This window comes from Schistocerca serialis, chromosome 5 (genome assembly GCF_023864345.2).
Source record: "Schistocerca serialis cubense isolate TAMUIC-IGC-003099 chromosome 5, iqSchSeri2.2, whole genome shotgun sequence".
NCBI lineage: Eukaryota > Metazoa > Arthropoda > Insecta > Orthoptera > Acrididae > Schistocerca > Schistocerca serialis.
Window position 1 is genome coordinate 632109506 of NC_064642.1, and position 125342 is coordinate 632234847.

Genomic DNA, 125342 nt, shown 5'->3' on the forward strand with positions numbered 1-125342 from the left:
CCGGCTACATTCCTGTACGTTATTTGTGCACTGTATACGCCAGGAGAAACTGGGGTCTCGTCTAAAAATCTCGTTCAAAAGACCTAAATTAATAAAATTTATTAATAAGTGTTAAATTCTAAGCAGTAACAACAGACAGAAATGGTGTTATACGCCATAGTCACAGTAGTGGTGTGTCAAAACGACTCGAAACCTTTCTGCTTTATAATGTCATGTCTTACAGGTTTCACATAAAATATATTATAATTTACACAGTTCAGTGTTAAACCTAATAAACTTCCAACTACATCATGTAATAATGTGGGAAATATATGAGCCCCAGAAACTATGTTCATATATGCGATCTAGGAATAGTGTAATCATAAGTAAGTCATTTCAGTCAGATCAGTTTATCTGTTGGAACCACCAAAAGTTAGCCAAATACCAATGGTTTTCAAACAATTCCCAAACTTGGGAGCATTTCGTGGCCACTTGCTCATTAACCACTGTCTTACAGGATGATGCCTGATGGTAAAAACCATCGAACTCCTCTATCAAATCCACGTATCTACCATTGTCATATGGTTGGAGCATCCTCATACGTGAGGACAAAACTAATGCACTATTCCTAGTCTTCAGCAGGAGGACAGCTGCTACATTTTTGCGATCTAAGCTCCATGTGAAAAAAAACTAGCTTCAAGCTACCTACCCGGTTTGTTTCAGATAGTAAGCTTTGCTGTTGGAAAATTAAATTCTATAGACCTACGGAAAAGTTTCTTTTTTCGGTACTGTTTTTTAAAATTCTGTCCAAGTTACCCTTGGTAGAAAACTTCGAATTTACTTACCGTTTACTAGAAACTGACACCATTCTGTCAATAATTTTACCGTAGTATGATAAAAAAAGTGTTTATTATCGTTATCGTCAACTACACTCAGCCTGTTTTTTTTTACCTTTGTTCACCACTATGCGGTACACATTGTCAACATAATTATAAAATAGTTATTAACCTTAGCAATATATTTTATTCAATTCAGCTCAGATTCATGACCTGTACGTTAAAGTAGAATTTTTGGTAACCGACTGATGGCAAAATTAAAGTATGCTTTCTTGTGATGACTGTGGCAGTTTCATGTGTAATTTATGATACTGTCAGTACACCTTCTTCTATAGATCCAGAATTCGTGTTTCTTGCTTAAAATAGGTTCAAATCCAAAAAGTCAATTGGTCCATTTGACTCCATCTGACATGTGAATCTGATTTTACCATGTAGGCCATTGAACTTGTTGACAGTTGTTTTAACATATGTGTCAATACCTTCAATTAATATAGACTATCATTAACATATCTGAAGTAGTTTGTTAATCTACTTCTCACATCTGGAGTGTCTTGAAAAAATTTGTTCTCCAAATGACTGATAAATATATCAGCTAAAAGGCAAAGTGGGCTCCCATACATTTCTGTTAAAGTCTATCAGCATTGAATTTAAAGTAATTATACTCCAAAATTAATGAAAGCAATTCTATGCACTCACTGATTTCATAACTAGTCAATTTGTTTCCTGTTATAAAATTACATTAATTATTTCAATGGTGTCATTAATCACAATGTTGCTAGGTGAATTAGTTATGTCAGTCAAAACTAATTTCGTTTTGTTTGACACTGATGCATCTTTAATTTTTTCAGCTAATTTTTTTTAAATATAAACATTTCTTTGCTCCTTTGCTACTTTCTACTGTTAACAAGTGGCCTATTAGGCACATCGTTATGGAGACTTATTTGTGCTCTAAGGGTAGGAGTACATAGGTTAATTACTCATAAGTGATAAAGTCTTTTTGGCAAAAAAATTTCGCTACTTTCTTTTAATTGATCATTAATTTTCTTATGTCCTTCTGCAATTAAATCTTGACCAAACATGATAATATTATTTTCATCGATTTTCGTTTTTGTTTTTGCGATGTATTCATTTTCTCCTATTACAACTGCTGAATTTCCCTCATTCACTTTTGTGACAACTGCATCATTGCTTTTTTATCTTTCATATTGTCAACTTTTTGTTTCCCATTCATATTTCTTTTGTAGTTATACCTGATTTCCCTCCCAATAATTTTGTTAACTGCCAAGGCGATCTTATGTTGTTCAAACTAAGTGTTTTCAAATTGTCAATGTTAAAAGTAAAAAATAATAAATAAAATGATAAAACATACAAGTTGTAATATAAAATTAATAGATGATTTCAATGTGTTACACACGTAAAGAGAACACTGTAAACTGGTATGACACACAATGAAGCCAGCTGTGTTGTATTTCTGAACAGAGGCCTCAACGTGAACTCAATCATTGACATGAATAGTCCAGTAGGAACTTTTATGTTTTAACTTTCATTTACTGGTACGTATTTTATCAATTACGCCTTACAGTAAGCGGCTCTTAACATGTCCTTTAGCACTGAGGATGGCTACAAAGTGATCGAAATCTGGATTTGTAATTCACATTATTTATAAGTAAGTACTGTCCCCTTTATTACTTGCTTTAGACGAAATATATCGCAACTTGTGAATACAATTAGACATCAGCTGTACCTCTTATTAGTGACACACCTAAAACTGGGCTGGAACGGAATTTAAACCAATATTTCCCGAATTATCACAAGTAATCGACTTAACAACTTTGGCTATCCAGGCATATTCCTTGGACCAGTCTTTGTACGTCACAGTGTCTATGTCAGTTAGTGCTAGCACAAATTAGGTGATTCCTGCACAGGAAGAGACAATGTTGTTAACGTTTTTTGAGCCTGTCTTGGCATGGAATACAAGTCTGCATTGTCTACAATTTCCAACGGCAGCGATCTAAATACACTCCTGGAAATTGAAATAAGAACACCGTGAATTCATTGTCCCAGGAAGGGGAAACTTTATTGACACATTCCTGGGGTCAGATACATCACATGATCACACTGACAGAACCACAGGCACATAGACACAGGCAACAGAGCATGCACAATGTCGGCACTAGTACAGTGTATATCCACCTTTAGCAGCAATGCAGGCTGCTATTCTCCCATGGAGACGATCGTAGAGATGCTGGATGTAGTCCTGTGGAACGGCTTGCCATGCCATTTCCACCTGGCGCCTCAGTTGGACCAGCGTTCGTGCTGGACGTGCAGACCGCGTGAGACGACGCTTCATCCAGTCCCAAGCATGCTCAATGGGGGACAGATCCGGAGATCTTGCTGGCCAGGGTAGTTGACTTACACCTTCTAGAGCACGTTGGGTGGCACGGGATACATGCGGACGTGCATTGTCCTGTTGGAACAGCAAGTTCCCTTGCCGGTCTAGGAATGGTAGAACGATGGGTTCGATGACGGTTTGGATGTACCGTGCACTATTCAGTGTCCCCTCGACGATCACCAGTGGTGTACGGCCAGTGTAGGAGATCGCTCCCCACACCATGATGCCGGGTGTTGGCCCTGTGTGCCTCGGTCGTATGCAGTCCTGATTGTGGCGCTCACCTGCACGGCGCCAAACACGCATACGACCATCATTGGCACCAAGGCAGAAGCGACTCTCATCGCTGAAGACGACACGTCTCCATTCGTCCCTCCATTCACGCCTGTCGCGACACCACTGGGGCGTGAGCGGAAGACGGCCTAACGGTGTGCGGGACCGTAGCCCAGCTTCATGGAGACGGTTGCGAATGGTCCTCGCCGATACCCCAGTAGCAACAGTGTCCCTAATTTGCTGGGAAGTGGCGGTGCGGTCCCCTACGGCACTGCGTAGGATCCTACGGTCTTGGCGTGCATCCGTGCGTCGCTGCGGTCCGGTCCCAGGTCGACGGGCACGTGCACCTTCCGCCGACCACTGGCGACAACATCGATGTATTGTGGAGACCTCATGCCCCACGTGTTGAGCAATTCGGCGGTACGTCCACCCGGCCACCCGTATGCCCACTATACGCCCTCGCTCAAAGTCCGTCAACTGCACATACGGTTCACGTCCACGCTGTCGCAGCATGCTACCAGTGTTAAAGACTGCGATGGAGCTCCGTATGCCACGGCAAACTGGCTGACACTGACGGCGGCGGTGCACAAATGCTGCGCAGCTAGCGCCATTCGACGGCCAACACCGCGGTTCCTGGTGTGTCCGCTGTGCCGTGCGTGTGATCATTGCTTGTACAGCCCTCTCGCAGTGTCTGGAGCAAGTATGGTGGGTCTGACACACCGGTGTCAATGTGTTCTTTTTTCCATTTCCAGGAGTGTATTTGAGGTCGAGAGGGCGTTGGAGGCATGTTGCTTGCGAGTCTCTCTTTGGCCTTGCTCCTGATAGGCGCCCCTACTATTGATCTTGTTATTACATCTTTGCAGGCCGTTGAGCTGGCGACAGCTTACACCAGCACAGTTATTGATATTATGGAAACACAGTTTCCTTTATGAACACGGTTGTGGGCTCAGTGGTTTGCGAATGTTTCTGATGTGCATGCGAATATACAGTGCACTGGATTTGAGATGGGTGAGCAGGGAATGCTACCTCCAAATGGGGCCGGCCGGGAGCAAAGACTAGCGACCCGGTTGGAGGATTCTAACGCCTAGTTTACACGACGACACTAGGCTGCAGGCAACTGCGCTACCGGCCACTGCGCATGCGTGCCGCGTGTTTGCGCAACTCGTTGGTGAAACTAAACACTTTCGGAGTGTTCCAAATTTGGCTGCACTAGTTGCATGAGTTTTGAGGTTATGTGTGTTCGTAGAGTGTAGACAAACTGAAATGTGAAGTGGGGAACGGAAAATAATGTTGGCATTTTGGATATCTATACTTTGCATAGGTGGTTGTGGGATTTCAGTGATGCCAATTACAAAAATAAGCAACATATTGCTGCCGCTGAGACCGTCATGTGCGATCATAACATAAATGGTATGACAATATCTGAGCTGCAGGGCGAAATTTATTGAGTTAGGAGCACGTACACAACTGGATTAATAAAAATACAAACAAGTGTCTACAAGACTAAAATCCCATTGTTCGAGTTGGTCAACTCTTTGCTAAAGAATATTGTTGACAGGAGGGAAGGCTATACAAATTCAAAAAGCTGCATTCTTTATTCATTATTCAACTGTTTATAACATCGCTGCAGTGCGCCCCCCGTTCACATGTCAGAATTTTGAAATGTTGCCACTGTACAGATCTATCTTCAAGAGAGTAGTTTGCAAACCGTTCTCTTCTTAATTCAGCCTGCTTCGAATAATTATGGTTGCTAATGTTCAGTTATTATTAACATTAACAGTAATAATTAATGTGTTAATGAAATAGCGTCACCACCAACTAAAACCGTATCTTACAGCATGCTGAGTGTTCTCGATTGTAATGCACGCAATATGATATGTAATTTCTATTCTGGTGTCAGTGCTTCAAGCATTACAGTACCTTTATTCCTTATCGTATAATTAACTCTATTTAGAAGAAACGTGAACAGTTTTGGTGACATTCTAAGATAATTTAAAGAACTTCTTGGATCTTCTGTTATAAATTATTTCAGCAAGGATGCTGAGCAACCGAGCTGACGTCTTTTCTTCATCCAGTCACGAATAGAAACACGTTTCCTATTTTTTCTTATGCGGTGATTCCACGCAACAAGCTTTAACTCACTTACAATTAGTGGCGTGCAGCTACCAATAATTTCATTTCAGATACGACTCAGGGACCCACGAAACAACGAAATTGAAGAGTATACTGGTGTCGCCGTGTCTACAGTCATATATCAAACCACTTGCGTGCAACTCATTAACACCCAACGAGTGGCGCAACCCGATGTCGTCGTGTAAACTAAGCTTTAGAAAGGAAGTCGACCCGGCCGCCCCAGGGCGCCCTTAGCTATTTTCCAGCTTTTATGAATGCACAGCCTAAAGTCCGGCTGGAGGGTAGTGCTGTGCCGAGTGCAGGGGGCGGGGGCGTCTTTCCGTGTTCTGCAAATCATCTTTGAAGATAACAATCTAGCACTTGTAGAAAACGTGGGCTACAGAAAACAAAGACTAGCCTCGGAGCAGCTCTTTCTCTATTTCTCAAACCCTCAGTTGCGAGGCTAACGGCATAGACGGGAAAACGCGCAAATGGCATAATGGAGTGTGACATCAAGGGCGCAGCTCTGAAGTCAATGTTTTTGGTGGTAGAGGAGATTTTCATGCTATGGTTACCGTCTGAAGAACGTGCGCTATTTTTGGGTGATTCTGTAGTTAGATGGGAACTTCTCAATTGGGCTAGAGTGCTTCCTAATTTTGCAACCGACACTGTTTGACGGAAAGGAATTAACAAGGTGGAAGTGGGCCCCATAAGGCAGTACTGGGCGTTAGATAGTTAGGTGGTGGCCACATCCACTTCATCTTAGGACCCGCAGATATCTGTATCGACTTGCGCTTTGGTCGCGGAGGTGTCCGCATCGAATCCAGGTACAGTAGCAATAAAGGACGGATCGACTAGATGTTGAATCGCGGCTGACTCCACAACATCTTCAAGTTGCGAAAGGGTGCTGACGACATCGTCCTCACGAAGGGGCCAGCACATCTGGAGCGCACAGATCGGCGCATCACAGTCGTATTTACGGCGAGCGTAGTTGGCAGCACCGGCAGAGCAACTCAATTCGGTTTCACACTTGGGAATCCAAGACGATGCCCTGCCCCAGTTCGTCGCACTTGTACTGAATGTGTGTCTTCTGGGGACAGTCACCAACTCCTAGTAACTGGTTCGATCAGGAATTTGCAGTATTACACAGATTTGAATTATCGTTGTACTTTATTGGCGGGTAAATTCTCAGTTGGGCAACTAGTAAATTCGTAGATGTCAGAGGAACGCTGGCTGCCATTTCATCTACCACATGAATTTCGATGTATCCAACAATCATTAAAATTCTTCTGGATCTGTGAGTGCATTTTCAGTGGGTAAAGTTTTAACTTTTCGGCCACTATTGCAAGTGGTCTTCCTCAGGGCGCTATTTTTGCTAACTGTTGACTGAGAAATGTTTGATTCTTACACAGGGCGAATCACCTAAGACTTGCACCGCAAATATTGTGGAAATGGAAGGGGCTCTCGATGTGCGATTTTCACAGAATGGATTGGTAGTCAGGGGCTCATATTTTCGACAACATACAGATAGTACTTATAATTAGAAAGCGTAATTTTTGTCCAAGCATACATCTTTTAAACGCGTCGAATCCTTTCGACATTAACAAACTAAAAGTAGGGTGCATTAAAAAAATGGCTCTGAGCACTATGGGACTTCTGAGGTCATCAGTCCCCTAGAACTTAGAACTACTTAAACCTAAGGACATCACTCACGTCCATGGCCGAGGCAGGCTTCGAACCTGCGACCGTAGCGGTCGCGCGGTTCCAGACTGTAGCGCCTAGAACCGCTCGACTACTCCGGACGGCTAGGGTGCATTAGAGTGTCAATGATGTTTGTTGACTGTAGTGCGAGTCGTTTACGAGCTATTGTTTTTTGAAAAGTTCCCACACCAATACTTGTTTGTGCCATTCATCCTGCGAAGTTGCTAAGTATGATGTTGTTATGTTTGCTTACGGTGTTCTCCTTGAGTACACTTCGACTTGTTGGTCAGTTATTGTGTCAGAGTCCAAGCAGCTTATGGTGTATGGAGAGAGTAGGAAGAATGCAGTTCGTTCTTGTTAAGTGTACGAGGCTAGTTATATGAGTACACGTCAACTATCTCGGAAATTATTTATCAACCTCTCCAACTACTTATTTGAAAGTGGTAGTGTAATACCTAGACAACTTAACAGAAGGAAATAAGTGAGGACAGAAGAGGGGGCAATTAATGTTTTTGCTGCTGTTGCGGCTCTCACGCAATCGCACGAGGAAGTGACATCAGTCAGGGAAGTGTCCTACGCATTGTCTATCGACATACTTTCCCTCCTCGTCAGATCTCTGTCCATCAGGAGCTGAGTGTAAACGATAATCAGAATCGTGTTAACTTCTGAAAATGGACATTATGACAAGATACTACAGATGAAGCATGTACCTTGTTTAGTGACGATACCACATTTACCAATTATGGCCACGTAAAGCACCGAAGCATGCACCTTTGGTCTGTTTGTAACCCCGTTGGATTCGTCAAGTGGAACGTCAACGTCCATGGAGTGTAAACGTACACTATGTGATCAAAAGTATCCGGACACCTGGCTGAAAATGACTTACAAGTTCGTGCCACCCTCCATGGGTAATGCTGGAATTCAGTATGTTGTTAGTCCACCCTTAGCCTTGATGACAGCTTCCACTCTCACAGGCATACGTTCAATCGGGTGCTGGAAGGTTTCTTGGGGAATGGCAACCGTTTCTTCACGGAGTGCTGCATTGTGAAGAGGTATCGATGTCGGTCGGTGAGGCCTGGCACGAGTCGGCGTTCCAAATCCCAAAGGTGTTCTATAGGATTCAGGTCAGGACTCTGTGCAGGCCAGTCCATTACAGGGACGTTATTGTCATGTAACCACTCCGCCACAGGCCGTGCATTACGAACAGGTGCTCGATCGTGTTGAAAGATGCAATCGCCATCCCCGAATTGCTCTTCAATAGTGAGAAGCAAGAAGGTGCTTAAAACATTAATGTAGGCCTGTGCTGTAGTGCCACGCAAAACAACAAGGAGAGCAAGTCCCCTCCATCAAAAACACGACGACACCATAAAACCACCGCCTCCGATTTTAACTGTTGGCGCTACACACGCTGGCAGATGACGTTCACCGGGCATTCGCCATACCATCACCCTGCCATCGGATCGTCACATTGTGTACCGTGATTCTTCACTCCACACAACGTTTTTCCACTGTTCAAACGTCCAATGTTTACGTTCATTATACTAAGCGAGGCGTCGTTTGGCATTTACCGGCGTGATGTGTGGCTTATGAGCAGCCGCTAGACCATGCAATCTAAGCTTTCTCACCTTCCGTCTAACTGACATACGAGGTGTGGCTAGAAAAAAACCGGACTAGTACTGGTGAAACAATAAAACGAATGCAATAAGGCTGGAAGTCGCGTGGCCTGTCACGTGACTCTCGCTCCGCCTACTGCTCGAGTTTCATCTGCCTCCTGCACTCAGTCTGCCCGTGGCGTCTGATTTAAGTTCAAAAATGGTTCAAATGGCTCTGAGCACTATGGGACTCAACTGTTGAGGTCATTAGTCCCCTAGAACTTAGAACTAGTTAAACCTAACTAACCTAAGGACATCACAAACATCCATGCCCGAGGCAGGATTCGAACCTGCGACCGTAGCGGTCTTGCGGTTCCAGACTGCAGCGCCTTTAACCGCACGGCCACTTCGGCCGGCTGATTTAAGTAGTTGACGTTTTGTCAGTGCGTCGGAAAATGTTGAGTGTACAGAAAGAACAGCGTGTTAACATCAAATTTTGTTTCAAACTAGGAAAATCTGCAGTGAAACGCTTGTAATGTTACAACAAGTGTACGGCGATGATTGTTTATCGCGAACACAAGTGTTTGAGTGGTTTAAACGATTTAAAGATGGCCGCGAAGACACCAGTGATGACACTCGCACTGGCAGACCATTGTCAGCAAAAACTGATGCAAACATTGAAAAAATCGGTAAACTTGTTCGACAAGTTTCCTTGTCAACTCCTGTTAACTCAGACACTGCTCTGATTGTTAAACGGCGATCTTGTCGAACAAGTTTACCGATTTTTTCAATGTTTGCATCAGTTTTTGTTGACAGTGGTCTGCCAGTGCGAGTGTCATCACTGGTGTCTTCGCGGCCATCTTTAAATCGTTTAAACCACTCAATCACTTGTGTTCGCGATAAACAATCATCGCCGTACACTTGTTGTAACATTACGAACGTTTCACTGCAGATTTTCCTAGTTTGAAAGAAAATTTGATGTTAACACGCTGTTCTTTCTGTACACTCAACATTTTCCGACGCACTGAAAAAACGTCAACTACTTAAAACAGACGCCACGGGCAGACTGAGTGCAGGAGGCAGATGAAACTCGAGCAGTAGGCGGAGCGAGAGTCACGTGACAGGCCACGCGACTTCCAGCCTTATTGCATTCGTTTTATTGTTTCACCAGTACTAGTCCGATTTTTTTCTAGCCACACCTCGTAGTACTTTGCAGTGGATCTTGGCGCAGTTAGGAATTCCTGTATGATGGTCTGAATAAATGTCTGCATATTACACATTACGACCCTCTTCAACTGTCGGCTGTCTCTGTCAATCAACAGGCGAGGTCGACCTGTACGCTCTTGTGTTGTACGTGACCTCCACGTATCCACTTCACTATCACATCGGAAAAAGTGGACCTAGGGATGTTTAGGAGTGTGGAAATCTTGCGTACAAAAGTATGACACAAGTGACATCCAATCATCTGCCCACGTTCGAAGTCCGTGAGTTCCGCGGAGCGCCATATTCTGCATTCTCACGATGGCTAATGACTACTGAGGTCGCTGATATGGAGTACCTGGCAATAGTTGGCAGCACAATGCACCTAGGATGATTTTTTGGAGACGTCCGGACACTTTTGATCACATAGTGTATGGTGTGGGATAGTGAACCATCAGCTCATAAGCCCGTCTTTCATAGACGCAGCACTGAACGTGCACAAGTATCGCAGCCTCCTAAAAGACCATTTCTCACGCATTCTGGAAGACATTCCTCTGCAGACTAGGAGGACCTATGGTGCCAACATGATGGCTGCCCAGCCCATAGTGCACGAAGTACTACAGCATGTCCTTATGAACTGTTTCCAGTCGTTGGATTGGACTCGGAGGATCGGTACTTTGGCCTGCCCCTTGCCCGGGTTTAACGGGTGTAGACTTTTTTCTGTGGGGAAAGACGCTGTCTACAAGGACATACCAACTACATCCGACGATATGTAACGATGTATTACTGCAGCTTGCTCGGACGTCTGCGTTGAAATGCTAGCACGTGTACAGCAGTCTTTCCATACCAGACTGGAAGCGTGCATTCCCGCTGCTGGTGGTAATTTTGAACACAACCTGTGACTGTCAGTTATCTGCCTGGTCAGAATGGACTTGTGTTGTTCATTTGTGCGTGCTACCACAGTTACTGCAGTGTCAGTGTGGGAACTTCTCAAAATACGGTAGCTCGTAAACGAGTCACACACTACTGACATTCTAATTTATGCTACTTTTAGTCTGTTAATGTCAGTAGATACTGTTCCATTTAAAACAGTTTATGATTGCAGAAAAAATAGACTCTCTAAGTGTTATAACAATCTGTGACGTGCCTAACAGTACGAGTCCCCCAACTACCAACCCTTTCTGTGAAAACTACACGTCCATAGCACTTTCCGTTTCCGCAATATTTGCGGAGCAAGTTTTCGCTGATTCACCCTGTACACTGGCGGAAGAGGCTGTTATCGAGCCCTGATAGCAGAAACAGCGGTACGGACCGTCAGCTCAGCTAGCGCGAAGCAACACACACAGGCGCACGGGACACCATAGCGGCCGCATGTACGCTGAGTACTGCCACACCTCAGCGCTACGTCACAACCGCAGCCAGTCTTCCATTCGCCTACTTCCACCAGCGGCAAGCAATAAAGCAAACACCAATCAAGAGCGTCTATTTCCACCAACGAAAAGAAATAACGTAAACACCATTAAAGGATGCCAACGCCCTTCTTCTTCATACTCAACAGCCTATCAGAGTTCGATAATAGCCTCTTCCGACAGTACAAGAAACAAACTTTTCTCATTCAGCACTTGGCAAAAATAAAACACTGAGGAGGACCATTTGCAATAGTGGTTGAAACGTTGGAAATTTTATGCAATGACAATGCCGTCATAGACCCAGAAAAATTTTATTGGCTGTGACAATGGCCGCGGAAGCCTACGCTTACATATATCCTACAAAGTTGCAAAAATACTTTACTTACAGACGAATGATATGCCAGCAGATATAATGACAACATTATTGACAAAAGAAAAATATTTATGAATTTATGGACGGTATGGACACAGGTATATTTTAAGAGGGTCATTTAAGTGTTTTGAGGCGGTTGTGCTAAGTTTGGTCAAAGCATTTAAATGAATATCTGTGGTCTCGATGGATATTGTGAGACATCAGCTCCTGTATGTTCTCTTTCATTTAATACGTGTATTTTTAACTTTGCTTTTGATATGTATGAAATCTTTGTTGTACATGACGCACTGCTTAAAATGTGCGAATCCGTTTTCGCAGGAAGTGTTCTAATAAAATGTTAGGTAATATCGCTGCCAGTGTTCTAAACATAACTAAGTAGCGTTAGAATCTTCATCATACGTCAGAATCCTTAACAGATTGCCACACTGTTAATGAGAAATCATCCCGCACCCTTTAATGTAGCGATAGTTTCGGCGTTCTCCTACACTCAAGATAGAACGTGAACCTTTGCAGAATAGTGACGAAATATAGACTGCGCAGAGCCATTTGAACCTTTTGCAAGATGCGTTGAATGGAATGAACATTGTAACGAGTACAGAACGTGGAACTAAACCGAAGAAAGATGAAAATAATGAGAAGTAGCAGAATCAGAAAAGCAAGAAACTTAACATCAAAATTGGCGGTCACAAAGTAGATGAACTTAAGGAATTCAGTTACTTGAAAAAAATCCTATGGTGGATGAAGCAAGGAGGATATTAAAACAGCTTAAAGAGGCAAAGATGGCATTCATGCCCAGAAAACATGGGACTTATTTGAAGAAGATATTTCTGAGATGAGAATGTACGTTTGAACTACAGCACTGTATGGTGGTGAGTCGTGAACTGCAGGAAAACCGGTACAGAACTGAATCTAAGCGTTTGAGATGTGGTGCTCCAGAAGAATGTTGAAAATTAGGTAGACTGACAAGATAGGGAATGAGGAAGTTCTCCACAGAATCGGCGATAGAAGGAAAGTATGGAAAACACTGGCAAGAAGAGGCTACAGGATTATAGAACATCTGTTAAGACATCAGGGAATATGTTGATAAGACATGTATTAAGACATGACGGAATATCTTCCTTGGTACTAGAGGAAGTTGCAGGGGGTAAAAACTGTAGGCAAAGAGTGAGATTGGAATATATCCAATAAATAATTGAAAACGTGCCGTGAAAGTGCTACTCTGAGATGAAGAGGTTGGCATGGGAGAGGAATTCGTGGTGGGTCACGTCAAACCAGTCAGAAGACTGATGACTAAAAATAATACTGTTGGTAGGAATTCCGGGTAAAAAAATTAGTCACCCCCAGAAGACACATCGCTAAAACTGTGTAACACTGATTTAGCTTTGATACGCCTTCCATTCTACGAGGAAGAGGGTCCAGAAGTTTATTCAGATGTGTCACGTGTAGCTGAAGTCACTCATTGATGAATACATCTTGTAAGGCTACCAAACTGCGGGAATAATGATTGCTACATTCCATGCACTGTTTTAAATAGTCCCAGGCATTTTCTAAATGGTTAAGCTCGAGTCATCAAGCAAGCCAGTATAGGTAGCACAAGGTGCCTAAGTGTTTGTCAAACAAGGAACGTATACGTGCACTCCTGTAAACACGGTTGTTGTCACAGTAAGCGAGTACTCATCGTGAAGATGTAGAAGGGGTCAAACTGAGAATGTTGAAATAAACAGCCTGGTTCATAATAGACACTGATGTAGTAAATCTGTGAGAGTGGGCCGTGAGTTGTGCTAGGACAGTTCAGTCGGTGAACATTTGTCTGCGAAAGGCAAAGATCGCAGGTTTGAGTCCCAGTTCAGTATACAGTTTTAATCTGTCAAGAAATTTTAAATCCCAGATCATGTTCATAGTAGATGGAAGTGATGGTACGAAAGCGTCACAAAAACGTCACAGAACAATCATTTGAAAAGAGGGAAAATCGCGAACTGTCGGACAAACTACACGCCTCCAGTCAGATATTGTCCAGAGCCTTGCGCGCTTGTGATACGTAATCGAAAGTGTGATTTAACGTCTTTGGTCTGTAACTAACAACAGCCTGCTTAGCGTCCCACCAGGTGGCATGCGTGCTGTCTGCCTCGGATCGGATCGGCCTCATTTGTTGCCGACCGGTAATAGGAGGATGGCCATCCAACGGCAGCGACTGGTGATTATGGGGACATGGACGGTGCAAGCAACCGACGGACTTGAACAGGACTTTAAGCGAAGGTCTGCATTGCCAATCTCACAGTTTACGTTTGAGAAACATGATCGTCGAATCAGATGGAGATGAGGCCTTGCTATTGCCTCTGCTGTTAGCTAACTACGGAAATTGCAGGCAGAACATATGGACTTGATTGATAAGCATTTTAAAGTGTGGAATGTACGTGAAGCTAGTTAGAGTTATCCACTGTGCTCTAAGATTTAAAAAAATTACTACAAACCACGAAGGAATTATCCGAATGGGACGGATATCGGTAGCTGTGATGTACTATACAAAAACAATTTGAGAAAAACTGGTTGGTTTATTCAAGAGAAAGAGCTCCAGAAACTGAACAGGTCAATAACGCGTTGGTCATCTCTGGCTCTTATGCAAACAGTTATTCGGCTAGACATTCGTTGATAGAGCTGTTGGATGTTCTTCTAAGAGATAGCGTGCACATTCTGTCCAACTAGCACGTTAGAGCGTCAAAATCCCGAGCTAGTCGGAGGGCTCTGCCCATAAGTCTCAAACGTTCTCCATTGGAAAGAGATCCGGCGATCTTGCTGGCCAATGTCCGGTTTGGCAAGCACGAAGGCAAGCAGTAGGAGCTGCCACCGTGTGTAGGCGAGCATTGTCTTGCTGAAATGTAGGCCCATAATGGCCTGCCATGAAGGGCAACAACTCGGGGCGTAGAATATCGTCGACGTACGGCAAAGCTGCAACAGTGCCGCGGATGACAGCCAAAAGGGTTCTGCTATGAAAAGGAGTGGCATCTGAGACCCTAACTCCTGGTTCTGGGACAGTATGGCGGGCGACAGTGAGGTTGTTATCCCACCATAGTCCAGGGCATCTCCAGACACGTCATCGGCCTGGAATCACATTGACTGCAGTAGAATAGTCTTCAGTGATGGATCTCGCTTCGAACCGATTCCAGATGACCAGCGGAGACATTCTGGAGATGCCCTGGGAAGCGGTGGGATACAAACGAGACTGTAGCCCGCCAGACGGCCCGACAACCTGATTTCTGGGGCGCCATTTCATTTCATAGCAGGATCCCTGTGGTGGTCATCAGAGGCACGGAGAGCGTTTGTCTTCGTGCCTGCCGGACTCTGCCTCGGCCAGCAAGGTCGCCGGATCTCTTACAAACTGATAACAAAATGTAAAAATGTATGTGAAATCTTATGGGACTTAACTGCTAAGGTCATCAGTCCCTAAGCTTACACACTACTTCACCTAAATTATCCTAAGGACAAACACACACACGCGTGCCCGAGGGAGGACTCGAACCTTCGCTGGGACCAGCCGCACAGTCCATGACTGCAGCGCAAACTGATAACGTTTGGAGCCCACCAACCAGCTCGGAATTGTGACAATCTAACGCGCCAGTTGGACAGAATATGACACGACGTCTCTCAAAAGGAAATCCAACAACTCTGCCAATCAGTGCCAAGCCTAATAACTGCTTGCATTAGGGCAAGAGGTGGACCAATGTGTTATTGACTTGTTTTGAGTAAATCACCCAATTTTTCAGAAACTGTAATCATTTGTTTGGCAACGGCCTTGCCGCAGTGGATACAGCGGTTCCCGTCAGATCACCGAAGTTAAGCGCTGTCGGGCGTGGCCAGTACTTTGATGGGTGACCATCTGGACCACCATGCGCTGTTGCTATTTTTCGGGGTGCACTCAGACTCGTGATGCCGATTGAGGAACTACTAGATAGAACAGTAGCGGTTCCGGAAAAAAAGAAAGTCATCGTAACGACCGGGAGAGCGGTGTGCTGACTACACGCACCTATCCGCTTCCTTATCTGAGGATGACACGGCGGTCGGATGGTCCCGATGGGCCACTTGTGGCCTGAAGACGGAGTTCTTTTTTACTCATTTGTTTGTCTGTATATGTACGTACATTTACCGATTTCCTTCTTCGTGCGTTCTTTTTTTTTTCCTCTCCTTAGATTGTATTCAATGTTTCAGTTAACCCCAGTGTTGGTAACAGGAGCCTACCGTTATTTAGTCGATTTTGATTTGTTCCGCGATTATTTCTGCCTGTTGCCTTTGTGTTCTGCTCATAATTCGTTGATATTATGAGTTGTATCTGTAGTGTGTACTCAGCAAAAAAGCAAGTTCAGTTCTCGTGTCTTAATTGAAGCCGTCTGGGCACTTTGCTTCGAATTATATTTCTACGCCTTTGTATAGATTTTAAAAAAAAGGCAAGCTGTGTACGCTGCCGAGGACTTCTGTTTTTTTTTGTTTGTTTTACAGATGTTCTTTTTTACTGGGTTGGAGCCTGATTTATGATTTAGAAGTATTATTTGGGCTAGCTTGCGGGCGCGGAATGTTAACTATATTACCGTTAATTGAAACTAGTTGATCGTTGTTTCTTAAATTTATCTGCACATCTGTCATGGTTGCTCATTTGTCTTATAGTGTTCTTTAACTGTCGCTCAGTACCTGCTATGAGCTGATAACTATACGTGTACTTATCGTAGTATATTGGTGTGTAACTTCTGCTAATGGAAATGTTTTCCTCTTTGGTTTAGTTAATACTGTCTTGATAGACACAACCACCGGAGTGAAATGAAGCTTGAAAGTTTACTATCTTGAGCTAAATTGTTCAGTTTCTAATTCTAAAAGTGTGCTGTTCATTTGTTTTCATTTATTGAAGTTTCTCAGTCTTACTGAAGACATGCTAAAGAAATACACACATATCTGCAGTACCATTTTTAAATAAATAAATAGCCATTTCTGGTTCAAATGTTTTTTTTTGTTTTTTTTTTTTTTTTTTTTTGTTTTGGAACCCAGCATCTTACCACTCCTGTCTTCTCTCTAGCTACAGCATTTAAATCCAGATTCAGCGATGTTTCGTCCATTTGAAATGTGAAGCTTTATGTGCCGTTGTGAGCAAGACCTTTGATGAGATTCCTTAGTCCTATTGGTTACGACACTCCGTTTCCTCACACAGTGGGTTGTGATCGCAGATTTTCGCAAGGGGTGGGGAGGGGGTGGACGGGACTGCGCCCCCTCCTGAAATCTGCAATAAGGATTATTGTTCATTAGAGAATTTTCAGCTGTTTTCAGAAGTGACTGGTAGAAATTCTACTAAATAGGAGACTTAGAACTCCCGAATGCAAAGGAAAACATTGCGGCTATAGCAAGTGCTACATAACTTGGGTTTAGTTGTCAGGTCGTTCACGGGAAATTACCTCATTTTCTTGTCGCTGTGGCCATTACGGCAACGTTACTCTTATAACAATGTTGCCGAAATAGAGCCCCCAACTTCTGTATGTCACTTCCTCACACAGCCCTTATCGAGCTACAGAAAGAGACAATTCGCTTACACAGTATTAACATCGCCGGAGCTCACTTGCCCAACATCCATTTCCCATAAGGACACTCTCTTCCCCAACTGACGATCGTTAATTATACTGTATTATTTGTCGAGAACGAATAAGACTTATCAAGGCTTGCTGAGAAAGCATTCAGTTTTACTCGACAGATGGAGTGTAGTAGACGCTAAAGAATGTTTACGCTGCACCTATCGACCATTACATCATTCGAAGGGAAGAACAACGGTTTTCTGCACTAGAAGAGATGAATGATGAAATTTCCAGATCGAAGATATGTGCTCTCCAGGAGTTGGTACCTACTCAAACTACAGGAGGCCCAAGACAGCGCAACGTCAAGTCATAGAATTACGAATAAACCCTAGCTGCCATTGGTGCACGACAGTGTGTCAAACTGGATATATAAGGACCATTTTGGATCAGTTCGTGTATGATAAAAGTAGCTTGTAACAATCAATTCGGTGGATGTTTTTTTAAAGTTTCCTATAGTCATCTCGACGAATGCTCTCACTGAGTTACTCTTCACCCAAATAAATGTAGCTTTCAGAACACACGTTTTTCAACTTTCATTATATGCTACACAGAATCAGCTTTTATTGTGCTGAACAACACTAAAAATTAGAAGGCATGAAACAACCACTAACACGGTCTGATGTGAAGTTAAGGTAAAAAAAGTTTTCAGATGGCAGAAGAGTATTTTTGACATTTTTTATTTGTGTTTGTTGAAAATCAACGGCATTTGCTTAAGTGACCTGTTTTCTTTTCGCTTTCGGATTTTCAATTTTCAGTGTAAACCTAATACTGTTGGTGAGTGAATGAAAACATTTTTGTGAAGTTTTCTAGTTTCAGTTCCTAACTAGACTCATACGCAGAATTTAGTGAGATGAGAATGTCATTGCAGACCGTTGAATAAAAAAGACGAAATACATTTTCACGAACTAGTAAAGATAGATAGGGGAGAGCGGGGAAAAGTGGCCATTAGGGTCTTGGAAGGTACGTGGTGACGGCATCGCGAGGGAAACGCCCAGTCTCCCCGTGAAGCCTAACCTGTTTGCTGTGCCATTCCTCGCAGTTATAATAATTACTGTGGATTTTAGTTATCATGGTGTAAGATTTCCCCCATCCCCCCCCCCCCCCCCCCCCCGCCAATGAACCATGGACCTTGCCGTTGATGGGGATGCCTGCATGCCTCAGCAATACAGATAGCCGTACTGTAGGTGCAACCACAACGGAGGGGTACTGTTGAGAGGCCAGTCAATCGTGTGGTTCCTGAAGAGGGGCAGCAGCCTTTTCAGTAGTTACAGGGGCAACGGTCTGGATGACTGACTGATCTGGCCTTGCAACACTAACCAAAACGGCCTTGCTGTGCTGGTACTGCGAAAGGCTGATTTTTTTTCCCGAGGGCATGCAGCTTTACTGTATGGTTAAATTATGATGGCGTCCTCTTGGGTAAAATATTCCGGAAGTAAAATAGTCCCCCATTCGGATCTGCGGGCAGGGACAACTCAAGAGGAGGTTGTTTTCCGGAGAAAGAAAATTGGCGTTCTACGGATCAGAGCGTAGAATGTCAGATCCCTTAATCGGGCAGGTAGGTTAGAAAATTTAAAGAGGGAAATGGGTAGGTTAAATTTAGATATAGTGGGAGACTTAGGGAAAGCTTTTGACAATGTTGACTGGAATACTGTCTTTCAAATTCTGAAGGTGGCAGGGGTAAAATACAGGAAGCGAAACGCTATTTACAATTTGTACAGAAACCAGATGGCAGTTATAAGAGTCAAGGGACATGAAAGGGAAGCAGTGGTTGGGAAGGGAGTGAGACAGGGTTGTAGCCTATCCCCGATGATATTCAATCTGTATATTGAGCAAGCAGTAAAGGAAACAAAAGAAAAATTCAGACTAGGTATTAAAATCTATGGAATAGAAATAAAAACTTTGAGGTTCGCCGATGACATTGTATTTCTGTCAGAGACAGCAAAGGACTTGGAAGAGCAGTTGAACGGAATGGACAGTGTATTGAAAGGAGGGTATAAGATGAACATCAACAAAAGCAAAACGAGGATAATGGAATGTAGTCGAATTAAGTCAGGTGATGCTGAGGGAATTAGATTGGGAAATGAGACACTTAAAGTAGTAAAGGAGTTTCGCTATTTGGGGAGCAAAATAATTGATGATGGTCGAAGTAGAGAGGATATAAAATGTAGACTGGCAATGGCAAGGAAAGCGTTTCTGAAGAAGAGAAATTTGTTAACATCGAGTATAGATTTAAGAGTCAGGACGTCGTTTCTGAAAGTATTTGTATGGAATGTGGCCTTGTATGGAAGTGAAACATGGACGATAAATAGTTTGGACAAGAAGAGAATAGAAGCTTTCGAGATGTGGTGCTACAGAAGAATGCTGAAGATTAAATGGGTAGATCACATAACTAATGAGGAGGTATTGAATAAATTGGGGACAGGAGGAGTTTGTGGCACAACTTGACTAGAAGAAGGGATCGGTTGGTAGGACATGTTCTGAGGCATCAAGGGACCATCAATTTAGTATTGGAGGGCAGCGTGGAGGTTAAAAATCGTAGAGGGAGACCAAGAGATAAATACACTAAGCAGATTCAGAAGGATGTAGGCTGCAGTAGGTACTGGGAGATGAATAAGCTTGCACAGGATAGAGTAGCATGGAGAGCTGCATCAAACGTCTCAGGACTGAAGACCACAATAACAACAACGGTGTAAGATTAGCGGTCTTTTTTGCATTTATTATTGAGAGGGAACGTTACTTACGTCTTTTTAATTAAATTGTGTCGAAAGTGTCGTACCTTAATTCCATAATCCTACTTTAGTTACTGAAAGTTAGGTCATGCCATTAAAGGGTATACAGAAGTATGAAAATAATCTACTTCCGAAATATTGACTGGATAAGTATTGAAGGTGTCAGATGCAATAAGTGTTACATATTTTCTGTAAATCTTGTCAAAAATGGTGGTTTTAGAATCTTGCCCCTTCCTGAAAAAAATTATTCGGACGCCCATGACTGTAAGAGGTACACTGAGGTGACAAAAGTCATGGGTTAGCAATTTATACATAAACAGATGGTGGTACTATCGTGCACAAAAGGTGTAAAAAGGCCGTGCATTGGCGGAATAAAACTTAAAAAATCTCTCAAGCAGCAGGGACTGGAAATGAAAAGAATTTTTAAAAATTTAATAAAATAAATAATTAAAAAGCGGATTTGTCATTTGTACTCAGATGATTCATGTAAAAAGGTTTCCGATATGATTATGCCCGCACGAAGGTAGTTAACAGACTTTGAACGCCGAATAGTAGTTGGAGCTAGACGTATGGAACATTCTGTTTCAGAAATCGTTAGGGAATTCAATTCCACAGTGTCAAGAGTGTGCCGAGAATACCAAATTTCAGGCATTACCTTTCGCTAAAGACAACGCAGTGGCCGACGGGCTTTACTTAACGACCGAGAGCATCGGCGTTTGCGTAGTGTTGTCAGTATTAACTGACAGGCAACACTGCATGAAATAACCACAGAAATCAGTGTGGGACGTACGACGAACGTGTCCATTAGCACAATGCGGTCAAATTTGGCATTAATGGGCTAAGGCAGCAAACGACCGATTCGAGTGCTTTTGCTAGCAGCACATCGCCTGCAGCACCTCTATTGGGCTTTTGACCGTATCGGTTGGACACCAGACGACTGAAAAACTGTGACCTGGTCAGATAAGTCGCGATTTCAGTTGGTAAGAGTCGATGGTAAGTTTCGAGCTTAGCACAGACACCACGAAGCCATGACCAAAGTTGCCAATAAGGCATTGTGCAAGATGTTGGTGACTCCATGATGGTGTGGGCTGGGTCCTCTGGCCGAAATGAAACGATCATTGACTGGCAGTGGTTATGTCTGGTTGCTTGGAGACCATTCTCAGCCATTCATGGACTTCTTGTTCCCAAACAACAACCGAATTTTTATGAATGACAATGCGAAATGTCAGCAGGCCACAGCTGTTCGCGATTGGTTTGAAGAATATTCTGCACAGTTCGAGCGAAGGATTTGGCCTCCCAGATCGCCCGACACGAGTCCAATTGAACACTTGTGAGACATAAGCGAGACGTCAGTGCATGCAGGGTGAAAAGTATTTAAACCGACAAACTGTGGGAGGTTGTAGGGGACATCAAAACAAATATTTTTCCCTAATGCCATTTTTTCCTATGAGGATTTTTTAAACCGGTGGAGGCCGTATTACGCTCTTCAGATGTCAGAGGGCGTATTACGCTCTTCAGTTGTAGGCAACTGCTGTCCACCAGTGTAGTAGTGTACTGTCTCTGTTTACTAATGGAGCGATACACATGGAGTGAGTACACTGATATAGTTGGTGCGTACTACGTAGCGCACCACAACGGACGAGCTGCACAGCGGGTTTATCAACAAAAATATCCTAATCGCCGTATCCCGCATCATACGACCTTTGCTGCTGTGTACCAACATCTGCGTGAGACCGGGTCATTTAGCAGATTACCTGGACAGGGACGCCGTCGCACGGTAAGAACGCTGCAATTTGAGGAAGCTGTCTTGCAGAATGTGGGGCGGGATCCTTCACTCGTTCAATTGCACGTAACATGGGGACGAATCAGACGAATGTAAGAACAGTCCTTCGAGAGCAATTGTTAAGTCCATTTCACTTACAGCGTGTCCACAACCTGGAACCAGTTGATTATCCACCCAGAGCACAGTTTTCGCAGTGGTACCTGGAACAGTGTGAAATGCATCCTACATTTCCATCCTCTGTGTTGTTTACCGACGAAGCAACGTTCGGGCGTGATGGAGTCTTCAACATGCACAATTCGCATGTTTGGAGTAAGGATAACCCACATGCCACAGTTACTAGCGCTCATCAAGTGCGGTTCGTCGTTAATGTGTGGATCGGTGTTGTTGGGGACTGTTTAATTGGGCTGTATCTGCTACGTGGGCCATTAAATGGCAGGCACTATTACAATTTTCTCGCCAGAGCATTGCCAGAATTGGTGGAAGACGTCCCGCTCCCTACAAGACAACGCATGTGGTTCCAACATGACGGGGCGCCGGCACATTTCAGTCGTCGTGTGCGTCGATTCCTGGACCGACGGTTCCCAGAAACGTTGATTGGCAGAGGTGGTCATGTACCATGGCCTGGTCGGTCCCCAGATATGACCCCTCTGGACTTTTTTATGTGGGGAGAGATGCGCAACCATATTTACGCAACTCCTGTTGCATCAGAAGAGGATCTGGTTGCCCTGATAGTAGCAGCAGCAGGAACAATTCAAGATACTCCTGGGGTTTTTGCCCGTGTCAGTCAGAACATTATCCGACAGTGTATTCTTTGTTTACATGTCAATTGAGACATTTTTGAAAATCTACTGTAGTTGAAATTGGGTTGTGTTAATGAGTTGTCTCTAGGTCATAAAAAATGGAAAAGTGTTTGTTGGTTTAATTAATTTGTCGCCAGAGAAATCTTCGTGTAAGGGTTAAATACTCCTCATAGGAAAAAATGACTTTAGGGAAAAATATTTGTTTTGATGTCCCCTACAACCTCCCAGAGTTTGTCGGTTTAAATACTTTTCACCCTGTATACAAAATTCGGCACTAGCAATGCCTCCACAATTATGGATGGCTGTAGAGGTAGCATGGCTCATTATTTCTCCAGGGGGCTTCCAACTTTTGTTGAGTCCATGCCACATCGAGTTGCTGCACTGCGCAGGGCGAAAGGAGATCCGACACGATATCAGGAGATATCTCGAGACTTTTTTCACCCCAGCGTATACCATTTCTTTTAGGGACGTTGGGCAGTCCGCGTTGATACACCTACAAATTGGGCAACTTCATTCACGGTGTGGCCGAGGACACATTCAAACGCGGTAGCTCCTTTCTGTTGTACTGTCTCCTCGTCCACGTTTGTACGGCTCGATTCACGCGGTGGGCAACGTCACGTCAACGTCAACGCGGGTCACGTGACGTCAAAAATTCGTCCAATGCTTTCAAATGGCGAGGTTCACACGGTGGGCAACGTCACGTCAACGTAAGTTTACCTGCCGGCCAGTATACTTCTAAAGAGTAGTTTGACGTTGACGGTGGGGGTAACTTGATTGGCGAATTGCTTACTATTGGCTGTTACTTTTCTGTCTGTTCTGCAGCTGCTCGCATGGTATGAGTTTGATTCTGCTAGCAGTGTTCTCCACATCGAAAATATCTACTGAGTTTTTACTTATAAATTTTTTTTATATAAACATGAACGACGAGAAGTTAATCGAACTTGTTTGCCAAAATGTGGAGTTGTATGACACGAGCTGCAAAAAATACAGCGACACTTTGTTTAAAGAAGAAATATGGAAGAAAGGCTGGAGGCTTTTGAGATCTGGACATGGCGGAAGATGGAAAGAATAAGTTGGATGGACAGAGTAAAAAATGAAGAGGTACTGAGAAGAGTGGGAGAGAAAAGACAGTTACTCGATGTAATAAAGAGAAGAAAAAGAAATTGGATTGGGCATATATTAAGAAAGAATGACGGACTGATTAAAAACAGTTTTAGAAGGTTATGTAGAAGGGAAAAGGAAGCGAGGAAGGAAGAGATTCCAGATACTGGATAACATGATGGACGGTACAACATACAGCAGCCTTAAGAAGGAAGCAATGGATCGCAGAAAATGGAGAGGCAAAGGACCTGCTAATATAGCATATAACTGATGATGATGATGATGGAAGAAAATTGGATTGGTTATCGGTCGCCCAGGTAAATAACTGTATGAATATTGTAGGCCTACTGCAGACTATATTTATTTTGTATATAATGTATTTAGATGTATAACATCGCACCTGCATCTATTTATGTATGTATGTACTCACGATTAGGAGGTGAAAACGCTTAGCAGAGGTTAGAGCCTTCCTGCTTTCCAATTTCACAATTATTCGCGAGTCGTGAAAGTTTATTTCGACCATGTTTATATGTAATACTTATCATTCCGAAGCAAATACGAGTATTGTACGCCACGTAGTCATTTTGGCTAGTAGTTTACTTATGTATAGCATATATTTACATACTTTCTGGTACTGAGTCTCACTCAACATTTCGTATGGATACAGCTTATTTAAGTACAACTGCAGTAAAAAGTTCGATGTTCCACACTCATATACAGTGTGCAGTTGGTGCTCTGCAGTGCCAAAGTTTATGCAGGACGAACTGTAGCAGATTTAGATCTACATAACAAGGGGCCATAAACTGTGAATGTGTAGCCTATAGATCAATTTGTTGATAGTGTGCAGATTACAATAAGTATTCTGTTCTATAAAATACGTTAAGTTACAGAACAGGAACCCTCAAAGGAATTGGTAAAGCTGAAGCATCAGACTCACCTCAAACAAACCATTAGTTTTTCTCGTGGAGAAATTGCACGGCGCATGTTTGTGCCTGCTTTCTTGATGCTGTTGCTTATCAAAGACAGCAAATTAAAAAAAATGCTGTCTCGACATTCGTAAATATTTACAAAATGACGTCTCCTCTTCTTCCAGCTCTCTATACAATGTGTGATATTCACCTTCACACATTCTCTTGAAAATCATTTTCTTCACCCACGTTCGTTTTGATTGCCTTGCCAATTTCCGCTCTCTTTCCTCATCATCTAAAGCAATTGCAATCGTAGCAAGTTCATCAAGACCAAATATAATGTCCGCCATCCTATCTCGTGAACACTTCTGCGAGTTTCCAATAACGCGCCAAAACGTGGTTGAAGTTTTGCCGTCGCTACAGCTTCTACAGAGCGCCGTAGTAACTAATGGCGTCTTTTAAGGAAGCGACTAGTATTTTGTCTGAAACAGTGCGTCGTCACTGTTTCTGCAGCCTTCATCCTCTCTCTTATTTTTGACGCTGTACCCCGGCTTTGACACGAGGAAGAGAGTCGTGACGAGGCCGGCAGAGAGGGAAGTCCCCTCCGCGCTGACGTATGCCGCTTGTTTTGTTTGTGCAGTGCGAATCAGCGGGAACTGCGCACCGACTCCCCCACCAGCTGATCTGAGGGAGGGGAAGTGGCTGGCGCTTGCTCAACTGTTTCCAGTGAGCTTCGGGCGTCAGTCGCAAGGATGCGCATCTCCGAGACGGTAAGGGGGCAAGATAAACATGCGGAGACCGCGCTAGCCGTAGAGGGCCAGGAGCATCATGGCAAGTACACACAGCAGTTTATAGCCAGTCGCATTTTGCAAGCGTTATAGGCCGCATTTACACCGGAAGGAAAAGAGAATTACGAGCGCTCGCAGATAAACGCCAGCATTCGTGTAATTTTAATTAAAATGCAGCTACTCACAGAGGAAAAATGTGGGCTGTAATTATCGTATGGCAGCAAAACTTGGTAGATATTCTAAGGTATTAATGTGGAACCAATTTACGCAGGCAAAAAAATAGTTCCAGTTTTGGTCACCAGGTGCAAATCTGGCGCTGTGAATGCAAGAAAGACTTATTGAAATGCTTCCATATGTAATGGATTAATGAACGAGAAGTGGGCAGAAAAGGTCTAACAAGTGAGAAAGCCATAACGTTGGTTTTGTTATTAACCGACGATTGCACAATTCGTTTAATGTGAACACTGGAGACGTCGGAAGATGCTGTACAGCGCTCAATTTGTACCTGGCAGCTAAAATTGCAACTAATTTTTTTCCAGTGTAAATTGGTCCCGCATTAGTGCATTAGCATATTTACCATGTTTTGCTGTCATACGATAATTACAGCTCACAGTGGAACCCCGTGAGTTGCTGCACTGTAGTTATAACCATCCAGCAGCTGTAACAAGCACAGATGCAGGGTTGTGTCCAATGGGGTCCACAGTTTCTTATTGTCCCTTCCTCTTTTCACCCCCTCCCCTCCAAAATATAATTGGCTGTCACTAGCACTTGTATTGTGCCACAGTTGCGTAGGATATAATAATAACAACAATAAGATATACAAAATATTTTAATATGACAATTTCTTTAGATAATGTGTAATACATTGCATTAGCGTAAAGTACAAGAATAATAAATCACAGTATTTAAAATCAATATGTGCACTCATCAGTAAAACTGGTTCACTTACGAGAACACAGCAAGTTCGTAATCCGATTTCTCAGGAACTTCGCTTGGCGAAAGACGAGCCAAAACAAAACGAACACGTATCTCGGCTTATCCTTAGTTGTCGACCGTTTCTAAGAGAACGATCGTCAAAGTTTTCGACGTTGTTTTAGCAGTCGACAAGCTCAGCCGTACTGGTCGCGCAGTTTTTTTAAATATTCATATTCTTGTATTTCATTCTTATAGCAATTCTTAATCCTTATATTATATTCTTATGTTTAGTCTCCAGGAGGATGTTCTGCTTTCCCTTGGATTATAACAACCGTAGAAACATTCGAAATGTAGGAATTCGGACCACTATGAGCATCGCAGGAAGGCAAGTTTGCACAGAGACATTTCTTCGTATAAATCCACTCGGGAAAGAAACGGCGTTATCATTGCCGAAGATTTCACGCGTTGGCAATAATTTCGCGTCAGACCATGCATAACGGATCACTTCTCCGAAAACTTGTGCTTGCTATGGATTACGAATGAAGTTGCATCAGCGGAATTCCACCGACAACAATTTCAAATAATTTTTCCATCCATTTATTGGCTTTTTGTTTTTCTTATTCAAGCATTAGACACACAATTAGTAGACGAATTCGGACAACATTATTTCAACATAAATTGGAATACATTCATGTAGTAATCTACGGACTTGGGCAGGTAAAAGAAAAACAAAAATAAAAACAAGAATCGGGTTTCAAATACGAGGGGCGAAAGCGTGAAGCCGCGACTCTAGGCACTAAGCCACCGCTTCTTCTGTCATGTCGGTAAAAGGTACATAAAGTATGTCGAAAACTTCGACAGTCATTTTTTCAGAATCGGTTGAGTATCGACAGATAGCCCGAAACGCGTCCGCTTATTTTGACCCCTCTTCCACCGAGCGAAGTTTCTGGGAAATCGAGTTATAGTAAACGCTATGTTTTCCTCGTTAGTACTGCAATGGTGAACAATGTCTGCAGACTATGACTTTGCGAGAGTGTAAATGAGGAGACTGTTTCACCTTTCAGTCGTTTTAATCTACGGTCTCAGAAAGCAGTGTTTCTGTTCGTTTTCCTCAGTGGAGGGCCTTTCCCTTCCTCTCCTTATCCGAGTTTTTCCGGCGTTTACGGTAGACTAACATCGATAACAAAAGCGGTTCATCCGCAAAATAACACGAAGTTTTCCAGGCTGCGAGCGCCGATGCGAATCGCTCGCGAGCTTCGTTTGATGATTCACTGAAAGACCCCATAGCTAGCGGAACACGAGCGAGTAAGTACGAATGCGGACCGAACCAGGTCGAATAATGTTTGCTTGCGCTTGTTTACTGTTTGCTCCAGAAGGAATGCTCGTTCCTTGCAGATCGCTTGACTACGAGTATGGTCGCTCCGGTGCAAACCGGTTTTCACGTGTACAAGGCCGCAGAAAGAGAAGTATTTTTGACATGTAAACTTATGCGTATTTTTTCTCATTTCTGGCAGCACGAACGCGTCTTTCCACATATGTGTTCATCGTTTCGAACCGCCAGAATCTTAATCTCTGTGTTTGAAGGGAATGTCCTGACTGACTGACTGATTCATCACCGCCCAGCACAAACCGCTTAAGACACAAACATGAAATTTGGAGACGGTGTGGATCATGTACTGTAGGCGTCGTTTAAAAAGAGATTTTACGTAATTCCAACCCTAAAGCGGTGTAATAGGGGATGAAGGTTTACTTTTGAAACATGTCGCTGTTAAGGCAATTTTGAAGCTATAGATACGAAAATCGGTATTTGATTTCTCGGTCAGAAACAAAGAAACACTATGGGGGTAAAATAGTGGCAGATTTTTTGAAAATATATCATTATTTAAAAAGTTGCAGAAGTATTTTTAAAGCTACATCTACGAACATTGGCATTTTACTTCTCGGTTACAAAAAAAAAAAAAAAAAAAAAAATACTTGTTTCAGTGATTTGGAAATTGAACCCTAAGAGGGTTAAATTGGGGATGAAATTTTTTATGAAAATATTTTACTGTGAAAGCATTTTTAAAGCTGAATTTAAGAAAATTTAAGTTTGGCTTCTCAGTTAGAAATTTGAAAATACACGTTTTCACTATTTTTGGTCAGATATACTTTCGGAAAAGACCATGCTTATATGGCCTTAATTAGCATGAATAGCTTAGAAGGAGTTGCAGCTTGTGAACAACATAAAAATTCGATTAATAACAAAAATCTCTGCAGGCCGTACAGTCTACGCGAGAGACGCTGCGGCCGCTAAATTAGTAAAGGTATATATTCGAAAATCATGGTTTACCACCACCGGCTATTACGAAAACTCTTATTGTCGCTCAATTTAGATTGTTACAAATAATCACTGCAAGAAGTTTTTCTTGTCACAGAACCTAGACCGTGTCATAAAACGAAATGAACTTCAGAAGCCGGCCGGGGTGGCCGAGCGGTTCTAAGCGCTACAGTCTGGAACCGCGCGACCGCTACGGTCGCAGGTCCGAATCCTGCCTCGGGCATGGATGTGTGTGATGACCTGAGATTGGTTAGGTTTAAGTAGTTCTAAGTTCTAGGGGGCTGATGACCTCAGACGTTAAGTCCCATAGTGCTCAGAGCCATTTTTTGAACTTCAGAAGTTACATTCAATTTAAACACAAACATGTATATTGAGTTCTGACGTTCTGTATTTTTGGCGTTATATAGTGTGAGTTGAAACATCATGTTTGCATCCACACGCATACCGAAATCGAGAAACGTACTCTGCTGGTGATGACGTTTAACAGTCGAAACTGAGAGAAGTATTAAAAATTTTCATGCTAGACGATGGCGGTACAAGACGATATTTGATAAATATCGCAGCGGTGTGTTACCAAATGCTGTAAATACTGGAAAAGAATCAAGAATACAACACTGAGAAACGATCAAAGCCATGGGCAATGCAATCAGATGAGTTCATTAAATTTTTATCCACTTTTCTGTGATTACCTACTTACTGGTCGGCGCTACAGTCCTCGTAGAACATTGGCTTCCATTGCCACCTGCCTCCATTCTTCTTTGCCCATCGCATTCCTTCCACAGTCCCTAGCTCTCAGCGCTTTGAGGTCTTCCTCTATACCTTGAAGCCACCTTTTCCTGCGCCTTCCTCTCCTCCTTCTCCCTTCAGGCTTTTCTATAAACGCTTTCTTAATACTTCCAGTTTCTGGCATTCTTTGTACTCCGGCCATGTTATTCTTCCTTCCATGATATCCACCACGATTTTCATGTGTCCAAGAATGTCTGTAGTTCTGTGTTTGTCCTTGTTTTCCCGCTTTCATACTCTCGCACCGTCCCAAATGTCTTTCTCAGAATCTTCCTTTTCCCTTTCAATTGTCCACAGCTCGTGGTCTTGCGGTAGCGTTCTCGCTTCCCGTGCACGGGGTCCCGGGTTCGATTCCCGGCGGGGTCAGGGAATTTTCCTGCCTCGAGATGACTGGGTGTTGTTGTGTCGTCTTTATCATCATCATTCATCCCCGTTACGGTCGGCGGAAGGCAAGTGCAAACCACCTCCGGTAGGACCTTGCCTAGTACGGCGATGGGAGTCTCCCGCATCGTCCCCTACGCTCCACGGAGTATGAAACCTCATCATCATCATTCTTTTCAATAACCAGCCTTCCTCCTTTGTGGTGATCACCCAGCCTTTCGATCTATACATTAGTTCTTAAGTAAATAAAATATATTTGGACTTTTTGTGTTCCTACTAACATTTCTGGACTTGAATATATTCTCCAAGGAACATTAACGTCGGATTTCACTTGTTAGCCTTCCTTGGATTTGTGCTGCTGTTCTGAAGCGCCAAAGAAACTGGCATCGGCACGCGTATTCACTACAGAGATATGTAAACAGCAGAATACGGCGCTGCGGTCGGCAACGCCTATATAAGACAACAAGTGTCTGGCGCAGTTGTTCGATCGTTCATTGCTGCTACAGTGGCCCATTATCAGGATCTGAGTTAGTTTGAACGTGGTGTTGTAGTCGGCGCACGAGCGGTGGGACGCAGCATCTCCGAGGTAGCGATGGAGTGGGGATTTTCCCTTACGACCATTTCACAAGCGTACCACGAATATAAGGAATCCGGTAAAACGTCAAATCTCCGACGTTGCTGAGGCCAGAAAAAGATCCTGCAAGAATAGGACCAACGACGATTGAAGACAACCGTTCTACGTGACCAAAGTGCAACCCCTACGCAAATTGCTGCAGATTTCAATGCTGGGCCATCAACAAATGTCAGCGTGCGAATCAGTCTACGAAGCATCATCGATATGAACTTTCGGAGCCGTAAATCCACTCATGTACCCTTGATGACTGCATGACACAAACCTGTACACGTCGCTTGGGCCCGTCAACACCGACAGTGGACTGTTGATGACAGGAAACATGTTGCCTGGTCGGACGAGTCTCGTTTCAAATTGTATCGAGCGGATGGACGAGAACGGGCATGGAGACAAACTCATGAATCCATGGACCCTGCATGTCAGCAGGAGAATGTTCAAGCTGGTGGAGGCTCTGTAACGGTGTGGGGCGTGTACAATTGACAAGTCACACATAACGTAAGTATCCTGTCTGATCACCTGCATCCATTCACTTCCACTGTGCATTCCGACGGACTTGGGCAAATCCACCAGGACAATGCGACACCCACACGTCTAGAATTGCTGGAGAGTGCTCCAGGAACACTATTCTGAGTTTAAACACTTCTGATGGCCACCGAACTCCCCAGAAATGAACATTATTGGGCATATCTGGAATGCCTTCTAACGTGCTGTTCAGAAGAGGTCTCCACCCTCTCGTACTATTACGGATAGCCCTGCAGGATTCATGGTGTCAGTTCCCTCCAGCACTACTCCTGACATAAGTCGAGTCCATGCTAACTCGTGTTGCGGCACTTCTGCGTGCTCGCGGAGGCCCTACACGATATTAGGCAGGTGTACCAGTTTCTTCTCGTATTATTGAGCCTAAGTATTTAAACATCTCCATTTATTTTTATGGAAGCCTCTCCGCCACTCTCACTAGGATCTCCCATCATCATACACTTCGTTGTCCCTATATTAACTTCCAGTCCTAATTTCCGCTCTGTTCCTTCCAGTGTAGCATAATTATTCTTCCAAGCCCTGATATTTCTTGCGATTAATGCCGTGTCATCAGCGTGTGCCATCACCTGGATCTGCCGGTTAAATACTGTTCCAACTAGGTTTGTTGTTATTTGCCGAATTAGCTTCTCTAGTGCTAAGTTAAAAGTAGGGCAAAGATTACATCTCCTTGGCACAGCCTCCTCCTCACATGGAACTCTCCTGACAACTCTTGCTCTATACTGATCTTGCACACTGTTGCTTTCATTGTCATTTCGGCCATCCTCACTTATTTTAGCGGAGGATCTTATTCTTGTCTAGGCTGTCATACGCTAGTTTAAACTCAACGTAAAACAAATGCAGTTAACGCTTGTCATAGTCATGAAAATTCTGTAGCACTTGTCTCAATAAAAATATCTGGTCCATTGTGGATCTCTGCCTCCTAAATCCAGCCTGATAATTCCCTAGTACCGTTTCCACGCGGAATTATAGCCGACGGGCTAAAATCTTACTAAACACTTTTTACGTTTTATCTAAGAGATTAATCCCGCGGTAATTGTTGCTCTCTTCAAACCAGCGTACAGCCATCGAGATTTAGGTATTCCGTAATTTCCCTAAGTCGATCCAGGCAAATGCCGGGATGGTTCCTCTGAAAGTACACGACCGATTTCCTTCCCCATCCTTGACACAATCCGAGCTTGTGTCCCGTCTCTAATGTCCTCGATGTTGATGGGACGTTAAACCCTTCCTTCGTTCATGGTTGCACTCTGCCTCATCACCATAGTTGTGTAAAGGGGAGGTTATTTCCACGGTTCAATCCTTAGGTATTTCTTCTTTTTTCCATATTTCCTTTATTAATTCATTGACAGCCGTCTCCACCCTCTTTCCCCCAAATTTTAATAATTCGGCCTCTATGCTGTCTTCTCCTGCTTTATTATTGTTGAAGTTTTTAATTGCATTCTTCACTTTCTCTAAGTTTGGTGATTCGATTTCCTGCTTATCTGTTTGTGATTCTAATTCCAGTTCTGTCCCCTCCCCCCTTCCCATCAAGTAACTCATCAAAATACTCTTGCTATCTTTCCAAGCTTTGCTTTAATCTCCAATTAGGTTCCCGTCTTTATCTATATAGAAGCCTGCTCTTGGTTTGTGTCCTCTCTTCATTTCTCTAGAGTGTGGATCTTTGACAGCACTTTCGTTTCTCATTATTATTCCACATTTTGTCCAAATGCGCTATCTTCCTCCTTTCAGATTGCCGTTTCATCACTATATATAACTTATCTGCTGTTTTCTTCGTCTCCCTATTGTTTTTTGCTGCTAGTCTTGTTTTACTTTGCATCATTCTTTGTCTCACTTCATTCTCTATGAGTTACCAGTGAGCATTCCTCGTCGAACCATTTCATTGTTCCTTATTATTCTGCCTCCCCAGTGATTCTTCCATGGCTAATGATAACTGTTTCCAGTTGTGGGGTCCTGCCCACTCGTCTCGTATAGGGTGCCTAAAGGGTGCTGCGTTCTCGAAATGCTATACAACAATTCAAGCAAATCACATTAATAGTTTTATTACAACTTACACTCAGGCTCATAAATTAAGGATAACTGCAGAATGCGGTGCCACACAACGTGGCACTACACAAAACTGGCGCTAATAGCATAGGCACATAGGGAACACACACGACACAGATCTGTAAGTCCACGGTATTGGTGATAACTTAAGAAAACCGTCCCGAAACACATGTGCTACAAAACGCCACTGTTTTCTGCTAATGTACCCCGACATCAATATGGGATATGATCACCATGCACACGTACACAGGCTGCACAACGGATTGGCATACTCTGGATCAGGTGGTCGAGCAGCTGCTGGCGTATAGCCTTCCATTCTTGCACCAGTGCCTGTCGGAGCTCCTGAATTGGAGACGTGCAGCGATACGTCGACCGAGAGCATCCCATGGTGTTTAGGTCTGGAGAATAGGCAGGCCACTCCATTCGTCTGATATCTTCTGTTTCAAGGTACTCCTCCATGATGGCAGGTCGGTGGGGCTGTGCTTTATCATCCATCAGGAGGAAAGTGAGACCCACTGCAGCCCTGAAAAGGCGAACATACTGGTGCAAAACGACATCCCGATACACCTGACCTGTTACACTTCCTCTGTCAAAGACATGCAGGGGTGTACGTGCACCAATCATAATCCCACCCCACACCATCAAACCACGACCTCCATACAGGTCCCTTTCAAGGACATTAAGAGGTTGGTATCTGGTTGTCCTTGAACGTAACCTCGGACCACTGTTCCAATGACCGTGTACTATGTTCTTGACACCAGGTGTCACGGGCTCTCCTGTTACCAGGGGTCAGTGGAATGCACCTTGCAGGTCTCCAGGTGAATAAACTATGTCTGTTCAGTCGTCTGTAGACTGTGTGTCTGTAGACAACTGTTACAGTGGCTGCGACAAGGTCCCGAGCGAGGCTACCTGCAGTACTCCGTGGCCGTCTCCGGGTACTGATGGTGAGATATCGGTCTTCTTGTGGTGTTGTACACTGTCGACGTCCCGTACTGTAGCGCCTGGACATGTTTCCTGTCTGCTGGAATCGTTGCCATAATCTTGAGATCACACTTTGTGGCACACGGAGGGCCCGTGTTACGACCTGCTGTGTCTGACCAGCCTCCAGTCGCCCTTGAATTCTACTCCTCATAACATCATCGATATGTGTTCTTTGAGCCATTTTCAACATACAGTCACCATTAGCACGTCTGAAAACGTCTGCACACTTACTCGCTGCACCGTACTCCGACATGCACCAACACACCTCTGCGTATGTGGACTGCTGCCAGCGCCACCGTGCGACGACCGCAGGTCAAATGCACCGCATGGTCATACCCCGAGGTGATTTAAACCCGCAAGCCGCCCACCAGAGCGTTGTTTCACCATGTATCAGCATTATCCTTAATTTATGAGCTTGAGTGTAGAAGATTGACAGTACTGAACTTTGAATTTACAATGGTGTCGCAAGCGATGGGCGACATGCAATTAAGTCGGAGTCCTTTGCTATATACAGTGTTCAGGTAAGTTTGTTACACAGTTTGTGGATCACTAAAGGCTGGCCTAGTACTGTCTTCTAGTACTGTGATAGTCTGTGTGTCCCGGTCTGGCACTGTGCGGCCGAGGCTCACGGTCTTACTGTGTTGGTGGATGGTAAAACTGTTCCATTCGACAATGGTTTTGTTCCAAAGACATCACTGGAGTGCACTTTGAAGGTCTGGCGGTGGGACTTGAAGTCCCTTACCACCCTCCGACGGTGGAAGTTCAGGTTGCAGGCAAGAGTTAACATAACTACGGACAACATTAGGTAGCAACATTGGTGGTTTACGACTATCGACGCCCACCGAGTGGTCAAGTTACTAACGCTTCGGCAGTGGCCGTGGGAATGCTATCGTTAACTATGGTCGGAATCTGAGTCCTCAAGGATGATAAGAGGAACAGGGTGCCGATACCAGTGCCGGGGAGTTGTGGTGCCAATGGTTTGTACGCCAGCGACCGTTTCACGTAGGGCTTCTACTTTGGGATAGAGACGCTGCGCCTTCGCCCGCATGGACGTCGTGAGAATGTCCGTTTCCTCGTGAGGGGAGGGGCATGCAGGCTCCACAGAAGCACCTTATTCTGTAGGTGCTGGAGGATCTGCATCCGGGGGGCACCAATTGTAGGCCACGCAGTGGAGCCATAGGTGAGGGAAGGGTGGACAACCATCCGGTACAGCCGGAGCTGGGTGTCGAGGTTCAACTCCCTGCTGGTGATTCTTGGGTACAATACCTTTATCAGCTTCAGTCCTTTTTAGGTTACATATTCTGCGTGGCGACGGAAGAGCAGTTGGCCGAGGCTGGCAGGAGCGGCGCTTATATTCTCTTCGGCTAGAGGCCGCTCCTGTCGTGTTGCGATCCTTGTCAGAAGGCTATTGGCTGATGTCGTCTCGCAGCCTTCTTTGCTCTTGCATTCCTCCTCTTCGTGCCGTCGCTTATCGTTACGCCGCAACACCAGTATCCCTCACTTAGTTTCCACATCCATGTGCTCTTTCTTGTCTTGATAATCTCTTCTAATTTCTTCTTGCATTCTTCCTACTTTTCTTTAATTTGGAGAATTTCTATATTATGTTTCACTTTTCTCCTACTCTTTTCGATTCTTACCATATCTGTCTTCTGCCTACATCTAATCTGCACTGACTGATTTGTGTCTTCATCTGCCCCTCTACAGCCACTAACTTCAATAATTTCTGATGTGTGCCGTTTATCTACAATCAGCCCGCGGATCGTGGTCTTGCGGTAGCGTTTTCGCTTCCCGCGTACGGGGTCCCGGGTTCGATTCCCCGCGGGGTCAGAAATTTTCTCTGCCTCGAGATGAGTGGGTGTTGTGTGTCTTTCATCATCATTTCATCCTCATTCACTCGCAAGTCGCCGTAGTGGCGTTAAAGAACTAGTGGAGCGGCGGACGAACCGCCCCGCGAGGGGTCTCCCGCCACCAATGCCATACGCTCATACACAAGGTGATCAAAAAGTCAGTGTAAATTTGAAAACTGAATAAATCACGGAATAATGTAGATAGAGAGGTACAAATTGGCATGCTTGGAATGGCATGGGGTTTTATTAGAACCAAAAAATATAAAAGTTCAAAAAATGTCCGGCAGATGGCGCTTCATCTGATCATAATAGCAATAATTAGCGTAACAAAGTGAGACAAAGCAAAGATGATGTTCTTTACAGGAAATGCTCAATATGTCCACCATCTTTCCTCAACAATAGCTGTAGTCGAGGAATAATATTGTGAACAGCACTGTAAAGCAAGTCCGGAGTTATGGTGAGGCATTGGCGTCAGATGTTGTCTTTCAGCATCCCTAGAGATGTCGGTCGATCACGATACACTTGCGACGTCAGGTAACCCCAAAGCCAATAATCGCACGGACTGACGTCTGGCGACCTGGGAGGCCAAGCATGACGAAAGTGGCGGCTGAGCACACGATCATCACCAAACGACGCGCGCAAGAGATCTTTCACGTGTCTAGCAATATGGGGTGTTTTTTTTGTTTTGTTCTAATAAAACCCCATGTCATTCCAAGCATGTGTGTCAATTTTTACCTCTCTATCTACGTTATTCCGTGGTTTATTAAGTTTTCAAATTTATACTGGCTTTTTGATCACCCGGTATATATCTACAGGGTGTTTCAAAAATGACCGGTATATTTGAAACGGCAATAAAAACTAAACGAGCAGCGATAGAAATACACCGTTTGTTGCAATATGCTTGGGACAACAGTACATTTTCAGGCAGACAAACTTTCGAAATTACAGTAGTTACAATTTCCAACAACAGATGGCGCTGCGGTCTGGGAAACTCTATAGTACGATATTTTCCACATATCCACCATGCGTAGCAATAATATGGCGTAGTCTCTGAATGAAATTACCCGAAACCTTTGACAACGTGTCTGGCGGAATGGCTTCACATGCAGATGAGATGTACTGCTTCAGCTGTTCAATTGTTTCTGGATTCTGGCGGTACACCTGGTCTTTCAAGTGTCCCCACAGAAAGAAGTCACAGGGGTTCATGTCTGGCGAATAGGGAGGCCAATCCACGCCGCCTCCTGTATGTTTCGGATAGCCCAAAGCAATCACACGATCATCGAAATATTCATTCAGGAAATTAAAGACGTCGGCCGTGCGATGTGGCCGGGCACCATCTTGCATAAACCACGAGGTGTTCGCAGTGTCGCCTAAGGCAGTTTGTACCGCCACAAATTCACGAAGAATGTCCAGATAGCGTGATGCAGTAATCGTTTCGGATCTGAAAAATGGGCCAATGATTCCTCTGGAAGAAATGGCGGCCCAGACCAGTACTTTTTGAGGATGCAGGGACGATGGGACTGCAACATGGGGCTTTTCGGTTCCCCATATGCGCCAGTTCTGTTTATTGACGAAGCCGTCCAGGTAAAAATAAGCTTCGTCAGTAAACCAAATGCTGCCCACATGCATATCGCCGTCATAAATCCTGTGCACTATATCATTAGCGAATGTCTCTCGTGCAGCAATGGTAGCGGCGCTGAGGGGTTGCCGCGTTTGAATTTTGTATGGATAGAGGTGTAAACTCTGGTGCATGAGACGATACGTGGACGTTGGCGTCATTTGGACCGCAGCTGCAACACGGCGAACGGAAACCCGAGGCCGCTGTTGGATCACCTGCTGCACTAGCTGCGCGTTGCCCTCTGTGGTTGCCGTACACGGTCGCCCTACCTTTCCAGCACGTTCATCCATCACGTTCTCCAGTCCGTTGAAATTTTTCAAACAGATCCTTTATTGTATCGCTTTTCGGTCCTTGGGTTACATTAAACCTCCGTTGAAAACTTCGTCTTGTTGCAACAACACTGTGTTCTAGGCGGTGGAATTCCAACACCAGAAAAATCCTCTGTTCTAAGGAATAAACCATGTTGTCTACAGCACACTGGCACGTTGTGAACAGCACACGCTTACAGCAGAACGACGACGTATAGAATGGCGCACCCACAGACTGCGTTGTCTTCTATATCTTTCACATCACTTGCAGCGCCATCTGTTGTTGAAAATTGTAACTACTGTAATTTCGAAAGTTTGTCCGCCAGAAAATGTACTGTCGTCCCAAGCATATTGCAACAAACGGTGTATTTCTATCGCTGCTCGTTTAGTTTTTATTGCCGTTTCAAATATACCGGTCATTTTTGAAACACCCTGTATAATCATATGTAACATGATCTGTCTGGTTTCTCGTAACTCCCTCTGGCGATGGCCACATGCACTTCGTATTATCTTTCCTTGGACGCCATGAGCTTTTTATTATTTTCTTACCACTGGCAAAATGTATCAGCCTTAGTCCGACTCCACGTAGGCCGTCCCTTCCCGTTATGTTCCTGTACACTTCTTCTTTCTATATTTTTGCATTCAGATCCCCAAGGATAGTTTTTTCGTAACCCCTCTGACTTCGCAGATTTCCTTCTCCATTTCGAAGTAAAATGCATCCTTGTCATCTTCATCTGACTCCTCCGCAGGAGCGTAGGCAAACATCATCGTGATATTAAAAAATCCCGCCCGAACTCTCAAAGAACACGACTTGTATATGATTGCTTTGAAACTAATTATTTTAATCTTCATTCAACTACGTATAAGAAAGCCAGTACCGTGATGGCCGGCATCTCCTTTCACTATACATTAATAAACACTACTGGGCATTAAAATTGCTACACAACGAAGATGACATGCTACAGACGCGAAATTTAACCGACAGGAAGAAGACGCTGTGATGCGCAAATTATTAGCTTTTCAGAGCATTCACACAAAGTTGGCGCCGGGGGCGACACCTACAACGTGCTGACATGAGGAAAGTTTCCAACCGATTTGTCATACACAAACAGCAGTTGACCGTCGTTGCCTGGTGAAACGTGATGCCTCGGATTGTAGCCTATCGCGATTGCGGTTTATCGTATCGTGACATTGCTGCTCGCGTTGGTCGAGATCCAATGACTGTTAGCAGAATATGGAATCGCTCGGTTCAGGAGGGTAATACGGAACGCTGCGCTGGATACCAACGGCCTCGTATCACTAGCAGTCGAGATGACAGGCATCTTATCTGCATGGCTGTAACGGATCGTGCAGCCACGTCTCGATCCCTGAGTCAACAGATGGGGACGTTTGCAAGACAACAACCATCTGCACGAACAGTTCGACTACGTTTGCAGCAGCATGGACTATTAGCTCGGAGACCATTCCTGCGGTTACTTTGGCGCTGCATCACAGGCAAGAGCGCCTGCGATGGTGTACTCAACGACGAACCTGGGAGCACGAAGGGATTAACGTCATTTTTTCGGATGAATCCAGGTTCTGTTTACAAAAAAAAAATGGTTCAAATGGCTCTGAGCACTATGGGACTCAACTGCTGAGGTCATTAGTCCCCTAGAACTTAGAACTAGTTAAACCTAACTAACGTGAGGACATCACACACATCCATGCCCGAGGCAGGATTCGAACCTGCGACCGTAGCGGTCTCGCGGTTCCAGACTGCAGCGCCAGAACCGCGCGGCCACTTCGGCCGGCCGTTCTGTTTACAGCATCATGATGTTCGCATCCGTGTTTGGCGACATTGAGGTGAACGCACATTGGAAGCGTGTAATCGTCATCGCCATACTGGCGTATCACCCGGCGTGATGGTATGGGGTGCCATTGGTTACACGTCTGGGTCACCTCTTGTTCGCACTGACGGCACTTTTAACAGTGGACGTTACATTTCAGATGTGTTACGACCCGTGGCTCTACCCTTCATTCGATCCCTGCGAAACCCTATATTTCAGCAGGATAATGCACGACCGCATGTTGCAGGTCCTGTACGGGCCTTTCTGGATACAGAAAATGTTCGACTGCTGCCCTGGCCAGCACATTCTCCAGATCTCTCACCAACTGAAAACGTCTGGTCAATGGTGGCCGAGCAACTGGCTCATCACAATACGCCAGTCACTACTCTTGATGAACTGTGTAATCGCGTTGAAGCTGCATGGGCAGCTGTACCTGTACACGCCATCCAAGCTCTGTTTGACTCAATGCACAGGCGTACCAAAGCCGTTATTACGGCCAGAGATGGTTGTTCTGGGCACTGATTTGTCAGGATCTATGCACCAAAATAGCGTGAAAATGTAATCACATGTCAGTTCTAGTATAATATATTTGTCCAATGAATACCCGTTTATCATCTGCATTTCTTCTTGGTGTAGCAATTTTAATGGCCAGTAGTGTATGTTTCCTTTCCACTACATATCGATATACGTTTACCTGTTGCAGTCATTCCATGTCCTTTCGATAGTATTTCTTGTAGTGAGCTGTTTTCACTGCGTACTTTTACATTTCCTCTTTAATTTCTTGCAGTTTACCAGGCCTCGTAAGTGTCCTCACATTCCAGGTGGCCATCATAATATCCATTTTCCTTCTCACTAATCATTTTCTTTGCTGTGTCATCATCGTGTAATCGTCCTTCTGAGGTCGATGTGTGGTATCCGAGGTGGGGTTGTTAGCCCCACATCCAACCTCTAACTTGGAAGACCAGGATTTTCCGGCCGGCCGTTGTGGCCCAGCGGCTCTAGGCGCTTCAGTCCGGAACCGCGCGACCGCTACTGTCGCAGGTTCGAATCCTACTTCGGGTATGGATGTGTGTGATGTCCGTAGGTCAGTTAGGTTTAAGTAGTTCTAAGTTCTAGGGGACTGATGACCTCAGATGTTAAGTCCCGTAGTGCTCAGAGCCAGCTGAATCATTTCTGAACCAGAATTTTCCCTTGAGGTTTACTCCGCTAGTGAGAGCCTCCGCCCCTCCCTCCCGCTCTATGTGAGACACAGTTCTTCTGGCTCCTCTGTCGAGGCCTGTCCGACTTGTATGACCCTGCCAGCGGGTATGCTTCTGTCGGTGTAGCCTTGGACTTCGCTGGAGCACTCAGACCCTCCAGCCCGCCGCTGAAGGTGCCTCCTATAAGGCTGTGTCCGTGGGAGATAATTTTTCAATTGTTTCTACAGAGTGACGTTGTTGCTTCAACATATTTGTCTGAATACTCGTCAGTGACGCAAGACACGTAACGGAAAGGAAGGTCGGACGTTTGTTTTCCTACCTTTGGCCTTAAACATGGGTGACGTTCATAACATGAAGGTTCAGAATGAGTTACAGCGTCTGTCTGTGTAGCAAGTTACTAGCAGTAGAAGTATTCAGGAAAGAAAGAACCTCGTTCTAGAAAAGTATACGCGCGGAAACAGATATACACATGTACAGGGTGAGCCGAAATTCGCGAAATAGGACGCCACAGCGTGATCCTTTCATGCTAACAGGACAAAACGTCTCTATCAAAAATTCATGCCGTGCATATTATGGGTACAAAAATAACGTCAAAGAAGACAATGTCGCATCACTGTGATCACATGAACAAGCATTTTGCTTGAATACTGCCTGTACAGCTCGGTTAGTACAGTGCGTAGAGTGTTGTAGGAATACTACAGTTCGGTGGTTCGATAATGGTTCTAGGTGTAATTTTCTTTTATATTCTCTAAATATATTCCGCTCAGTTAAACGATAGATAACCTATAAGTACCGATTTTTTTAACGTTGAACGTAGCAGTTACTTGCAGGCATGCCAGAAATATTTATGAATAACAATAATAATGTAAAAATAATTACCTGTCATAGATTAGAAATAACTACAAAACATATCAGTGTGAAGATGTGAGATATGCATATTAGATTCAGTAAGAATGGACTGCTATAATGTCTTAAATGCACTATCAGTGACAACATGTTTTTCACAAAACAGAGCAGTAGCTCAAATATGCCTCCCCGCATCTCTAAACAGTTGGCGATTAGCTGGTTCATGCTTCTCTAAATTCGTAGCAGAGCTGCATCCACAATTACGAGAGCAGCAGGAAAGCGTGCTTCCAGTTCTTTGTCATTCAACCCCGTACTAAACTAAGCGTAAGAGAATTTGCTAATTAGCTATGAAACATGTTATTTGATCTGCCGGTGACGAAACTTCCTGAAGAAATGAAATCGGCAGCAAAGTAGTAAGCATGATATTTGGTACTATTCAACAGAACCAATGGCACGAGGATACACTCGAAACTGTATTCTAATATAGGGGGTATCATAAAGGACGTTACAGCTTTGAAAATCCGCACAAACTTATTCATACGACTTACAAACTTAGTCGTGGTGTTATCACGTTTTCACACATGTGGTACGCTAGCACAGAATCGCTCCACCGCAACGACTAGCGGCAGTTGCAGCGAAGATGGGCCGCTTTTCCCGATGCTGAGAGTGCTCTCTGTGTGTTTTGGTTTGAAGAGTCGAAGTCTGCAACAACTGTACAGAGTAATTTTCGTACAGAGTATGTTATAGCATTGTGAGCAATCCTACAAGATTGACCCTGTGTGCTTCCCGAGAGCTTGGCGTCCCATATGTGACTGCTTGCCGTGTTGCATCTCTAAACATACAAGTTTACTATCGCACGAGAACTAAAAGACAATGACAGGATTGCTCGCAAAGGCTTCCGTACACGATCAAAAATTTGTCATTTTTACTATGTTTGCCAAATATTTGGCTACGGTTTTGCTTGAGTGTTTCTCAAAGATACAGCATGTGTGACAGACATTTTGACTGATGGAAAATTTGACAATATGGCGGACTTTGTTTGTCTCGATGTTTAGAGACAAACGTTTACTGAAAACTAATATTATTACAATTTATCTCACTGTGTTCCGAGTTTCCACAACTATGGAAACCAGGAACAAAGATACAAACAGGGGCGCCAGCTTTAGACGATCTATGTGGGTGCTCTAAATCACAGTTCACAAATTTTGAAATCTGACCTCCTGAGCCGGCCAGTGTGGCCGTGCGATTCTGGGCGCTTCAGTCTGGAACCGTGCGACCGCTACGGTCGCAGGTTCGAATCCTGCCTCGGGCATGGATGTGTGTGATGCCCTTAGGTTAGTTAGGCCTAAGTATTTCTAAGTTCTAGGGGACTGACGACCTCAGATGTTAAGTCCCATAGTGCTCAGAGCCATTTGAACCATTTTTTTTTTTTGACCTCCTGAAAATCAAGTTCAGGATAGAGATAAACAAATTGTTTTTTCTATTAGGTTCTTTTTTCCACGCTTGTTAATTAATACAAAAAATAATCCACATTGAATTGTTTATTTTCTCAAATCTTTGTGTAATTCCCAATTCTCACTCGTAAAGAATGTGTTCCCACGAACAGTGTGCCACATGCTAAGGTCTATTATCTCATAGTGTCACATTCTAGGGTCTATTATCCCTTGGCGGTGTAAAAAATTGAAGCTTCTGAGTCAATGTGGTCGAAAGATATGGTCATTTACCTCAAATACGAGGGTTGGAAATTTAATAGTGGCAACTATTTATTTACAGCTCGTACAAAATAGATACGTGTTTCAAAGTTTTACAGACCTTCAAAGTAGTCACCAGCATTGTGTATAACACGTTGCCAGCGATGTGGAAGTCGTAGGATACTCTTAGCAGTGCCAGTTGTGTTGACAGTTCGAGCGGCGCGGTCTATTGCCCGACGAATTTGTAGCAGTTCTGAAGCGAATGCCGTGAAGTGTTTCCTTCCGTTTAGAAATCGAGTTGAACTTACGAGGGCTTAAGTCAGGGGAGTGCAGTAGGTGATATAGCGCTTAGCAGCCCCATCAGCCAAACAAATCAGTAACAGCTTGCATTGTACGTACTTGAGCATTGTTCTGCAAAATGATGGTCAGGTCCTGCAGGAAGTGTCATCACTCATCACTTCTGTCTCTATGCTGTTCATTTTTGGAACACAACCTACAACGGAGGACATCGATAAAATTCACAGAAGGACAGCTCGTTTTGTACCATCGCTAAATAGGGAAAGAGTGCCACCAATATGATATGCGAATTTGAGTGGCAATCATTAAAACAAAAGCGTTTTTCGTTCGGCAGGATCTTCTCACCAATTTTCTCCTTAGAGTGTGAAAATGTTTTGCTGGCACACAACAATAAAATAACGGAAATCGTAACTCGTACAGAAACATTCAACTGTTCAGTTTTCTCGCGAGCTGTTCTAGAGTGGAACGATAGAGAAATAGCATAGCAAGAAGGAGGTTCGACGAACCCTCTGCCAGGCACTTAACTGTGAACTAGAAAGTAATCTTGTAGATGTAGAGATAACATGTTTTTCACAAGACAATCCTCGTCTTCAGAGCAGGTGCTCAAAAAGACCTCACTGAATCCCCAAACATTCAGATACTCGCTGGATCATGCTCTTTTGAATTCGCAGAGGAGGTTTACCCACAGTTACGAGAGGAGCATGAGTTAAGAGAGAAGCATGAAAGCGTGCATCCACAGACCAAAACAAGCCTAACAGATTTTGGTAATTACCTATGGGACGGGTTACTAGATCTCCTTTGATTAACATCCTAAGGAAATGTAATGGAGAACAAAGTGGTAAGCATGATATTTGGCGCCAATCAAATGAACCAGTGCCAGAAGGGCATACTGAAAACTATTTTCGAAAGTGCAGGGACTTTAAAGCTTTGAAAGTTCGTACGAACTTATGCATACGACTTACAGACTTAGTGGTGGTGTCATCTTGAAGGAAAATATATCACGTTTTCCCACATGTGGTATCGAATCGCACCATCGCTACCACCAGCGGCAGTTCCAGCAAAGATGGGATGAATTTACCGGTCCCGGGCGTGATCGCAGTGTATTTTGGTTTCGAAGAGTCGAACTCTGAAGCAACTGTGCAGAGTAATTTTCGTACAAAGTATGGTAAAGATACTCTCAGTAGGTCTACTTTTTACGAGTGGCACAAGTGTTTAATTGAAAATGGATGTTCGATAAAACATAACGAATCCTCAGATCGTCCCAGTGCGTCTGACAAAATCGTGCGTCAAGTGAGACAAAGCTTTGTGAACAGTCCTACAAAATCGACCCTGTGTGCTTTCCTAGAGCGGTGCGTTCGCATACGACTGTCTGCCGTGTTGCATCTCTAACAATACCAGTTTACAATCGCACAAGAACTAAAAGTCACTGATAGGATTGGTCGCATAGGCCCTCGCACACGATCAAAAAAATTTTTACTGTGTTTGTCAAATAATTGACCAAGTACTATGTTGCTTAAGTGTTTCTCAAAGATAGAGCATGTCTGACAGAAATTAAGAGTGACAAAAAATGTGGCAATATGGTGGGCGTTGTTTGTGGCGATGCTTCGCCGCATTTGTTGTAGTGAAAAATAGCTTTATTACAATTTATCCCACTGTATCCTGAGTTCTCACAACTATGGAAACTGCGATCAACGAAAAAGCAAAGTGGCACTTTTTTCCCAGCCGTATATTACGGAGGAAGAGGTTAAGAAGAAAATCCATATTCTACGCACAATATACAAGCGGGAGTGCAACAAAATAATAATAATAAAAAAACGAAGTTCTCAGCTGTTCCAGGGGCGCTAAGGCAACATGTTTCCGCGTTATAGTATTTTAATGAGCTATCATTAGGAGACTAAGTAGAAGAGAATAAATTGATGGATACCTGTCTTCTTTTTCAGAGTGAAGTCAAGTAATTCTAAACAAGTTCTTAGTAACTTGTTCTGATTTTCTGTTTCACTGTCTATTCGCAGAAACTTGATATACTCATTAGATTCCGAGTGTTACATATTTTCATGTGTATATTTCTCTCTCATTGTAAACAGTTCTAGTTTTCTTCTTCTTCTTCTTTAAACTCAATGCCAAAGTCAATATCATGAAATGCTTTATCTGCATTTTCAGCCAATCCCCATAGTGTCAAAATACACCATACACAAACAGCGTCTGCTTCACAAGTGAGGGTAATCGATAAACTTGATCTCTCATTTGAGAGATCCGTGGCTAGAAAAGAGAGAATTTGACGAACAAGTTTGATCGTTTATGAGGGCCTTAAGGACATTTTCTGTGGAAATGTTACACCGGCTGGTTGAAGATGAAGATTTCATTGGAAAGATTATCTTTAGTGATGAGTCTACTTTTAACGTAAGTGGTGAAGTTAACAAATACAACTGTAGAATTTGGGGCAGTGAAAAATTCACGAGAATCCCTGCAACATGAACGTGATATCCCAAAACTGATGTATTTTGTGCATCGTACAAGAGCATCCCTTACAGACCTTTCTTTTTCCAAGAGAAAAATATCCGCGGCACAATGTACTTAGATGTGAGGAAAAACTTTTTAATCCCTCAGAATGACGTTGATAACCAAGAACGCAGTGTACAGTTTATGAAAGAGGGCTCACCGTCGCAGTACCTCTCCACTGTCCGGGATTTCCTAAATGTGCTCTTTCCAGGCAAGTGGATGGGACGAGGTGCGCCAATTGCGTTGCTCCTAGATTGGGAAGTCATCAAGGATACCGTGTTTCTTCCACCGTTACCGGTTTCTCCACTAGAGCTTAGAGCCAGGATTTACGTCGCAACTGAACAAGTCACACCTGACATGCTGCAGCGTGTATGTTAAGAAGTCGACTTCAGACGGGAAGCATACTGCATAACCAATGGCAGTCACTTTGAACGTGTTTGGGTATAAAGTATAAAAGCACGATGTATATAAAATGACACGATGACACGAAAACCACGTATGTAAGTTAAATGAATAAATCAGTATGAGTTTTCAAACTTGAAAAGTTCTTTTTGATACAGCCTTTAGTTGATCAATAGGACACAATAGACTTACATTAGACTATGTTGCTATGTGATTGGTTCAAATGGCTCTGAGCACTATGGGACTTAACATATGAGGTCATCAGTCCCCTAGAACTTAGAACTACTTAAACCTAACTAACCTAAGGACATCACACACATCCATGCCCGAGGCAGGATTCGAACCTGCGACCGTAGCGGTCACGCGGTTCCAGACTGAAGCGCCTAGAACCTCTCGGCCACATCGGCCGGCGCTATGTGATTGGCAAGATTGCATACGAACTACCTAGGATAAAAGAAGCGGCGGTAAATCAAGAAGGAGAGAGGTCGATGTCTTACTGTTCCTTAATTTATTTTGAGAAGAAAAGTAAATCAAGGCTGAAAATGGATCGGAAGGTATGGAGCTGGGTAATGCAAGAAAGAGAATAGAGGAAACGCTTAAAGAGGAAATACGTCGTTAAAAGTGGAATAATGAAAACGATTGTTTTCTCATTTCTGTGTTGGTATTAAATAACTGTAAATGTTTTGTATAAGATCTGCGGTAATAGCTGTATAATGATTAAGGAGCCAGGTATTATATCAAGCAACGTAAAATTAGGAAATAAATTACATCTGGACCAGGAATCGAATTCGGATATTCTAACGCAAAATTCACTCTCTGCGCTAACTGAATAAAACAGTTTTCCATTATTAAAGAAAGACATTACTCGTCGTACATCTGAGTACAGTGCTGCCACATTTCCTTCCTTTCATGTTCATTTTCTAACGGAAATATGCACGGGGCGAATTTTCGTTGAGGGCGTTTTTGTAAGGGACGTGCTGTCAGTATGCAAGGGATCGCACTGTGTCGTCTGAGTGTGCGAATTTTCGTTCATCCAGTATATGCGCACTCCCACCGGCCTTGCCACAGTGGTAGCACCGGTTCGCGTCAGATCATCGAAATTAAGCGCTTTCGGCCTTGGCTACCTGTTGGATGGGTGATCATCCGTATCTGTCTAGCGCAGTTGGCAAGCGGGGTGCACTCAGCACTTGCGATGCCAACTGAGGAGCTACTTGATAGAAAGTAGTTCAACCGCTCGCGAAAGCTTACAACTTCCGGGGGAGGGGTGTGCTGAACATTTGCCCCTCCATCCAGTCATGCCTATCAGCTGAGGATGACAGGGCGGTCGGTTGGTACCGTTGGGCCTTCCTAGGCCTGTTGGAATGGAGTTTAGAGTTTTAGTATACCCACAGCAATATTTACTATGCAGCTAAAAGCTTGCAGCGATGCGGGTATCCGCGGGTGCATTGGGATTGGAAAATTGCAAAATGACCTGCAGACGACTGATGAATGGTGCACACTCTGGCAGTTGATGCTGACCGGAAATAATGGTAACATATTGCAAATACATAGGAAAAGAATCCACTACTGTACAACTACACTGTTGATGAGAAACTGCTTGAAACGGTATCTACTGTAAAATGTATAGAGGTAAATATCCAGCCAGAGTGGCCTTAAGTGGAATGACCACATAAAACAAATACCAGGAAAAGTAGATTACAGACAGACTCATAGGAACAATCTTAGAGAAATGTAACTAATCCACGAAGGAATTGGCTTATAAGGCGCTTGTTCGACCGGCTCTTGAGTATTATTCGGCAATAAGTGATCGTTAACAGGTAGAGCTGATAGAAGAGATAGAGGAGAGCCAACGAAGAGCGACGCGTTTCGTCAGGGGATCGTTTAGAACATTGCCGAGTTGCTCAACAAACGACATTGGCAGACTTTACAAGAGAGTAGTTCTGTGTCACAGAGAGGCTTTGCTATTAAAATTTCGAGAGAGCGCTTTCCGGGAAGAGCTGGACAACATATTACTTCCTGCCACGTATATCGCGCGTAATGACCACGACGAGAAAATTCGAAAAATTAGAGCCAATACAGAGGCTTACCGATAATCATTCTTCCCACGCGCCATCCGCGAGTGGAGCAGGGTAGGGGGGATCGGTTAGTGATACCAGAAGTACCCTACGCCACACACCATTAAGTGGCTTGCGAAGCATTATATAGATGTAAATTCTTTCTTGATTTGATGAACACCCAGCACGTAATGGCACCCCGACTAAACTCACTAAATCACCCGATCATCATCCTATAGAAAATGACTGGTACTGTATGGGAATTCAGGTTTCCTCGAATTACATTGTTGTAATATTCTCGGGTATAAGCCGAGCCCTGGCGTTCGCGCTGTCGCAACGTTTCGACGAGTTTCGTAGTCATCATCTTCAGGTGAAATGTTAGCTTCATATACAGTTATTTCATTTATAGCCGCTGGACCGCAGGCTCCGATGCCGAGTGCCCGATATGGACGTCACATTTGTGGCCGCATAGTGAAGAAAACCTATACTAATTCTTGTGCAACCTCAGCTTCATACTTGACAACGTCAGCTTCACTGTGGAAGTGTAAGAAAACGGGTATCTACTGTTCCTAGACATTCGGACCTATAGGAACCCTGGTGGAACGTTGGGATATTTCTTCTGTAGAAAGAAGGCGATATGGATGCCTTAAGCCGCCACCATCTAACGCATCGCAAATCTGTGCTCACGACCCTGGTACAAAGAGCGAAGGCCATATGCGACAAGGAAAGACTGCCTATCGAGCTAAACCTTTCGCAAGAACAGCTATTCGGAGACACAAATAAGAAAAAATCCACAAGGAAAAACAAAGCGCTTGGTGTTCCTTACGTATGCAGGACCGCCCACTGTCATACTGTCAGGATAACAGAAAAGCGGTACACACAAACCTTTCTCTGCTTAACGGTTAAAATTAAAATTACGCTTGTCTCAAAGACCAGCTATGGTTCCGGGCATCTGGTATCAGTAGCGAGTGTGGCATGTAGTACATCGGCGAGGCGCAACAAGCATCTCGTAACACTGTTCAGAACTTACGAGGAGCTTTGGCCTCGGCCAGACCGACAAGTTTTAAACAGACGAATGTGTAAGTCACGCCATCGGATTCTGGGATTCGGTCATAAAAGAGACAATGTACACAAAAGCACACGACGATCTAGTCAACCGGGATAGTGGTTTCCATCTGAAAAAGGGAAGACCTTAGACGCGGTCAACCGATCTCGCTCACATTTTGCGGGTGGCTTGCGTACAACCTAAAATGGAAGACTAAAATATTTTATAAATTTTCTGCCGTGCAAGACTTAAGTCATTAAAGAATTTATAACTGTGATGCATCTGTTTACCATGAAGACAAGATATTTTAGTCAGATTTAAGTGTCAGGAAGTCTTTTCTGAAAGTATTTGTATGGAGTGTAGCCATGTATGGAAGTGAAATGTGGACGATAAATAGTTTAAACAAAAAGAGAATAGAAGCTTTCGAAATGTGGTGCTACAGAAGGATGCTGAAGATTAGATGGGTAGATCACATGCCTAAAGAGGAGGTATTGAATAGAATTGGAGAGAAGAGAAATTTGTGGCACAACTTGACTAGAAGAAGGGATCGGTTGGTAGGACGTATTCTGAGGTATAAAGGGATCACCAGTTTAGTATTGGAGGGCAGCACGGAGGGTAAAAATCCTAGAGGGGAGCTAAGAGATGAATACACAAAACAGATTCAGAAGGATGTAGGTTGCAGTAGGTACTGGGAGATGAAGAAGCTTGCACAGGATAGAGTAGCATGGAGAGCTGCATCAAACTGGTCTCTGGACTGAAGACCACAACAACAGCTCAACACTCCCCCCCCCCTCCCCTCCTCACCCCCTACCGCCCTCCGTCTTTTAGAATACCACCTCTCAAGTTCACAACCCACAATCGGCTCAGAATTGACTGAATCGATTTTTCATCATCATACATTGTAACCTCCCCACAAAATTTTTGAAAGAAAAGACATTACTCAATAGATATGGGAACCAAGTGTAACCTCCCCACAGAAATTTAAAAGAATGGCCAATATTATTTAGGGATGCTAATGGACATTGCGCTAAACGTAACCTGCGCACAATGAAATGTACTGACAATGGCAACAAAAATGTGAAATTCGCAATCTGACTCAAATATAAATTCCTGATGAAAAATTAAAGTCCATTCAGTGATAAGAAAATTTAATTAAACCGAAATATCGATCTTTGGCCCTGTGTAAAAACAATCAGAATTAAAGTCTTACCTCAGAATAAATGGATGTCACATATCTGCTCTTGTTGTTGCGCACCGCTTGGAGGAACTGCATTGCAAATAATAATATTCTCTTTTTTTTTTGTAATTCTAGTGAAATTTTTCTTCAAAAGAAGTGGAATGAAATGGGAAGTGCAACGAGATCTTTAGTTCAATAAAAAAATTAAATTTGAAAAAATGCTTTTGAAATAAAAATTATTATTGGGGAACTTGTTGGAGAATAATTACAATAAATAAATTTTTTACATTATCTAATGATTATATTAATTAATGGTATACCTTATTCACCATCTTGACCAGTGTTGCCGACCGCCTACATCACACAACCGCACTGGGCTGCTACTACTGACCGACCGCTCTGCATGACGACTATTAGCGTACAGCACGCGACGACTACTGACAGAGTACTGTTCTCAACTAAACCGAGCTACCGACTCGCAACGACTGCTACTAACAGACTCGCAACGACTACTGACGGACTCGCAACGACTACTGACAGAGAACCGCTCGCAACACTCGCGCGGTCAAGCGCATACTCTCTGGTCACAGATGCTACAATGCCTCGCCATCGCTGCTATGTTACATACGTGTTTCATAACCCTCCACTGGGGGGGCAAAAATTTGGCAGCGATGGTGAGTCATTTGGACTTGCCAAGCGCGGCAAAATTTTTCTTTAATTAACAAAATCCTACAACTTACAGAATATTTAAATGTTGTGCACACGCACTAAGTACAAAATATATCAGACAAAGACAAAATGTGAATACAAAACATAGTAGCAAATCAGAAAAATGTATATACAAATTTTTTGACAGATAACAAAGTGCACAGGCACTGAAAAAATTCTTTAGCATATGCAGAACAAATAAACAGACTGGCAAAAAATATTATGTTGACAAGTGACATAAGTGTACTCGCATTGGAGTTCAGCGAATCGAAAAATGTATAACCTATGAACATAAATGATGTTACCAAAAATTTTTTTTTTTTTTTTTTTTTTTTTATGTGACAAGAATCAGGATAGGAAAGGGAAGGATTGCATCATGGTTGTAGCACTTTAGATTGCACACAGCTGCTCTGAAAGTCCATATCTTTCCACAGAAGTACAACACCAAGTGACACAACTTGAAGTTCTTTTCCCATCAGAATTTATCAGTGTAGCCAAGACACTGAACTGTCGTAGTAATGTTCCATGTTTTCATTTTGGCAGTACATTAGGTACACCAAACAGTGGGACCATAATAATGTCTTCATCGCTCATGGTGGTGGACAGCATGTCGTGTCAACACCACACTCTTACAAGGCACACCAACGTAGAATTAGTGCAAAACCAAAGATAGTGCTCCATGATCACTAGGATAAACAGGACAAATGGACATTGCAGTAATTCAGGGTAGTCAGCTTATGAGGTGAAGGACATCAAGTCACATAATATTGACAATTACAGACTTAATTAGTAGTTTGTGGCATTCATAGCCCAGTTATTGAACATTTCTGTACCAAGTATGTAGTATTACAGAAAAATGTTCATTAATTGTTGTACATAGAATCAGTAGCCTTCTTTTCCTGGTTACAAAGCATTATGAAATAATCGCATTCTTTTCAGTTACAGAGTATAATTAAGAATCATTAACCTTCTCCTAATTACAGTTAATTAATCATTTGTCATTCCAATAATCATTAGCCTTTGCCTAATTACAGTTAATTAATCATTTGTCGTTAATTAATCATTTGTCTAATTACAGTTAATTAATCATTTGTCATTTCAATATAGTAAGAATTATTAGCCTTAATTAATTACAAAGCATTATTAAACAGTCACATTCTTTTCTGGTTACAAAGTATCAACATTGGAAACAAGAGCTAATCAATGGCATAATTAATCACAATTCTTCAAGTGACAATTATTGGCACTCAGTGGCCAGCAAGTATTGAATAGAATCATCATTCAGTATTATTCAGGTTATTACGAAGTCATTATTAAAAATCAGTTAATTACAGTCAAATCATTAATAATCACAGGCATTATAAGTGGTATCATTACAATAAACAGTGGCAGTTATTAGCTAGTGACAAAGCATCATTTTGAATATAGTCTCATTAAGAGGTCATTAATCAAGTGACATGCTATTCAGAGTTGATCAGTATTATTCAGAATTATCATAAACTAGTGACATTATGTGGGACTGGTAATACATGTTTTTTGTTAGCAATGCATTGCGTTGGGATCGATAATTAATTGCTGAGGCATAATACTTTTTGCTTTTGACCTATTGCTGCAAATGAGGATAGGTAACGTCATTCGTCATGAGTCAGCTGTAGCAAGATTATGTAACAAGGCAGTACATGTGATCACATTTATAAATGATAAACACAAATGGGTAAAAAATATAAAAATGCAAGTACTAGAACAGGTATAATAAGTAACAGGTTTAGTAAGTGTCATGAAAAACTTCTCCTGGAAAAAATACAAAAACGGATTATTGACCTGAAAGAAGAAACGCACACTATGCTGAAAAGTAGTGAACTTCGAATTAACAAGTAGTGAAATGTGTATAAAATGTGTTCCATAGCTGTCCTTTCCAAAACTTTCCGTCATCCTACTATGCAATGTAACACCTGCTGTCAAAGCAAACTGCAACAAATACTTAAATAACTACGTAGCATAAATACATAACTTCAACACTATCCTCATCTGTAAAGAAAAAAACTTCATTATCCATATCATCATAACTTCACCATTATCATCACCTGTAAAGAAAAACTTCATTATTCATAATACCATTTCCTTCATCATTATTCATCAGTATTCATTATCATCTGCAAAAAATCACTTCATTACTCATTACATAACTATTCCTTATCTCTAGCATATTTCATCACTAAAACTAAGATGTGTAGTTCTCTCTGACAGCCTGCATCAATCACCTTGTATTCTGAAAGAAAAAATTAGTTAAGACTGCTATTCTGTGATGAGTATAGTATATTCTTGTTAATGTTTGTTAATCCTGATCCATTTACTCTTCCTCATAAAGTTATTGCATCTCCTTTCGTTTATTCCGTAGGTGAAATTCCCATTTCTGTTGAATTTATTTCTTACACGCACCATTTCTTTCTGAAATTGATGACAGAGATTAATGTCTTGCATTTAAATCATATACCCACTAAATAATGACTGGTTTATGGTGACATAATTAGCCATACAGCATAACATGACAGAAAACGTAATATGTCAAAAACATTGACAGTGTTCAAAAACAAAAATATACACAGAATAATACTATGCAGCAGCAAAAAAAATGTGAAACAGTCACGATGTTGAGATGTCATAAGGCAAAAAAAATGTCAAAGTCGACTGGTGTGTGTTATATCTTAACTATTTCATAGTGCATACAAACAAAACTGGAGTACAATCATACACACAAAAAAAAGTGGAAAATGTGCACGGTCTGATGTGTAACGACAAGAAAAGCGACCTGCTAACCTTACCTTGCCGGGCACTTGCCAAGAAAAAATACGATAATCATCAATAAGTAGTCACATAAACATAATTGCAGAAATAGTCGTAAATGTGTAAATTCATCTGGAAAAATATGCACGGTCTGATGTGTAACGACAAGAAGAGCGACCTGCTAACCTTACCTTGCCGGGCACTTGCCAAGAAAAAATACGATAATCATCAGTAATTAGTCACGTGAAATAATTGCATTAGTAAATGGCATCATAGTGTGTTGAATCATACAGTGGTTTCACTCAATAAACGGTTTAATGTTTGATATATGGTGATTGCCTTTCGATTTTCTAGTTCTCAAAGTTTCGACATGTACAACATTGGGGTGAGGGATGCTGCGAATCCGATATGGACCTGCGTATAGAAGTTCAAATTTACTGCACTTACCTTTTAATTTACTGGATAAATAGTGTGTACGTACTAGTATCTTCTGTCCAACGTGAAAGTCGCGGCGTGTACAAACCTGTTTTTGCTGTCTTCTCCGGCGCTCTGCGGCACGTTTGATGTTGTTCAGCGCAATGTCAATTATTTCGTGGTGGCGTAGGCGACGACTTTTGGGAAATTCTATTAATTCTTTAATTTTGTTCGGTGGTTCAACGTTTTTCAGTATAACAGTCGGAGATAGCATAGTGGATTCATTTGGAATGGAATTAATTACATCTTGGAATGAGAGTATGTGTGTATCCCAATCAATATGTCTTTTGTGGCAGTATATTCGGCACAGTTTACCAATTTCTTTCATTAATCTTTCACAGGGGTTCGAAGAAGCGTGGTACTTGGATATATAGATCGGAGAAATGTTTCTAGCTCGTAACATGCGTGTCCATACGCTACTACGAAATTGTGATCCATTATCAGAAATTACTTTCATTACATGCCCTACATGAGATAGAAAATGTTTTACAAATGCTTTCGAAACAGTTTTAGCAGTAGCTTTGCGTAACGGAGTGAAAGTAACAAATTTTGAAGTGAGCTCAACAGCGACAAAAATGTAGCAAAAACCTCTGTTAGTTCTCGGAATTGGACCAAAAATATCTACTGCGGCCATATGTCTTAATTTAACAGGTATAATGGGATATAATGGAGGAATATGTGAAGTGGTGTCTGATTTAGCCTTCTGGCAAATTTTACAAGACGCTAAAACTCGTCGTATACGTTTCTCCATGTTAGTAAAATAACAGTTCTGTCTCAATACAAGAAAACATTTTCGTGCTCCGTAATGTGCGTAACTTAAATGAGTGTACCAAATTAGTTTGTTAACCAGTTCGTCAGGAATGCATAATAACCAATTGTTGCTGTCAGGATGAGAGCGGCGAAACAGAACGTCATTGCGTACAGTGTAGTGGTTCCTAATCGTAACATTATTCTTATATTGCCAAAGCTGTTTAATTTCTTTCCACACGTTGTCTTTGTTTTGTTCTTGTGCTATGTCCTGTAATGACGATGAAATAAAGTTTTCAAATGCAACTTGCTGAATGTACATGACACTGAAATTTGTTTTGCAGAAGTTGGTTGCTACGTCTTGCTGATTGTTGCTGAGAGAACGCGATAGTGCGTCTGCTATAACATTTTGTGTGCCGGGAATATGAACAATCGTAAAATTAAATTCTTGTAAATAAAGTTTCCATCTGCTTAATCTGTCGTGCGTGAATTTAGCTGAAAGCAAAAATTGTATCGCTCTGTGGTCTGTGTAAACGGTAGTATGTCTGCCATAAAGAAAGTGCCTAAATCTCGTGAAAGCCCATACAACACATAATGTTTCAAGTTCTGTAACAGAATAATTTCGTTCAGCGGGTGACAAAATGCGGCTTGCAAATGCGATGTTTTTAATTACTGTAGAACCATCTTCTTCTATTTCCTGGAAAATGTGTACGCCTAAAGCGGTGTTGGAACTGTCGGTGGCAATGGAAAAATTTCTAGTAAGATCTGGGTGCGATAAAAGTGGTGCATTCAACAAAGCATGTTTCAAATAACATTCTCGTGAGCAAAATTCTGCGTGTCAAAAGTAATGTTTGCGTTACTGTACTATGCAATCTGTGCTGTATCTGGTTAAATTCTGTCGTACGTGTTATTATTTACGGGAGGATGCTGTGACATATCCACTATTTGAACTGCTCTGTTAACTCTTACTGACGTATTACGCTACGGATGACACCTATTGTCTGTTTCATTCATGATTATTTGTTGTTGCTGATGTTGTTGCTGCTCATAAGATTGACTGTTATTAAATGTACGCTGAAAATTGTGCTCATCATTTTTTTTTTTTTTTACGTCTGTCATGATAGTAATTTCTATACGGCGCATTGCGATACGAGTTGAAATAGTGTGTTATCTGTACGTAGTTATTTCTTTGCTGCCATGCGTTACTATTTGTTGGAGCTGGGACTATACATGCACGCGGCGAAACATTAAAGTTTGGTTGACCTTGTAGACTGCATTGTTGGTTAGGTATGCTAAGCGGCTGACTTTCATGCTATTGTGGTGAAAAAACATCTATTGTTACCAAAAAATGTGGTTGCGACTGCCGAAAATTTTGTACATACTGATGATTACGATTATATCAGTTATTAAAAATTACGCTGGTTCTGGAGTGCCTACTGAAAATTGTCACATTCGGTAAAAGTTTGTCACATCGGGTTTTCATTACTCGTTTCTTAACCCTAGATAGAGCAATAGTTAAAGAGCTGTTTGGATAGATATAAAGGATAGTAGAAGAGAAGGCAGCAGTGCAGAAAACTAAAGATGAAACAGCACTACTACAGCTCGGGGCCCTATGCTCGCTACGGCACATATTCATTAAAGCGTAATGAATCCCCTGAGGTCAATTACGCACTGCAAATAATCTTTAGCTTTTGTGTTATAGGCAATGGCGGTACAAATTCAGAAATAAATTGCTGTCTGCATGCTAATTCCGGTTTCTGCATAATACGTAATGCTGTTGTAAATACAAAAATAAATTGTCGCATCTGGTTCAAAGCTAGTTTCTCCATTACAGATAATAGCGGTGAATGTACAAAGATAAATTGTCGTATACAGTGCAAATCGTGTATCTGTGCTCTGTCATTATTAAATTCTTTACATTTTCTTACAAATGCAAACTGCTTATTATCAACGTTCTCGTCACTGAATTTGAGAACACGTTCAGGTTTGTGTGTGAATCTGTTTGTCTGTGTCATTTCGTACTTCAAGTTACGTAGTTTTTCAGATTTTAAGTCGCGTGGCTTTTCGGATTTTACATCTCGCAGTCTCTGTAAATTGCTCACATTATACACGCTGCGTGAGTCAGGCAAATGCTCGCAACGTGGCGGATTCTGTGACGTATTGGTGACTGAAATAGTTTTCAACTCTGTTACTGTAACACTTTCGACATTTTGGTTGTTCTGTCGTTCACTCTTATAATTGACTTCCGTATTCGCAGTGTGTGAAACTTCCACTGACTCTAAATTAACTTCGTCGCAAATCTGTACTGCGTTTTTAGGGCATTGTTCAGTGATTGCATTAATTTCGTGTACCTGTGTTTCGTTTGCTGAACATTGTTCGGTGACTCCAATAATCTCGTCTTTATGTGATTCTGTTGTGCCTACACGTGTACTACTTAATTCCTGTGCAACAGTGCCAACTTCTTTATTACTGTTTTTAGCACAAGCCTCAGTATCCTCACGTAAATGTACTTTATTGTCCCGACATCGCACGGTAACAGCTGTAATCTGCTCACTAACTTGTTTGTTCTGTTCTTTAAGGTCGTCTTGTTTTTCGTTCGTCAGTTTGAAACTTTCATCAATTGTTTCGCTAAGTTGTTTGTAATGGTTGTCGAAACTTTCACTCTGTTGTCCGATCCGTTCAATAAGTTTGTCTAGTTTCTTGTTCCGTTCACTAAATAGTTGTTGTAACTCTTTACTACTGTTGTCTTGCTTTTCTATCATTTGGTTAATTAGTTGCAGCACTAGTGCCAAAAATTGATCAAGGCCAAGATTAGCGTTTATACTCTCTGTGCTGTTTAATGATATCCCTGCAGTTGCCGCACTTTGTGTGACCATTTGGTCATTTTGCAACTTACAAAAAGGATTATCAGTCCGATGTACACTGTCACTCACTATTTCGGAATTAAATAAATCCGTCTTACTTTGTGTATCCTGTTCATTTTCAATTGTCGTCAAGTTAACAGACGAGACAATTGAGTTCGTTTGTTCATCATTAAGGTGAAAGTCATCATTAGTGGTTGGAATGCTCTGATTGTTAGTGAACGCAGGATTGTCATCATTACGTTGCGTATCACAATTACTATCGGTCACGTTGTTTAAGTCGGTAATTTCATTCACAATACTTCGCGATACACTATTCACAGTCTTTCGCGGCATTTTTACAATAGTCAAAATTTTTCACAAAACAAATCAACACAATGCAAAAGCAACACACAAATACAACAAAGCAACAAATTGCCGTTAACCTGTAGAGAGAAAGTCACAAGATTAATAAAAGCGTAGCGCCAAATCCTAATTATATTTAAGCAAATAAGAGCAGATATCTGACTGTTGTTCAAAAGACTCTCAACGAAATACGATCCTGGACTGGGTGTCGCCAAGTGTAACCTCCCCACAAAATTTTTGAAAGAAAAGACATTACTCAATAGATATGGGAACCAAGTGTAACCTCCCCACAGAAATTTAAAAGAATGGCCAATATTATTTAGGGATGCTAATGGACATTGCGCTAAACGTAACCTGCGCACAATGAAATGTACTGACAATGGCAACAAAAATGTGAAATTCGCAATCTGACTCAAATATAAATTCCTGATGAAAAATTAAAGTCCATTCAGTGATAAGAAAATTTAATTAAACCGAAATATCGATCTTTGGCCCTGTGTAAAAACAATCAGAATTAAAGTCTTACCTCAGAATAAATGGATGTCACATATCTGCTCTTGTTGTTGCGCACCGCTTGGAGGAACTGCATTGCAAATAATAATATTCTCTTTTTTTTTGTAATTCTAGTGAAATTTTTCTTCAAAAGAAGTGGAATGAAATGGGAAGTGCAACGAGATCTTTAGTTCAATAAAAAAATTAAATTTGAAAAAATGCTTTTGAAATAAAAATTATTATTGGGGAACTTGTTGGAGAATAATTACAATAAATAAATTTTTTACATTATCTAATGATTATATTAATTAATGGTATACCTTATTCACCATCTTGACCAGTGTTGCCGACCGCCTACATCACACAACCGCACTGGGCTGCTACTACTGACCGACCGCTCTGCATGACGACTATTAGCGTACAGCACGCGACGACTACTGACAGAGTACTGTTCTCAACTAAACCGAGCTACCGACTCGCAACGACTGCTACTAACAGACTCGCAACGACTACTGACGGACTCGCAACGACTACTGACAGAGAACCGCTCGCAACACTCGCGCGGTCAAGCGCATACTCTCTGGTCACAGATGCTACAATGCCTCGCCATCGCTGCTATGTTACATACGTGTTTCAACATAGGAAATCGATAAAAGAAACTTTTCTGACTACCGTTTCTGTAGCCATAAGGTAAACGTTATGCAACGAAAGCGCCGATGGCTTAGCGACCAAGGCCTTTGGTTGGGAAACGGAGCACCTGTGTTCGATTTCCAAGTGAATCCAGATTTTTCTTTTGAATTTTTTTCCGTTTCTGAATTAGTAGGAATGGGAGGATTAGTGACGTAAGTAAATCAATAAGGAATTATAACAAGCTAGCCAAAAAAGGTCTCTAATGTCTTGGATTAGTGTAGAATTAAAAATTTTATCCGGGTCGTTTTAGAATGGTTCTTTCACTCACTGTTTGTAAGACGTCGTGGTCTCCTGACCTTCATTGCTTACATATTCCGCCCTCACAGTCATATTCCGCACATCAAGACGCTTCATTCGAACCCAAACTCGATAAGATAAAGTCAATGTATGAATTCATGTAAACGATATGCAAATAACTAATAAATCGCAAGTGCGCACCGTGGTTGAATACTCGAGGCTGGCGTACACACATACATTCCAGACACGACGGTCACAGGAGGTTTTAGTTCGAGAGAGGCAACCGCACGCCAGGACGCCGGTCCCAACCCATCCACGTCGGCCGGTGACCGCCCGTAGAGCAGACAGCGTTTGCCCGAGTGAAAGGACGACCCCGTGTTCAGCTTAAAAGCAAATTCCGCTACATTGTGTGGGAGCGGCCAGCCTACACATTCTCTACACATAGCACGCAATTTCAGAGATTTTCTCAGGGAGACAGCAAACGCCAAACATTGATACTACAGATTTCCGGATTGGTCGCCTCAAACGAAATGTCATTCTCCCGTTTTAGAACAGCAATGCTGATTGGCAGACGATAGTTCTGACGCCTTGAGCTGAAGGAGTAATGGAAGAGACCGAAAGATACACTCCTTCACGTCTGGCATGGAGAGGGTCCATTCTGTTGTTGCTCTAGGAGCGAGAACACGTAACGAGAGTGTGCGCGCTCGTACGTGTACTCAAAGAGCGAGGAACAAGTGTCTCCTCAGTACTTCACTGAGAGAGCACCTCTGTCTACAGCGAATTGGAGTGCGACTCTATACTGAGTCCTTGTGATTAAGCGTTGTCCACTGTGTTGGCCGCCACAATTATTGTGCGGTGTGAACAGACAGAGCTATAGTTAAACGCCTGCGAGCGAATTTTGAGTGGCATCGCGGTGGACTGGTTATCTGACCGGTGTGCCATACCAATAGTTAGACTAGGGGCGAATAGGAGTCCTTGACTTCATAAAGGCGTAGGGAGAGTTTGATTGACGAAGGTCAATCCAGATAGAACGAGAGTTATCTTATATGTCAGCAGCGAGCGGCGCAGACAGCAGTCATCGCAGCTTACGGTATTGTGCACTACAGCTCTTGCGAGCCCCATACTTCCTCCACAATAGTACAATTCACTGCATTTCACACGCGACAGTCTCGACCGTACCTAGCACATACTAACGGATAATTATCCAAGTTGAGTAGGCGCGGCTCTCAGCCATTCTGCCAAGTCAATAACAATCTTAAACTTTGTATAGAAATTTCATTAGCGAATCCTATCCTTAAGAGGTAACTTCACATTCCGAAAAGAACCCGGAAATAACATGTTAAGTTCATAACTAAAAGTGCCATTGTGATTTCTCAGAATTTTTGCAAAAAAAAAAAAAAATAATAATAATTTTCCTTAGTTTCATGTTTTTCTTACACTAACTAGCCATACTCCAGTACCCAAGTAACCCACTAGTTACGTAAGAAGTTTTGTGAATTTTTATGTCATTTCCTTGCAGCGGACGACTCCAGAAGATATTTATTGCTGCAAGTTTTTCAGGAATTTCTCTTTAGGAAGTTAGTAGCGTCTGTCTGACTTCTGTAGTAGTGAGGGGGTTGAAATTGCATCTTGCAGGAGCCACAGGGTAAAGGGCACATTTCAGATTAACCTGTTGCGCAGAATGACAGAATAGCACTCACATGCTCACATGTTTTATGACCTCTATTTCTTTCGTATGACTCTATTTCTTTCGTATGACTCTATTTCTTTCGAACAACTAGACGGATGGTACTTGTCACATAAACACGCTAAGCTAGTACACTGATCAGCCAGAACATCATGACCACGGACCCACAATCGATATAAACCGGTCCAGGTGATAGCAGCGTCACCTGGCGAGGACTGGCTGCCAGCCAGAAACACGCACGGTGCGTGTAGTATCGGTGAGCGTGCTGCCCGTGCGTAGAACTGGAAAGGCGCGCGATATATCTGATTGACTGAGAGAGGATTGTGATGGCCCGGAGGCTCGGCACAAACATTCCGGAAACGGCACGACTTGTCGAGTGTTCGAGGAGTGCTGTGGTGAGTGGCTTCAACACGTGGCGAAACCAAGGTGGTGGTGATGATGATGATGATGATGATGATGATGATGGTGCTGTTTGGTTTGTGGGGTGCTCAACTGTGCGGTCATCAGCATCCAATCTAGACACTGTCACAAATGATGATGATGAAATGATGAGGACAACACGAACACCCAGTCCCCAAGCAGAGAAAATCCCCAACCCGGCCGGGAATCGAACCCGGGACCTCATGATCCAGAGGCAGCAACGCTAGCCACTAGACCACAAGCTGCGGACAAACCAAGGTGAAACCATGTCCACACGTCATGAAGTTGGGCGGCCACTGCTCATTATAAATATCAGGCGTCATAAACTGGACAGACTGGTAAAACAGGACAAGTGGCGAACTGTGGTGGAACTTACATCAGACTTTACTGCTGGGCAGAGTACAAGTGTTGTGTACATAGTTCCGCGTAGCCAGCGCGTAGACAACTCTCCCACTAGAGCGTGCCCCGCTAAGCACAACAGCGCAGGTGCAGCGCTCGTCCGTCTCCGCACTATGAGATGGCGCTGCCATAGAGACTGACCAAATTCTGCTTCCGCCGATCCGCGTATTAATATGTAACGCAGTCAATGAGATTGCTGCTGACGTAGAACCTTTTCTCCTAACGGATCACACTCGCACAGTGATGCATGAACGCGCGAGGTATTATAACGAGTGTATCGACCTCCGATTAGTCAGTCTTCATTTGTCTGCACCAGTCTGTACGAGATCTACATTTGTCTGCACCCGTCTATAGACAAGTTTCAGTCTGCGCCTAATAAGATTACTATACTCCTGTACATAGCCATGAAGATAAATGTATAGACACTTTTGTCAAGTATCACAGATATATGTGAGAATAAGATTAACATACCGGTACCAAAGGTACTTCAGAGTGTCAATTGTAAATAGCATCCTGAACCAAGTTAAGTAAATTTTATGGTTGTTATAATTTTAATAAATGTGTGTGAAAATTAATCAAGTTCTGTTTAAAGTTGGTCACCGTCGCTCTGCTACTCTAAGCGTGCAAGTGGCATTTCTATCGTCTGACCTAACGGCAGAAGATAAACACGCCACGATAAGACCACGAGACATATTGCTGACACTTGCCTACTTCGTTAGAGCGACAAGTCAATTAACCTGATGGTGTGTGTACTGAAGGTCTTACAGTACGCACACCACAAGTGTGTATGAACACACTGTGAATCGAACACTCCTAACAACGAGCCCCCGCAACAGATGACCCATGCATGTGTCACTGTTAACACCACGACATCGGCAACTACGACTGAAATGGGCACGTGACCTTCGAAGCTAGACGTCGGCACAGTGGTAGAGTGTTGCTTGAATATGTGTAATGTGTAAAAAGTGATGGGCAGGAATTGCTAACACACATCTGTATATAAAAAAATAAAAAAACGGCCCTTACAATAGTTCAACATGTAGCCATGTTTGCAAATCAAATTGCGATGTGAGTATAAAATTACTCATTACAATCTATCGTATGGATACGCAAACGACTGTACAGGTACAGCTGCCCATGCAGCTTCAACACGATACCACAGTTCATCAAGAGTAGTGACTGGCGTATTGTGATGAGCTAGTTGCTCGGCCACCATTGACCAGACGTTTACAATTGGTGAGAGATCTGGAGAATGTGCTGGACAGGGCAACAGTCGAACATTTTCTGTATCCAGAAAAGTCCGTACAGGACCTGCAACATGCGGTCGTGCATTATCCTGCTGAAATGTAGGGTTTCGTAGGCATAGAATGAAGGGTAGAGCCACCGGTCGTAACACATCTGAAATGTAACGTACACTGTTCAAAGTGCCGTCAATGCGAACAAGAGGTGACCGAGACGTGTAACCAAATGCACCCCATACCATCACGCCGGGTGATACGCCAGTATGGCGGTTACACCACCACTGATTGTGACACCTCTTCCGGAGGCACGCGTTTGGCTCAACCTTTGGGCCTTCTGCAGGGGAGTCTGCAGCCGAACGGCTATGAAGGATCGGACCATATATGACACCGACACTTCCACTGAAGATGACGAGAAAGTAAACACGTCGAAACGATGCGACAACATGGCGATACGACTCTGCTGAAACCCCGATTAGATTTCATCCGTGACAGTTTTTGAAACAATGGGTGAAACAATCAACATCCCCGCAGACTGGTAGCTCTACAGGATGTAATCATCAGTGCGTTGTTTCAGCTGTATCGCGAACACCAGAAGAAATTTGTGGAGTCTCTTCGTCGCCGAATTGAGCCCATTACCAAGACTAATTATACGGTGTCAATGTGGCGTCTCGTGCGGGTGGCTGCGTTATGGTCATCTGTCCTTATCTGGGACAAGTGGAGTGCAAACCTCTGTCTGCCCATGGTTGTACTTTTCCTAAATAACATTAGGCAGAAGACTGTATAATTCCTTTGACAGTCTTGTTTACGGTTTAATTTCTCGTCATAATCCCTGCGAGACATTGATCCGTATCGTAGGTATCATAATCGTCGGGACATCAAGTCCAAAGCTTCCTGCTTTTAAACTATTTCAACCGCATTGAAATGTTCGCACTTCGCCACTGTCTTGGGTAAAATAGTATAATCTGTACTTTGTTGGCACACATTGTATTTTCCGACTTATAACTTTCACACGTCATTTTACGTTTATTGCCGGCCGGAGTAGCCGAGCGGTTCTAGGCGCTACAGTCTGGAACCGCGCGACCGCTACGGTCGCAGGTTCGAATCCTGCCTCGGGCATGTATGTGTGTGATGTCCTTAGGTTAGTTAGGTTTAAGTAGTTCCAAGTTCTAAGGGGCTGATGACCTCAGAAGTTAAATCCCATAGTGCTCAGAGCTATTTGAACCATTTTTTTTTTACGTTTATTCCTTCTCGAAATGTTCGCGTAAAGACACTCAGAAGCAGTTTAATAAGAGACAGCGCCTGTGTGGGGGGAGAATGCTGCCGTCACTGCAACGAATGGACTAGGCCGTCGTGTCACGTGACTGATATGTCATCAGACCTTGGACTGGCCGACGGCATGTCAGTAGAGCTCAGGACGGACAAGACGTGCGGTAGCGGCGGCTGAAGTCGCGGTCAACACGTGCTTGCTGTGCTGTGTCTGAGGTCGTGCAATGCCACCGAATTATTCAAGTACCACCGAGTCAAGGGCGCTCCGCGAACAGGGCCGCCTCAAAAAATGGTTCAAATGGCTCTAAGCCCAATGGGACTTAACATCTGAGGTCATCAGTCCCCTAGACTTAGAACTAGTTAAACCTAACTAACCTAAGGACACCACACATATCCATGCCCGAGGCAGGATTCGAACCTGCGACCGTACCAGCCGCGCGGTTCTGGACTGAAACGCCTAGCACCGCTCGGCCACAGCGGCCGGCAGGGCCGCGTCAACTGCGATTAGTATTATGTGGTCGTTCCAGTTATATCGCTCTGTAAGCACACGCTGCTTACGGTGATCGTTCTGCAGTCGCGAATTCATACAATAATGGGTCCTTCTACTTAATTATGCGAAACATATTGCATTTGTTTACGCTGAGATTCGATTGCCATCCCTCCACCAAGCATCGATCCTCTGCTGGTATTTCTGCATTTCGCGACAATTTTATTGTATTTTGACTTCTCTCTATACGACACCATACCATCCACGAAAAGTATCATGGAACTTCCGACGTTATCCACTAGGTTATCTATTATTTACGTATACTGTAAACAGTAACTCCCCCTTGGCGTATGACTGAAGTTACTTTTACGACTCACGATTTCTCTTTGTTATGATTCTCGTATTTTATTCATTAGGCGACAGTGCAGAACTGTATCGTATGACTTCCGGAAGTCAAAGAACATACCATCAACCTGAACGCATATACAGGGTGACAATTATTGAACTATGTGAAATAAAATCGTCATAACTTCTGAACGGTTAGCGTTAGGACGTTCAAACTGCACGATTGGCCGTGGGGCATGATGGGAATTAGTATGCGCATGTATGGTTTGGTTTAGCGACGAAGCCCACTTTCATTTGGATGGGTTCGTCAATAAGCAAAATTGGTGCATTTGGGGGACTGAGAACCCGCATTTCGCGATCGAGAAGTCTCTTCACCCTCAACGGGTGCAATGCCCAATCACGAATAATCGGTGCGATATTCCTTGTTGGCACGCTGACTACAGAACGGTAGGTGAAGGTTCTGGAAGATGATTTCATCCCCATTATCGAAAGTGACCGTGATTTCGACAAGATGTGGTTCATGAAAGACAGAGCTCGACCCATCGAAGCAGGAGAGTGTCTGATGTTGTGGAGGAGCACTTTGGGGACCACATTCTGGCTCTGGGGTACCCAGAGACCACTGGCGCAGGCCTCGATTGGCCGCCATATTCGACATATCTGAACACATGCGACTCCTATTTGTGGGGTTGTATTAAAGACAAGGTGTACAGTAATAACCTCAGAACCATTTCTGAGCTGAAAACAGCCATTCAGGAGATGATCGACAGCATCGATGTTCCGACACTTCAGCGGGTCGTGCAGAACTTCGCTATTCGTCTGCGCCACATCATCGCCAATAATGGCAGGCATATCGAACATGTCATAACCTAAATCCGAATATCTGTAGTGACATTTACATGTCGAATAAAGCGTGTGCACGCCATAGTTTGTAACTAATTTACGTTTTTTTCATATAGTTCAATAATTGTCACTGACTTTTAGGTCTCGTGCACGAACAGTGCTAGCTGGGTTCCAAACGATCGTTATATGTGCAATCCATGTTGATTCTCACAGAAAACGTTTTCGGTCTCCAGAAATGCCGTAATACGCGAGAGTAAAACGTTTCCAGAACTCAACAACATGCTGACGTCAATGGTATAGGCTTACAGTTTTGTGAACCTGTCCGACGACCCTAGTCGTGAATGAGAAGGCCTTGCGCTTTTTACCTATCACTAGGAACGGTTTGGTCCTCCACCAGTCTTTGGTATAATTCTGCTAGAAGAGGAACAAGCCCGCACACATACTTCACCTACGAGAGCGTGCTGCGAAATTTTTATCCTGTTCTCAATGACGGTCGAGGTATTAAAAGTTATCCATATTATTCGGTCGACTTTCACGCTTCGCTAACGCAAGTTGCCGCTAGAGGGCTTTCGAATTGTAGCGTGCAACATGGCGGCGCGTAACGTAACTTTGTTGCTGCGTGAGAGACAGCGTTCTGTAATCGAGTTTCTAACCGCAGAAAAAGTGCCTCCAATTGAAGTCCGTTGAAGAATGAAATCTGTGTACGTTGAGATTGTATCGACATCGACAGCGTGCGATGTTGGGTTTTAGGTGGTCGTAGCGAAGGAAACGGTGTTGCTAACCTCAAAATGTATGACAGAGCCCGGAGTTGACGACCGTGTAAGGCAACCGATCAGGCTCTTCGGAGTCGGGTTGATGACGTCATCAGAGAAAATCGTTGGATAACACAGACACAGCTCTCAGGTAAGTGTGGCATATCATGAGAGCGTGTACAGACCATCGTTTCAGAACAGCGGTACAGGGAACTGCGTTCACGGTGGGTGCCTCGAATGCTGTCTCCTAACATGTAACAGAGGAGATTGGACATCTGTCAACAGTTTCTTTTGCATTGTGGGCGTGACGGTCTGGGGTTCCTTAACAACATTGTGACAGGTGATGAAAGCTATGTTCACCATTTTGACCCTATAAACAAGAGAATATCAGTGGAGTTTCGCCACAAAGCATCACCGACGATAAAATTAAGACCATCCCGTCATCAGGCAAAATCATGCACACAGTGTTCTGGGATGTTAAAGATGTGGCGCATTTGGAATTCATTCCCAAAAAGACCACCATAAACTCCGCGAGGTAGTGCGAGGCCCTCAGAAATAGGAAAGCACGAATTCGAAGGTTTCGTCCACCCATGGAACACGGCCTCCTCTAGCATCACAATGCATGGTTACACACGAGCGCTGCGACATCTGCAACAATCTGCCGCCTTGCCGTCGATCATTCTGCACACAGTCCCGACTTGTGTTCAGGCCCTTGTTTTTTTATGATGGAAGTTCTGACAGCTTAACACGCATTTTTCTTTTATCGCAAAACGTAAAGTTTTTGTTGTTAAATATTAGGGTGTGTCATTGCGTCTGTTTGATGTTCATTTGATTCGTTGCGTGTTTATTTGATGGGTGGTGCAGGAATTCCAAAATGTTTAGTGATCTTCAGGAAGTTGTCTAAGTTTGCGTGTGTTGTGACAATGCAATGTCGTATGGTGTCAGAGAAATGTGTGCGTGTGCGTGTGCGTGTTTGTGTGTGTGTGTGTGAGAGAGAGAGAGAGAGAGAGAGAGAGAGAGAGAACGTGAGTGTGAATGAGAGAGAAAGGAAGGGAAGGTAGCGCTCGTTATTCATACAGTTCTTCTATTGTGACAAATAGGTTTTTATTGCAGAGTAATGCTGATTCATTTAGCACGTTTCCTGCCTCGGGCTCTTGCTTTTTGCCTGTGATAATTATCCTCTAATGTTAACTTACGTTACAGGCTATTGCTAGTTTTAAGAACTTCCAAGTTATTGTCTTTGCTTGTTGGATTGTGATTCTCTGCCATTAGAGGGTCTACAAATGTTGAGTGTGAGCTGTTACTTTTTGATGCCCTTAGATATTCCGTGTATTTGGTCCTGAAATTCCTGCATGTTGGGCCCACGTGTACAGATTGACAGCAAATGCAGTTTAATTGGTAGATGCTAGATTCGCTGTATTTGTCGGCCCAGTTTGTTCCATATTGTGCTGTTTGAGTCTCTGTCTTTTTAGCATATTTCGTATCCCAACGGCCACAGTAGTCAGCCACGATGTGTGCTCCGTACTGGCTAGCACAGCCGTACGACACTCTTGAGATATCAGCTGAGAAATGCGATCGACGGCGAGCTATTAACGGAATCATGACACAATATGACGTACGTTTCCAAGAAATGTTAACTGCTGCAAAGCCATATCCTCAACCCACTTCCGTTGTGCCCTCGAACTGTACCGCAGATTAGGTCACCGCCCAACGCTGTAGCTTTCCAAACAGAAGAAACAAGTTGCCCGTTATAAATCACTGACGTAGCCAAACCGACCATAACAGCCAACACCTTCAGAAGGTGTTGTAACAGCACGATCGTAACAAATGCAGCCACCTAACTACAACGAATATGACCACCGGCAGAGCACAATTTGAAAGGAAATAAGTGCAAAGTAGACGGCTGTGATAACAGAAATCTGCTGGCAGTTAAAGAGTATAGGATAAAAAGTAATGTAATACTGATGTTACGAAGTTCGTAAGTTACACAAAATCCATACCTGCAAAATGTCATCAGGCAAGCCATTCAAAGAAAATTATAGCGCCCTCGTATGTCTTCGCTATGCAGCAAATCAAAGCTTTCAGTCGACTGGTCGCTGATGTCATTTGATAATCCTAGTTCAATAAGTAGTCTTAACAAAATCCTGCTCGAAAACGGCCAGCAAAGCGAATACAACTAATATGGAATGAGCGATCACCCAATACAACTAGTTTATAAAATTATCTTACTGTGCGGTATGCAAAATTTGGCTTAATTGATGCGCATCATATTATAGATCTTGTTACAACTTAATTAGATCAGTTAGATGAAATAATTATGGAGTGGTTGCGCTTTTAATGAACGGGGGGACAGGTGATATACTACAAACCTGTCGCTACTCACAACAGTTGTGAGAAATTAAATACTTACAGTAATAGAGGAATGGTAAAAGGCAGATTGATCACGTCTGCATCCGTTTACAGAGCTACAGCTGAATATAAGGCACAACAGATTTTAGGATTTAATTACGCAAATTAAAATCGTAGATTCTTTTGGATGACGTTACAGCACATCACGCACTACTAAGATACTCCAAGGACTCCATTTTTAAATTACTTCCGACTGGTTTGGAATATTTATTGCATTAGCTTTGGTGAAACAATTTTCAAAAACTATGTTCAATAACTCTCCTTTTCGTTTCCATTACCTCTGGTATCACCCAATGAATGTAAGGAGTTTTTCCACTAATATACCTCACGTACGCTCTGATCTTCTTTGTATATTCTAGTAGATTTTGGGACAGCGTTTCACTGTGGACATCACTTAAAGCGTCTCGCAGTAAAGTCCACATTAAATTAGAAGATTCTGTGAACCGGTGCCAAACTAAGAAATTTTGCTTTCTTTGAGATACTTTCTGTCTGCGCCGGCTTTCTTTGAGATACTTTCTGTCTGCGCCGGCCGTTGTGACCGAGTGGTTCTAGGCGCTTCAGTCTGGTACCGCGCGACCACTACGGTCGCAGGTTCGAATCCTGCCTCGGGAATGGATGTGTGTGATGTCCTTAAGTTAGTTAGGTTTAAGTAGTTCTAAGTTCTAGATGACTGATGACCTCAGATGTTAAGTCCCATAGTGCTCAAAGCCACTTGAACCATTTTTTGAACTTTCTGTCTGGTTTTGCAACAGTGATCCGACCTGTTTTGCAGAACGTGGGGGATAATACTTTAAAATCTCTGAGTCTACTCGACTGCATTCCGTGTGCAGTGGACTCATTTGTTTAGCAGAACCCAACACGTCTCGGCACGACGAATCAATCCAGGAATTCGCAGCAACGCTGTCTCTTAAACGTCTAAGCCTCTGGTTTAGACCCTGGATTTGGCTCTGTACCAAAGATCCAGAGCCGATCAGATGCTGCAGATGAGGAGCACCGCCTTCACCTTACAAGACCGGCAGTCTTTAGCAACCTAGATAGAAAAGTACTCTTCTGATCCGAAGTGACACATATGTTTGGCAGTATGGTAGAGTCCGCACAGGATGCAGTGGCCGATGTACGGTGCCCAATTTTCGCCAAAGCAGTGGGTGAGTTCATTCGTTTGTTTGGAAGGACAGGCCGACATTGTTGCCCTCAGTCATCTCGAGGCAGGGAAAATCCCTGACTCCGCCGGGAATCGAACCTGGGATCCCGTGCTCGGGAAGCGAGAACGCTACCGCGAGACCACTAGCAGCGGACGATTGTGTGCAATGCAAATAGACTACAATGGATATCAGCAGGCATATCAACGGATCAGCACGTTTTATACTGAAAACATACCTATACGTTAGGACCAGCTACTACAGAGAATAGTATGCCAGTGCAGTTAGCAGAAAAGAACTGATCACTGTTTTTCCATGACCTTGTGCAGGACTTCGACGTCGACGACCCGTGTGGGTGGCGGCGGTGATGCTGGCTGCCTCCGTCATCATCATCCTGGTCATCCTGGCAGGAGTGTTGTACTTCGCAGACTTCTCTTCAAGTAAGTTCCTAAGACAGACAGAATGGTAAGTTAAAATACTTCGAGTTTTTAGTCGCTCTGCACTAATGACATAATGTTCCTCTTTGGGACCAAAGGTGTCTGATACTTGAACTGCATTCATTACATTGCACATCACTGTATCTTCATTGATGCCATACCCAAAGATCGATACATTTCATTTCAGTGCATTTAATTCATGCCACATACAGTCCGCCCCGATAGCTGAGTGGTCAGCGTGACGGATTGCCGTCCTACGGGCCCGGGCTCGATTCCCGACTGGCTCGGAGAGTTTCCCCGCTCCGGGACTGGGTGTTGTGTTGTCTTCATCATCATTTCATCCCCATCTGGCGCGCAGGTCGCCTAATGTGGCGTCAAATGTAATAAGTCCTGCACCAAGGCGGCCGGACCTGCCCCGTAAGGGGCCTCCCGGCCAATGACGCCAAACGCTAATTTCCATTTCCATGCCATATACAGGGTGATAATTACTGAACTACATGAAAAAAATCGTAAATTAGCTACAAACCATGGCGTGCACACACTTTGTTCAATATATAAACGTCACTAAAGCTCCCGGATGAAATTTTCGCTCTGCAGCGGAGTGTGCACTGATATGAAACTTCTTGGCAGATTCAGACTGTGTTTCGGACAGAGACTCGAACTCGGGACGTTTGCCTATCGTGGGCAAATGTTCTACCATATGAGCTACCCAAGTACGACTACGCCCCCTCTTCACAGCTTCCCGAGTTCGAGTCTCGGTCCTGCACACAGTTTTAATTTGCCAGAAAGTTTCATGTCACTAAAGATTTTCGGATTTAGGTTATGACAAGTTCGATATGCCTGCCGTCATTGGCGATGATGTGGTGCAGACGAATAGCGAAATTCTGCACGACCCGCTGAAGTGTCTGAACATCGATGCTGTCGATGACCTCCTGAATGGCTGTTTTCAGCTCAGCAATGGTTTTGCCGTTATTACTGTACACCATGTCTTTAATATAGCCCCACGAAAAAGAGTCGCAATGTGCAGATCTGGAGAATATGGTGGCCAGTCGAGGCCCACGCCAGTGGCCTCTGAATACTCCAGAGCTAGAAGGCGGTCCTCAGACTTCTCCCCCAGGGCATCAAACACTCTGGCTTCGATGGGGTCGAACTCAGTTTTGCATGAACCACATATTGTCGAAGTCAAGGTCACGTTTGATAGTGGGGATGAAATCATCTTCCAAAACCTTCACGTACCGTTCTGTAGTTACCATGCTATGACGGAATATCGGACCAGTTGTTCCGTGGCTGGACATTGCACACCAAACAGTCAGCCGTTGAGCCTGAAGAGATTCTCAGTCCCCAAAATGCGCCAGTTCTGCTTATTGACGAACACATCCAAATGAAAATTAGCTTCATCGCTAAACCATCATGCCCCTTGACCAACTGTACAGTTTGAGCGTCCTTACGCAAACCGTTATGACGATTTTATTTCATGTAGTTCAATAATTGTCACCCTGTACTTTGCTTGAAACAGAATAAGAGTGTCCACGCCCGACACGGTTCCCCTAGTGGTGTTTCTACCACATACCCCCTGAGTTTATGTTTGCTTCAATCACGTTCTTTAATATGAACTTGAAAAGTGTAGCACACAGGGAGTTCAACAGATAAAAATGGAGGACAAGATGCTATTGTAAGTTTAGTACGTAAGCCCAGATATTTCTGAAATATGAAGCTGTACTGTATAATCCGATTAGAGTCATGATTCATTTCTTGACTAGATAGGAAATATAACATCTCTATCAGTGCAGGGAATGATAATTGACTCTCAACACAAACAAATGTAAAGTATTGCAAATATATGACAGGAACACTCTTTATTGTATGATTAGTACCTGGCTTCGCTCAGGGAGTTGATATGAGTTGTGTAGTAGTTGGAATAAAAAGATAAACTTTAAAGTATAAGAGGAAATTTTTTTATTGAAAACATATTCTAAGCATTTTACAATACTTGCTAAAGTATAAGAGGTAAAAACTTTTTATTGAAACCATTTTCTAACTATGTACAATACTTTTTTTTTACAAAGAACACTTTTTTCATTTTGTTACCCAGAGATAATATGTACAAATTTTTCGAATATCCTATTCGAGAGCAACCTACGTATAGTTGACCGTGAGAGAAGCAGAAGTCTTTGAGATTGATGCCGCAATATTTTAAAATTTGTCCTTGCGCTTTGTTAATTGTAAAACTGTAGACTAATCTAATTTGATATTGCAGTCTTTTAAATTGGAGTGGCAGTTCAGAAGAGATCAGTTGTATTCTGGAGATAAATAGCATGTGTCCTTTGTACTTTCCAGTAATAAGTCCGACTTCGGTGATGTTATTCGATAGCTGTTTGACAATCATCCTTGTTCCATTACATAGTTTTTGTGAGTTGATATTTCTGAGTAGTATGTGATCGGAGATCCAATTGTAAGTCGAAGGCACTGTAATGTCATTTCTAGCACTTGCAAAGAGCTGTAGAGAAGTTCACACTTGCCTCAAAGTTTACCATCGTGTCGACTGATTTGTATATTTTCTCTTCACCGGGAATTTTGTTTTGAATATTAAAGTTGATATCATCGACAGTATTATTTTAGTTGCCTAAATTACCCTTTAAAATAGCCAGTCCGAGCTGTTATAGTTGTGAACAATGTGTGGATAAATTTGGTCGATGAATTCGTTTCCAGTAGAAATCACTGTTGAGTTTAATAAGGCCCGTCGTCTGGTCAGTAGGATATGTACCTTTGCCTATTTGTAAAAGTTGGTGAGCAAAATGTACTGTTGTTTCGCCTTTCGATAGTCCAAGTCCCATATTTTTTTTTAGTCGCAGTATTTGTTTGTGGGGCCGGAGATGTGATTTTTTAAAGCATGCATTGATCACATCTGCTGGTGCTTGACTTTGGGGATAACGGGAAGTGTTTGTCGAAAATCTCCTTGGAAGTATGAGTAAAGTTCCTCCCATCAATTCAGTTTTCTCGTAAGTCTTGCAACGTTCTGTCCATGGCTTCGGGTGATTTTTATGTGACATTGCGCATTCGTCCGAGAAGATAATTTTAGCTTGCCTTAGAAGTTCATCTCGTCCAGAAGTTCTTGAGATTTTACATGCCGGGAATTGTTCGTCGGCTACATTCAACGGTATTTGTAGGGCAGAATGGGCACTTCGTCCCCCCTTCCATAAGTGTGGCTGCAATGCCGGATGATGCCAATACAAGTGCGATGTGTTGTTTAGCACTTCTTTCCACCAGCAGTAGCTTTATTAGAAACGTTTTCCCGGTGCCGCCTCGTGCGTCCAAGTAAATAATTCCGCCAGTGTTGTTGTCGATCAGGTTCATGATAACGGGGTGAATTTCCTTTTGATTGTTATTGAGGAGTGGTTTGTTGTGAGCAATGTATTGAAGTAGTTCGTTGAAGCTGTAGCCTTTTCCTTTGTGATTTCAAAATTTAGCAGACTGATAGCATTTTTTCGTTGTGCTTGCATCCCAATTTGAACTAAGGTCTGGTTGTTTGTTGCTAAACATTTATCTTATAGACGAATGACTGTTTCATTGGAGATGTCGCCTTTGAATTCGATGGCCAGTTCAGGATAAGTTTGCCGGATTTGTTACAGTATGTCACCACTCATACTTTCTTTGAAGGAGCCCCATAGCTGTTTTGGATTCGACCGGTTACGTGTTGTTCAGCAGAGACTGTGAGTGAGGCTTCTTTAGTGTTCCCAGTGGTTGTTGTTTTCCAGTATATCGCGCTCCTCTATTTTTTCTGTACACTGGTTTACTTTGGTTAATTGTATGTTATGAAAAAGTGAGATTAATTATTATTACTATACTGGAACTGGCTTCTTATTAAATGAACAGTTTTGTTTCTGTAACTCAATAGAATACACAACATATCTATCTCTGCTAGAACTATCGTAAAAATGTTCTGAAATTATTTCTGTTATAAAATAATAATGAAGTTACCTTACGCAATGCTTAAAGAACCTCAAACCTTGCAGTGGATTTTTCGCCAACATTAATTATTAATCAGTGCCACGGCTAACACTAGAGCTCGAGACTATCCTTATTAACCAGAAAATGATTTTTCTATAACTTTTACCAACCCATAATTTTCGTTTAGCAAGACTTCCTTTTGAAACATGAAAGTATTTTAACTTTGACACTGTTAAAGTTTACAATATTAGCAGCCCGCGTCCGCCTGTGAAACACAACGTAAAATCTGCTGCTTTGTACTCCGATCTCGAATTGCTGTAAGAAATAATTTTAAGTTCACTTTTTACCTGACCGCTTATTACGCTATGATTGTCCTTATTATCGGAAGACTATTGGCAGAAAATCGACGCCCTCCTGCAAGATCCTGCCTATAAAAGACTAAGGAAGAACCCCACCACAACAATGACCTGAAAGACCGTTGAGATGCTCAACAACTCGGGACTAGGGAAGGATATCATCAGGAAGCTGTACCCGAGGGCATCGGCACCACCACGTCTCTACGGCCACCCAGGTCCACAAAGAAGGTGTCCCATTACGACCTATTATAAACACTATTAACTCGCAGACATATGGTATTGCTAAGCATTTATCACAGATGCTAAAACCCTTGGTGGGTTCCGGTCCACACCATGTGCAAACCTCGGGTGAGTTTGTGAAAGTACTACAGGGAATGCGGCAGGAAAATGAAGACGTACTAGTCAGCTTCGATGTGACATCCTTATTCACACGAGTACCAGTAGAAGACTCCATGGCTTTACTCGAAGAACACTTTGAGGAGGATATCATCAAGCTCCTTCGCCATGTTCTAACCACCACCTATTTCAAGTGTGGTGGGAAGCTCTATGAACAGATAGATGGTGTAGCTATGGGCTCCCCCCTAGCACCAGGCATAGCCGACCTATACGTGGAGCACTTCGAAAAGCTAGCACTGGACACTGCTAAACACAAGCCAAAAGCCTTCTATAGATACGTTGACGATACCTTTGTAGTTTGGCCACATGGCAGGGACAAGCTGCTAGAGTCCCATCAACACCTCAACAGCATACATGGAAATATCAAATTTACCATGGAGATAGAAGAGAACAGAAGCTTACCCTTTCTGGATATCCTGATCACAAGAAACATGGACGGCACGCTGGGACACGCAGTGTATAGAAAGAAAACACACACGGACCTCTATCTTAACGCCAATAGCTGCCACCACCTTGCGCAACGCAATGCTGTACTCAACACCTTAGTGCACAGGGCCAGGTTCATCTGCGATAAGGAAAGTTTGCCAGGAGAATTGCAACACTTAAAGGCCACCTTCAAGGAAAGTGGATACAGTGAGACACAAATAAGGAGAGCTCTGAAGACCGACCACAAGAAGAGAGACCGGATGAAGACGAAGCAATGGGCTGTGCGTTCTTGCCGTACGCGGGTCCTCCGACGTCCAAGATCGCGAGAATTCTCAAGAAGCAAAGTGAAGAGCGTTTTCCGCGCAGCAGGAAAAATCAAAGACCTTCTCGGCTCAGCCAAGGATCCACTAGGTCTGACGGCACCAGGTGTGTACAAGATCGGATGCGAATGTGGGATGCAATATATAGGACAGACACAGCATTGCATCTCACTGCACCGCAGTGAACACATTAGGCATGTACGCTTGGGTCAAATCTGCTCTGGCGGAAAATAGTATTGACGAGAAGCACACCTTCGATTTCGAGGACACAAAGAAGATATGCAGTACAAACGGATTTTTGGACTCAGTAATCAAAGAGTCCATAGAAATAGTTACACGACAACCTAGTCAACCGCGACAGTGGCTACCATCTCAGCACAGCCTGGGAGCCTGCAATCAGGAAAATCAGAGAAGAACGTTCCGTTCCACCAAGGGCCGCGGACGGAGCAGATAGAGACGAACGCCAGGACTCGAACCCCGCGCACGCGTCCCCCCCCCCCCTCCATCCCCTCCCCACCGGCCGATCCAGGTGCATTGGGCGATTTCGCGGGCGCGTGATTGGCCGGCCGCGGGAAGCGGAGAGCGGTCCAGCAGAGATATAAGCCCGCGACCGACGATATCCCGACACTTCGCCTGAAGATGATGGAGACGCATTCCATCGAAACGTTGCTACGAGACGACGATGCTACTCGGCTGACAACACGTGAAGACTTCATATACGACACACAACATTTTTAGCGCCACGCAATCTGACTTTCAAAAATCCGTACAAAAGAATGGCCCTGACTAGCAATAACCTATACCTTTCATGAGTCACTTACCTCACAAAAATCTTCGTTACTCGAACTACTGCAATACAGCGAGCGCCAATACTGCCAGCTAAATAAAAGATTCTAACTACTGAAGGCACTAACTACTGATAGACATAGGTAGCAAATGAAAATGGTTGAAATGGCTCTGAGCACTATGGGACTTAACTGCTGTGGTCCTCAGTCCCCTAGAACTTAGAACTACTTAAACCTAACTAACCTAAGGACATCACACACATCCATGCCCGAGGCAGGATTCGAACCTGCGACCGTAGCGATTGCGCGGTTCCAGACTGTAGCGCCTAGAACCGCTCGACCACCCCGGCCGGCAGCAAATGAAAGATTTTGATAGATAACAAACAATGTATTTACCTTAATAATGATCAAAAGTCATAATACAGTATATATATATATATCAGTTCATGATATCCAGGATTACAAATATACTGTTTCTGGCGGACACACGGCCAGATCGTCCGCTCTCAAAATTCTGCCATCTCTCTCTCCCCACACCCACCACTGCTGGCGGCCACCTCCAACTGCGCAACGCCACGCGCTGTTCGCATCCAACTTCCAAACACTACAATAGCGAATATTCCAACAATGCCAACCAGCCACAGACTGCACACAGCACAGCCAGTGATTTTAATATAGAGCGCTACGTGACGTTACTAACATAAAAACATAAACAGCCTACTTACACCGGTAACAAATCTAGCAACCCACCTCTGAATTTCTTCGATGTCTTCCTTTAATCCGACATGAAAAGGGTCCCAAACACTGGAGCAGTACTAAAGAATGGATCGCACAAATGTTGTATGTGCGGTCTCCATTACAGATGACCCACACTTTTCCAAAACTATTCCAATAAACCATTCGCCTTTCCTACTACAATCCTTACATACTCGTTCCATTTCACATCGCTTTGGAGCTTCACATCTAGATATTCAACCGACGGAACTGTGTCAAGCAGCACGTTACTAATAATGTATTTCAGCATTACAGGATTGTTTCTCCAACTCATCTGCACTTAGAGCTAACTGACATTAATCACACCAATTGGAAATTTTGTCGAACTCTTTTTGTATCCTCCTACAATCACACCGCAATATTGTCAACAAACAGCCACATATTGCTGCTCACCCTGTCCGTCAGATCATTTGTGTACGTAGAGAATTACAGCGGTCCTGTCACACTTCCCTGGGGCACTCCCTCGTGTCTGGTAAGCACTCGCCGACGCGTACAACGTACTCGGTTCTATTACTTAAGAAGTCTTTGTGTCATTCACCTGTCTGGGAACCTACTTCATAAGCTCGAATTTTCGTTAACAGGTTACAATGGGGCAACGTGCCAAACGATTGTCGGAATCTAGAAATCTGCATTCCACCCATATGTAGCGTACATGCACCAGAACTAATGGCTTATGTTGTTATGTTGTCCATGATATTTGTGTTCGTGTGTGTGTGTGTGTGTGGGGGGGGGGGGGGGTTCGTCACCTCTCACTGATTCGTTCGTTCGCCATTCACAACACTGCATACTTTTCACAAGCTCTCTATTAAATTATCCTCACAATAGATGCCAGCCAGATATACCCGGATTAGAACCTTGCACTAAAGCAATTTACAGGATTTACATTTATCACTAGATATCTGGTAAATGGATAATAATTAATTCGTGGTTGTTCTCAGAGACAACGACTGTCTAGTGTAGTTTATTTGTTCGGAAGGCAACAGATTGGTGGTTAGTTAGCAAGGCGAACGAATTTAATTTCAAAACATGGTTGAGGTGATAGTAACGTAACCCTGGTCAAGATTAGGTCGAATGGTGACAGTTTTGTTTGCTGCGTGCGAAGCGAGTAATGCCACCGAGTGAGAAATAAGACTTTTACCCATGATCGAAAGGAAATCATCCCATCGTTACGTTATTGGTACTGAAAATCAAGTGCTATTCTGCCGATTCGCTTCATCTCTCACATGCCATACAGGTGATATTGCTCTAAACGACACATGCAGTATTACAACAGGCTGCTTGAAGTCAACTCCAGTCGAATGACTCTACCACCGTGCAGGAATTGCACGACCTCCTGTTCGGAGAGAAATATCAGCAAACAGAGAAAGAACTAAATTGGAGCAGGAGAAAACGCATTCCATGAATGGGCAACAACCCTACCCACAATGACTAAGGTCAAGGAAAAGTTTCCTCAGAACTAACAACCAGAGATGAGGAAGGCAGGCTGCAATCATGGAGGGCAGAGACATCCCACTCTCCTAATTGGAAAAGGTTTCCAGAATCTTTCCCCGCTGGTCACGATGAGAATTGGCCAATCTGAAAGTCCTTGAATAGGCTGAGGTCGCATACACTGAAGAAAACAAAATCCAATGTGATTGCGAGGAAGAATAGACTGTTCAACATATGCTTCAGTGTCGACTGTGTCCATCCTCCTGCATAGAAGATGACCTCCACCCGGCAACGGAAAATGCACTGGAACTGACCATATTTTGGTCAAAAATTATATAAATTGTGCTGATCAGTCAATAATTGTATAAATTGTGTTTTATATATGTTTCTGACACGAGAATAATAACAACAATCTCTCGCATCACTCTTTATCAATATAATATATAGACTTTTGATGGAGGAGTGGTCCATTTTCAGGGATAAGACCTGATCGCTCACCTGAAGCAACAACCTTCGTGTGGACATATGTCCTATTGCGAATAATTTCCGAGGTAGAACATATTTATAGTGCATTTATTTTTGGTCTGGTGGCGCGCAAGTATGTTAACCACCCAACGTATTTGCCGTTTTATTTTAGCCAAACCTATCTCGTTCATTTCACCCTCTTTGCTCGAGATGTCTTTCTGCCATCAAATCCAATGAAAGCACAGTCGTCCCTTGTGTTTTGTGAGTGAAGTAGTGCAAGGGATAGAGAGTGTATCAGGGAGAAGCATCGATTCGTTGTGTTTGTACAAGTGCTACCTATGGTGCCCCTCATGAAGATTTTACAAGTATGGTGTATGTTTACGTCTCCTGCGATCGTAGTACTCCTATTGCTATCGATGAATACCGAGGGCGCTTTCCGACATCTCGAATTCCTGATCGTAGAGTGTTTACCAGAGCTTTCAGCATATTGCGTAAAATAGGTAGAGCCTGGTAATTACGCCCAATTTGGCGCCAGCAATTGCTGTTGAATGGTAGGACAGGACTTCGAGTAATTTAAAAAATCATTCACCATTAAAAGGAACAACACTTTTATTTCAAACTCAGGGTTGACAACAACCATTTCGAACTTTAAAAAAGTTAAAATTGTTTTTACTGTCCGAGAAACCAGTGAATGGACTCCAATTTTAGCAGTATATAATTATATGAGCTATCTTTTAATCGTCCAAATGAACAATAGATGGTCTCAAATGTATAACTGGAAACCACATAAAACAATAATTGCGCCGAAGGTGAAGCCGCAGTAAAATAAATCCATAGTATTACGCAATCAAAATATTAATCCCAGGAGAAAAGCGCGCTGTAAGGTTCAAACAACTGAAAGAACCACAGAAACAGTCGTAAAATTACAAGAGTTTTAAAATCAGAAAAACATTGAACTCCTCCTTGGTCGTGACAACAGGGCAACAAAAAAATACTAATTTGCGGAATACGCGCAGCTCAAACTGCCTCAAATGGTGTTGACCCTTTAATACATTTGTTGTCAGTTTCCTAACGTCAAAGCCGGCCGAAGTGGCCGTGCGGTTAAAGGCGCTGCAGTCTGGAACCGCAAGACCGCTACGGTCGCAGGTTCGAATCCTGCCTCGGGCATGGATGTTTGTGATGTCCTTAGGTTAGTTAGGTTTAACTAGTTCTAAGTTCTAGGGGACTAATGACCTCAGCAGTTGAGTCCCATAGTGCTCAGAGCCATTTTGAACCTAACGTCAAGGTGCTGGTCTAAACTGGCCGGTAGCACTGAATACGATGGGTTAGAGGATTCCGTCAAAACTGCAACAGAATTGGATATTTATTTTTGTTGAACTGTTAACTACTTCACATTTGAAGAAACATCATCGATTATGAGGGACGGATACATTTCTCTTGTTGACAGATTTAATTTTGCTTTTTTTTTGTTAAAATACGGTATAAACTGCACAAACTTACCTTGCAGTACCTACTGCGACAGAATCGTGAAACAACCTGCCTTATTAAAATGAAACAGGGGTGATCAATAGTTTATGGAAAATCTCATTGTGTCGGTTTGCTGTAAAATAAGATAAGAAATTTCACGCTTAGTTTGATACTAGCAAATTCTCTTTTCAGTAGTTGTATAAGACTCTTAAAAATATTACAGTATTGGATAGAAAAAAATAAAATACAAAGCCATAGGTTCCGCCATATCGCCGTAGATAAGAAAGTTCCCTGTGTTAACGACATAGCAAAATACTCTCCTCTTTGCATACTAAGTCTTGTCAAAATCTCGTATCGATATCTCGAACGGTTTAGGAGATACGAGGTACGTTATGAATATTTTATTCCAGTGCGCGTGCGGTCGGAAGTGATCGTGCTACATAAATTCCATTTTTCGAGATTGGAGACAGATAACCTCCTCCCACGTCTAAAGAAAAATTCAATATCGTACCTAAATTGCGTTTGCTGCAACATATGGTGTATTACGCATCAAACGCAAAACCATAGTGACCCATATTTTTCATTGCAAACTTTTTCGAATTCCGCGCAGCGTCGTACTTATATGCTAATATCACGTTAAATTTTGGGCACTTCATCATGAAGCTGACATATAACGAGAAAATAATTTCTTTTGGCGATTAGTTTATGTGCAATCGTGTGAGAAAGACTATAGACGTAACGGTGCGCGCGCAACGTTTTATCCCTAATGGCACAGGTGCAACTCGGAGGTTGTGTGTTGTCGTTAGCGCGTTAGCGTAAGTTGGATTAAGTTTTGTTAAGTAGTGCGTAAGTTTATGGCCCGATGACCTCAGCTGTTTGGTCCAATAAGACCTTACCACATAGCACCTTGACTAGCAGGCTAACCAGCGTTCTCTGTGTGCATCCTTACGCCGTCGGCACACGGACCGTGCATTCGAACGTTGAGCGTGCCGAGTTTGTGACGTCATAGCGTGGAATACCACTCTCGGGAGTCTTTCCGAGCGTGCAGAGCAATATCTGGCATGTCAGATATTCTGAGCGTGCGTCTGAGCGTTGTCCAATGAGATGGCACAACGCCACCTACGTCACACGCACGCCGTCTCCCTTCAGTACAGAGTTGTGAGGCGCCATATTGGCATTCATTTCAAGTCTATACGTATGTATGCCGTTTCTGAGCACCAGCAAATTGAGAATCACTGGAAAACCCGTTGTTAACTGCGTGATTCGTTCCAATAAAATAATGAGAAACATCATATTCGTGGCAAAAGAATTATTGTAACTGGCGTATTATGAGAGTAGGCTATTTGAAGGCAGCGACACACTGATGATCCACCCAAAACGTATTGTTCTTGGTACAATTTGTTATAATTAAATTTCAATTAGTAACATATCTACGATTAAGGTTTTCAGCAAGGGGTAATAAAATATACATGTAAGGGGTGTGAACTTCGTTTAACGTAATGAGTAGCGGGACCGTCCTCTGATGAGATGTTGGTTGGGGCGGTGGTTCGCGGCTTGACACTTCCAATTTTTTTTCCTAACATTTGCGTTTTTATTAGGTTCTGGTAGTTTATTATTAGTTTAATACAAATATATGCTATAATATTTGATGTTATGCAAATATAAGTTCACCTTTTTTGAGGGGTGACTTTGTTCAATTGGCTTAATCTACAGGACAGCTTGCGCTATTTGTATAAAGATATTTTGCTCCTTTTTCTTTTACGCTTCGTAATTCACATGTTGCAAAGATTCTGTTACTGGATAGGGTTTTACTAAAATGTGGGAATGATGAAATAATGTTTATCTTATGCGGAGAAGTATTCCAAATTTGTAAAGCACTGTGTCCTTATTGACTGGAGATACTACTTTCCTTTTCGTGGACGATGGAGGAAATGTGCGTTTTAATAGAGCTAACGTGGGAATCTTTCGCGCGCCCGATGAGTAAACAGTGTCATTTACGAACTACACTCCTGGAAATGGAAAAAAGAACACATTGACACCGGTGTGTCAGACCCACCATACTTGCTCCGGACACTGCGAGAGGGCTGTACAAGCAATGATCACACGCACGGCACAGCGGACACACCAGGAAGCGCGGTGTTGGCCGTCGAATGGCGCTAGCTGCGCAGCATTTGTGCACCGCCGCCGTCAGTGTCAGCCAGTTTGCCGTGGCATACGGAGCTCCATCGCAGCCTTTAACACCGGTAGCATGCCGCGACAGCGTGGACGTGAACCGTATGTGCAGTTGACGGACTTTGAGCGAGGGCGTATAGTGGGCATGCGGGAGGCCGGGTGGACGTACCGCCGAATTGCTCAACACGTGGGGCGTGAGGTCTCCACAGTACATCGATGTTGTCGCCAGTGGTCGGCGGAAGGTGCACGTGCCTGTCGACCTGGGACCGGACCGCAGCGACGCACGGATGCACGCCAAGACCGTAGGATCCTACGCAGTGCCGTAGGGGACCGCACCGCCACTTCCCAGCAAATTAGGGACACTGTTGCTCCTGGGGTATCGGCGAAGACCATTTGCAATCGTCTCCATGAAGCTGGGCTACGGTCCCGCACACCGTTAGGCCGCCTTCCGCTCACGCCCCAACATCGTGCAGCCCGCCTCCAGTGGTGTCGCGACAGGCGTGAATGGAGGGACGAATGGAGACGTGTCGTCTTCAGCGATGAGAGTCGCTTCTGCCTTGGTGCCAATGATGGTCGTATGCGTGTTTGGCGCCGTGCAGGTGAGCGCCACAATCAGGACTGCATACGACTGAGGCACACAAGGCCAACACCCGGCATCATGGTGTGGGGAGCGATCTCCTACACTGGCCGTACACCACTGGTGATCGTCGAGGGGACACTGAATAGTGCACGGTACATCCAAACCGTCATCGAACCCATCGTTCTACCATTCCTAGACCGGCAAGGAAACTTGCTGTTCCAACAGGACAATGCACGTCCGCATGTATCCCGTGCCACCCAACGTGCTCTAGAAGGTGTAAGTCAACTACCCTGGCCAGCAAGATCTCCGGATCTGTCCCCCATTGAGCATGTTTGGGACTGGATGAAGCGTCGTCTCACGCGGTCTGCACGTCCAGCACGAACGCTGGTCCAACTGAGGCGCCAGGTGGAAATGGCATGGCAAGCCGTTCCACAGGACCACATCCAGCATCTCTACGATCGTCTCCATGGGAGAATAGCAGCCTGCATTGCTGCGAAAGGTGGATATACACTGTACTAGTGCCGACATTGTGCATGCTCTGTTGCCTGTGTCTATGTGCCTGTGGTTCTGTCAGTGTGATCATGTGATGTATCTGACCCCAGGAATGTATCAATAAAGTTTCTCCTTCCTGGGACAATGAATTCACGGTGTTCTTATTTCAATTTCCAGGAGTGTATAAACAGCCCTCAACTGCCGCTGGAGTGCGTTGCGATCGCGTATACCATGTTGGGGCCCACGTACCGTATGCATAAGTCGCATCGTTCCTGAGCGTTCAGCAGCACGTTGAGCTTAGCACGCTCAACGTTAACGTTCGACGGCACGGTGCGTGTGACGACGGCTAGGCGCGTGTAGCTGCGGCGGACAGCGCAGCGTGTCTGCACGCGGGCTGCCGACTTCCTTTCTGCTCCCACACTCACATGCGGGAAACATATACCCATGTCACCCACAGCGTGCCCACAGTCTTTACACTGACTTCACATCGCCATACAACTTGAATTTTGTCAGTGGCTGAAAGACAACTGTAATTTGCTTTCATTTTATTATTCACTGTCGATGTCACGCTTACACGGAATGGAATCATCACCCGTAATAGTCATCGGTGGTCGCGGAAAAATCGGCAAAACTCCACGTGCTACAGAACTAGTCAATTTCCAAGTTTCTTCAATGTCAATAAACTTCGCCAACAGCCGTACGCTTTGAGATATTTTATTTTATTACCTCAAAGTATAGGGCTATTGAAAAGTACTTACCAACCGATGTTCCCTGGCCATGATGGAGCAACAGAGATTGAGTTTCTAAGTTGTTTTTTGCTAAATCTTAGGTGGTGCAGCCGGCCAGAGTGGCCGAGCGGTTCTAGGCGCACAGTCTGGAACCGCGCGACCGCTACGGTCGCAGGTTCAAATCCTACCTCGGGCATGGATGTGTGTGATGTCCTTAGGTTAGTTAGGTTTAAGTAGTTCTAAGTTCTAGGGGACTGATGACCTCAGAAGTTGTCCCATAGTGCTCAGAGCCATTTGAACCATTTGTTTTAGGTAGTGCATGATCTGTAAGCTGTTCATAGGTCCATTCATTTCAGACGAGCGAACGACTGGACAGAATTACTTGCATTTTGTTGAAAATTTGTTTGTTGACCACGTTGGTTCAAATGGCTCTAAGCACCATGGGACTTCAGGAACATCTGAGGTCATCAGTCCCCTAACCTAAGGACATCACACAGATCCATGCCCGAGGTAGTATTCGAACCTGCGACCGTAGCAGCAGCGCGGTTCTGGACTGAAGCGCCTAGAACCGCTCGGCCACAGCGGCCGGCTGACCACGTTGAGGACGTCCATTGCACTGTACTGCCAGCATAACGGAGACCGTCGACATTTTACCAGACGTGTGAGGGAAGATCTCAACCACACTTAACCTGATCGCTGGCTTGGTCGTGATAGTCACCAAACTCGCCAGACCTTATGTCGTTAGACTTTTGTGTATGGGGTTGGTTCATCTGGTGTGTACAAACGGAAGGTGAACACTCGAGATGAACTGCTTGGTGGCATCACGGACGCTGCTGCCCTCATTAGGGTACCGGTAGAAGCACTCAGACAAGCTGCACAACCGGTTCTCGCAAGAGTGGACAAATGCATTGAAGCTGACGGTGGGATATTGGAATATTTATTGTGGACCGTACAACAGCTGCAACGTGACGTATACGATAATGCTTAGAGGTCAATGTCTTAACAATATTCTTCAATTGATGCTTTGTAAAAGGCATGTTGTGCTGTTTACTAACTGTTGTACATGTGTGCATGTGTAAACCTGGCAGTGTATAGAATGATACAAAAAATAAACAACAATGTACTGGGTGATCAAAAAGTAAGTATAAATTTGAAAACTTAATAAACCACGGAATAATGTAGATAGAGAGGTAAAAATTGACACACATGCTTGGAATGACATGGGGTTTTATTAAAACAAAGAAAAGTTCACAAAATGTCCGACAGATGGCGCTGGACAGGAAAACGTCAGTGACTGCGCATGACAATCGTGTATAAAAGGAGCTGTAATGAGAGAGAGAATCAGATGGGCCAGCAGTCGCAGCATGTTGACGTTACCTGAAAAGGCGTTTTTAGTGAAGCTGTATTATAGAAAGGGGAATGTGCTAGTTCAGCGTTACGATGCTATCGCCATAGGAAGGGGACTCGAACGGATAAAGGTCCGTTGACAAATGCAGATGTGGCGAGAATGATTTCGAAGTTCGAAGCCACGGGTTGTTTAGACGATAGACCCCGTAGTGACCGACCGAGCACCAGGCGTAATGCTGCTGAGACAGTTCAGGATGAAATGGAGACTGTAGCGGGTTCGACTATGCGTGTGGAAGTCAGCGCTTGTGCAGTCGCACGTCGCACCGGCATTCCATACACTACTGTTTGGTTGGCATTGAGGCTTACCCTCCGATGCTATCCGTACAAAATTCATCGGCATCATGAACTGTTACCTGGCGATTTAGTGAAGTGGAGGGCATTTGCGGTGTGGGCGTTTCAAAAGATGGCGGAAGATGACGATTGGTTGATTAACGTGTTGTGGACCGACAAAGCTCATTTCACGCTCCGAGGGTCTGTGAACGCCCACAACTACAGAATTTGGGCTACCGGAAATCCTAGAACTGTCGTGGAAACTCCATTGCACGGCGAGAAAGTCACGGTATGGGTTGGATTTACCACATCTATCGTTATCGGGCCTTTTTTCTTCGAGGAAATGCGCGATTCTGGTTTTGTAACTGCTACCGTGACGGGTGAGAGGTACGCCGATATGTTACAGAATCGCATCATCCCCAGCCTGGCTGATAAACACCTGCTGGCACGTACGATGTTTATGCAGGATGGCCATCCACCCCATATTGCTAGACGCGTGAAAGATCTCTTGCGCGCGTCGTTTGGTGATGATCGTGTGCTCAGCCGCCACTTTCGTCATGCTTGGCCTCCCAGATCCCAAGACCTCAGTCCGTGCGATTATTGGCTTTGGGGTTACCTGAAGTCGCAAGTGTATCGTAATCGACCGACATCTCTAGGGATGCTGAAAGACAACATCCGACGCCAGTGCCTCACCATAACTCCGGACATGCTTTACAGTGCTGTTCACAACATTATTCGTCGACTACAGCTATTGATGAGGAATGATGGTGGACATATGGAGCATTTCCTGTAAAGAACATCATCTTTGCTTTGCTAATTGTTATGCTAATTATTGCTATTCTGATCGGATGAAGCGCCATCTGTCGGACATTTTTTGAACTTTTGTATTTTTTTGATTCTAATAAAACCCCATGTCTTTCCAAGCGTATGTGTCAATTTGTACCTCTCTATCTACATTATTACGTGATTTATTCAGTTTTCAAATTTATACTGACTTTTTGATGAGCCGGTACATTAAATGTGTTCTATCTGGGAAACCATTCGGAACAGTGCATATATCCATATGAAACTTTTTGCTTCAAATGATCGTTTCTGTCACATCCCTGAAAACTGGCTGTTGCTCCTGGTACACCTTGTATATTTCAAGGCAAGCGAGTGGTTGCTCCCTGTTGGTTACCGCCTGCTTTGCTACTGCTGAGATCAGATTGTATTTTGGTCTGGTAGCTGTATGTGGAAAGTGATGTCCCGCTGTTGCCAGGTGCAGTTTACGGGCCCGACGACGCTGTGGAGGTCTCGGAGGACGTGTCACAGGCCAAGTACAGCTCGGAGCGGCACATCGTGCCGCACTCGTCCTGGAGCCTGCGGCCGCAGCGACAGGGACTGCAGCTGGCGCATCCGACGCCGTACGTGGTGGTCAAGCACACGGCGGGTGGGCGCTGCTTCGGTCTCTCCGATTGTACACCAGTGCTGCAAGCCATACAGGTGTGTTTGCTTAATTTCCGCCAGTTTTCAAGCTCCCTGCATCAATAATACGACACCGGGCCACACCAGGCCCGCGACTTTTACCCACTCTACATTAATAAGCCATACTGCTACTCTCGTACACTATGTGATCAAAAGTATCCGGACACCTGGCTGAAAATGAATTACAAGTTAGTGGCGCTCTCCATCGGTAATGCTGGAATTCAAAATGGTGTGGCCCACCCTTAGCCTTGATGGCAGCTTCCAATCTCGCAGCCAAACGTTCAATCAGGTGCTGGAAGGTTTCTTGGGGAATGGTAGCCCATTCTTCACGGAGTGCTGCACTCAGGACAGGTATCGATGTCGGTCGGTGAAGTCGGCGCTCCAAAACATCACAAAGGTGTTCTATAGGATTCAGGTCAGGACTCTGTGAGGGCCAATCCATTACAGGGATGTTATTGTCATGTAACCACTCCGCCACAGGCCGTGCGTTATTAACAAATGCTCGATCGTGTTGAAAGATGCAATCGCCATCCCCGAATTGCTCTTCAACAGTGGGAAGGAAGAAGGTGTTTAAAACATCAATGTAGGCCTGTACTGTGGCAGCGCCACGCAAAACTACAAGGGGTGCAAGCCCGCTCCATGAAAAACGCGACCACACCATAACACCACCGCCTCCGAATTTTACTTTTGGCACTACACGCGCTGGCAGTTGACGTTCACCGGGCATTCGCCATACCCACACGCTGCTATCGGATCGCCACATTGTGTGCCGTCACTCCACACAACGTTTTTCCATTGTTCAACTGTCCAACGTTTACGCCCCTTATACCAAGCGAGGTGTCCTTTGGTGTGTACCGGCGTGATGTGTGGCTTATGAGCAGCCGCTAGACCATGAAATCCAAGTTTTCTCACCTCCCGCCTAACTGTCATAGTACTTGCAGTGGATCCTGATGCAGTTTGGAATTCCTGTGTGATGGTCTGGATAGATGTCTGCCTATTACAAATTACGACCCTCTTCAACTGTCGGCGGTCTCTGTCAGTCCACAGATGAGGTCGGCCTGTACGCTTTTGTTCTGTACGTTTTCCTTCACGTTTCCACTTCACTATCACATCGTATAGAATGGACCTAGGGATTGTTTAGGAGTGTGGAAATCTCGCATACAGACGTATGACACAAGCTGACCACGTTCGAAGTCCGTGAGTTCCGCGGAGCGCCCCATTCTGCCCTCTTACGATGTCTAATGACTACTGAGGTCGCTGATATGGAGTACCTGGCAGTAGGTGGCAGCAAAATGCACCTAATATGAAAAACGTATGTTTTTTTGGGGTCTCCGGATACTTTTGATCACATATTGTATCAGTATTAAACTAATGAGTACTATTACATATTTATTAGAAAACAGAAAAAGATAAATTACTATCTCAAGTACCCTGTTTTACACAAGGATGCCGAAATAGTGTCTGAACAAAATAAAGTACACTCTAAGACTAAAAACAGAAGAAAGAAAAAGAAACGACACTCCACGAAGGAATTATCTGAAAGGGATGGAAACCGACAGATCTGATGTACATTTATAGACAAACAAATGATTGAAATTCAGAAAAATTGGATGATGTATTCAAGAGAAAGAACTTCACAAAATGAACAAGTCAATAAGGCGTTGGTCCACCTCTGGCACTTACGCAAGCAGTTATTCCCCTTGGTATTGATTAATCGAGGTATTGGATATTCTCCTAAAGAATATCGTGCCAAATTCTGTCCAGTTGGCGCTTTAGATCGCCAAATTCTCAAGATGGTTTGAGGGCCCTGTCCATAATGCTAAAAACGTGCTCTAGCCGTGCGCAGGCGGGCGTTACCTTGCTGAAATGTAAGCCCAGGATTGCTTGCAATGAAGGGCAACAAAACAGGTCGTAGAATATCGTCGACGTACTGCTGTGCTGTAAGGATGCCGCTGATGACGACCAAAGGGGTTACGCTATGAAAAGACCATCGCTCCTGGTTGTCTGGCCGTATGATGGGTGACAGTTAAGTTGGTATCCCAACGCTGTCCAAGGCATCTCCAGACACGTCTGCGCTAATCTTCGGGACTCCGTTCGATGCGGGACTCATCACTGAAGACAATTCTACTCCATTCAATGAGATTCCAGGCCGAATACGTGTCTGGAAACGCTCCGGACAGCGGAGTGGTACCAACCTGTCGCCCACCATCCAGCCCGACAAACAGAAGTGATGGTCTACGTGCCATTTGTTTTCAAAGCAGGACCTCTTTGGTTGTCATCCGCGACACCCTTACGGCACAGCAGTACGTCGACGATATTCTACGTCCCGGCCTGTTGCCCTCCATGGCGAGCCATCCTGGGTTTACATTTCAGCAAGATAATACCCGCCCGCACACGGCAAGAGTTTCTACTGCTTCCCTTCGTGCTTGCCAAACCCGATATAGGCCAGCACGGTCGCCTGATCGCTCCCGAACCGAGAACGCTTGGAGCATTATGGGTAGGGCCATCCATGCATCTCGGGAATTTGAAGGTCTAAACCGCTAACTGGACAGAATTTGGCCCGATATCTCTCAGGAAGACATCCAACAACTCTATGAATCCGTGCCGAGGCAAGCAACTGCTTACATAAGAGCCAGAGGTTGACCAACATGGTGTTGACGTGTTCGTTTCTGTGAAGCACTTCCTCTGAATAAATCATCCAATTTTTCTAAAATTATAATCATTTGTTCGTCTGTATATGTACATCATATCTACCGATTTCTGTCACATTCGGATAAATCCTTCGTGGTGCATCGCTTTTCTTTTCTTTCTTTCTTTTTGTCTTAGTGGCTCAAATGGCACTGAGCACTATGGGACTTAACTGCTGAAGTCATCAGTCCCCTAGAACTTAGAACTACTTAAACCTAACTAACCTAAGGACATCACACACATCCATGCCCGAGGCCGGATTCGAACTTGCGACCGTAGCGGTCGCGCGGTTCCGGACTGTAGCGCCTAAAGCCGCTCGGCCACTCTGGCCGGCTTGTCTTAGTATATTACAATAACGAGCTTCGATTGCAAGCACTTTTATTCAGGAGATATATTATTTAAGTAAAAGTAAAAATTTAAACTTTCAAATAATACGAGTATGTGCATCCCACCGCTGCTCAGTTTTGTTTTCAGTGAATAATCCTATATCATTGTTTTTCTTGTCAGTTTTTGATGCGTCGCCGTAACCGACACTACGCAACCAAACGTACTCTTCTCACGTTATTCACAAAAATGAATCTGTTAGTCAGTCTATAGAACGAGTTATAACGACAATGAAAACTCTTGTAGTTATTTATCGTTCTCTAACGCGCAGACACTCTTCCGCATACATACAGGGTGTAGAAAATAAAACTGGCCCGAAAAAAATTTTCAGTAATAACGACACGGGACTGACCTTTGTTAATGAACTTCACAGAAAATGCTGGAATGACTACCGTTGAGGCCAATCCAGCGCTGTGCTCGATTTACCAGTGTTTGACACCCGTAGCATCTTTGCTAGAGGGACGGCAGCAATGGTGTTTTCTATCTTCTGCAGTAGCTCTTCTAGTGTGTGAAGATTATTTGAGTAGACCTGACCATTCAATCTGCTCCACAGGTAAAACTCACAGGGAAAGACATCAGGCGATCGAGGTTGACCAGGAGTTTGCACTACCTCTTCTAATTACCTTCACCTCACCGCACACCCCCAGCACTAATTACGAGCTTGTCAAGGTGGTGTGAGTTGTTGCTCCGTATGAAAATATTAATGCAGTTCTTCGTGCTCTGTGTCCGTAGCTCGTGATCTTGCGGTAGCGTTCTCGCTTCCCGTGCGTGGGGTACCGGGTCCGATTCTCGGCGGGGTCAGATATTTTTTCCTGCCTCGAGATGACTGGGTGTTGTGTCGTCTTCATCATCATCATTCATCCACATTACCATTGGAGGAAGGCAATGGCAAACCACCTCCACTAGGACCTTCCCTATTACAGCGGTGCGGGTCTCCCGTATCGTCCAGTACGCTCCTCGGAGTATGGGACCTCATCATCTTCTGTGAGTTGGTCCACATGTGGATTAAACAATATATGGACTTACTGGTTAGCATTAACAATTTGGTGAAAGAATCGAGGTACGATGCGGACACTAGACATTGCGCTCCAAATAGCAATCTTGAGATCCGCGTTCTGATGGTGATTTTCCCAAGCCTAATGGGACTTGGTTGTGAGTTCGCACCTCCTGGCAAACTGAACCATCCCTCATCTGAAGAAATAAAAATATGAGGATCCAAAAATCCTAATTACACTCCACTGAGAAAACACCAACAAGCGAAAGTTTTTCTGGACGCTTTTACTCGTGCTCTGCAGTAAGTTTCTAAGGATACAGCTGCAGGTCGTTCTTGGCAATGTTTCGACACGACTAGGTCTCATTTTCCACTTGCATGGTGTTGAGATTTTGTCGGACTTTGTTCATTCAAGCAACTCTGGTTTCTAAACTCTTTTTCCGTAGTGTTACGCTGCAGAGCCCGTTTCGCGTCATTTTGCCACTAAATTCTGTATTGCAGACCTTGCTGGAGGTTTTTCTAAAAAAGTTCGCCTCCTAAACTCCTGTACTAACAGTACTGCACATAAATCTCGACAGTGAACACTAGTCGCTAAATGGATCTGCTCCTCTCATTCACTCGAACATAATGACATAGTGAAGTACTCGGAACAGAGCATGCGGGAGATGCACATGTGGAGACATATGGAAACACCTGACTGGTGCATCGACATTACCGTTTCCAGCGTTTTCTGCGACAGGCAATTCTCCTGTTCATTAACAACGGTCAGGTTAGTTCTGTGCCAGTCTTAGGGGGCTCTCACATGCTTAATATTCATTGCGTAGTAATAGTGTCAATATACTGCGCGAAAGTCCGGGCCAATAACAATAATATTGCGCAGACTCTATCCCGGGACGAGTCAGTTACCATTCTACCTTCGCAGCGAATATGACTGTGCTCGACCTTGTGAACCTGTATGCGTGTATTGCGTCTGAGCTTCTTGCCTCTCCGAACACAAACAGAAATTATACAGAATGAGTGAAACCATCCTGAAAATCTGTATGCGTGTATTGCGTCTGAGCTTCTTGCCTCTCCAAACACAAACAGAAATTATACAGAATGAGTGAAACCATTCTGAAAATCTTCCAGTAGACTTTTCATTGGACGAGAGGCACGTTTACTGCGACCTAGGTTCGTAAATCACAACAGCTAATTATGAATTAAACAAATGAACTGTGTAAGTTCTCTTGTACAGTCCTATTTTGTATATATTTCTCTACTGTAATAAATGTTGCAAACGTAATAAAACAGTTATTTAGTTACTTCTGATTGAAAATCATGTGATCTTATGTGAGCATGAGACATTTACGTTCACTAGACAGCTGACCTGATCTTATCTGCCACGTCTGAACACTGCTAGAAGTAAAATAAACGTTTCTGCTTACTGCCATGACATCACTATCATCTGTTTCCTTTGTTACGGTGGATAACGAGGTATCTGGCGTTTCCTGACCATTCTGGAATTTTTATTTTTCAGGGTACCGCATGGCGTTTTATTATACATCCTCTAGCATTCTCCATGATTTTTGTCATTCACTATTTTCAGCTCTTTGAAGAAATTTGTTTGAAGCAAAGTTGTTCCGAGAGAACTGAATTTCTGTCGGTCCGACAGGAACTGTCGTTAATTGTGCTTCATCACCCTTGTGCCGTACAATACGCTGAGCGAACGTCAATATTTTTAAACTCTTCGATCTTCATATTGAACGTGTGGGGCACCCTTTATAAATATTTTCGGGACAATATTATTTTCTCTAGTCTGTATGTATATATGCGCTCCTCTGCCTAAAGGGCAAGTTGCGGAATTAGAGGGGGGGAATAGTGGACTCTTTCTCGAGCTCTTCGGAATTGCAATGTCAGTCCAAAACACTGACTGCGCCAATTCATATCTTATTGATTCTAGCTTGTGTTTAGGTGCGTCACCATACTTATCGTTTAATTATTAATTTGGGTAGCATGAGTCAGAATCAGAGAAGTTTTCTATGTGCAGTGGTACGTAAGCACCTCCAATTCCGCAAGTAAGCTTGCAGGATATTGTTCACATTTGCCATGTTATTTCCAGAGAGCATCAGTGAGCACATTACCTTGAACACAAAAGCTTATTTCCGTGAAACACTTGAATTATTTAACGGCTACTGCGGTTTCGACAGACTAGTCATTATCAACAGCTCTACAAAAAATAAAGAGCGGTTTACAAGTAGAAGTATTATGACATTACACTGATAAACTAAATAATAAGTACTTAAACTACACAAATTTAAAACAGGATTTCATAAATACTTGTTGGACGATGGCGGCGTCAGGGTATTCTTGGAGTCAACTGTTCTGAGAGACTCCTACTGAAGGGCTGAATGGGGCTAGTCACTATAAATCCCTATATGGCCAGATGTGGTTGTGCGAATCACTTTGGTATATACACATGATTTTATTGAATATGACGTAAAATAATTTTACATTACATCACAGTATAATACTCTCATGAACTAATCTGAATTTGCCAAGATGTGTAGGGTGAGATGACGTAAAATAATTTTACATTACATCACAGTATAATACTCTCATGAACTAATCTGAATTTGCCAAGATGTGGAGGGTGTATAAAAATATTCGCTACCAGTCACAATAAAAGGTTATTTATTTGTCACACGACCGGTTTCGGGCTTGCGCCAATTCTCAGGTGTTTATACATTCATGTACATGTTTGTACTGTTGGAGACCACTGTATAAATACAAAAAAATTATTTGCTGGTGGCTACACAGATACATGTGGGACAATTGTAAGTGGTAAGGCAGGATTTGACGAATATATATCTGTACTTACATAAAGATGAAGCACCATTATTACAGTTATGCTGTGGTGATAGTTTTGCCACTTAGTTACACGCTTATTGTCATTTTCACGTCCATATTTCAGTTTTACCAAGTATAGCTTCGTATTTCACTATTATGATGTGCCCTCGTGAAATACACTATGTTTACATATAAAAATGTGGGCTGTGGTCAAAGACATCTAAGTTCTTTCGCGGGCAAGGTCCCGAGTTCGAGTCTCAGTCCGGCACACAGTTTTAATCTGCCAGGAAGTTTAATATCAGCGCACACTCCGCTGCAGAGTGAAAATCCCATTCTCGAAGCATTTGAATTATATTAGCGCAGCAGATGTTTTGATAATTGGTTTATAAAGTTCATTTAAAATATTTTAATGCTATTAAATTCCACATCAGTGTTTAATGTTATACACAGGAACTTTTCTTATGAATTACATTAGTGTTGCATATGTTGCACCAATGAGGTTTCTTAAAAAAATATATGAAGCCTCAGTAGACTAGTGTATGGGTAGTTATGACGGTGGACTTTCAATTCCATATTCGCCAGGTTACTCTGCACCTGTATCAGATGGTATGTACAACAAATTTCTATTATAAGTAATTTCTTAAGAACGTTGAAGCTTTCTGAACTTAAACGTTAAACCACCTGTAATTTGCACCAATTATAACTACAAAATAATTTTTGTAATAGATCTGATGATTGGCAGCTTGCACCAAACCGGTCATATAGAAATAAAGGAAAGTGATCTGGAGGCTGATTTTGGACGCATGTTTTTCTTTTTTTTATGACCATTGCTTTTCACAATATATATAAATCACCTAGTAGATAGTGTCGGAAGTTCCATGCGGCTTTTCGAGGATGATGCTGTAGTATACAGAGAAGTTGCAGTACTAGAAAATTGCAGCGAAATGCAGGAAGATCTGCAGCGGATAGGCACTTGGTGCAGGGAGTGGCAACTGACCCTTAACATAGACAAATGTAATGTGTTGCGGATATATAGAAAGAAGGATCCTTTATTGTATCATTATATGATAGCGGAACAAACACTGGTAGCAGTTACTTCTGTAAAATATCTGGGAGTATGCGTACGGAAAGATTTGCAGTGGAATGAGCATATAAAATTAATTGTTGGTGAGGCGGGTACCAGGTTGAGATTCATTGGGAGAATCCTTAGAAAATGTAGTCCATCAACAAAGGAGGTGGCTTACATACCACTGCTTTAACCTACACTTGAGTATTGCTCATCAGTGTGGGATCCGTACCAGGTCGGGTTGACGGAAGAGATAGAGATGATCCAAAGAAGAGCGGCGCGTTTCGTCACAGGGTTATTTGGTAACAGTGACAGCGTTACGCAGATGTTTAGCAAACTCAAATGGCAGACTCCGCAAGAGAGGCGCTCTGCATCGCGGTGTAGCTTGCTATCCAGGTTTCGAGAGGGTGCTTTTCTGGATGAGGTATCGAATATATTGCTTCCCTCTACTTATACCTCCCGAGGAGATCACGAATATAAAATTAGAGAGATTAGAGCGCGCACGGATGTTTTCGGGCAGTCGTTCTTCCCGCGACCCATACGCGGCTGGACCAGGAAAGGGAGGTAATGACAGTGGCACGTAAAGTGACCTCCGCCACACACCGTTGGGTGGCTTGCGGAGTATAAATGTAGATAGGGGATCTAGAATTGAAACTTGTAGCACTCTATTAATGCATTTCCCCTCCAGTCAAGAAGTCTTCCTTGTTCGCAGGAGCTGCACTGGCAGAAGTATCAGCAGCCGGAGATCTCGTACAACTTCTTGATCGACAGCAGCGGCAATATCTACGAGGGTCGGGGCTGGAACGGCACGAACACCAGTAAGGGTTTCGTGCTGCGCTGCAACGTGGACGTGGCGCTCATCGGCAACTACGTGGAGCACAACGTGACGAGGCAGATGTCGTCGGCTCTGCGCTGGCTGCTGGACGAGGGCGTGAGGACGGGCATGCTGGCGGCCGAGTACCGCCTGCTGGCGCACAACCAGGTCAAGAACACGCTGAGCCCGGGCCGCTGGGCGCTGATGGAGATCGCCGACTGGCCGCACCGGTGCCGCTGGGACTGCGACACGGGCGTCCTCTGCATCCGTCCAGCCGACGGCGACGACAGCTCCGGCCAGTAGATCTGCTTGTTCAACAATCCAATCTTGTCATCACGTAATATCTTTATGTAACACAGTTGACAACAAAATTGTAAATAAATGTAAACTTTCTTAGTAAATACGCTCTCTACATTGTCCTGTTGGAAATCATCATAATTTCTGTAAAGAAAATATAAAACTGTATGTCAACAACAAACGAAAAGCAACGTTTCCATTTCAGTTTCTGCACTATTGGCAATTAAAATTGCTACACCAAGAAGAAATACAGATGATAAACGGGTATTGGACAAATATATTATACTAGAACTGATATGTGATTACATTTTCACGCAATTTGGGTGCATAGATACTGAGAAATCAGTACCCAGAACAACCACCTCTGGCCGTAATAACGGCCTTGATACGCCTGGGCACTGAGTCAAACAGAGCTTGGATGGCGTGTACAGGTACAGCTGCCCATGCAGCTTCAACACGATACCACAGTTCATCAACAGTACCCACTGACGTATTATGACGAGCCAGTTGCTCGGTCACCATTGACCACACGTTTTCAATTGGTGAGAGATCTGGAGAATGTACTGGCCAGGGCAGCAGTCGAACATTTTCTGTATCCAGAAAGGCCCGTACAGGACTTGCAACATGCGGTCGTGCATTATCCTGCTGAAATGTAGGGTTTCGCAGGGATCGAATGAAGGGTAGAACCACGGGTCGTAACACATCTGAAATGTAACGTCCACGGTTCAATGTGCCGTCAATGCGAACAAGAGGTGACCGAGACGTGTAACCAATGGCACCCCATACCATCACGCTGGGTGATACGCCAGTATGGCGATGACCAATACACGCTTCCAATGTGCGTTTACCGCGATGTCACCAAACACGGATGCGATCATCATGATGCTGTAAACAGAACATGGTTTCATCCGAAAAAATGACGTTTTGCCATTCGTGCACCCAGGTTCGTCGCTGAGTACATCATCGCAGGCGCTCCTGTCTGTGATGCAGCGTCAAGGGTAACCGCAGCGATGTTCTCCGAGCTGAAGTCCATGCTGCTGCAAACGTCGTCGAACAGTTCGTGCATATGGTTGTTGTCTTGCAAACGTCCCCATCTGTTGACTCAGGGATCGAGACGTGGCTGCACGATCCGTTACAGCCATGGGGATAAGATGCCTGTGATACGAGGCCGTTGGGATCTATCACGGCGTTCCGTATTACCCTCCTGAACCCACCGATTCCAAATTCTGCTAACAGTCATTGGATCTCGACCAACGCGAGCACCAATGTCGCGATACGATAAACAGCAATCGCGATAGGCTACAACCCGACTTTCATCAAAGTCGGAAACGTGATGGTAGGCATTTTTCCTCCTTACACGAGGCATCACAACAACGTTTCACCAGACAACGCCGGTCAACTGCCGTTTGTGTATGAGAAATCGGTTGGAAACTTCCCTCATGTCAGAACGTTGTAGGTGTCGTCACCGGCGCCAACCTTGTGTGAATGCTCTGAAAAGCTAATCATTTGCATATCACAGCATCTTCTTCCTGTCGATTAAATTTCGCGTCTGTAACACGTCAGCTTCGTGTTGTAGCAATTTTAATGGCCAGTAGTGTATCACCCGCCTTGGGACGCTGTCGCCGGTTTGAAACTGGTACCACGTAGCTGTGTGACCCTCCAATACACAGGTAAGTGATGGCAGTGAAGTGGTGTTCTGATTCTCCCACTGTGACGGGTTAATTAATCTTGACCATGATTTCATTGATTTGACGTAAGTTACGCACATATACAGATGGCGGTAGTACCGCGTACACAAGGTATTTTATGGCGCATTGGCGGAGGTGCCCTTTGTACTCAGGTGAGTAATGTGAAATGTTTCCCACGTGTTTATGGCCGCACGACACGAATTCAAAAAAAATGGTTTAAATGGCTCTGAGCACTATATGGGACTTAACTTCTGAGGTCTGAGTCCCCTAGAACTTAGAACTACTTAAACCTAACTAGCCTAAGGACATCACACACATCCATGCCCGAGGCAGGATTCGAACGTGCGACCGTAGCACGACACGAATTAACACATTTCGAACGCAAAATGGTAATTGGAGCTAGAGCTAGACACAGGGGCCATTCCACTCAGAAAATCGCTAGGGAGTGTCAAGAGTGTACTGAAAGTACCAAATTTCAGGGATTACCTCTCACCACGGACAACGCAGTAGCCGACGTCCTTCACTTATCGACCAAGAGCAGCGGCGTTTGCGTAGAGTTGTCAATGCTAACAGACAAGCAACACTGCGTGAGGTAGCCGCAGAAATCAACGTGGGACGTACGACGAACGTATCCGTTAGGACAGTGCGGCGAAATTTGGCGTTCATGGGTTATGGCAGCAGACGACCGAAGCGAGTGCCTTTGCTAACAGCACGACATCGCCTGTAGCGCCGCTGCTGGGTTCGTGACCACACTGGTTGCGCTCTAAACGACTGGAAAATTGTGTCCTGGGTCAAATGAGTCGCGATTTCAGTTCATAAGCCTGATGGTAGGGTGCAGGTGTAGCGCAGACCCCACGAAGACCAAGTTGTCAACAAGGCACTGTGCAAGCTGCTGGTGGCTCCATAATCGTGTGGGCTGTGTTCGCATGGAATGAAGGGGTCCTCTAGTCCAGCTGAACTAATCATTAACTGGAAACGATTATGTACGGCTACTAGGTGACTATTTGTAGCCATTCATGGACTCCATTTCCTAAACAACGGTGGAATTTTTATGGATGACTGTGCGCCATGTCATCGGGCCATGATTGTTTGTGATTGGTTTGAAGAACATGATTTAGCCAGGTCAGTTCGTGCACAGAATCCTGCACTGGGAACAAATGGTTCAAATGGCTCTGAGCACTATGGGACTTAACATCTGTGGTCATCAGTCCCCTAGAACTTAGAACTACTTAAACCTAACTAACCTAAGGACATCACACATATCCATGCCCGAGGCAGGATTCGAACCTGCGACCGTAGCAGTCGCGTGGCTCCCGACTGAGCGCCTAGAACCGCTAGACCACCGCGGCCGGCGCACTGCAAAAAAAATGGCTCTGAGCACTATGGGACTTAACATCTGAGGTCATGAGTACCCTAGAACTTAGAACTACTTAAACCTAACTAACCTAAGGACATCACACACATCCAAGCCCGAGGCAGGATTCGATCCTGCGACCGTAGCGGTCCCGCGGTTCCAGACTGAAGCGCCTAGAATCGCACGGCCACTCCGGCTGGCGCACCGGGAACACTTTCGCAATAATCAATTATGTACGGGTGTAGAGGAGCATGGCTCAGTATTTGTGCAGGGGACTTAACAATGACTTGTTGAGTCCATGCCATGCCGAGTTGCTGCACTTCGCCGGTTAAGAGGGGGCCCGACACGATATTAGGAGGTATCCCATGACTTTTGTCACCTCAGTGTGTGCATGCTTAAAAGTCGGTAAGCCACAAGTTTGGAAGTAATTTACCTAAACGATATGAGAATTTGACAACTAATCTCCAGAATTGCGACTTATTTTACTGTATAACTGAAGAGTTAAAAAATAGGTTGGTCAACTGAAAATACGGTTGAGTACTATTAGTTATCACTGAAATACTACTAAAAAGTAATAAATGCAGTTAGGGCTTTTGAACCGATTAATTTTAGTTAATATTATGTTCACTTAGCAGTTTGTCCTATTTATTTTGATGACTGGAGTCACGACTTGCATGGATGCAAAGTCTGCTCTTAACGAATAGTAAAATTTGGGTAAGTAAACACAGTAAATCATAAAGTTATGAATTCGTTATAAGATGCTTATTAGATTGATAAATGTTCGTATTGTCGTAGCAAGTTAACGATCATTTCAGTCATTCACTCGAAGTAACACGGGACAATAGAGTACCGAAGTATACCTGGAATGTGTGACTTTCTCACTCTCGGATTTAAACGCAACAGATGATGCGTAGGGCACGCACATTCTAAAAGTGTTGCTTTTTCAAGCTTTCTATGTAATTTAGCTATGCACGAAATACGGAATATTCTTTTTCATAAACTTTCTCTTCGCGTAACGTGTCTTCCAGGTATCGTATTCAACTGCTGAGAATCCTGTATTAGGCTTGTGGACAGTGTCGTGAATCAAAACTTTTATCAGGGAAATGCTGAATTTGAAGTAATGAAAATGAATCTGATTAAATCCCAAAAGAATCTAATCGTGTACTCAGTGAACACTATTTAGCTGAAACTCAGTACTGAAGCACGTTATGAAACTTACGTAACATGGAGTGTGATGTCTGACTTGAAATATGCACAAAATAAAATACTACTTCACTCGGGAGAATGTAACTGTTTAAGATTACCTTCAGTGTTCACTGTGAATTAATCTGCTTACTTAGCACAACACCTGAAAATTCTGACTACATACTGTTTGCTCACAAGAACGCAAAGCGAGATCTGCCCTGAAAGAAAAGTAACTTACCTCTTGCTCAGCGTAAATTTTTCTTTATTTGTCAGAAACAATCTGTGGCTACATGCTCACACGACAAAATATTTAAATCTTTACTGGGAATAATGGAGGAGGCTTCTACTGTGTAGAAAAGCGTCCGTGAAAAATTAAATTCTGATTATTGTCAAAGAAGACTGTACAACATAATACGGCTCTTAACAATTATGAAATTCTCTCGTTACAAAAATTACAGACATTTAAACCAATTGCGTTATTAATGATTTAATGAAAACAAAGAGATCAAATTAACACTAATGATGAATATTAATTATGTAAGGCATAAAGGTTTCCTTCAGTTAGTCCTTCTGACTAACAAGCATTTCATTCATGTGCATGCATTGTTTACCTTGAAATGTTGCTCGAAAAATCCTCTTCATCAATGCAGTTAAGAAAATATTTTTACAAACAAGTTTTCCTTTCGAAATAAAATATTCCAGATAATTTCTCAAAGACTCACAAATATAAGTAAGAATGCCCTAGCGGTCCACAACTGACTAGCGACCAAGCGTATCCCCCAAGGTTCTTATCCACTACCTGTGCAACGCGCTCATGAATCTTTTTCCCAGTAGAGTAAAGGTGAAATATTCAAAGTGCCAGAAAACATATGAAAAACTTACACCTTTAGTCTACGTACTACGTTCTTTACAGATCGCTAACGAACGATGTAAGAGAAATAGTTTACATTCGGGCTGTGCAAGCCTGGGAAAGAAATTACACGTATACTTTAAAATTAACCATTCTACAACGCAACAGGGAACTCTTGGATGAACATGAAGAGTAATATTGTAACTTACTGGCAGACTGAAGCTGTTTGCCGGACCGAGAATCGAACTCGGGACCTTTTGTGTTTCACGGAGAGGTACTCCACCAAACATTTGCTTGCGAAAGGCGGAAGGTCCCGAGTTCGAGTCTCGATCCGGCACACCGTTTTAATCTGCAATGAAGTTTCGTATCACCGCACACTCCACTGCAGAGTGAAAATTTCATTCTGGAGAATAATTTTAATTTTTTCGCAATTTCTAGGGTTTGAGAGATATAAATTTATAATTTACTGTGTTTCAAAAATGCTACACCCACGTTCGTGGTTAAATTTTCGGTGCTCACTTTGTCCCACGAACTGCGTAATAACAATGCTGCGACACCACCGAAAACTGATGATACAATAAATGTTTTAAAACATGTTGCTAATGACAGACGATACAGTAGATACTTCTGAGATGCCCGGTGAATTGTGTGGATATACAGGGAATAAGAAAAAAGTGTAAACAGTGGTAGTAATGGGATGGTTGTCTTTGATAGTCAATAACGTAGGTAAGGCACTTTTTGTGCTGGACTGTGCGTGTTCAGTACGGGCTAGGCATCAGTGCAGGTTGTTTACGAGTAGTGCACAGTTCGCATTTGCATTCAGAGGCCGAGGTGCAAAGAACGACCTAATAGAGTTCCAAAGAGGACAGATTGTGGGGGCCCGATTAGTTGGAGCATCAGTAAGCAAGTCAGCCAACTTATTGAATGTTTCAAGAGTAACTGTTCCAACAGTCATGACAGCCTGCACAAAACTTGGAAATACATCATCGTGTAAATGTAATAGTGGGCGCAAAACAAAGCTAAATGACAGAGATCGTCGTACGCTAACACGAATTGTATCAAAACAGCACAAAACTACGGCGGCTAAAGTGACTGCAGAGCTCAATGGCCGCCTTCGAAACCCCGTATCTATCGACACTGTCCGCCGAGAACTCCATAAAACGAATTTTCATGGACGAGCTGCTATACCAAAACCATTAGTGGTGACAACCAACGCAAAGAAGCGTGTAACATGCTGTCAGGAGTATAAATCCTGGACGGTTGATCAGTGGAAACAGGTCGTAAGGTCTAACGAGCCAACATTTTCATTATTTCCAACATAGGGACTGGTTTACGTCTGCAGAACGCCAAAAGAAGACTACAATCCTGATTTTTGATTCCAACGTTTAAGTATGGAGGTGAAAGTGAGATGGTGTGGGCAGCCATATCGTGGTGTTCTGCTGGTTCCATCATTACTCTCAAAGACAGTGTTACAGCCAACGATTATGAGAACATTTTAGGTGATCAGGTGCATCTAATGATTCAAATGCTGTTCCCCAACGATGATGCCGTATTTCAGGACGATAACGCACCTATTCACACAGCCAGTACAGTACAAGTGGTATGAGGAGCATGCAGCTGAACTGCAGCGTCTTCTCTGGCCAGCACAGTCCCCAGACGTAAACATTTTCAAAATCTTGTGGGCGGTATTGGAGCGCAGACTCCGGTGCAGATTTCCGCCTCCCTCGTCACTAAAGTAATTAGAAGAGATACTGATCGAAGAGTGGCATAACATTCCACTGGAGACTATACAGTCATTATATGCCAGTATTACAAGAAGAATCGCAGCTGTATTACAGGCAAATGGGGCTCCAATCCCTTATTAATAAAGCATTCCCAAGTAAGTATAGGTGTTCACACTATTTTGTCTAACCCCTGTAGATGGGAACGTGCGTAAAAAGAAGCGTGCGTCAGCATGTTTAAGCCTATGTAGACGTACATTTCGGTATAACCACAGCTCTAAAATACATAAACAATTATACACTCCTGGAAATTGAAATAAGAACACCGTGAATTCATTGTCCCAGGAAGGGGAAACTTTATTGACACATTCCTGGGGTCAGATACATCACATGATCACACTGACAGAACCACAGGCACATAGACACAGGCAACAGAGCATGCACAATGTCGGCACTAGTACAGTGTATATCCACCTTTCGCAGCAATGCAGGCTGCTATTCTCCCATGGAGACGATCGTAGAGATGCTGGATGTAGTCCTGTGGAACGGCTTGCCATGCCATTTCCACCTGGCGCCTCAGTTGGACCAGCGTTCGTGCTGGACGTGCAGACCGCGTGAGACGACGCTTCATCCAGTCCCAAACATGCTCAATGGGGGACAGATCCGGAGATCTTGCTGGCCAGGGTAGTTGACTTACACCTTCTAGAGCACGTTGGGTGGCACGGGATACATGCAGACGTGCATTGTCCTGTTGGAACAGCAAGTTCCCTTGCCGGTCTAGGAATGGTAGAACGATGGGTTCGATGACGGTTTGGATGTACCGTGCACTATTCAGTGTCCCCTCGACGATCACCAGTGGTGTACGGCCAGTATAGGAGATCGCTCCCCACACCATGATGCCGGGTGTTGGCCCTGTGTGCCTCGGTCGTATGCAGTCCTGATTGTGGCGCTCACCTGCACGGCGCCAAACACGCACACGACCATCATTGGCACCAAGGCAGAAGCGACTCTCATCGCTGAAGTCGACACGTCTCCATTCGTCTTTCCATTCACGCCTGTCGCGACACCACTGGAGGCGGGCAGCACGATGTTGGGGCGTGAGCGGAAGACGGCCTAACGGTGTGCGGGACCGTAGCCCAGCTTCATGGAGACGGTTGCGAATGGTCCTCGCCGATCCCCCTGGAGCAACAGTGTCCCTAATTTGCTGGGAAGTGGCGGTGCGGTCCCCTACGGCACTGCGTAGGATCCTACGGTCTTGGCGTGCATCCGTGCGTCGCTGCGGTCCGGTCCCAGGTCGACGGGCACGTGAACCTTCCGCCGACCACTGGCGACAACATCGATGTACTGTGGAGACCTCACGCCCCACGTGTTGAGCAATTCGGCGGTACGTCCACCCGGCCTCCCGCATGCCCACTATACGCCCTCGCTCAAAGTCCGTCAACTGCACATACGGTTCACATCCACGCTGTCGCGGCATGCTACCAGTGTTAAAGACTGCGATGGAGCTCCGTATGCAGCGGCAAACTGGCTGACACTGACGGCGGCGGTGCACAAATGCTGCGCAGCTAGCGCCATTCGACGGCCAACACCGCGGTTCCTGGTGTGTCCGCTGTGCCGTGCGTGTGATCATTGCTTGTACAGCCCTCTCGCAGTGTCCGGAGCAAGTATGGTGGGTCTGACACACCGGTGTCAATGTGTTCTTTTTTCCATTTCCAGGAGTGTAGATTACATACACTAAACCGAAGCGGAATGGTCTGCTGCAACATTCGAACGTAGCGAGTGCATCACTATCAAGCATCCCCCCCCCCTCCCCCCGCACTTACACCATGCCACCCGCCGTATACTCTGTAGTCTGTGAATGATGCACGAGAATAACGAATGATAGCAAGCTTCCGCTTGAAGTCTAATAACTATGCTTTTCCCGTTATGTTCATTTCGTCAGCTATATATGGAAATAATATCTCGCGTGACTGCTTGGACCATACGCCTTCGGAATCTTAACAGTAAACATCTCCGTAATACACTACCCCACCCCTGGGGCGTCTGCCGCCTGGGACTGATAGACATAACGCTCTCGCACTAAGTTAACAAACTCATGGCGAAGCGTGCAGCATTTCTTTGGATCTTCTCTCTCTCCATTATTAATACAACTGACCAACAATACTGAAGTATCGGTCAACGCCGTTTTGTTCGCCACATATGAGGGTAGTCCCAAAAGTAAAGTCTCCTATTTTTTTATAAGTACATAGACCTATTTATTTCTACAATCAGTTTACAGCTTGAACATTTTGCTATTTTTATACATAATCACAATTCCTGTAGATGTATTTTTGTAGACGCTGTGGCAGTTTTTGTATGCCCATGTCATACCAGCTCGCCGCCATGCTGTTCAGAAACTTATGAAGTTCTTCTTTTACCTCGTTGTCGGAGCTGAATCGCTTTCCGGCCAAACGTTCTTTTAACTTAGGGAACAGGTGATAGTGACTGGGCGCCAAGTCAGGACTATAGTATGGGTGGGTGTTTATGTTCCACTGAAACTGTTGCAGGAGAGCAACGGTTTGCCGAGCGATGAGTGGGCGAGCGTTGTCATGGAGAATGTGTATCCCCTTGCTCAACATTCCTCTTCTCCAGTTCTGAATTGCTCGTTTGTGTTTTTTCAGAGTCTCACAGTACCTGTCAGCGTTAATTGTGGTCCCAGTGGGCATAAAGTCGACCAACGATACCCCTTTCCGATCCCAAAAAACGGTTGTCATGACTTAACCGGCAGACTGTGTTTGTGAAGCAGCTTTGGCGAAGAAGGATGCTGCCAGTGGCGTGGTTGTTGCTTGGTCTCGGTGTAAAGTGGTATGTCCAGGTTTCGTCACCCGTGACAATTGAGTCCAGAAAGTTGTCCTGTTCGGCTACAAAGTGGTGAAGAAATGAACGGGAAGCTTCAACTCGTTGGCGTGGTCCTCAGTCAGCGTGCGTGGCAACCATCTTGCGCGCACCTTCCAGTAGTTCAATGTTTCCGTTAAAATTCTGTGAGCAGTGCTTCGGGAAACCTCGGGAACCAACGTGAAGAGATCATCCAGGGTGAACCGCCGATCTTCACGCATGCTTTGCTCATCCTTCAACACTGTCTCGCCAAAAATTGACGGTTTCCCGCTCCATTGTTCGGCGTGAATTTCGGTCCGACCAGTTGCAAACTCTCTACACCACTTACGAACATTTCTGACATACATGCGGGACTCATCATACACTTCCGTCAAATGGCGATGGATTTCAATCGGCGCAGTGCCCTTTGTGTTCAAAAACCGAATAACTGCGCGCAATTCGCACTTGGCGGTAACATCCAACGAGAGCTCCATTCTCAACGGCTGCCGAGCTAAGACTGAGCGCCTCAGCACAGCGTCCGCATCTTTACACACAGCGCGTGAAGCACTCTTCATAACAGTGTGGCAACTGCCACACAAACAGTCTTGCACTTATAAAAAAATAGGAGACCTTACTTTTGGGATTGCCCTCGTAATACGCGAGTAAGTTATATTCCCTTTAAATTTTTCCAGTTAATCTCACCCTGGCACCAGATTTCTCCATAATATGTTTTCTGTGGTAGTACGTCTTTAGTCGCTTCAGGGCGGTAACTACCCAAGTTCTTTGGAGATGGTATTGTTTAAACAAATTTATCGAAATTCGATACTGCGTTCAGCTTGCATATTGACGACCAGCACCAAGCGTCGATCCTCTGCAGTTCTTTCTGTATTTCTCTACAATTTTCAGCAGTGGCAACTTTCATATGTACAGCAGCCTTGCCAACCTTGTCGCGCATACACCAGGTAGTTTACACATATCGTGTGTCCAACGGCCCTGGAGGCGTCCACAGAAATTTATGCAAAGGGTGGGGGGGGGGGGGGGGGGCATATTCTAAAACTGTGAAACTGTCATTTTTTGTATCAGAAAACTTGCGAAATTCTTGCTGATTATTAATAAAACTAACCATTAAAATGCCACAGATTAGTAGGGGAATTCGGGGCGGAAAACGATAGCAGAGCACCATGGGCTTGTGGCTGTTTTCGAAAGCTAGTATAGTGACATGTAACTATGTCTCTGAATGGAAGGGAAGGTGCGACAGCCATTTTGAGTTGATTTGGAGTGCGACTGTTGGCCTTCATGTTTTCAGTTGTGTTTTTTATAATTTTTGGTGATTTTCAACGCAAGATACGCCGTTAATTGTACGCCCTTAAATGACATGTAATTTAAAGTGCATTCCATTCACTATATGTTACACTCATGGAAATTGAAATAAGAACACCGTGAATTCATTGTCCCAGGAAGGGGAAACTTTATTGACACATTCCTGGGGTCAGATACATCACATGATCACACTGACAGAACCACAGGCACATAGACACAGGCAACTGAGCATGCACAATGTCGGAACTAGTACAGTGTATATCCACCTTTCGCAGCAATGCAGGCTGCTATTCTCCCATGGAGACGATCGTAGAGATGCTGGATGTAGTCCTGTGGAACGGCTTGCCATGCCATTTCCACTTGGCGCCTCAGTTGGACCAGCGTTCGTGCTGGACGTGCAGACCGCGTGAGACGACGCTTCATCCAGTCCCAAACATGCTCAATGGGGGACAGATCCGGAGATCTTGCTGGCCAGGGTAGTTGACTTACACCTTCTAGAGCACGTTGGGTGGCACGGGATACATGCAGACGTGCATTGTCCTGTTGGAACAGCAAGTTCCCTTGCCGGTCTAGGAATGGTAGAACGATGGGTTCGATGACGGTTTGGATGTACCGTGCACTATTCAGTGTCCCCTCGACGATCACCAGTGGTGTAAGGCCAGTATAGGAGATCGCTCCCCACACCATGATGCCGGGTGTTGGCCCTGTGTGCCTCGGTCGTATGCAGTCCTGATTGTGGCGCTCACCTGCACGGCGCCAAACACGCATACGACCATCATTGGCACCAAGGCAGAAGCGACTCCCATCGCTGAAGACGACACGTCTCCATTCGTCCCTCCATTCACGCCTGTCGCGACACCACTGGAGGCGGGCTGCACGATGTTGGGGCGTGAGCGGAAGACGGCCTAACGGTGTGCGGGATCGTAGCCCAGCTTCATGGAGACGGTTGCGAATGGTCCTCGCCGATACCCCAGGAGCAACAGTGTCCCTAATTTGCTGGGAAGTGGCGGTGCGGTTCCCTACGGCACTGCGTAGGATCCTACAGTCTTGGCGTGCATCCGTGCTTCGCTGCGGTCCGGTCCCAGGTCGACGGGCACGTGCACCTTCCGCCGACCACTGGCGACAACATCGATGTACTGTGGAGACCTCACGCCCCACGTGTTGAGCAATTCGGCGGTACGTCCACCCGGCCTCCCGCATGCCCACTATATGCCCTCGCTCAAAGTCCGTCAACTGCACATACGGTTCACGTCCACGATGTCGCGGCATGCTACCAGTGTTAAAGACTGCGATGGAGCTCCGTATGCCACGGCAAACTGGCTGACACTGACGGCGGCGGTGCACAAATGCTGCGCAGCTAGCGCCATTCGACGGCCAACACCGCGGTTCCTGGTGTGTCCGCTGTGCCGTGCGTGTGATCATTGCTTGTACAGCCCTCTCGCAGTGTCCGGAGCAAGTATGGTGGGTCTGACACACCGGTGTCAATGTGTTCTTTTTTCCATTTCCAGGAGTGTAGTTATATAATGCATTTATATGCTTCAATTATTATGCTCCAGTTGTTAACCTGAAATGTGCTCTTGGGTCATTTTTTGATGTAAGAAGATTTCATATTGTCTATTTCTTTTTTCTTTTGCTTTTCCTAATAGTGTGAACTTAACTTTAGAGAGACTGTTAAGCAGCAGTGGGATACTGCAGCAATGCAAATGACAGTTTTAAGATGATATTCTTATAATTGCGAAGTTCATGAAAAAATTTCACATAAATAAAAATCCACGATGGCTGCGACAAGTGGAACATCAGCGACCTTGGCGGGTTAATGTATGGTGCGGCATTATGGGAGGAAGGAAATTGGCCCCCATTTTACCGATGGCAATCCAAATGGTGCAATGAATGCTGATTTCCTACCTAATGTTCTACCGACGTTGCTACAAAACGTTTCACTGCATGACAGAATGGCGATGTACTTCCAACATGATGGATGACCGGCACATAGCTCGCGTGCGGTTGAATCGGTATTGAACAGGTGGATTGGTCATCGAAGCACCATACCATGGCCCGCACGTGCGCCGGATCTGACGTCCCCGGATTTCTTTCTGTGGGGAAAGTTGAAGGATATTTGCTATCGTGATCCACCGACAACGCCTGACAACATGCGTCAGCGCATTGTCAATGCATGTGCGAACATTACGGAAGGCGAACTACTCGCTGTTGAGAGGAATGTCGTTACACGTATTGCCAAATGCGTTGAGGTTGACAGACATCATTCTGATCATTTATTCCATTAATGTGGTATTTACAGGTAATCACGCTGTAACAGCATGCGTTCTCAGAAAAGATAAGTTCACAAAGGTACATGTATCGCATTGGAACAACCGAAATAAAATGTTCAAATGTACCTACGTCCTGTATTTTAATTTAAAAATCCTACCTGTTATCAACTGTTCGTCTAAAATTTATGAGCCATATGTTTGTGACTATTACAGCGCCATCTGTCACAAAGCGAAAAAAGTGGTCCAACTAAAACATTCATATTTCTTTACTTACTACACGAATATGTAATAAAAAATGGGGGTTCCTATTTAAAAAAACGCAGTTGATATCCATTTGACCTATGGCAGCGCCATCTAGCGGGCTAACCATAGCGCCATCTGGTTTCCCCCTTCAAGCTAGACAAGTTTCGTTCTTTGTAGTTTTCTCGTTTGACGCTTATTTCGTGAGATATTTGGCCCGGTCCCTATCAGTGGACCACCCTGTAGACTCCTCTCCCCGCCTTTCTGTCTCCATTCTCACCCAAAATCTGTTCACTGTCCCTCACATCGAACTGAAGAGAAGACTTGATCCAAATCATTGGTGCGCAAATGAATGGAAGGCAATCCGAGACCATAAACGTGTCGTTTCCAATATTTATTCAATGTTCTCGAGAAATGGTTCCAAGTACTGGAATATTACTGCAGAGAACACAGCCGCCCATTTTGCGCTGTGGATCGGCACTTGTTGACAAAGCTCGAGACCAGAGCGACTACTGTTCTTAACACTTTGCCGTCCGGCGACACCATGTGATGTGCACGACATAGCGGTCAACGGCCGGCGACACCACAGTGGTGTCGTGAGCGTGGTATCGCGCAGTGGCCGGCGACAGCGCTTAACTATCTTTTGCATTCTGTTGGTCTTTTGTTTAGGTAGCAATAAGTTACACACGTCAACAAGCTTTTTGTTTTTATAACTACTTACGCTCTTTCATCATGGTAAACGAAAGAGACGAGCCGGCCGGGGTGGCAGAGCGGTTCTAGGTGCTATATTCTGGAACCGCACGACCGCTGCGGTCGCAGGTTCGAATCCTGCCTCGGGCATGGATGTGTGTGATGTCCTTAGGTTAGTTAGGTTTAAGTAGTTCTAAGTTCTAGGGGACTGATGACCTCAGCAGTTAAGTCCCATAGTGCTCAGAGCCATTTTGAAAGAGACGATACGATTATTTACGATGAATGCGCTGACGTTTGTCTGACGTTCCGGACGACTTGTCCGATCGGGAAGAAGACATTGGATATCGAAAAAATGAGAGTTAAGCAGAATGGTCGGAAGGCAGTGAAATACGTCCAAGAGGAATTCGGCGGACGCTACGGTTGCCAACTGATTCGGATAAATCAGACGAAGAAGACAGTGCACAGTGGTCAGACTTTGATTTACAGAGGACCAATAATAAATATGAAGGATCTCCGGGTCCAAATATATTTCCCAAAGATACACATAGCGTCGAGGATATCGTCGAATTACATATTGGAAACGATCTATTTGAATATATTAGCAACAAAACCGACAAGTACTATAGTCAAAATTGCAATAGAAGAAAATTGTATAAAAATGCCAAATTTGTCGACTTTGCGGGTTCCGAACTTAGAAAATGGTTTGGCTTTCTATCCTTACGGAAGTTATAAAAAAAGCAAGGATCGACGATTATTGGTCGACGAATCCTTTGATAGACACACCGATATTTCGCAAAACGATGTCCCGCAAACGATTCAGACAAATATTATCATTTTTACATTTTTCCATTAACAACAATAAACCGGATAATGCCGTCCGGCTTTTCAAAGTGCAATTCGTAATTCATTATTTTTCCAAGAAGTTTAAATAAACAAATATTTGAAACAAACAAATTTTATATTTATATACGTATGTATATTTTCGAAATTTCTTGAAAGTAGGGGAACAGGGTTGAGAACTGAAGAGAACTAACGATGAGATTAGTAACACTTAACAATTTATAATCCCCCGGTAATATCAAGATCGGCCGGCGACAAACCAAGTAATCCGAATTAGCGCCGCTGCCGCCAAGCGAATCAATTTGCACGAGACGTGTGGACGGCAAAGTGTTAATATAACTGACTACAGCATTTTATTGTGCCTTGAGCAGCTCCGGCTCGTTGCAAGAATCAGGACAACATGGACAGCCACGCAGATTTAATATTATCCGTTACGAACGTGAGGTAACGGTTGCTAAGTTTTTACAACTGTAATCTGTAGCATTCAACCGCATTTCTGCCCTACACACAGCTCAATAGTGCGTTTCGAGAGACAATGCTCTGATCATCAGGTTAACTTCAAGAGCTAAGTCTTACAACATGATAGAGCATTGTCTCTGGAAACGCGTTGCTGAGCTGTGTGTAGGACAGAAATACGATTGAATGCTACCACTTATTACTGTACTCTCAAAGATGTTTCGTTGTCTGTAGATTTCAGCTTAGGTGTTGGTGGAGTATACGCAAACGAAGAAAGTCTAAGAAAATGAGCAGCACCTGTACACGGATGTAACTTGGCTGTAACAGACAGAACACATGAGATTCATTTACTATTTAAGTGTCAATGCAACACTTGTGTGACGTACATGTTCAAGAAAAGTGTTATAACACTATGTCATAAAACACACTGATAGTTATTTGCAGTAACTTACATTGCAATATTAAAACTGTGTCGTCAAATAACGTAAAGCCCGTCCTGTGTCACGAAAATTAAGACACAAACTACACTCCTGGAAATTGAAATAAGAACACCGTGAATTCATTGTCCCAGGAAGGGGAAACTTTATTGACACATTCCTGGGGTCAGATACATCACATGATCACACTGACAGAACCACAGGCACATAGACACAGGCAACAGAGCATGCACAATGTCGGCACTAGTACAGTGTATATCCACCTTTCGCAGCAATGCAGGCTGCTATTCTCCCATGGAAACGATCGTAGAGATGCTGGATGTAGTCCTGTGGAACGGCTTGCCATGCCATTTCCACCTGGCGCCTCAGTTGGACCAGCGTTCGTGCTGGACGTGCAGACCGCGTGAGACGACGCTTCATCCAGTCCCAAACATGCTCAATGGGGGACAGATCCGGAGATCTTGCTGGCCTTCTAGAGCACGTTGGGTGGCACGGGATACATGCGGACGTGCATTGTCCTGTTGGAACAGCAAGTTCCCTTGCCGGTCCAGGAATGGTAGAACGATGGGTTCGATGACGGTTTGGATGTACCGTGCACTATTCAGTGTCCCCTCGACCATCACCAGTGGTGTACGGCCAGTGTAGGAGATCGCTCCCCACACCATGATGCCGGGTGTTGGCCCTGTGTGCCTCGGTCGTATGCAGTCCTGATTGTGGCGCTCACCTGCACGGCGCCAAACACGCATACGACCATCATTGGCACCAAGGCAGAAGCGACTCTCATCGCTGAAGACGACACGTCTCCATTCGTCCCTCCATTCACGCCTGTCGCGATACCACTGGAGGCGGGCTGCACGATGTTGGGGCGTGAGCGGAAGACGGCCTAACGGTGTGCGTGACCGTAGCCCAGCTTCATGGAGACGGTTGCGAATGGTCCTCGCCGATACCCCAGGAGCAACAGTGTCCCTAATTTGCTGGGAAGTGGCGGTGCGGTCCCCTACGGCACTGCGTAGGATCCTACGGTCTTGGCGTGCATCCGTGCGTCGCTGCGGTCCGGTCCCAGGTCGACGGGCACGTGCACCTTCCGCCTACCACTGGCGACAACATCGATGTACTGTGGAGACCTCACGCCCCACGTGTTGAGCAATTCGGCGGTACGTCCACCCGGCCTCTCGCATGCCCACTATACGCCCTCGCTCAAAGTCCGTCAACTGCACATACGGTTCACGTCCACGCTGTCGCGGCATGCTACCAGTGTTAAAGACTGTGATGGAGCTCCGTATGCCACGGCAAACTGGCTGACACTGACGGCGGCGGTGCACAAATGCTGCGCAGCTAGCGCCATTCGACGGCCAACACCGCGGTTCCTGGTGTGTCCGCTATGCCGTGCGTGTGATCATTGCTTGTACAGCCCTCTCGCAGTATCCGGAGCAAGTATGGTGGGTCTGACACACCGGTGTCAATGTGTTCTTTTTTCCATTTCCAGGAGTGTATAAAGTAATCTAACCGTTAGTGTTCATACATAAATACTTGATTACGTTTCATTTGTAATGTCTTACTTGCCGTCCCTAGTACAGTACGGTATACTATCAACAGTACAACATACTAGCCCAGTCGCCAGGATGCACTTCTTCAACCATACTACCCCCCGTCCCTCCCTTTTACTCCGCCCTCCAACCAATAAAAACCAAAAGTTTCTATTTTTGAAAACGTATGATGATGCTTAACAATAAGAAATTATATTTTGCAAGGTACTATTCTGAAGCTCAGGTTTTTAAAACGTAAGTTCTTATAATTACAACACGAAAACCGCAAGATTTAATATAAACAACAGGTGTTATCGTCTGTTTCTGTAGCACTGTCACTTTGTTCCGTAGTTCTGCTCGATGCACATCGGCACGAGTCGGTGGTTTTCCTGACTATGACGTCATGTTTTCAACTGTTGCCAGCTGCAACGTTCAAACAGTTACCGATATGTACCGATCACAATTTTGGAACGTAGCGCAACTTATCTTCGGTATACTGTATACACTCACTCACACACACACACACACACACACACACACACACCTTTTCTTCCCATCAAGCTGGTCAGCCATTTCAAGAGACTACACTTTTCTGAAATTGTTTCAGTAATTATTGATCGTATTTTAAATCATTATTTACAGCTACAGAAAAATGCGTATTTTTGTCACCAAATGCGTTTCGTTTTATTGAAATAAAGCATTATCAGTGGTCTGTGAAACTATTTTTCGATCTGGCCCGTTTTCTGCATCTAAAAAGAGTTCGCTACATTAGATGTTGAAGCTACTTACGATATATGATGCCCGATTTTTATTCACATGAGTAACACTTTGGTCCACAGCTGGAATACTGTCTAGAAATATTTCAATCATCTCTTTGTATGCCCTATTTTTTACATTCTTGTTTCTGTAATACCCATGGGTGTTTCCCGGTACAGTTGTATAAGTTTTTCAAAGTGGTCATTTTTACTATACTTGTAGCACTAATACTTGTTGTAACGTGAACACCACATATTCATCAATGGCTAATTTCGAGTATCGCCTATATTACTCTTCTTGCGATGTTAAAATTTGCTTCTGTTGTCAGAACAAAGTAATTTTAGACAGTGCCATCTCGCGACTCGTAATGAAGTTGCGAATGCGCCATAATTGTGAAATAGTGGTTTATTAAACAAGTAACTGGGGACAAAGCAGGTACAAAGCTTATGAAAGAGTACATTCTCAGTATAAATATAAACGTGTAATTTATTTACTTCCCTTGTTTCAAAGCGACACCAATCCTCGTTTCACCACCCACCGCAAAAAATTATATTATTCCATTGCAGAAGTCTGCTATTACTCGTATATCGCGGTAGATAAGAAAATTCCGCTTGTCTACCATATGGCAAAATACTCTTCTGTCATTTGCCAGCACCTCATTTTGATATCTCAAACTGTTTCTGATGTATGAGTATTTCATTTTAGTTATAATGCTGGAGCGTGCAATTGCAGACGAGTGTGATACATAACATCAATTTTCTCGAGCCCGATGATAGATAGAGATCTCCTCCCACGTCTAAAGAAAAATTCAATATGTTAGCTAAATTCAATAGGAATCAATTATATGGTCTAATACACTGAGGTGACAAAAGTGATATGCACATATACAGATGGTGGCAGTATCGTGTATTAAAGGAGCAGTGCTTGTACAGGTTTCCGACGTGATTATGGCGGCACGAAGAGTATTAACAGACTTTGAACGCAGATGATATCTGGAGCCAGGCGCATGGGAAATTCCATTTTGGAAATCGTTAGGGAATTGAGTATACCAAGACCCACAGTGTCAAGAGTGTGCCGAGAATAACCTTAACGACCGAGAGACGTAGCATATGCGTAGACTTATCAGTGATAACAGACAAGCAGCACTGCGTAAAATAACCCCAGAAATCAATATCGAACGTACGACGAACGTATGCGATAGGACATTACGGCGAAACGTGACGTTAATGGGCTATGGCAGCAGACGACCGACTCAGGTGCCTTCGCTAACAGTACGGCATGGCCCGAAGCGTCTCACCTCGGCTTCTGACCGTATCGGTTCGACCCTAGACGACTCTATGGACTGGTCAGATGAGTCCCGATTTCAGTTCGCAAGAGCTGACAGTGGGGTTCGAGTGTAGCGCAGACACCACGAAGCTGTAACCCGTCAATAAGACACTGTTAAATCTGGTTTTATTTATTTATTTATTGTTCCGTGGGACCAAATTAAGGAGAAGTGTCCATGGTCATGGAACAAGTCAATACATGACATTATAACACGATATTAGAAACAGATAAAATAAAATATAAAAAACATATTCAGGTGACAAGTCGTAAGTTTAAATAAAGAAAATCAACAATATAACACTGGAATTTGCTTAATTTTTTAGATCTTCCAGGAGCTCCTCGACAGAATAGAAGGAGTGAGCCATGAGGAAACTCTTCAGTTTAGACTTAAAAGAGTTTGGGCTACTGCTAAGATTTTTGAGTTCTTGTGGTAGCTTATTGAAAATGGATGCAGCAGAATACTGCACTCCTTTCTGCACAAGAGTCAAGGAAGTGCATTCCACATGCAGATTGGATTTCTGCCTAGTATTAACTGAGTGAAAGCTGCTAACTCTTGGGAATAGGGTAATATTGCAAACAACAAACGACATTAAAGAAAATATATACTGTGAGGGCAATGTCAGAATTCCCAGACTATTGAATAGGGGTCGACAAGACGTTCTCGAACTTACACCATATATAGCTCGAACAACCCGTTTTTGAGCCAAAAATATCCTTTTTGAATCAGAAGAATTACCCAAAAAAATAATACCATACGACATAAGCGTATGAAAATATGCGAAGTAGACTACTTTTCGTGTTGAAGTGTCACTTATTTCAGATACTGTTCTAATGGTAAATAAAGCAGCATTTAGTTTCTGAACAAGATCCTGGACATGGGCTTTCCACAACAGCTTACTATCTATCCGAACGCCTAGGAACTTGAACTGTTCCGTCTCGCTTATAATATGCCCATTCCGTCTGATCAAAATATCGGTTCTTGTTGAATTGTGAGTTAGAAACTGTAAAAACTGAGTCTTACTGTGATTGAACATCAAATTATTTTTCACAAGCCACGAACTTATTTCATGAACTACATTATTTGATACTGTTTCAATATTACACACAATATCCTTCACTACCATGCTGGTGTCATCAGCAAACAGAAATATTTTTGAATCACCTGTACTACTAGAAGGCATATTATTTATATAAATAAGAAACAGCAGTGGCCCCAGCACCGACCCTTGGGGAACGCCCCACTTAACAGTGCCCCATTGGGACTGAACATCACTACCACTCTCAATATTGCGGAGAATTACCTTCTGCTTTCTGTTCTTAAAGTAAGAGGCGAACCAATTGTAAGCTACTCTCCTTACTCCATAATGGTCCAACTTCTGTAGTAATATTTTGTGGACAACACAATCAAAAGCCTTCGTTAAATCAAAGGAAACTGCTAGCGTTCGCAACCTTTTATTTAACCCTTCCAAAACCTCACAGAGAAAAGAGAATATAGCATTTTCAGTTGTTAAACCATTTCTAAAACCAAACTGAACATTTGACAGCGAATTGTGTGAATTTAAATGCTCCAGTAACCTTGTATATACAACCTTCTCGATAACTTTAGCAAACACCGATGGCATAGAAATAGGTCTATAATTGTCAATATTATCCCTGTCTCCCTTTTTATAAAGTGGCTTCACTACCGAGTACTTTAATCGGTCAGGAAACCGATGGTTCCATAATGGTGTGGGCTGTGTTTATATACACTGGTGCTCATAAATTAAGGATAATGCTGATACATAATGAAACAACGCTCTGGTGGGCGGTTTGTGGATTTAAATCACCTCAGGGTATGAGCATGCGGTGCATTTGAACTGCGGTCGTGGCACGGTGGCGCTGGCAGCAGTCCACATACGCAGAGGTGTGTTGGTGCATGTCAGAGTACGGTGCAACTAGTAAGTGTGCATACGTTTTGAGACGTGCTAATTGTGACCGTGTGTTGAAAATGGCTCAAAGAACACATATTGATGACGTTATGAGGGGACCAGGGCGACTGGAGGCTGGTCAAACACAGCAGGTCGTAGCACGGGCCCTCCGTGTGCCACAAAGTGTGATCTCAAGATTATGGCAACGATTCCAGCAGACAGGAAACGTGTCCAGGCCCTACAGTAATGGACGTCCACAGTGTACAACACCACAAGAAGACCGCTATCTCACCATCAGTGCCTGCAGACGGCCACGGAGTACTGCAGGTAGCCTTGCTCGGGACCTTATCGCAGCCACTGTAACAGTTGTCTACAGACACACAGTCTACAGACGACTGAACAGACATAGTTTATTCACCTGGAGACCTGCAAGGTGCAACCCACTGACCCCTGGTCACAGGAGAGCCCGTAAAGCCTAGTGTCAAGAACACAGTACATGCTCATTGGAACAGTGGTCCCAGGTTATGTTCACAGACGAGTCCAGATTTAGTCTGAACGGTGATTCTCGCCGGGTTTTCATCTGGCGTGAACCAGGAACCAGATACCAGCCCCTTAATGTCCTTGAAAGGGTCGCGTGGGATTATCCGAGCAGTCTTAGGTGTTGCAGTCATGGACTGTGCGGCTGGTCACGGCGGAGGTTCGAGTCCTCCCTCGGGCATGGGTCTATGTGTTTGTCCTTAGGATAATTTAGGTTAATTAGTGTGGAAGCTTAGGGACTGATGACCTTGGCAGTTAAGTCCCATAAGATTCCACACACATTTGAACGTATTTTTTTCCTTATAGGGACTTGTATGGAGGTCGTAGTTTGATGGTGTGGGGTGGGATTATAATTGGTGCACGTACACCCCTGCATGTCTTTGACAGAGGAACTGTAACAGGTCAGGTGCACTGTGACGTCATTTTGCACCAGTATGTCCGTCTTGTCAGGGGTGTAGTGGGTCCCACCTTCCTCCTGATGGATTATAACGCACGGCCCCACCGAGCTGCCATCGTGGAGGAGTACCTTGAAACAGGAGATATCAGGCGAATGGAGTGGCCTGCCTGTTCTCCAGACCTAAACCCCATCGATCACGTCTCGGATGCTCTCGGTCGACGTATCGCTGCACGTCTTCAAACCCCTAGAGCACTTCAGGAGCTCCGACAGGCACTGATGCAAGAATGGGGGGCTATACCCCAGCAGGTGCTCGACAACCTGATCCAGAGTATGCCAACCCGTTGTGCGGCCTGTGTACGTGTGCATGGTGATCATATCCCATATTGCAGTACATGGGCAGAAAACAGTGGCGTTTTGTACCACAAGTGTTTCGGGACGGTTTTCTCAATTTATCACCAATACCATGGACTTACAGATTTGTGTCGTGTGTGTTCCCTATGTGTCTATGCTATTGGCTCCAGTTTTGTATAGTGCCACGTTGTGTGGCACCACATTCTGCAATTAACCTTAATTTATGAGCATTTATGAGCAGGACTGAGTGCTCTGGTCAACCTGAACCAATCGTTGACTGGAAATGGTTATATTTGGATACTTGGAGACCCTATGCAGACATTCATGGTCGTCATGTTTCCAAACAACGATGGAATTTTTATGGATGACAGTGCGCCACGTCACTGGGCCACAGCTGTCCTTGAGTGGTTTGAAGAACATTCTGGACAATGCGAGCGAATGATTAGGCCACCCAGATCGCCTGATACGAATCCCATCGAACATTTATGGGACATAATCGTGAGGTCAGCTCTTGCACAAAATCCGATGCCAGCAAGACTTTCACAATGTCGGACGGCTGTAGAGGCAACATGGGTCAATATTTATGCAGGGTACTTCCAACGACTTGTTGAGTCCATGAAACGCCGAAAAATGGTTCAAATGGCTCTAAGTACTTATGGACTTAACACCTGAGGTCATCAGTCGCCTAGAACTTAGAACTACTTAAACCTAACGAACCTAAGGACATCACACACATCCATTCCCGAGGCAGGATTCGAACCTGCGACCGTAGCAGCAGCGCGGTTCCGGACTGAAGCGCCTAGAACCGCTCGGCCACACGGCCGGCTGCAACGTCGAGCTGGCGGCACTACGTGGGGCAAACGCAGGTGCGACACGATATTAGGAGGTATCCCATGACTTTTGTCACCTCAGTTTATGCATCAAACGCAAATTCGTAGCGACCTTTCAAATTTTACGCAGTGTGTTAATGATATGGGAAATATCACAGTAACCATGAGCATTAGTGAAATGATAAGCACTTCATCGTCAAACTGACATATAACGCTACAACTGATGTGAATTTTTTTTCTACCGACCAGTTTCTTTTAAAATCGTTTGAGAAGATTGAGGGGTAGCAGACGTGAGCGCGTCGTTATACTGTAGCTTCGCACCGGCCACCTGCTCGCCGAAAAATGACTGACTTGGCTGAACGATGCCCACCATTAAAACCGTCCGTGTATGTACTTGCTGACATGCCGGATCGGCTGTTCCCAGGACTGGAGGTAACAGTCTGAAGGTCGTTCTGAACTAACGCACTGGCGATGTCTGTGGGTATTCAAGAATCAGCCTAGAATATCCGTGGCCCGTCGTGGAAATCCGCTTGTGTATGGCCAGCTAATTATCACGTTCACTAGGGCCCGTGCAGCAGCAAATCATAGTCACGCTGCGATTTAATACGCGTTTACTATTTCCTCCTCCGGTGCCGGTATGTTTCATTGAGTTAAAAAAAGAAAAAAAAAAAAAAAGCCTGGGAGCCGCTGGACCACCGTACCAGCCGACATTAGGTCCTGTACTAAGATCTTTAATGGATCTTCATATGCGTCTATTTCAGTAAGAACCATCTTTTCGTGTAGAGGCACTCTACAAAGGACTGCACAGCTTATTTCTGTGTTCAGGTCGATGTAAAAATGATACACTGAACTGGTATTTACGCTGAGATTCCATTAATTACTACGCCTGGGCCGCCCGGCTAGCTGCGTGGTCCAACGCGCTTCTTCCCGGGAGGGAAAACGTGCCAGTCCCTGGCACGAATCCCTCCGGCGGATTAGTGTCGAGGTCCGGTGTGACGGCGAGCCTTTGGATGGTTTTTAAGGCGGTTTTCCATCTACCTCGGAGAATGCGGGCTGGTTCCTCTTACTCCGCCTCAGTTACACTGTATCGGCGATTGCTGCGCGAACACCGTTTCCACGTACGTGTACACCACAATTATTCTACCATGCAGACATTTGGGATTATACTCATGTGGTATGAGACGTTCCCGGTGGGGGTCCACTGGGGGCCAAATTGCACGATAACTCTGTGTTCGGTGTGGGGCGGCCGTGGGATAGGTCGACTGCTGTGGACTGTTGTGGGGTTGTGAACCATTGATGGCTCCGGCGGGACGAAGCTTCTCCGTCGTTTCTAGGCCACACATACATACGAGGATAATGGAATGTAGTCGAATTAAGTCGGGTGATGCTGAGGGAATTAGATTAGGAAATGAGACACAGAGTAGTAAAGGAGTTTTGCTATTTGAGGAGAAAAATAACTGATGGTGGTCGAAGTAGAGATGATATAAAATGTAGACTGGCAATGGCAAGGAAATCGTTTCTGAAGAAGAGAAATTTGAGTATAGATTCAAATGACAGGAAGTCGTTTCTGAAAGTATTTGTAGGGAGTGTAGCCATGTATGGAAGTGAAACATGGACGATAAATACACTCCTCGAAAAGGAAAAAAGAACACATTGACACCGGTGTGTCAGACCCACCATACTTGTTCCGGACACTGCGAGAGGGCTGTACAAGCAATGATCACACGCACGGCACAGCGGACACACCAGGAACCGCGTTGTTGGCCGTCGAATGGCGCTAGCTGCGCAGCATTTGTGCACCGCCGCCGTCAGTGTCAGCCAGTTTGCCGTGGCATACGGAGCTCCATCGCAGTCTTTAACACTGGTAGCATGCCGCGACAGCGTGGACGTGAACCGTATGTGCAGTTGACGGACTTTGAGCGAGGGCGTATAGTGGGCATGCGGGAGGCCGGGTGGACGTACCGCCGAATTGCTCAACACGTGGGGCGTGAGGTCTCCACAGTACATCGATGTTGTCGCCAGTGGTCGGCGGAAGGTGCACGTGCCCGTCGACCTGGGACCGGACCGCAGCGATGCACGGATGCACGCCAAGACCGTAGGATCCTACGCAGTGCCGTAGGGGACCGCACCGCCACTTCCCAGCAAATTAGGGACACTGTTGCTCCTGGGGTATCGGCGAGGACCATTCGCAACCGTCTCCATCAAGCTGGGCTACGGTCCCGCACACCGTTAGGCCGTCTTCCGCTCACGCCCCAACATCGTGCAGCCCGCCTCCAGTGGTGTCGCGACAGGCGTGAATGGAGGGACGAATGGAGACGTGTCGTCTTCAGCGATGAGAGTCGCTTCTGCCTTGGTGCCAATGATGGTCGTATGCGTGTTTGGCGCCGTGCAGGTGAGCGCCACAATCAGGACTGCATACGACCGAGGCACAAAGGGCCAACACCCGGCATCATGGTGTGGGGAGCGATCTCCTACACTGGCCGTACACCACTGGTGATCGTCGAGGGGACACTGAATAGTGCACGGTACATCCAAACCGTCATCGAACCCATCGTTCTACCATTCCTAGACCGGCAAGGGAACTTGCTGTTCCAACAGGACAATGCACGTCCGCATGTATCCCGTGCCACCCAACGTGCTCTAGAAGGTGTAAGTCAACTACCCTGGCCAGCAAGTTCTCCGGATCTGTTCCCCATTGAGCATGTTTGGGACTGGATGAAGCGTCGTCTCACGCGGTCTGCACGTCCAGCACGAACGCTGGTCCAACTGAGGCGCCAGGTGGAAATGGCATGGCAAGCCGTTCCACAGGACTACATCCAGCATCTCTACGATCGTCTCCATGGGAGAATAGCAGCCTGCATTGCTGCGAAAGGTGGATATACACTGTACTAGTGCCGACATTGTGCATGCTCTGTTGCCTGTGTCTATGTGCCTGTGGTTCTGTCAGTGTGATCATGTGATGTATCTGACCCCAGGAATGTGTCAATAAAGTTTCCCCTTACTGGGACAATAAATTCACGGTGTTCTTATTTCAATTTCCAGGAGTGTAGTTTGGACAAGAAGAGAATGGAAGCTTTCCAAATGTGGTGCTACAGAAGAATGCTGAAGATTAGATGGGTGGATCACATAACTAATGAGGAGGTATTGAATAGGATTGGGGAGAAGAGAAGTTTGTGGCACAACTTGACTAGAAGAAGGGATAGGTTGGTAGGACATGTTTTGAGGCATCGAGGGATAATCAATTTAGCATTGGAAGGCAGCGTGGAGGGTAAAAATCGTAGAGGGAGACCAAGAGATGAATACACTAATCAGATTCAGAAGGATGTAGGTTGCAGTAGGTACTGGGAGATGAAGACGCTTGCACAGGATAGAGTAGCATGGAGAGCTGCATCAAACCAGTCTCGGGACTGAAGACCACAACAAAAACAACAACATACATACATACATACAACTAGTATGCTTACCCTTTTCTTCAAATACACATGCTGCACAATCATGTATTAGCTACGAAAATTTTTAACAGTCAAATAT

General features: G+C 44.2%; 1 protein-coding gene and 1 pseudogene across 1 annotated transcript; both read left to right on the top strand.

The window, feature by feature from the left end:
• Nucleotides 1-15644: 15644 nt before the first annotated feature.
• Nucleotides 15645-15762, top strand: LOC126482573 (5S ribosomal RNA; annotated as a pseudogene).
• A 9714-nt stretch (nucleotides 15763-25476) lies between these two features.
• Nucleotides 25477-98381, top strand: LOC126482277 (peptidoglycan-recognition protein SC1a/b-like). Its single transcript, XM_050106261.1, has 4 exons — nucleotides 25477-25622; nucleotides 71626-71736; nucleotides 89006-89229; nucleotides 97879-98381. Exons 1-4 carry the CDS (start codon nucleotides 25544-25546, stop codon nucleotides 98281-98283), a joined length of 819 nt encoding a protein of 272 aa, XP_049962218.1. The 5' UTR covers nucleotides 25477-25543; the 3' UTR covers nucleotides 98284-98381.
• Nucleotides 98382-125342: the final 26961 nt, after the last annotated feature.

Coding starts and splice junctions, on each gene's coding strand:
- LOC126482277 (XM_050106261.1), top strand. CDS start 25,544: ATGCGCATCTCCGAGACGGTAAGGGGGCAAGATAAACATGCGGAGACC. Junction 25,623..71,625: donor AGAGGGCCAGGAGCATCATG/GCAAGTACACAC, acceptor GACCTTGTGCAG/GACTTCGACGTCGACGACCC. Junction 71,737..89,005: donor CTTCGCAGACTTCTCTTCAA/GTAAGTTCCTAA, acceptor CGCTGTTGCCAG/GTGCAGTTTACGGGCCCGAC.